Source organism: Artemia sp. Qi Xiang Cuo, chromosome 15, assembly GCF_049724085.1.
Source record: "Artemia sp. Qi Xiang Cuo chromosome 15, ASM4972408v1, whole genome shotgun sequence".
Lineage (NCBI taxonomy): Eukaryota > Metazoa > Arthropoda > Branchiopoda > Anostraca > Artemiidae > Artemia > Artemia sp. Qi Xiang Cuo.
Window position 1 is genome coordinate 24,527,769 of NC_142808.1, and position 106,819 is coordinate 24,634,587.

The window sequence follows — 106,819 nt, forward strand, 5'->3', positions numbered from 1 at the left end:
GTTGTTTGAAGTGGAAGTATGTAATCAGTGGGAGGAGGGTTCCCTGTAAAATTCTCTAAAATTTATAGGGTATTTGGGCTCAAGTCCACCTCTGAACTAGGAACACTACCTTGCTCAACTGTGCTAGGTTCTACATTGAAATAATTACATAGAAACTTATCAATATTGAAAGGTATTTCATCAGAGTTAATGATACCATGCCAGTCATTGATAGCTGATGTTTCATTGTCCTGAATGGTGTCCTCTCTTTCACTCGATGACGATGATGAGTAAGGGACCAATGCACCAACCTATAAATGAAAAAATAGCTTATTTTCAAAGTGTTCAAATCACCCCTACTGTTAAAATTTGGATTATTATTTAAAGTCAGCTTAATAGCATTTGGTTAATTCAACTGAAAGTTCCAACTTAATATATTTACAATCTAAAACAACACTTTACATAGAAGGCGGCAATTTGTTCAAAAAATAGTTTATTTTCAAAGTGTTCAAATCATCCATGCTTTTTTTTGCAGCGCTTTCCGGGCCCGTGGCGCATCCCTATGGTTCTTCTCGGGCCCGCGGCGCTTCCTGTAGCGCTTCCCCCCGGCGCTTCCCGGCCGGCTCCCAGCCCCCTTTACATAATGCTCGTCAAAAGTTTAAATATTTCTTTCTAATTCCATACAGATTCAGTGAACTCATGAGTTTAATTATTGTAACCTGTCGTGCGTGAGTATTCCGATTTCCAGGATTGAACTTCAACAGGTAAGAAAATGACGGGGACCGCTAGCTTGGTTTTCCCTCAATAAAATCTGGGCACAATGTAAGGCACAGTGCAAATTCGAACGCTGGTATGTGAGAGATGGTTAAAATGGAATAAACTCTCTTTTAAAACTCTGTGAAGAATGGCATTCACAGAGCTTCAAAGGTACCTAAAGCTATATGTGATAGTGAAGAGATAGCAACAGAGACAAGATTAGAAAAAAAGAGCGGTTTCTTTGCAATAAAATTACATTTAGATATCTCTGAGGGAGGGCAGAGAAAATAATGGTTGGGGGGGGTTAATGTCTCAGAGATACACTTTTACACAATGTCAAAAAATAGTGAAAAGGAAAAAACATTGGAAGAAATAGATTTCTATAAGATATGTAGGAAAAAAATGCTCACATTTGCATATCCTGGCCGCAATTGGGTGCCAGAATGTCCGGGTAGCGCATGTTGGAGGGCAGACGGGTCGACGTCATTAATTTCTCGCGCAGGTTGGGCTGCGGCTTGTAGAGTAGGACCTTTGACTTGTGCAGTTGAGCCAGTGATGTCATGGGCTTGCACAGATAGCTGTACTTCGGCAGGCAGTGTGGAGCTGGGGGGTTTTGGCCAACGGTCATATTGAAAAACTGCTTCTTTTACAGGGGCTGCCTCGCCCTCTCTTGCTTTCTTACTAGGAGATGGGGCACATTTTTCACTATTTGCGTGACCCCTAACACTGTGTACAGCCGAAGGGGCAGCAAATTCTTCATAATTTGCCATAAAGAAGAGAAAAAAATTAGTATCAAAATAATTTTCCCCTTATTTTAAAGAAAGAAAGTTAGTACCCTCATCCATATAATTTTGTCTAGAAAAGCATTTATCTCAAAGAATCCCCTACCCCTTTTCAGTAAAGCAAAAAGTAAAAATTTCGCGAGAAATATATTAGGCTTAGAAATCAAACGTTTTTATTAGACAACTTGTAAAAAAATAAATCATGACAATCAGTAGTCTATAACCATAGGATAGGAATCATTGTTTCTATTTTACCATTTAGAAAAATATTAAATTTTCTAGTCTATAGGCTTTAAATTAGATCTTTAAATCAGCAGTCTATAGACCTAAATTTTACAAACAGGTTAAAACGCTATTCAATTTACACACCATATGAGCTTCTTGCAACTCCCAAGGACCTTTCTTTCTAGCCTTGCACAGTTTTTTTTCATTTTACACCGATGGCGGTAGAATTGAGACATTGCCCCTTCCCGCCCACTGTTACATAATGGACTTAAAACTAAGGTGTTAGAAGCGAGTCATTGCCCCCTCCCCCCTTTTACGTAATGTTCTCAATATATTGTTAGACCTTAATTGGAAAATAATCTGTTTCACTTCCCTAATCTATAGCATCGTGTATTATTGCAATTGCATCAGTGTGTTTCAACTTTGAGTGACTAACACTTTCTTCGACTTTGACCACCGCGTTCATAAACACAGAGGGACCAGAGGTGAAATCTAGTTTTAACCTTGCATAGAGCCTTGTGTCAAAACAGAGTGGTATTTTTTTTAAAAATTGACAGAAGTCAGTAGACACTTTAAATCACATTAGAGAAAGGCTAAACTTTAACGAAAAGACAATTATTTCTTTTTGCGAGAATTTGATTGTAAAAACAATGTTGGTTGGGGGTGGGGATTAGGTTTCGATGGTATGTAGAACATATTTTACGTTTTCCATCGAGTATAAAGATTGTATAGTGATGTTTGTATTGTATGGGGGGGGTTAGGTTTCGAGGGTAAAAAGAATATATTTTACGTTTTCCATCGAGTATAAAGATTGTATAGTGATGTTTGTATTGTATGGGGGGAGGGATTTACCTGAATATACTGGAGGGTGACCAAGGAAAATAATTTTATTGGAAAATAAAAAATGTACTTACATGGTAAATTGAAGTTGCCAAGGCTTCTAATTCATCAAATTTATCCAATGATGTTTGAACTGTGTCAAAATATTTCCTCATAATTTAATCACATTGTATGTCCGTTATATAAGAAATATCAAGGTCAAATTGTTATGTAAACAAGGCCATTTGATTGGTTAAGAAGGAAACATTTGATCTAACTGTTTCCTGGACACCCATAATATGTGCCTCGAGCAACAACAACACACCTGGAGAAAGAGGTCATTGACCCTGTCCCCATTAGACTCAATAATCCATCAAAGTGAGAAAGTTCCTGTTTTTCCAATTCTCACTGACAAAAACCATAAAACAGACGTAAAAGTGAGAAAGTTCCTGTTTTTCAAATTCTCACTGACAAAAACCATAAAAACATCCATAAAATTGAAAAAGTTCCTGTTTTTCAAATTCTCACTGACAAAAACCATAAAAAAGACATGAATTGCTGGTGACATCCATGAAAAACATCAAATAAATTGGCCAACACACATAACCATCCAAGAAAACATCCATAAATGTGACAAAATTCCTGTTTTTTCAAGTGAGAAAAATACTGTTTTTCCATTCTCATTGAGAAAACCATAAACCACGTGGTTCTATGCCCAAATAAGGAGTCCCGTCCGGACCTCCTGAGGCATCTCTACTATTATTCCGTATATGAAAGGGGCTGCCCCCCCCCCCCTCAACGCCTCGCTCTTTACGCTTAAATTTCACTCTGTCACACAACTTTATTTTTTAAAACAATAAGAAACTTCAGCGGAAAGAGCAAGGCGTTGAGGAGGGGACAGTCCCTTTCATATACGGAATAATTTCTGTTCGTTTTAAGTTTTAATGTCGCTCCTTACTTTCAGCTAAAAAAAACTTGTTTTTTTTTATTTAATCAAATACTTAATGCTGTGTAGTCGCTAGTAATACCACATATACTTTCTATGTAATATCCTTTTATTTTATAAAGACTGTATATTCGTTTAGGGACGAACGTGCCATCGCTTAGTGAGTAAAGCCCCTGAAGCCAGAAGACCATTTTTACGGCTTTCTAATAATTTTAATGCCAATTGGGTGCATCAGAATTTTCAGTCAATAACATTATGGCCTCGCTCAGGCCTAAAATGTTGTTTGACAGAGCACAATGGTAGAAATAGGAAATTTTCTATTGCACGGTAATGTTTGATGCTTAAAAGGAATGCTAGAACTTTGAATTTTTGCTCAAATTAACTGAAAAAAAAGTAAACACTTATCGCTTACTAGCCTTTTTGAAAAAAAAAATGCAAAACTTCTTAAAACATCCGATATAGGATTCTTGAATATGCTCAATTTGAGGATTTAATTTTGGTCAATTACCCTCTCCCCGCTTTTTTTCTCTGGGAATGCATTCTTTCTTTTTAAAAATATTGAAAATGGTCTTGTGCTAATAGATCTTGATTGGCAGATTTAAGCTGAATGAATTGTATAGATTTAAACCGGGAAAAGCAGTTTTATTTTGATGCTTATATTCATATCAAATTTCCCTTTTTTAAATTTTTGGTTACTATTGACACAACGAGTTTTTACTTCCAGTTCAACGGCGAGAACTATTTTATGTAATTACTGATTTTCTAGTAATTACTATATGGCAACTGTTGCTTTTATTAATACTTTATAATTGAATAGTTTTCAATTCATATACTTTTGTAACTTGAAATATGTCCGTCTTCAAACAGTTAAATAAAAAACAAGTTTTTTCAATTGAAATAAAGAAGGAACATTAAAACTTAAACGAACAAAAATTATTAAGTATATGAGGGGGGCTACTTCTCCTCAACACCTCGCTCTTTGCGCTATAATTTTTAGTACTTAAAAAAACTTCTTATTGTTCTAATTAAATGAACCTTGTGGTTCAGGAGTCATTCTTAAAGAATTGGGACAAAATCCAAACTTTAGCGCAAAGAGCGAGATATTGAAGAGGAGCAGCCCCCTAGTATACTTAATAATTTATGTTCGTTTCAAGTTTAATGTTGCTCCTTACTTTAAGTTGAAAAAACTTGTTTTTTTATTTAATTTCTGATTGTTTTTTAATAATGCTAGGAAATCCAGCTCTACCTCCACGGAAAAATCCCTCCTCCTCACGGATATATTCTCTAGACAATTCAATCCTGGTGAAAACTTACCCAGGGCAATTGACCCTTAACGTTGCCACGCGTAAAATTGAGTCAGCAAAGAGTCAGCAAGATATAAGAAGAATTTCGTATAGGAGTTCAGGAAAATTCCCCCATTGTAAAAATTTCCCCGAAAAATTAATCTCCTGGAAAATCCCCTTTTTGAAAAATTCTCCCTATAGAAAATCCCCCCAGCAGAAAATTTGTCTCCCCCCTACCCGGACAATGTATGCATACGTCCCAAAACCAAATATTATAAGCATACAATGGGTAAATTTTATAACTTAGACCTTTCACCAGGGGCTGTAAGGGGTCATGATATCTCTAAAGGCATAATTATTTGGCCTTTCAAATATGCTAAACAAATGGGCGTCTCAAAATTTGGATGAAACAATTTTGAGAAAAAATGGCGTGGGAGGGGGCCTAGCTGCCCTCCAATGTTTTTGGTCACTCAAAAAGGGCACTAGAACTTTTAATTTTCGTTCGAATGAGCTCTCTTACGATATTCTACAAACACTGGGTCGATACGATCACTCATGCAAAAAAAATAATAATAAACACGCATCCTTGATCTTTCTTCTGCCAAATAGAAAATTCCCCAATTTTGCAGACAGGAGCTTGAAAACTCTACAGTAGGTTTCTCTGATATGCTGAATCCTGATCTTATGATTTTCATAAGGATTGTTTGGTTTTTAGAAGTATTTCCCATTTTCTGGAAAATCAGGCAAATTTTTTCAGGATCGTAGCCTTTGATAGGTAAAACTAAACTTAATGAAACTTATATATTTGAAATCAGCATAATAAGTGGGTTTTTCTGATGTATTTATTGGTATCAACATTCCGTTTTTAGAGTTTTGGTTACTATTGAGCCGGGTTGTTCCTTATTTACAGTTCGTTACCCATCGAACTGTTTTGTTTACCACATAAAACGCTCACATTTTTCAAAACAGAAAAAACATACAACATGAAGAACACTAATGCCTAATGCTGGCTAATCTTACTTTCAAACGAGCCTTGTGATTGCCCGTTAGGTCACCCCTATGCTTTTAATTGCGGTATGGAAAATAAATCCCTTAAGTAACGCAGGTATCAAGAACCCTTTGAAGCAAAAAAAGAACCTTCTCGGTGCGCTTTTTTTGTATATTTTTTTCTTTAAGCTTAAATAGAACAAAAAATTAAGCATAATGAAGTGAAGGTATGGAACTGAGTCTTAGGTCAATTAAGAAGAGTCAGTTTGTTCTAACTTTTCAATGAGTGAGCATTATTCCTGGATTTGAAAACGAAAATTTTATAAATGTAAATCTAAAACTAAATGGAACTAGAATCTAGCGTGACCAGAGAACGTGATAAACTTGGAAAGGTATGATCAATGCTATATTTTGTTTATAGATACTAGGCTCCAGACGGCAATTCAATCGAAGAGTGGTCTTTGAGGTCGAACGCCATCCCAGAGGGGAAATAATATAAAAATATGCAATCTGGACAATATAACAGCTGCTCTAGAGACCTTTTTTCTGTTTTGTCATCCTGCCCAAATGAATCAGAATATTTATGAAATAAAAGTTTGAACGCTACGAAATGTTCAATGATATGTAGCAAACAAGGCTGTATCCAAGGGGGGGGGGGGTAGGGTGTTTGAACCTCCCCCTGAAACATTTGTCTGACTCGTAAAAACATGACAAAAACGGATATAAATAAGTTTGTTATGCGTTTTTTGTGTAAGCCCCCCCCCCGAAAAAAATCCTTGTGTAAAACACCCTCGAAAAAAACCTGGATGTGGCAATGGTAGCAGATGCTACTTGTCTACGTGCAGCACATAGAATCTGCCACATTCCATGTAGCATCTGCTACATTCCATGTAGCAGATGCTACATGGAATGAGCCTCGTCATCTTTTACTGCTTATCTGTTTTTAATGTTACTCACTATCTACCAAGGCAAACTTAAATGGTAGAAACTTAATAAAGAGTCTTGATTATTAAAGACCTTTGATTTAAAGAAAATTATATTCCTATGGTTCTAATCAACTTTTGGTCATCAATTTCTAATCAACTGTGGTACTTATCAACCAGTACACAAATAATTTCTTAGACCACACTGCTTTTCCATTTACGAAAAATTAAGCAAGAAAAACAGGTTTTAATTTTTATAAAGCAGTGAATACAATAAAATAAGCACTTAATTAAACAAAAATACTCTGAATATTTCGGCCCTACGTCCGGGAGCCTCTATCAACGGGAAAAAAAAGAAAAGAAAAAAATGAAACAAAAAACGTTCTTTTTAAAAACCTTAACTTACATCAAAATAAAAACATACTAAACACATAAAGAGATAAAAAAAACAAAAAAGAAAACAACAAAAGAAAAAATATAAATAAATAGGAAAAAACTCACATATTAAATAAACAAATCCATTCACTGGCTTATAAACAAAATCGAATGTCTATATTGATTCAAACACGCCTCCTCACAGTATATAAATGGAAATCTATCAAAAAATGAAGAATATATTTATACTTAAACCAAAAAAATAAAGGTCAGCTAACCCCCCGCCCATAGCCTCTAATTAAATCTCACAAGTTCATCAACCAATGTTTGAATTATAAATTGAACGGATTCGTTTGCTTGCAAGCTTAGCTGCAGTTCGTTTACTTTTCCAAGCATTTAACCCATTCTGACCTTTGTTCGCAAGGTCATCTTTCGTTTCAGAACTATTATTAAAATCAGTACTTTTTGAAAATCTTACCTGCTTTTTAATTAAACTATTATAAATTGAATTGATCCTAAATTCCCCTTCATCTCTATTGATACTAATACCCCCATATATTATCTTTTTTATTTCTATAAAAATATTTATAGAAATAAAATATTTTATTTCTATAAATACCAGTACACAGTAGGGAATTTTGATCCATAAACTCAGAGAATGGCCAGTTTATTGCTGTTTGTATATGGAGACAATTAGCTTCGGCTCAGTGGGAAACTACATTGTAGCTATATTTTCATACATATTTAGTTTGTATTTTGATTTCGTTAGGTAAGGTTGCATTTTGTATGCAGTCCCACTATACTTGACCCCCCCCTAATGTGAAAATATACAGCCGAAATTATATATATTCTATCTATCTCCCAAGCGTCTCAGTTGTTTCAACCCCGTACCTGTAGACCCAAATTCTCGATTCTGTACTGGCTAACAGATAAGTGCCCAACTGTTTTTATTAACAATTTCTCACGGGTGAATAAATTTGTGACTTTCAAATAATTTTCACTATTTAAATGGGCAGTTTTTACGTCACTATTTTTTCTTTTTGATTCTATTTGAATTAAAATTGTAAACTGATCCAGACGTAACACTAACAGAACATTTTTTTTTTCGCTCGGTATATTTTGTTCACTCGTTTTCTTCTAATTTTTCACGCACGTTCCTTATTTTCACAAACTTGGCGCCTGCTAAACGTAAAACTACATGACTGCATATGAAGGTATTTTTCATTAAAAATTGAGTTTCCGAGTTTTCTTAATTCTTTAAAACACATATGCTGGCGCAAGTTTCCACTTAACCATTTTAAAGAATTAGATTTTTTTAATGTCCTTGGTGATTTAGCGTATTTAACGGAGAGGGTCTGTGCCCTCTCCGAGTCACGACTTTTTTTTTGCAATAAGTAAGCTTTATTATAAACGCCTATAACGCCTTTAATAAAAACACCCATGACCGCGATTTTTTTTCTCGCCATCTATGATTTTACTCTTAATATTTGCCGATTATTTTATATCAAGTTAGGGGGTGTCAACTCATTAACTGATAAAGCTTTCTGGGTTTTTACAAGTATGTTTATGCGTTGTAGTGAGCAGCACCCATGATCACATTCAAGCTATATATGTTCTATTATGCTTTTTTATTTTGTTTATTCATAGTCGTTCTCCAAAAGTCGTTTTCTTGAAAGTCTACCTTTTTTAAAATCTGTCTTTTTTAGTTAGGAAGGTTTTGTCTGAGCGAAGTTTCGTTTCCTTATATTTTTTGGCGCAAAACAGTATTTGTGGTTCAAATAGGGTGGAATTTAAAGAAAAGAATTGCTAATCCCGTATGACACTTGCAGGATTCTTGTGTCTTAGAAAACATAAGCATTTATTTTGTCAGTTTTATTTAACTATTAAATAAAAAACAATTTTTTTTTAACTGAAAGTAAGGAGCGACATTAAAACTTAAAATGAACAGAAATCATTCCGTATATGAAAGGGGCTGTCCCCTCCTCAACGTCTCGCTCCTTAAGCTAAAGTTTTTTTATTGTTTTAAATAATAGAGTTGTGAGAAAGAGTAAAACTTTAGCATAAAGAGCGAGGCGTTGAGGGGACAGCCCCTTCCATTTTCGGACTAATTTCTGTTCTTTTTAATTTGTAACGTCACTCCTTACTTTCAGTTAAAAAAAACTTGTTTTTTTATTTAGTTTCTCAGCGTTTTTGAATTAATACAGATTTTTAATTTGGCTCACCGTACATGAATAAGAAAAACAAAATTTGCATATTAATTTTACTTTTTTTTGGTTTAATGGCTTTCTCGAAAGTTGTTTAATTTTATTTACGAACTATTTTATTAGTAATAAATATACGTAACTTACGAATTAACTTACGTAACGAACCTCTATATTCGTATACTTTTATTACGTATATTAGGGGGTTCGCCCCATAGTCAATACCTCGCTCTTTACGCTAAATTTAAAAAAAAATTCCAGTTCTTTAAGAATGATTCCTTAATAACAAAGGCCGTTAATTAGAATAAATAGTTCTTATGAAAGTACTAAAAAAAATGTTTGCGTAAAAAGCGAGGTATTCACTAGGGGGCGAACCCAATTATATACCTAATAATTTCTTTTCGTTTTAAGTTTTGACGTTGCTCCTTACTTTCAGTTGAAAAGCTTTTATTTATTTAATTTCTGATCGTTTTTTTATAATGCTGGGAAGTCCGGTGCCCCCTTCAGAGAAATGTCCCTTCCCCCATGAAAATTTCCTCCATGGAAAGATCCTCGCATGTAACCCCCGAACGTCTGAATACTTCCCAATAACCAATACTATATGTAAACATTGGGCAAAGTTCATAACTAGCAGCCCTTCCCCCGGGGACTGTGGGGGATTAATCATCCTCAAAGACATATTCATTATATTTTTCAGCCATGCTGAACAAAAGTGCTATCTCAATTTTGATCGGATGACTTTGGAAAAAAATGAGCATGGGAGGGGGCCTAGTTGCCCTCAATTTTTTGGGTCACTTAAAAAGGGCACTAGAACTTTTAATTTATGTTCGAATGAGCCCTCCCGCGATATTCTAGGACCACATAGTCGATACGATCACCCCAGGGAAAAAGAAAAAAAAACACAAAAAAAAGCAAATAAACACACCTCCATGATCTTTCTTCTGGCAAAAAATACAAAATTTCACATTTTGCATATAGGAGTTTGAAACCTCTACTGTAGGGTTCTCTGATATGCTGAATCTGATGGTGTGATTTTCATTAAGGTTCTATGACTTTTAGGGGGTGTTTCCCTCTTTTTTTCGAAAATAAGGCAAATTTTCTAAGGCTAGGCTCGTAACTTTGGATAGGCAAGACTAAACTTGATGAAGCTTATATATTTGAATTAAGCATAAAAATTTGATTCCTGTGATGTATCTATTGATCTCAAAACTCCGTTTTTTAGAGTTTCGGTTACTATTGAGCCGGGTCGCTCCTTACTTATAGTTCGTTACCACGAACTGTTTGATCAGAGAGATGGTGCTTGCATATTTTAAGTCGTCAAACATCTGGCAGTCCGGTGTCCATGTAGTATGGATTTCTTTACTATAGCTTTAAAGATGTAGAACTTGATGACAATCAGCTGCAAACTCTGCTTATTAGGTGTGATGAAGAGGGTTTGCTTCTATCACATGGTTACATTACATGTGCAGATTAGTATTGAGGATAATTAACCAAAGCTCTAAGTTTTACTTGGAAATATTTTGGGCTTATGCAGCATTCTCACTTTTGTTTATAGTGCATGGATTACTGTCGATTTCTATTCGAATCTGCTCAGAGATACCGCCTTTTATGATAAGCTTCATCTTTTCTACTACAATAATATTCTTCAAATTTCTACTATCTTGTTTCATCCTAGTAATAGCTTTAAATTCTTAAGTTGATTCTTAAATTATTAAATTCTACTCTTGGCTCGACCATTGTATTCGAACAGCATTAGTTGCTTCCAAATGTCAGTGAGGATCGAACTATTACTGGTTGCTGGTATAGCAATTGTACATAGAAATTACAGAGAAGTAAAGTTCTTGGATTATATAATTACTGCTTCAACTAGCAACTCACTGCAGCACCAAGATACCTTAGGCCAACACAGCTACGCACGCTCTTCCTCCATCCCAATCTCTTCAAACCTCCCTCTTTACAACCTCCAAAGGATTTCCCATTTCCCTTAAATCTTTCCTCTCGACATCCTCCCACCCCATTTGGGGGGGGGCCTGCTTTTTGTTTTTCCCTTGACGGTTGCCCGACAAGGACTATATAGTTCTAATTGTGTTATTATGATTCCTGATGTGACTATCTCTTAAACTCAATTTTAAAGTTCTCGTATGGATATCCTTGCGCTAGGGTTATCCCTGTATGTAAAACTATTGTATTAAACTGTTATTGGTTTTTCAATGAATCTACTAGGTTAGCAGTGATAAAAGTTCTCTAGACTGTACTTCTCAAATTCTAAAACTTAATTTTCATTCTACACTTTCGTGGGTGTGGTCTCAGAAATTTACATTCTAATCAATTAATCCATTGACCTAAAAAAACATTGTCCATTCTATTGTGATTATTTCAATTTAAATGTATTTTTAGTGCAAATATTTAAAGAAAAAAAACAATATTTTGTAGAACCTCTTTGGTGACCAAACAACTATGGTTTTGGATTTTAGCCTTAATCCTAGTATTTTGGTTGCATCTTTTGAAGGTTATTAGATTCTCACTAGACTGTTGAACTAAATTTTAAGAAAAAAGTTGTATTCGCTCGTCAACAGAAAAGTCTAACACAGGTTCATTCCATGAAGCTAATGCGTGTTGGTCCTTTGACTCACTTATGAGTCAAAGGACCTGAATGGGAATATAGCAATGGAATTGATAACTTATAATTTTAACTGTAATTTCCTATTATTTAACAAAGTTCAAAATAGTATATTTTTTTTACCATTTTTCTTTTAGACAATGGCCATCAATTTTGAAATGCCATCATTAAATATGCTATTTTTCCATAGTATTATAAAACCGTGAGAAAATATACCCGTATCTTCCCCGATTGCTTCTGCCAATAATATGAGCTGGACCCCTTCCAAAACAATGTTCTTGTTTAACCCCTACTATAAGAAAAGGGGAATTACAACAAAGACATTATTATGTTTTTTGCACTAAAAACTTACTAAGAGCTCTAAAATAACATGTGCTTTAAATACAACCTTATACCCCCCACCAATTCTTTTCCATCCACGAAACAGGGGCAGATCCAGGATTTTGTTTAGGGGGGCGCAAAATAGGTTTATCTGATAAACTTGTGTTAGGAGCAAGTTTAATTAACGCAAACTTGCGTTAATTAAGTAAATTAGACTAATTTAGACTAATTTATGGGGGCAAGTACCCACTCACCCTCACCCCCCCTCCCCCTCCCCGCGGATTGGCCACTTCCACGAAAGTACATTTGCACACCAGTATTTATATTTCGCTTTCTTTTTTAATACTTCAGTGGGATCTATATTTTATGATTAATAGATGGCGTTAGCCTGGTCTCTAGTGGTTATAAGAGCGATTTCTAAAATCGCTCATGCTTCAAGTGTCTTGTGTTGGAAAGATGGCTGCACTATCTTTATATCTCTATTTAGACATTATAGCAAAAACATAGCGTGAACTGGGTTTAATTAAGAAAATTGACCATTCTCTCGTTCAAAAACGTTAACTGGCGTACACTGGACTCGTCCATATCGCTAGCAAGTGCGATTTAAGGTAATTTTTAAGGTAAAAACAATTGAACTCGATTCAAAAATGACTTTTTGAAAGTAATATTTAATCTTTTAAGCTTAAAATTTAAACTATACATTTAATTTTATTCCTTATCAGCATGATCACTTAATATAGGTTTTAATGTTAACGTTATATAAACATTAGTACTAATACAAAACTACTATCCGTAAAGTAATTTCAATAAAACTCGTTTTAATAAATATTCACCCCAATGGCTCTCCTAAAAGATGAAAGCCTTGAACTATTATCTTTGATTGGAGTTGTGTATTTATAATTACCGATAGTTTGTTACACAAAAGTGCTCACCTTAAAAACTCAACGCAATCTCACACACAATAAATTTGAGAATAAAAAAAAATAACATTAATTAGCGTGTTATGAAGTGCAGTAACGTATTTTTCTGAGGATATTAGAGAAAAAATGGAAGAATTTTTTTTTTACTTTGACTGAGAATCAGCTCACCACAGACAAGCTAAAAGGCTTTAAGGCAGTTAAACCGCATTTTTTTTAGGTCATTATAGATATGAAAAAAACGAAAAATTTCATTGTCATATTCTCAGGTTGAAAGAAAATGTTTCTACAGAATATCTTTGCTATCTTAATGATCCTATAATTTGTCTAGATCACTTAAATGAAAATCTGATATTCATCGCTACTAATATGGCTGCAAGAGAAAATAATTTACTGAATTTTTATGTTGCCGCATGTATCATAGGCAGCGCAATTGCGCTGCCTAAGTAAAGAACAATGTTGGCACAATATATTATTTCTATCTTTCTTTGATTCTTTTAGACCAGGGCACTTCATATCGGAGGAGTTGTCGTCGAAACTTCGAAAAGGGCTCATTCGATTGGAAATTGGAAGGGCTTGTGCCCTTTTTAATTGCCAAAAGTGATTGGAAGGCAAGTAATATCCTTTCCACGGCGACCATTTCCCCAACCACATCCAAACAAAATTTTGAGATAGCCATTTTGTTCAATGTAGTTAAAAGATCTGGAAAATGTGTCCTTAAGAAGAACAATCCCCCCACAGTCCACAGGGTATGCCCTGGGGGCATATAAGGTTTTTCTTAGAAAGCATTGTCATAGAAACTTCAAAAAGCGCTCATTCGATTAGAAATTTAAAGGGCTAGTGCCCTTTTTAATATTCGAAAGTGATTAGAGGGCAACTAACCCCCCTCTAACGCCCACTATTTCTCCAAACACACCCAATAAAAATATTGAGATAACCATTTTGTTTAAAGTAGATGAAAGTTCCGGATATTAGGTCTTTAAGGATGATAACCCCCTCAGAGCCCTCAGGACAAGGGTTGTAAGTTATGCCCTGGGGGAATATAAGGTTTTTATAGAAAGAGTTGTCGTAGGAACTTCAAAAGGGCTCATTTAATTGGAAATTAAAAGGTCTAGTGCCCTTTTTAATAGTTAAAAGTGACTGGAGAGGCCACTAACCCCCCTCTCACACCCACTATTTCCCCAAACACATCCAATCAAAATTTGGAGATAGCCATTTTGTTCCACGTAGTTAAAAGTTCTGGAAATTATGTCTTTGAGGATGACAAACCCCCCACACCCCTCAGAGAAGGGGTTGTGATTCATGTCCTGGGGGTATATAAGGTTCTTATAGATAGCATCGCAGAAACTTCAAAAAGGGTTCATTCAATTGGAAAATGAAAGGGCTAGTGCCCTTTTTAATAGTCGAAAGGGATTGGAGGGTAACTAACCCCGATCTCAAGACCACCATTTCCCCAAGTACATTCAATCAGAATGTTGAGATAGCCATTTTGTTCAACGTAGTTGAAAGTTCTGTAAATTAGGTCTTTGAGAATGATAACCCTCTCTGAGCCCTAAAAGCAAGGGTTCTAGTTTTAGCCCTGGGGGCATATAACGTTTTTATAGAAAGGGTTTTCGTTGAAGCTTTCAAAAAGGACTCGTTTGATTGGAAATTGAAAGGGCTAGGGCACTTTTTAATAGTCGAAAGTGATTGGAGAGCTACTAACCCCCCTTTCACGCCCACCATTTCTCCAAATAAGTCCACTCATCACTCGGGGACAAATACTTTTTTCAACGAAGTTGAAAGTTCTGGGAATTAGGTCTTTGAAGATCACAAACCCCCCTCACCCCTCAGAGCAAGGGGTGTAAGTTATATCTTGGGGCCAAATAATATTTTTAAAGGTAGCGTTGTCGTAGAAATTTCAAAAAGGCTCATTCAATTGGAAATTGAAAGGGCTGGTGCCTTTTTAATAGTCGAAAGGGATTGGAGGGCAACTAAAACCCCTCTCAGGCCCACCGTTTCCCCAAACACATCCAATCAAAATTTAGAGATAGCCATTTTTTCAAACGTAGTTGAAAGTTCTGGAAATTATGTCTTTAAGGATCCCCACCACAGCCCTCAGGGCAAAGGTTGTAAGTTTTGCCCTGGGCAGAGCATATAAGGTTTTTATAAAAAGTTTGTTGTAGAAACCTCAAAAAGGGCTCATTCGATTGAAAATTGAAAGGGCTAGTGCCCTTTGTAATAGTCAAAAGTGATTGGAGGGCAACTAACACCCACAATTTCCCCAGACACATCCAATTTGAAATTTCGGGAAAGCAATTTTTTTTCCACGTAGTTGAAGTTCTGAAAATTAGGTCTTTAAGAATGACAACCCCTTATAGTTCTCAGGGTAAGATTTGTAAGTTATACCCTGGGGGCATATAAGGTTCTTATAAAAAGTTTTTTCGTAGAAACTTCGGAAAGGGCTCATTCGATTGGAATTTGAAAGGGCTAGTGCCCGTGTTAATAGTCGTAAGTGATTGGAGGGAGATTAACTCCCTCTCACGCCCACCATTTCCCCCAACACATTCAATCAAAATTTTTAAGATTTTGTAAAAAGTTATCGGTGGGTAAATCCCCCCCCCCCCGCCGGTCATTTCCCCAAACACTTCCGATCACATTTTGATATAGCCATTTTCTTGAGCATAGTTGAAGGGTCTGGAAATTATGTCTTTGAGTATGACAACCCCCCCCCCACAGCCCTCAGGGCTACGGTTGTAAGCTATGCCCTGGGGGTATGCAAGGTTTTTATAGAAATCGTTGTCGTAAAAACTTCAAAAAGGGCTCATTCATAAGGGCTTCAAGATGGACCCTTCAAAAAGGGCCCGTCATTTCCCCAAACACAGACGGTCATCATTTTGATATGGCTCTTTTGTTCAACGTAGTTGAAAGGTCTGGAAATTATGTCTTTGAGAATGAAAACCCTCCCCCATAGTCCTCAGGATAAGGAACGTAAGTTACGCCCTTTGGGCATATAAGGTTCTTATAGAAAGTTTTGTCGCAGAAGCATCAAAAAGGGCTCATTCGATTGCAAATTGAGAGGACTATGGCCTTTTTTATTATTTGAAAGTGGTCAGAGGGCAAAGCTCCCCCCCACGTCCATCATTTCCCCAGACACTTCGGTTTTCATAGAAAGTAAGGTCCTATAAACTTCGGAGGGGGCTCATTGGGTCGGTAATCAGACGCTCTAGTGCTCTTTTTAAGAGCCAAAGTGATTGGAGGGTAGCTATTCCCTATCCATACTAACACGTCATATTGTCCTGAAATGTATCTAACATAAATTTTGAGATGGCCATTCTATTCTAAATAGTCTAAACATCACACAACAAGGCTTTTGGGATTGAAACAAACACTAGAGATTAGGGAAAAGTGCTTCAAGTTACACCCAGAGGGTATTTAAGATTTTTATGGAAGGGATGGTTGTTTAACTTTCGAAGGGGCTCAGTCTTTTTCCCTTAAAAAAACTATGTCAATATAAAACGAACAGAAATTAATTAAAAAAAACTTTTTCCACAAAATAAATTTTTCAAAAAATAGTAAAGAATTCAATTAACCAAAAATGAACAAAATAGAATCAAATAATGTAACAATCATACAACTACCACAAATCAGTATCAACAAATAAATGGAACCCAAAACAAACAGAAATTAAAATAAATAACAGAGTCAAACTCAAACCTAGCAGAAATTAAAATGAGTAGGGTTCTAAACTCGTATGCTTTCTAAAAGTCAGAACATAATTTGTACTTTACTGAAAAAATTCTTTTTAATATTTTCATTTTTATAATTTTAAGAGATCAAAAATTAATCAAGATTTTAAGGAATAAATATCAGCATATGTATCTTAACCTGACAATGCATATTTTTTTTCAGTAAATGCATTTGAATTTTTTTCAATTTATTTATTTATTATTAATTTAATGATTTATTTATTAATTCATTTATTTATGGATTCTGATTTGTCGTAGTTGTATGCTTGGTAGATCATTTGATTCTATTTTTGTTCATTTTTGGTTCAATGGAGTTCTTTACTTTTTTTTGAAAAACTTATTTTTTTGAAATGTTTTTTTGATTACTTACATTATAAGGCAAACATTTAAGAAAAACCACAATAAACAGAATACAAGAAAAAGTTTGTCAGTATAACGAATCTTGGCATCTGTGAAGTGAATTAAAAAAAAAAACCTCTGATTCTCAAAGTATTTGAAAAAAAAACCATCGGTTTACTCTCGTGTTACAGCATTCAATCTAAAGCATGAAATAAAAGAATAAGATTTTATCGTAGAGAGTGGACCAGCTGAAGGAGGAGGGAGGAAAGTGTTAAATGTCCCTTATAATGTATAGGTTAATACCTGTTCGGTTTCACTAGTTGCTCTTTAATTTTATTGACAAAAAATATTTGATTTCTACTAGTTCGTAACATCAGAATAGCGTAATTCCATATATTACGGGGTCCGACCACTTAGGTCCCCACTGTTTACAATAAAGATTTATTTACATTTAATCATGTTTTGAATGTAAGAGCCCATTTATTCACATTTACTCAGCTAAATAAAATAGCACTTTTTTTTTAAATATGAGGTAGGCTTTTCATCACATTGCTTCAATGTATAAAAGCCAATATTTATGTTAAAATTCCTTGTTTTTGCAGTAGCCCTGGGTTCAAACACATACAAATTTTTTCATTTGTTCACAAAATATGTTCACACACACATATCTTTTTACGAAATATTACGATCGAAAAGTCGGATTCGAAAATTGCATGCTAATATTATAATTTATTATAAGGGGCTGACGCTGGAATTTTATTTGCATCGGACATTGGGCGGTAAAAATTCAAAACAACAAAATGGTGTTTTTAATTTCTCAAAAGGAAACATTTAGAACTGGATTCTCAGTCACAACTATGGCTAGGAAATATGTTTTTAAGTGCTTACCGATACTCCTTTCTCTTCAATGGATTGCTGGCCTCTGATGCAGTTGAAGAAATCTCTGTTATAAAGCTAAAACTTCCATGCACACATCTACAGCAGAAATTAGCCTAGGGAATCGTTTTAGAATTTCATCCTCTAATATTCCTGATGCATTTTTTTAAGACGATTCACCGGTAAAATTGAGATTCATGAGGTTGGACGATAATTCAGAAAATTGGAAATTTATTTCGTAAAGCCGTACAAAGCTGTAATTATCATATTTCGACCGAATAATCGTTGCCACCTGCAAAAATCCTATATACGTGAAATATGTGAATTAAAGGTAAGTCAGAATTTATTAATGACATACATTCTGAAGAATAAAAAAGAAAACAAGAAGCAGTGTTTGAATGCAGAAGAAGAGTATCCAATTCGAGGAGAGCCTAAAGAGCAGAATGACTCCTAAACTACCAGTTATAGACGGAAGATTTTTAGTATTGGTCTCCATAACCCTGCTACAGCTGATGAAATATATAAAGTTTGTGAAAGAATTGATGGATTTGAATTTTGAACCGTCCATATAAAGATTTGATTGACAGCTAGTTTTTGTATAGATGGCGCTATGACCTTAAATGGAAACTCGGTCACAAAATCTTTTCTTCTTTTATATGGTATTCTGGAAAAATAGTTATATTAAGACAGAGGTATAAAGTAAATTGACTGCTGAACTTTTTTCCTTTTCAAATCTTTTATTGCTGTAAAAAGAAACAACGGAGTAGAATAAATGTAATTGACGTTTTATGAATATAAGTCTTTTAAGTAAGTAACAAACTTCATTTAGGCGGCGTTTACGAAAATTGGACATAAAAGTAAATCAAATCCTAAACATGCTTCTGCATATGACAAAAAAGGGAAAAAGACATAGCAGCTACTTTATTGCTCCATCAGCTACAATGTTGTTTTTGCTGTAGCACCATTATTTGGATTCCATTTGACGCAACGTTACTTTAAACTGTCATCCCATCTTTAACATTGAAAAATTCTATGAAAAACGTCCAATTTAGAAAAAAATATCAAACTTTAGTGTCGAGAGCAAAGGATTGTAACAAGCTGCAACTTCTTCATATAAACTTTTATTTTCATTTACTTCGTAAAATCATGTTTTATTTTACTATCATTTTTAGGGCTATCCTAAGAATAAGCGGGTTTACTGCTCCCGTGACCCTGCAGTCTGTTCCCAAACACTCATCTACTATATTATTTTCAGAGAATAGCTATATAGCTATTCTCTGAGAATAAAAAGCTTTGCTTAGGTCCATTCGCCATACACACTAAATTGGGATTATTAAAAAGTTCTGCGATCCCTCTCCCCCGACTCTTTAAAATTAATTTCTAATAGACAGATTTCTAGGTGAGGAAAGGAGGCTAATATAATTAGAATTTAAAATAGCTTTTAAATGTAGATTTGTGAAATGGCTGTAGCTTACTAATATTTTTTTTCTTTACGGTTTTAAATTAGCACAAGTGAAAACTTTGCAGAAGTAAAATTACTCCCAGGCCATGAAAGGGGGAAGGGGTATTTTATTTATAGCTCTGCCAAAAACTATAAAATAAGTTTAACTATTCCTGTAATAACTGAGTGTTTTGAATAGACTACTTATATTCCGGGACAAAAAGGCTATCCCGTGGCAGTACGTCCTTAGATACCGAGATGACATGAATTTGCTTTTCAACAAAAAAAAAACAACAACAAAAAAACAACTGTTTGTCTCAAAATTTTGACTTAAAATTATTTTGGCTTTATTGAGGTCTGAATTAATATTTTGCTACAAAAAAAAAACAGATATTACACCACTTCTGGGTAAAATTCCAGAAAAAGTGTTTCTAAAAACGATATGTTGTCTAAAAAGGCCACAGGAATTTAAAATTTCAGTCAATGCAAGCCCTTACACTCACAACTAACAAAACAAAAACTAACATAACTGGAAAAGCTGCATTTTGATCATTATTCTTAGGAAAATTCCAAAGTCTTTACTTGCTTACACAGAAAAATGAAAACAATATCTCCACTCTAGGTTGCTCAGATTGTTTGAATTTAATGGTTTAGATTTTATTAAGGCTACACTTTTCAAGATATTCTCTCTTCTCTCCAGATTTACGCGAATGTTCTTATACGTAACTTTTGACTGATAGCTGTGAATTTGGAAGAAGAATAGAAAATACAATCTTTTTATGCATATATTTTCTTCAAATTTAATTTAATTAAGTTCCAGCTACTATTGACTGTAAGTAAAGGGTAAGTAAATCGCTCTTTACTTACCGTTTATGGAAACGTATCGGGAAGGTAGGACTTTTTAGGTGTAGAAACCGATAAATTGATCTATGAATTTCAGAAAGGCAAAATTCAACTAAGCTCTTAAAACTAATAAAGTTCCATTTTTAACACTCACTTTTCTGAACATACAAAAAAACGTTGCTTGAAGCAAATGATGTTTTGGAAAGTTCTATATCCTGATATATGTTGTAAAAATAGGTAGCGCTGCATGCTATAGAAGTAGATAATGTAGCCGAAAAAAAGAAGACTAAGGAGCAGTGGCGGAATTTTGTCAAAATATTGGGGAGGGGGGGGGGGGCAAAGTTAGAGAACATTTTCCCAAATCAAGTGAAAATGACAGTGAAAACTGAAAAATGAGCCATATAGCACCATAAAGGTAAAGATATACTAAAGAAAACTCATCCGTTTCTGTGGATACTTGAATTATGCAGGCTTATTTTTGAAAGATTTTTGAGGAAACCAAATTTCAGCTGGGGAAAGAGGGCAAACTGGTGTCTGAATCTGGGGAAAACTGAGGCCTGGGGGAGGGCCTCCAGTTTAACGCCCCTGTTAAGGATGTAAGACTAATAATTAAATCGTTTTCAGGAATTATAAAAACGACGTGTTATTCCTGCAAGACATTAATAATGATGCGCATGTAACCTTTGAAATCCATAGCAGGGGAAATTAATCTATAAAAGTTTAAATTGCTACATTCACTTAATTACAGCCTGCCAAGAGAGGCAACAGCAGAATTGTGGCCCATAGTCCAAATAAAGTAATTAAAAACCAACAGCTTGAAACCATCGAAATTTTAAATGGAGTGTAGAGCCATCTAGCCTATACTACTACCTTCTTCTCACAAGAAATTTTTAGATTAATTTGTTTGATATTCCCAATAATTTATCGTAATATTTACCAATTTTTGCTGATTAATTGAAGATTTGTACAACCTCCATTATGTATTCACCTCTTGGGCTAATCTGTTCGTTTGTACCTGATAAGCTGATAAGGGCCATGGAGGATATATTTTTAATATTTCAAACAATGTAGACTATAATTAGTAAATTTAAAATGGTATGGTCCATATCATATCCAGGGAGGGGATCAGGGGGTTATATAATCCTTTTCTTCCTTTCTTCCATTTTTACCTGTGGTGTATTTTTTTAAGAGAATATCAAACAAATTAATCTCAAAATTTCTTGTGACGGGGAGGGGGGGTAGTGGTATTGGCTAGATGGCTCTACACTCCATTTAAAATTTCGATGGTTTTCAAGCTGTTGGTTTTTTTTGATGGACTGTAATTTTCGCATGAAAATTTCACTCATAAATTGATGATGAGCTTTAACATATTTATTATTGCACGTAAATATTTAAGAATTTTCTTATATTTTTTTTTCGAATATTTTACCTGATATTTTATTTGCAAATAAAATATGTGTATGACACATAGAATTCTATGATTTCTCGTATTTGTCACTAAAAATATCTTCAGTTAATTAATGGCCACTGGGAATGAATTAAGACTTTTAATAAAAGTTTGAATATACTGGTCTTTTACCAAGGGGGGGGGGGGCAGGGCTAGTTTTGTGAATTAGTTAGATGAAAGCTCCTGAAACTTAATAAACTTTTTTTAAAAGCGATATAACTAACCTTAGTTTACTGTTGGTATACTTTAAATTGAGGAGTACTCGAGACAACCCTAACTATTTTATTCTCACGACTAACGATCTCTTTTATGACGCATTTAATGTTTTCTTGGTAAGATAAGATAGGTTTATTCCAAAAACAACACATTAAATGATAGATTTATAATTTGTAGAACCTATCTGAAATCCCATAGATCATCGTTCTGGAATTCATAATCCTACTGACAAGGAACATCAGATGAACAGAAAACAATAAACACTCTTGTTTGATGGAACTTCTTATTTGTTAATTATTGACTTCAATCATTTGTACAGAAAAATGTGGATATAAATAAAAAAAGGAAACATAACAACATTGAAAAAGCCTGCATTATGACAGCTTTATTTTAGCCTATTAATACTTTGAGGGGTAGTGGCACCAAAAAGGGTCGAGAGACGACGCTGTAGGTAATCGGAAACATATTTTGTAGGATGTCTTGCTTTTGGATGGAGGGTGGCAGTTACTGTTAAAAGATTATGAAGAATATGCTGTATTTATTTTGCCATTAATCCGCAATTACTATTATTCCTACTGGTAAATCAACAGCAACTCATCACAGCACTAAGCTGCTACCAATAGGTAAAGCTGCATGCACTCCTCCACCCAACTATGTTCAGAACTTCAATATTTCCTCCCTCCCATGAAGATTCTATTTGTTCTAAATCCTTCTGCGTGGCCTCTTCCTATACAGTGCCTTCTAGTATCTTATTTTGGCATGAAAGCGTATTTTCATATTCTTCCATAGTTTTTTCAATTGTAAAGAGTGAAACTCCTCCGACTTGGCTGTTCTACTCTTTATATCTCCACTGCATCCTACATCCTTACTAATAATGTGACAAAATAAATGAAGCTATTTACTTTTTTATTCTTTTCGTCAATGGTTTTCAAGCTCCCAGTAATGACAAATCGAGGAAGCGTAAGACAGCAAAGAAAAACGAGGTAATTCACAGCTTCTTAACAGAAAGAAATAGCAAATATTTCCTCTGAGATCTTTATTCAGTCATCTTCAGAACAAAAAGAAGAATAAAAAGTAGTTAAGAGTACACAGGGCATCACAAATAAAGGATGAACCTTAAAAACTAATAAAATAAAAGAAGATTGTTACTTTCTAAAGTAACGGTAAAAAAGGGCCTGATTTTGTCGATTTTTACCGTTACTTAAGAAAGTGACTCTCTTTTTTATTTATTTTTTATGATCTGTTTTTTTCCTTGTGGACTTGTAGATACTTTTTAGTCTTCTCTTTGCACCCAGGAGGACTGAGCAGAGGTCTCGACCGAAGTATCTATATTTTCTTCATATTTCCCTGCCTGTGAATTATCTCGCTTTTCTTCGTTTCTCTACGTTTTTCGTCGCTACGCAGCATTACTTCTTCATCCTGATTTAAGTTCCTCTTAACTCTTTCTTCTTTCCTCTTTAAGTTCCTCTTAACACAAATTTCAAGTATATTCTCGTAGCCAAAATCCTCTAAACTCTACAAAATTACTTCGTTTCTTTAACATTTTTATCCAACCCATCTGCATAATTTAAGTCCAGAAGAGTTTTACCTTTCTATTTGGTAATATGCTCCCCCTTGTCTTTGATTTGTTCAGTAGGACAATATCCATTACAATAATTCATATGGTCTGGGATAAGACAAAACTCTGCTTAAATCCTGCCTCCACACCAACCAACAATTAACCTCGCCACCTACCTTAACCGCAACAATGCTTTTGTTGTACAAAATAACTCTCATTTTAACTCCATATACCGTAAAACCATAAGACCTTCACTAAAGCTTTAATATCAGCTGATCTCCTATTCCTAGTCTCTATAAGACTAGAAATAAATAGGTTAGAAGATTCATTAAACCCTGTATTTTAAATCTTATCGTAGAAATTTGGTTAACTTCGCCTCTACTTCATACTGTTCTTGTCTTGAAACTTTAACGTACAATATTTTCATGTCACATATACCGTATGGTTTTTAAATGAACTACCTTAAGATTTCCTAAAATACTCAAAGACGCTAAATAATTTGTAAAGTTTTCAAGGCCTCCTCAAAGAGGAGTTATGATAGAGTAGCTACTCCCAGTGGAAGACCAAAATACTTTTAATCTGCAAAATATACTTTTAGTTGGAAAGATTTCTTTTTCGAACTTACCCTCCCTCCAAGGAAAGTATCTGATGGGTTGCCCATCCCTGGAGAAATTATGTTTCCCTGATTATTCTGGATTATGAAAGAAAGCACAGCTGTCACATAGTGTGAGATGTAACAATGCAGAAATTACAGGTTAAACTTTGGATAAATGTAACTGACAAACAAGTTATGACTGAGCGATTTTTACTTTTTTAAACGAAAGCTAGAAGGAGTATCAAAGGAATTTCATACCAAAGGAAATAATTTTTCATGCTTTTTGGCGGCTTGATCTAATATAAAACCCATAAAAAAGCTTTGGGCTTAAATTTTCCTCCGCAATCTTGTGCTCGGAAAATAGATGCTGCAACTCGTTTTTGTTCTAAGCAAAAAAGTGTAGACCTAATTTACGACATAGTTTGTATCTTTTATATATAATTATTCTGAGAAATATTTCATGACGCCTCTGTGAAACTATAAATTGGAGAATTATATTTTTAAAAGCATAAATTTATACCAAAACCGTTCTATGAGAATTTCCTTGTTCGTAACTTTATTAATTTTACTCCATAGCTTTCCTGTCTAAAAATAAAACTAAATTATAGCATTTAAATTTTGTTCCGGTATACTTTAAACGCGTACAATTAGACAAGCTAGTAAGCATTGATTAGCTGTTTGCAAGAAAAATAGAGAAAAGGGTCTGCGGAATAATCAGACGGCAACCCAACTATAATTTATAACTTCCTGCCTACATGAAAAAAAACATCCCCGATTTAATCCGTCATTTATTCATGGTCAGGCGTTTTTCAAAAACAATTTAGGGGCATTATCAAATAAAAAAAAATAATTATAATAATACAATGGTCGTTAAAGATTGAGTACTATGTTCAATGCTGATTATTTTCATACCCTGTGTCCATAGTAATAACTTTAATATTCAATTGCATGACAGATACATGATAAATTGCCTGAGGTTTTTTCTTGTAATTGAAATGTGCAATGACCTTGAAATTTTTCGTTACTGTGTAAGAATATTTAAGGGAATGGAAAAACAGCTGGAATATATATTCTTCACTTGTACCTCTATTTAAAAAGACAAAAAAAAAAAATAAGAGGGATGAACAAAAAGACAAGTTTCTCGATCATTTTGTCAGAATCAGTAAATGAAACATTTCGCGTTTAGTATCCCTTTATAATTTTAAACTAAAATTATCTTCTACTCCTTTAAAGATACAATAAACAAGGGAAACATAAATTTTAACTCAAATTTGTTGTAAGAGAAAGACACTTTATTAAATTACTGTCGCTCAGTTTTTATGAGCCAGTTAAACGTTTTGCATGAATTTTAAAGTATCTTTATAAATTAGACACATTCAAAAGTATATCAGGGGGGATGACTGGAACAGGAGGACACCTTAAACGAAATGGCTCTTACCCCCTCTTCAAACAGATTCCTAACTTAATGCTAGGAAACAACGGTAACAAGATAAGGAAGTTTTCTCCTTTTTACACGGATTTTATTTTGCGAAAATGACTGAAAACAACAACCCCAAGGAAGCTGCGAAGCTTTGTGGATATTAGTTAATTTTAATAGCTATTTTCGTCCGAAGTTTCTAAGGATACTCTTGCTTAGTTTGTAATAAAGGATCTTAACTTGAAATTAGAACGCATACATCTGTCTATAGACCATTCCACTAATAAACAAATGCCTTGAGGCTTACTTAGTCAAAATCAATCTCTACTGAAATAGGAGTATTTGAAATTAAGATTGATTTAAGCTTTCCCCATATGTACCAAACCAATAGTTTCTGAACACATAAACAGGGGAGAACGACTTGGGATAGGACAGTTATGAGCAAGGTGTTTTCTGATTGGCGGAAAACAGGCGATCAATACGCTTACTAGACAGGAGCGTGAGTTATTACGGACCGTTACTCTTTGTACGGCGACAAAATAAATGATTAAATGCAGTAAACCACGCAGAAAATAGGGAAGATGACATGAAATTCATGACCTACATTAATCAGATATAAAACTAGTCTCGTACGTAACAGAGAATTTATAAAAAAAAACAAAACTTCATGAATGTCAAGGTTTACAAAATTTTATCATAATTGTGCTAGATAAATTAAATAAATAATTGAATTTTCGAGGAAACTTCATTTTAAATATATAGAATATATAATTCTTGAATTTTCGCTTCAATTTGTCCGTGGGGCTAGAACCACCTATGCTAGGGTATTGTTGGGTGCTAGACTTCAATGTTTTAAATGTTTTATTTGCGAGTTATTAATACTTAGCAGTTCTCATTTGACACTGTGACTTTTAAAGAATGGCTGCGGCCTCTCAATGACAAATAAATTCTGTCTTCATTAGCTACATGACAGTAGATACTGACTACTCTTTTTAATATTGATGTCAAATCGGTTGAACAAAATGATCCCGAAAAAGTGAAATTTTTTTCTACTGATGCAACAACAAAGAAACTAGCATAAAATCCAGGGGTAGATCCAGGGAGGGGTGGGGGGAGGAACCCGGCCCCTCAAAATTTTTCTTGTGACCTCATTCTGTTCTTTTTTTTACTTTTCTTTAAATAAACTTATGAACTTGGTCAATCATTGGCACCCTTGTCATATTGGGCTTCCCTATGATTTTGCTATAGATCTGCCGGTGATGAAAACAACGGTCTTTTTCACCAGAAAAATCTAAATCAAACCAAAAAATAACTCAATTAAAAACTACACAATAAAAAAACAACAGTAAAAGAAAGATCAGCCAAGAATCATAAAATAGGTCATTCACTCATTACCTGTCGGTATTGGCAATTCATTATTACGAGCGTATTATTATTCTTTTTTAATTAATACCATAAAATGTTCAAAAGTTTTTGTAGTTTATATGGCTTGTTTTAGGATTGTCATGAATTGCTTAGACATGGGTAAGCCTCTAGAGTCCACGACATGTTTTATTTTTGTTATTGTATCTCTCTGTGAACGTATTTCAATTCGAAGATTCTCTTGTTATAATAGCGGCTTCTCCGTTATCTGAAACTTGAAATTGAAATTTTGAAATTTCATTTCTCAAAAAAAAAATAAAATAAAAAATGAAATTTTGAGATGATTTTTATGGAAGGGGGGGGGCAGAGCCCCAAGTTCTCGACACTGCTTATATACTTGTCACCTTATTACATTTTAAACGTTCTCCTAGTTTTTCAAACCTTGAAAAGTGTTTGTAACAGGGTAGGGGAAACATAAAGAATGTGTTGAATTTGGACAAAAGTCTTTCGGCTTTAAGTGACAACATTTCTGAAATCCCTCGCCTTTTTGTTTTTATTGAACAAAACAATTTACTCCGCAATGACCCAGGAATTAACCAAGTTCTAAACAAAGCATTACAAGTAATAGAAAATTCAAGGAATAATAATTCTTTACATAAATACTTAGACAACCTTAAACACCTTAATCTTACACCAGCTGCACTTAAAATCTTATCCACCAGCTGCACTAAAAAACGAAAACATGGCAAATACAACACTATAAAATCAAAACTAGATTCAATAGAAGTCCCTGCACGTGTCACAGTACTCTGTGCCACTGTACTACAGTACACAAACTCTGTAAACTCTATGCTAGAGTTTGTTTAAATGAGTATTTTGTTATTCCTGGCTAAATATTTTTTTTAGTGATGGTGTTAAGGTCTTCTAAAATCTTCTTTTTATCACGTAGCTTTTAGTTATAATTTATGTTTATGGCTATATCTAACTTTTTGGCTGAGGGCAGCTGATGATTATGCAGTCAAAATAATCATATATCTTTGCTTGTCTTTGGTTCGTAACTGAACACACCAGTAGAATAGCTGCCAATAAAGACAGTAAATTAATAAGGATAGTTTAAATGAGCCTCTATTTTTATATTATTAGCCTCTGAATGATGGTGATAATGGCCAGTAGTGCCAGTTCACGAAAATCTAAGGGGGAAGGGGCAGAATATACTTTTGGTAATTTTTTTTTATATTTTTTTTGCATTAGAAATACGAAAAAAAGGTATATTCAACATCTATATGTAGGGAAAGGAGAAAAATCTAGGGGATAATTGCCCCCTGCATCCTTTCAACAAATGCCCCTGCCAAGGGTCGTTTATATCGTTTTTGATTTTAGTTTTAATTGCAGGTTATATAATATTTTTTCGCTGAGCATGCCATATATTTCTATATTTAGGCCATTCTAATGGTTGGTTTAAATACAATATGTTTATCACTGTCTTCACAGGAAGGAACATTCACAGTGTTATTCACAGTGTTAGGAAGTCACACAGGGACATTTGTATGTTATAAGTTAGGTCATTTTTATTTTCACCTAACGTAAAGCTTCTTATAACTGATAAATATACAAAACCGCTACAGATGAGAGTAGCTGGTGTGTGTGTATCTTCAATAATGGGGAAAAAATGGTGTACGAGGCGATAAAATTAGTGTCTATGCATGTCCAAGATTTGTGTTGAAAATAGAGTATGACGAAATTAACAATTAATCTCTTTACAACATAATAAGATATTGTATTGTGATAACTGTAAATGCAACCAAAGCAACAAATTACTTTTAATGTACATAACAATTATGTAATATCTCATAAATAGACTAGTAAGAGGATTCTTTCGTAAGTTTGTTAGGATTATGACGTCTTGACCTTGAAAAACTTCTAGGTAGACAGTTTCTAAACCAAGGTATTTCATTTTTACGTTACAAATATTTGTTTTGAGGAAATTTAGGATTATATCATTTTAATTTTCTAGGCCTAGGTCTAATTTTCGTTGCTTCTAAAGCCAGAGATTCAAACTGTTCATGGTAATAAACAGTGGTAATGATACAGTATCAGTTTAGGCCTAATAATTCAGGGGGGGGGGGCAAGGTATACTATAGGAGTATAAAAATACAAAATAAGAGAAATTTAATGTCAAATATCAGAAAAATGGGGGAGGGGCTGCTGCCCCCTACCCAGGCCTAAAATCACCACTGTAATGAACAACTCTAAAAAAGAAAACGACGAAACAAAATCGCCTCACTCCAACTGCAAAAATTTGGAATTCTATATTTTTCAAAAGAAATTAAGTCACGGATAAGAGTTTTCATTGGCTTAAGACTCACATCATTCTCCATATAATACTACGAGTGGGCTCGTTAGTTTAAAATTTGAAATTCTAGGGCTCTTCGTAGGCCCAAAAGAGATCGCGCAATTGCATTGCGCTTATCAACGAAATTCTGTGCAGCAAAACTACATTTTTGGGGGGTCTGAAAAGGGCCAAAGTGTAATTGAAGAAAATTACTAGATAGGCGTTCATTTTAGTGCATTCGAAAAACTATTTGTGTAACAAAGAGGTAGTTTCAAAGGCCATACTGCAGAGCGGTAACTCATTCATCCTTAAATATTTGCAGGTCATACAAAATGAACGGTTATTACTGACCTTCTGGAGAATACAGGTAGCAGCTATACTGTGTTGCATATTTGTGCACCGTTTATTAGAGAAGGTTCTTTGGGGCGGAAAAAGGGCAAGCGGATTACATGAAGCTTTAAACACTGCAATTTTGGGTCCAAATTTTTAATGCTGCTGTGCAAGGTCTCTCAAACCATGTGAGGGGAAATGCATCCCGTAGCCCCCTTTCATATTAGGCAAAATTATTAGGCTATAATTACCCAAAATTAGTGTCTATATTAGGAAGCTCATAATAGGGAAATTTTGAATATCATATGAAAAATAAATAAAATTAAGGAAACTAGTTTTCCAGATGGAACTGAAGAGTTTTGTTAATTCTAAAACTGAATGGAAATTCTACTGTCATATATCCGAACTTTTGCTTCATTTCGACAAATATTTCTGCACTAAGTGTGAACTAGCCTAACCATAAGAGGATGAAGGAGGGGGTATAGGCCACTTCATGTTTTTGAAAAATGGAACAATAGTGAAAATGAATATCTACAAAACTAAGAAAACTATTTTTCCATGAAGTCACTTAAACCAAACTCAAGTTATATTGAAATAGATTTAAGGGCCACTACTGCCTGTAACAGCCCCCCTTCGAGCTCATTACGCTAAAGTTTGGCTTTTTATTACTATGCCTTAAGTATAAGTGCTCAAACACAAGAGTGATATGATGAAAAGTTAATTTTTCTTATCGCATTTATTTGTATTTATTTAAAACATTTTCAGTTCCAATATTTTGAAAGGCAATCGGTGAATTCAACACTTATAATTACTGGTTGGCTTGAAGGGAATCACATAAGAAGCGGGTGGTGATAGAGCTGTCTCACCTCATATATGAGACCCAGCGAACGGTACCAATATATCAGAAGAATCTACTTTTTATGGTGATTAAAAAATATCATTAATTTCAAAATATCCGTCAAAAGTTACTAGCATAAGAGCACAGGCATAGTTTTAGAAAAAGAGGGAAAACACCACCAAACAGGAGGGTAATCCCGTTGAAAATTATACCTTCAAATTTATCATGTCCAAAACTCCCCTACAAGAAATTTCTAGTCTCTATATTCAAAGAGAAGAAGTTATGCATTTTCCCAGAGAATATGGTCATAGATGCGTTATTATTTGCTTCTTTTTCCCAAGGGGTGACCATATCCAAACATTATTCTTAAAATACTAGGAGAGGAACCATTCCAACAAGAACTTAAAATTATAGAACGTTTTCCAATGAAAAAGATGGTGCCACACAGCAAAGTGCCAATTTATGTCTTTCTTTGGTACAAGACGATCATTTTACCCCAACTGGGGTCAAAATACTACAGAAAAAATTCCAAGGTAGCCAATAGGCTTAGGATTGATTATAAACAGCCTTCCCGATAAAGTTGCCGCAGTACCAAGTGCTTGTGGCACTCCTGAAAAAATACACCGGTCCACCTGAAATTGACGGTTATTATGTAGAACTCACATGCAGTACTATTGACGGCTATGCAGCTGCACCAATTATTGGGTGAAGGTTATTGAATCCTTTTTCTGGCAGGGAGGAGGTTCAGGGGATGCCAGATCTTTAAAAACTGGATTGCAAGGACCAAATTTTCAACTTTTCGAGAGAGGCCCTTGAGATCAACATTGAGGGTGGACTTGCCACTACCATCCCACCATTTGAAAGAAAATGTAGATCAAGCGTACAATATAACCGAAAAGGGTGAGAACCTTACCTCCGTCCCAAGGGCGCTATATTTGCCGAATGAGCTCATCTACCTCTTGAAAAGTAGATGTCATGACCGTAAAATATCTTTTTGGATTTGAGCCCCACCCTCTCAAATGAAAAACTTTAAGGGTACACATATTTAAAGGGTGAATTTACCCTTTTTAGGCGCGAGCTAGACTTACGGGGTTTTGGTGAGAATGGCAATTCCTATTACATTGGAGCTCCCCCTACCTCACAAAAAAGCGAGACAAATAAAATAACAAATCAATTTTTTCAATGAAAATAAAGAGTGATGTTAAAACTTCCAATGAATAGAAAGGATCTTGTATCCGACGGGACTTTCGAAGAAACTACAAGTAATAAAACTTCATTGTAAGCAATGACGGTAGTGATGAAAGATGGATCTGTAATTCAACTGAAGAGAACAATGGAGGCTTCAGTATACTACGATTTAGTGTCACACCTACTTTCTCTTCACCATTTGTTTTGTTTCTTTTTTAAAGTTTATGCTTCCCGGGCAAATTTTCGGTATGTTTTTTTCTGCAGTCCCTTGGTTTTAATTTTTCAACTTAAGAAAAATATTTTGCCATAGTTTGTTGCAATCTACCGAATTATATTTTTGAAATGTGCTTTACATTTCCTTTAAATTGAAAAATAGTCAAAATTGGCCGAAAGTTTTCAAAAACGAAAATTTGTCCAATTTCTTAAGCAAATTTAGATCAATCTCAAAGTAAAACTCCATGCATCATGGTTCTGGCTCGGTAAATGGACAGATCCGAAACTAATGAATCCAGTGGTATAAATATCTTTTCCTTTCGGTAAAAGTTATAGTTGTATACTTGTCGCAAAATTGCATGTTTCATAGGGAAATAAACCTCAAGTATGACAGCATATCATAAAGTTTTTAGATCTACGTGAAATTAGGCCGTTTTTACCTATTCGTAAAATATCAAGAAGAAACCTTCATAATGATCAGAAGCACTTTGGATAGTTTAACTTAAAGCATGGACTGTGACTAACTGTAATGAGTTGAACATTTTTATTACTTTCCTTATTGTTAGATATGAGACGAAAAAAGCCACTCCGAACTCTTGTGATTATGTATAGTTTTGATGAGATCTTGAGAATGTTTTCAGTAGGGGGCTTCGGGGTCTATCCCCCAAAAATCATAAACATTTTTCGAATTTCTGGGCGCTTTATGTTCAAGCTATAAAACGACCTTTTTAGCCTCAAGACCAATTTGGCATCTACGTTGATATCTTTTTGTAATTCCGTCTTACTGTCTGACAAAACTGTCCTGCAAAATATGTTGATGTTCAAAATTACTATCAAAATAAAAAAAAATCGGTTTTTTGACCTTTCTGAATAATTAGAATCTAGCTAAATTTAACGCTGTTTATACATATAAACCGCTGGGGTGTTTATCAGCTCTGTCCAAGTTGAAATGTTGTTATTGAGCGTCTCATTGTGCATGTCTTTCGGTTTAGTGGACTTTTTGTTATTTGCAATATTAGTCCAACTTAATATTGAAAATCCTTAATCATGGATCCTAGAAAAGATAGCAGTTATTTCACTCGAAAAGAAACTAAATAAATTATTAAAGTAAAAACAGAATTTAAAAAAAAATAGTGTCAAACCTCGAGAAAGGGATTGGCGTCTGGGATCTGGTTGCCCAATGTGCTTCTTTTCCCAAACATGACAAAGTGCTTCTTTTCAAAGCAATAAATTCGTCTTCCTCTTGCCTTTTTCCCTCGTTTTCATATTTTCTATTGGCTTAAATAACACATCTTTTAAAATTATAGTAAAGTATAGGGAAGTCCTAGCCAAGTGGATTGATGCGCTGGATTTAGCATCCTTTGTCCGAGAGGACGAGGGTTCGAATCCTAGTGTGCTAATGATTTGGTTTGGGAAGGGGGTCATTCGCGTTACTCTGTAAGCTCAGCCAGAGTCTACCCAGCTTTAAATGGGTACCTGGAGAAATCTGGGGAAGGTAAACAGGAAGGGTGCGCTAAAGCACAGGATGGTTGGCCCCAGCCCCCTATTGCACTTCCTGTCTGAAGGGCCAAGAAACGGAGATCAGCACCGCCAGTAGGGACTGTAAAGTCCAATGCCGGGTTCTTTACCTTTATAGGGACGTCAATAAATATAGATAACAGATATTACGAGCTAGTTCCTTCAGCCCTCACGAACAACGGGATATGGCCTTCAACCCTTACAACAGCATCTAATTTTCTCACCTTCCTCAACTCACTCTACCACCTTAACTTTCCTGTTTCTAGCTCTCCCCTCCCTCCTTCCCTGTATTGACTCCAAAGTGACCACTAGTAAAAGAAAATGCAGTGAAATTCACGGAGAAAAGCCCAACTGACAACAGAAAACTAAAAGGAAAATCACTGAAATCTTGTTTTTCATTGTTTGTAAATAAGAATTTGCAAAATAAATATAACCGACAATAGTTTTCTGGTAAAGAACGGTAAAGTAATGTGTCGAAAATATAAATTGTTAATTAAGAAGATAGATAACTATTTTACTAATTTTAAAGTGAGCTAAAATTTTACTTTCATATTAGAATTTTTAGTTTCTATACGTTTAAAATAATGAAGCTAATACTGTTCAGAAAAGTAAGACCAGTGTTGTCTTACTCAATAGGTTTTCTTTCTTAGGGACTACAAACCTACAGGGATAGTTGAGTGTGAAATTTTGAGGAAAATATCTCAAATTCCACTGTACTGTAATCTAACAAAATACATTTATTTAATTTTCGACAATCAAGCAGATTTTAAGCCCTTTTCACCTAGTTTACCGATAATCTTAAACAACCCTATGAATATTTTAAAGAGAAGACATGAGAATGAAAGAACTGATGTATTTATAATCTTTGGATCCATATTCATGTGAACGAATTTTCTTTCTCTCTTTATAACAAAAGTTCAATAAGCAACATCATATTGACATAAATATAAATTAACAACATTGTCTTTGCTCGCTGACTTGAGCACCGACATAGAGTGACTTAAAAAAGAAAAAAAAGATAAAGGAAAACTGTAAGACATTGAGCAATTACATGAAAGGGCGTTAGCAACCCCGCAAAAATACAAAACAAAATACCACAGAAAAATATCATTATTCGTCTAAAGCCGGAATGTTTAACATTTATAAAAAAAAAGTTCACACTGCTCGATTGTCTACTTCTTTTAAACCTGACTCTGTTACTAGCTTAGCTCTGGTATTTTAACTTCAACTTCAATTTTGTAAGTACCCCTATCGTAAGTGAATCAGCCCCATTAACCAAATGCCGTTTAAGTTACAAACCATAGAGCTAACAAAGTAACTGGAAATGACTCTGGGGTTAAGGAATAACTATGACTCTGCGGTTGAAGTTATTTTTATGCTAACCCCACGTTCATTATAGCATATTAAAATGGATTGGAATTGATTTCTATTACTGACAATCAATGAAAACTTTCTTCTTTCAAAGAGAATGGTTTTCATTTGTTCATAGTGACTAAAATCAATTGCAATCGATTACAATTACAACATTGATTTTGAACCATAAGACACATATCAAAATTCTGACACCAAGGGTGTCATTTTCGAACACCTTTAATGTCTACAATCAAGAGAAGGATACAGGATGACTCGCCGAAAGACCAAAAACACGAAAGTGGGATTGAAAACTAAATAAGGAGAGGAGGTGGAATTAAAAAAAATGGAATTGCAATGGAAAAGACCAAACGGTACTGAGTACTTTTTAATGGGCTTTTCAGCTCCCAAAACCAAACTACGTTGAATGCAAAACATTTTTTGGGGACGCAGCATTTAAAGCAATAATGCTCATAAAGCATTAACATTTCAAAATAGTTTTATTACTTTTATATAAGAAATACATGATTTGTGGATTTATCAAAAATAGTCCAAAATTCGGGCTTCTTAGCTTTGTGTTTCTTATACACATTGGACACACTTAACTTTGTATTTCTTAACCCTTTTCTTAAATTTCAATTTTTTCTCAAAGAAAAAATTAATTCAAATGAGGGATGGATGTTTAATATAAAATCTGAAAATGGCATCTTTTGATTTTCGACAGCTGAGGGTTGAATATTTTAATTAAACAATATCATAAAGGGTATTTGAAATTATCGTGACCAAAATTTAGCGTAGATATGAAACAAAATTGTTTGCATGATTTTAGACAACAAATAAAATTAAAAAGAACAAGTTAAAAGCAAGTTAAATTTAAAAATGGGACTAGTAAATTTTCCAAGGAAAGAGAACTTCGGGCCTATTCTCAGTCTCCGAGCTCTTAAAATTTTTTACTAATCTTTTTAATCTTGTGATTTTACCGTATAATCTTATCTTATGATTTTTCTATAACAGTATTATGAGTTTGCTACATTTTTTTTTAGATAATTCACCATTGCTTTGGTTTTATTGAAATTGTTTTATATTTTATAGAAATGTATTTTTTCACTACAGTTCTAATGAATTGTATTAGAAAATCAATTTTAGAATTTTCCTTACACAGCCTTTTCGTTATTAAATAAAAGATAGACGAGTCTTTTAATTCGTTTAGTGTTTGTGTCTTTTTGCTAAGAGCAAAATCCGTCAAAACAAAATAAAAATTAAAAATAAATGAACTATTGAGCTTTTATATATCCATAGTAGAAGATACCAAAACAAGACGTAAAAAAATAAATAAATGATATTAAAATTATAAGGATTCATCCAGACTACAAAAGACTTTGGCACTATTTAATATATTATTTTTTTGGAACGAGTGGGTGATTCAGTGCTATAAGCTTAATATACATTAAAGCAACTAACTTCCTAGATAACAGTGCCGAAAAATTAGGTTGAACTCCAGATAAATTCAACCTGATAACACCTATAAAAAGCAGTAAATCCAACAAAAGTGAGTATTTCTACCACTATAAGAAGCGCATTTAACGGGCCTAAATATTGCACAGCTAAAATCTCGGATTGCACTTCGATTCACACGAAAGCCAGGTGTAAGCAAAATAGTAGCACTTAATGTCGAAATATTACAGTTCAAATTGCAGTCACACGGCCTACTATTCATTGTCATGTTGTACTTATTAAAGAGCCGATAATTTGCACCAAAGAAGGGCTAAGGCCGAAGTCCACACGCACAATCACGATATCCTAGAAATGGTGAGAATATTCTGTGAAATACTTCAAATAATACTCTTAGGAGTTTTGTCCATCATTCCATCAGGTGATTTATGAGTCAAATGATTCAATGAGACTGACTGAGAATCATTTGATTTTAATAATGATGCATCTAATGGAATCCCCACCCCTTTACCGATTGACCCGTCATCTGAACTTGAAGACCGAATTTTGTGCTCTTGTTCCTCTCGGTCTTTTCTTGCTTGCTCATTTATTTCTTTGACTGCTCTTAACTCTTTTTTTAGCTTCATTCGTCGGTTTTGAAACCAAATTTTTATCTGTCTTTCAGTTAAACACAGTGCATGAGCTATTTCTATGCGACGTCTTCTTGTTAAATAGTGATTAAAATGAAACTCCTTTTCTAATTCTAAAGTCTGATATCTTGTGTACGTTTGTCGACCTCGACGACGAGGACAACCATTTGGGCCTGGAAAATAGGAACTATAGAACATACTGTAAACAAACCAACTATAAAAAGCAGCTAATTTATCAATGTTCTGACTAATCGCTGAGAACTTGAATCGAAGATAAAATAAATTAATAATTATTGTTCAAACAATTTGGTTAACGAACGATAATCACAAAGTTACCAATGTGAATAGTAGTCAAAATTGATATACATTTCGATAGCAATAGGCTACACCAGCGGAAAGAATTTGCTTTTCATAGTGATACTGAATACGAAAAATTCATTAAGTTTAAAGTTACCAATTAAGAGTTATTAACGTGAAAAACAATCTTTTCTGAAAAAGAGATAAAATACCTCCCATAAAAGAGGCCATCTTGATGAAGATTGCATGAGGTTGTTCAAGTTTGAGCATTCTGTACCAAAGATTTCAAGTTCTTATTTGTCAAACCGCGGAATTTGGCCTTTTTTCTGAGATTAATTAAAAAAACTTTTTCCACAAAATAAGTTTTTCAAAGAAAAGTAAAGAACTCCATTAAAAAAAAAAATTTGCAAAAATAAAATCAAATAATCTACCAAGCGTGAAACTACCATAAATCAGCATCGAAAAATAAATGAAACCCAAAACGAACAGAAATTACAATAAATAACCGAGTCAAACTCAAAACGAGCAGAAATTAACATAAGTTGGGGGCAAAACCCCTATGCCTTCCCAAGGCCAGAACAAAATTTGCACTTCACTGAAAAAAAATGTTTTTACTTTTATAACTTTAATAAATCAAATAATATTAACATTTTGATTACTAAATATCAGTATATGTAAATTAAACTGACAATGCAAATTCATTTGTATTGCGCCCAACTTATGTTAATTTCTGCTCTTTTTGAGTTTTACTCGGTTATTTATTGTAATTTCTGTTCGGTTTAGGTTTCATTATTTTTTTATGCTGATTTGTGGTAGTTTCACGCTTGGTAGATTATTTGATTTTATTTTTGCTAATTTTTTGTTGAATGGAATTCTTTACTTTTCTTAGAAAAACTTATTTGTGGAAAAAGTTTTTTTAATTAATTTCTGTTCGTTTTATATTGACACAGTCTTTTCAGGCAAAAAGAAAATAATACTTTAAATCTTTTCGTTTTTTAAGACTTACTAGTTTGGACTGCTATTTATATGCTGGAGCAATTTTTAACAACATACACCCTTTTATAAATCTGGACAAAATTAGTACTGTTTAATTTAGTTTCATATCTCCTCTAGTTGACCTGAAATAGAAAGTTTGATACCATTCGCAAAAAATATATTTACTTTCTTTGATAGCTTATATTCACTTAAGCTTTTTTGATTTTGTAAAATTTTAAGAGAAGAAGTAACCCCGAAAGTTTGAGCATATACCTTCAGTCATTCTTGGGATATTGCTGAGATGCCTTATTGGGAATCAGCATTATCACACTGCATTTTGATGTAATCTTAAGGCAACATTTAGTTTTTAAACATAATGGGCAAATGGGAGGGTGGGCGTGGGAGGGTGGGAGTGGAAGGGGGATTAGTTGCCCTCCAATCACTTTCGACTGTTAAAAAGGGTATCAGCCCTTTCTATTTTCAATTGAACGACCCCTTTTTCGAAGTTTCCACGACAACTCCTTTGATACGAAGTGCACTGGTCTAAACAACAACAACAACAAAAAATATCACTAATCACTTTTGACTATTAAAAAGGGTACTAGCCCTTTAAATTTCAAGTTGAATAAGCCCTTTTTCAAGTCTCTACGACAAGGATTTCAATAAAAACCTTATATGCCCCCAGGGCATAAATTAAAACCCTTGCCTTGAGGACTGTGGGGGAGTGTCCTCCTCAAAAATATATTTTCTATCTGGAAATCAACTACGCTGAACAAAATGGGTATCTCAAAATTTTGGTTGGATATTTGTGGGGAAAATAAGGGCGTAAGGGGGGGGGGGGCTAGTTGCCCTCCAATCACTTTCGACTATTAAAAAGGGCACTAGCCCTTTGAATTTCTATAAAAACCTTATATTCCCCCAGGGCATAACTTAAAACCCTTGCCCTGAGGGTTGTGGGGGAGTGTCCTCCTCAAAAACATATTTTCTATCTGGAAATCAACCACGCTGAACGAAATGGCTATATCAAAATTTTGATTGGATGTGTTTGGGGGAATGAGGGGCCTGGGGGGGCTAGTTGCCCTCCAATCACTTTCGACTATTAAAAAGTGTACTAGCCCTTCGAATTTCCAATCGAATGAGCCTGTTTTGAAGGTTTTACGACAACGCCTTCTATAAAAACCTTATATGCCCCCAGGGCATAACTTAAAACCTTTGCCCTGAGGGCTGTCTGGGAGTGTCCTCCTCAAAAATATATTTTCTACCTGGAAATCAACTACGCTGAACAAAATGGCTATCTCAAAATTTTGATTGGATGGGTTTGGAGGAATGATTGGCCTGGGGGTGGGGGCTAGTTGCCCTCCAATCACTGTCGACTATTAAAAAGTGCACTAGAACTCTCAATTTTCAATCGAATGAGACCCTTTTGAAGTTTCTTCGACGACCCCTTCCACATGAAGTGCCCAGCTCTAAAGGAAAAAAAAATAAAAAAATAGTACATTGTGCCAACATCGTTCTTATATGCCACATGAAGCTAAGAGAGGAAAGGAAATAATAAATGATAAATAAAACCAAAAAAAGGGTGAGAAAACGAGGATTTTCTCAGCCAGTGGTAAAATATGAAGACGAAAAACCAGCAAATATTTCGACTAGGACCTCCGCCAAGTTGTCCTCAGTGCTAAAAAAAAGAAAAGAAAAAAAAAACAACAAGAATCTAACCTTTTAGAGTTCACTCTAAAAGATCTGAACAAGTATATGCCCTCAGGGCATAATTTAAAAAAACCCTTACCCCGAGGGTTGTGGGGGTAGGGTCCTTCTCAAAAATATATTTTCTATCTAGAAATCGACTACACTGAACAAACTAGCTATCTCAAATATTTGACTGGATATGTTTGGGGAAATGATGGGCGTGGGGGGGGGGGGGGCTAGTTGCCTTCCATTCACTTTCGACTATTAAAAGGGCACTACCCCTTTGAATTTCCAATCGAATGAGCCTTTTTTGAAGTTTTTACGACAACACCTTCTATAAAAACCTTATATGCCCCCAGGGCATAACTTAAAACCCTTGCCCTGAGGGTTTTGGGGAGTTTCCTCCTCAAAAACATATTTTTGTATCTGGAAATAAACTACGCTGAACAAAATGGCTATCTCAAAGTTTTGATTGGATGTATTTGGGGGAATAATGGGTGGGGGGAGGGGGGGGGCTAGTTGCCCTCCAATAACTTTAAGCGAGTTGCCCTGACTATTAAAAATGGCCCTAGAGCTCTCAATTTCCAATCGAATGAGCCCCTTTTTAAGTTTCTACGACGACCCCTTCCATATGAAGTTCCCTGCTCTACATAGTACATTGTGCAAAGATTGTTCTTATATGCCCTAGCGACATAACTTGAAACCCTTGCCTCGAGGGTTGTGGGAGAGTGTCCTCCTCAAAAAGATAATTTCTATCTGAAAATCAACTACGCTGAACAAACTGGCTTTCCCAAAATTTTGATTGAATGTGTTTGGGGGAATGATGGGTATGGGGGGGGGGGGGGCTGCCCTCATCGTTCTTTACTTAGGCAGCGCTAGCGCGCTGCCTATGATAACGCGTGACTATTTTTTTTTCTGGGATCACTTTATCAAGCCAATGGTAAAAACATGGGAGGGGGGGGGGTGATTGAAAAGTAAATTCAGTGTTGTAGTGCCCTTTGAAACTAAAAAAAATCATGTCAGAACAAAACGCCCATTTCTGACGTTCTTTATGGCGAAACAAGAATTTTGGTCCAGTAATAACACAAGTGTTATCGAAGGAAATTCTGGGCTAGCTGATAACTTTAGAACTGTTGAATACGTAGGAGCACAGTCTTCTGGTTTCAAAACCAAGTGGAAGGGGGAGGGCATCCCTCCAAAGTAACATTTCAGAAATTTCCGGAAACCTCCTCATAAATACAAGTTAATGTAAGTTTGGAAATTATTTCTGGCATTTCAGATTACCTACCTCAAAAAGTAATTTTAGGATAAATGTTTTTCAGGAGTAATTATCATTTGAAAGCAATGCTATACAAAAGCTAAACTTCAGCGTACGTAACAGAAGGTTAAGAGAGTCGGCGGATATCTTTCTTAGGATAGTCTCAGTATGCTATTCAAAAAGGATAAAAATGAATAAAAAGGTTATTTTTATTTCAAATGAAAGTATACCGTTAAAATTTAGGATGAACATGAATTTTTCTATATGTAGGGTAGGATTTTGTCCCCCTAAGCCTTCCTGTCTTCCCTCCCTTTGACCCTTTACGCTAAAGCTTAAAAAAACAATATATATAAATTAAAAATCAATTAAGTTTAAGATAAACTTCACCAGAAAGATTGGAGGGAATTAAGGGCAATACTACCCCTTCAAATATGTAGGGGAATTTTTGTTCGTTTTAAGTTGTAATTTGAGTCTCTACTAGACTATCTAATAACTTGGAATGGTTGCTAATTTTCATTATTTAATGGTTAACTTCTAAATATTCATACTAAACTTGAGCTCCATTAAAAAAAAACAAAACAAACAGGTGTTAAGAAATTCAATACCCCTGCCACTCTTGATCTTTGATAGACACTACATATATATAAATCTGTACATATGGGGTATATCGAGAGTTCACTCAATGATCTATCAAAAGAATCCCTAAATGCAAATTGAAAATTTGGGCTAAAAATATTTTTTTTTATTTCTACAGCGTTCTAAAAATAGGATCTTGGCTCGTGTGCGCCTAGGCATAAGGACGTATATTATTTTATTACACAAATTCTTTTGTAATTGCTCTCATAAGCAAGAAGGACATAGTAATTGTCTAGAATAAACCGAAGTTTTTTTCCATTTATTTCCTTAGCTGCATGTAACGCCTAAGTTATAAACAGGGACCCGTTTCATTATTCTGTCATGGTTAAGAATAATGGTGAGAAAACATGTAATTGCTTTTCCAAATTCCTTAGAGAAAATCTTTATTTACAAAAAGATTAGAGACAGACATCATGTAGAAATGAGACATCTAGTTAAAACAAATAAAGAATGACAAATCCCAAAAATGTCAGAAAAGGGATCACGCTCTCATTCATAAGAAAAATACAGAGAAAGAACAAAACTCGAATTTGAAATCGCTATAAAGTCATTTCCATGAAGTTAAGGATTGTATTTTTTTAAAAGCTATTTTTGGTAAGTTTGTACTCAAGAATGTACTCGTATATCGGTTGGTAGTACAACATGAAAAACAACTAAATAAGGCTTTGTTTTCAAATCTTATTAATTCTAATCTGTCCCATGAATTCGACGCGTTTTATTTTTACGAAGTTAATAAGGGATAAAACAGTGGTTGCTTCTGAATTTGAAAAGAAGGAGATGGCTTTGTTAAAACAACATCTACACAAAAAGTACGTCCATTTTCAGAGATCGCGGAAAGAGTTGTAGGGTTACAGTTTAGCGGAATATGTGAATATTATCCATGTGTAAACTTTGATTACAAACCTTCAGTCGGCTAATAAATATATATTTGCAAGACCCAACCTATCAAATACGGAAGTATTCATAAAATCTGAGGCAGTAAGTAAAATATCGAAGTCATAGAAGGGTTAATAATAATAATATCTAAGTGACAATATTTATAATGACCGCGCCTTATAAAATACTATCCCCAGGCATGTAGATGCCCGACTTACACGGGAGATTATATCATATATCTCGTCCGAGACATCAATCACCAATGACTTCATACTATTGGAGATCTCATATAATCGCCAAAAACAATCGCAAATGACCATATATTTATCCTCGGGAAAGATCCTTACGGTACATGTCCATTTTTAAAAACGGCCTGTTTCTGTTCCACATGATACCTAAAATGCTCAGGTACAGCTAACAGGGTCGCCAAGGTCTGCGAAGCTAACCAGGGCAACCCAATGACTAATTGTTTTAAAAATATCGTTTGAGCAATCCTTAGAATATACTTCTATAAAAAATTCGAGTGTTACTTACAAAATTTGTAACTTAAGTAGTGATTTGTTCTTCTTTACTACTTAGCAATGTGTTCGTCTATTGACTAGAAAAAATCAGCCGGCTTAATGACAGACTTGTAATTTTAATTATCAAATCCTAGATGAAATACTTAACTTCACTAGTTCTCTATATTTAAAAAAAAAGTTAAAAAAAAAATTGTAGCACTTTTTCTTGTTCCATCTGATGGATATTTTTGCAAAAAACCTGATTTGTGTAGCTTGTAATCAAGATATATTGAACTATATCGGACCAAATTGGCCAGTCTTAATCTCAGAATAGTTTTTCTCTAATTTCTTCTAGTCGCAATAGAAATTCACTACCTAAATCTTTCTGTTTTTCTTTTAGTTTGCAAACATAGCAAACATTATAAGTGACGGCGGAATCCTGGAAAGACGATATATCTTAAAACCATATTCTAGAACATAGGCGTACGAAGGCCACACTGCTAATAGGCTTTTCAAATTTTTCTTTACCAAGGTTGATATCTGATGCCTTAAAGAGTGAATTTTTGTCTGACAATTTCAAATTTTTGTACGGCACTTCAAAAATAATTTTTGGAAGGATTAATTTTTTGACAATCCCACCCCCTCCCCCAATTTCACAGCACGGCTCACGGCCGTCAATAAATCTGCAAATTTCACCGACTACTAATAGAGCAGATCAAGTCAGCTTAAATAACTGTATTTACTTAATACAACGGAGGTTGACGGACAGAAAACGGAGTTTACGGAGGTTGACAGTTGACAGGCAGAAAAGGAACGTAGCCCACATACAATGCAAATAATAAGCAGCTCAAATCCAGGCGTTGCAAACAGTTCAAAATCAAATGGTATTTCCATAGGGCCTTTTCTTTAAAAATTGAATATTCTACCATTTATTCTATTAAGCCCAACCCACCCGTCTAGATACGTCTAGACAAAAAAGAAGCAGGGAAAGAAGCATCATTGACTGGTTATTCAGGTTATATCCTTGTTTAACACCAAAGAGACTTGTGCTTAACAAAGATTCGGTAATTTAACTCCAGGAAGTTTGGTGTTAAGAATAAGGATTCAACATCTGTTTCTGTGAAAAATTAGAATACAAATTATCTAGGTTTCTCAATATAAATAGCCCACCCCTCTTCCCCTTGAAAAACGAGTCTTATTTATATGCAAATCAATCCTGTAGGTAAAAGTTGACTTCTACTTATTAATTATTTTTTTTTGAAATATAAAACGGTTTGGGTTTAAAATCATCAAACTAATAATAATCAAATTTTGACTTATTTAGAGCATCCAAGCTCAACAGCTTTAAAAGAATTATTTAAAACAACTTTTAAACAGCTTGAAAACCAGATCTTAATTATATAATCACAGATAAGTGTAAGAATGATATATTTCATAAGGACACCTATAAATGGAAAATATTTTGATTTTTTTTTCTTTTTTTGGTACATTTACTTTTTTTTACATTTTTACATTTTTTGTTACATTTGTTACTTTTTTTTTGTTTTCTGTTTCTCTGAATTAATGGGAGTCAAAGCTAATTTATACAGCAAAAACGTCTTCCGCATAGAGGCAACGCATCAACTTGAAAACCTAGGTTTGACAAAAAAATGTTTTAGCATACTATGGTTTGCATATCATTAAGGACAATTGAGAACACAAAAAAAAGAACAATTCAAGAACCCTTTCTAGCTATTATAAAACCCATTTACAGCAGGTACTTGATACTCAATGGTTCAAATTATTCAAAGCTTATTTGCATATTCAATAGCTGTATGCCTGACAAAAATCATGTTGGCAATTATACAACTAGTATTTTTCTCATTCACGAATGTACAGAGAGAGAGAGAGAGAGAGAGAGAGAGAGAGAGAGAGAGAGAGAGAGAGAGAGAGAGAGAGAGAGAGAGAGAGAGAGAGAGAGAGAGACAGAGAGAGAGAAAGAGAGAGTGCAGACAAGCAAAGATGATTTTTTTGGAGGAGGGAGGTAACATTAAAAAAAATAATTCTATTGACGATTTGAATAAAAAATCACCAAAAATTTATCATTTCGGGCGGAAGAGGGCCGAGCCCCACCCGATACATGTCTAGGAGAGCCTTCAGTTTTTAAGCTAATAATTTCATTATAAGGTTTGTGTATCATAACTGGATGAGATTTCTTGAAATGCTATTTAAAAGACATTTTCTGTTGTCTTGTCTAATTTCTTAGTAATAACTGATAATGTATATAGACTAGCTGAATTCAGGTAATGTTAAAAACTTAATTAGTCCCAAGAATATCCAGATTTGAGGGCAAAAGGGTAACTGCTACCTGGGAAACCAAAATCAGATTTAACTTTCGAGTACTTTAAACATTTAACAAGGATTAGAATCTGCGAACAAAAATATAGGCTAAATATGAATCATGCCTCAAAGAGTTATGTATCATTATGTACACTTTTCATCCGTATACTTTTTCGAAATGGCCCTCAGGTCTTTTACAACAGCCGTCTCATTGGATGAATCGTATTCAAACATTGCATTCAAGAATAACCATTAAAATTGTACTATTCACTCTCCTTCAGGGAAGGTAAAATCAATAATTACTGAGATTAGTATTCGATAGAAGGACACCGCAAGCTCCTGTGTGAAAAATCCCCAAAAATCATTGCTCCCTTTGAACTTGACCTCTCCGCCTAGCCTCCCATGTAGTTCCCATATTTTCCTTGCTGCACCGTCCCATAGGCACCCAGAAGCTGAATTCTAGGGGGGGGCGCAATCTTGTCTAATTGACACTTTTAGGGCTATATAATTTTAATCTCAGAACAAAAATATAAAAATAAGGCAGCGTCATTCAGCCTGGGGGGGAGGCGGGCGCACCCCCTGCCCCCACCCCTTATGGGTGCCCATGTACTGTCCTGCCATTAGCTGTAGAGCCTGGTGGCCTGTATAACAAAAATTAATCCCCCTTTTGACATATAAATTTACCCTTCCTTCCTTTCCTACATTTTCCATTTGTATCAATGTTTGTATAAAAAAAATATTTATTCTCCTTCTTCTGTTCAAATTGTAAATTTCTATTATGTAATTAGTTGTTTAACTTGAAAAAATCAATTCGACTCTCATAGAGCATAGTCTTTTTTTAATAGTTTTCTATACATCCTAAAATATGATATCTTATTGCCAAAAAATAGCTTAGTCAAAGCTTTGCCATTCTATCCTAAATTCTTAGTCTATCTCGTAGAGAAAGCTTTAGGAGTTGACTGAGTTTTTCATTCTATTAAGCCAAAAAAGCTTTTCTTTGAAAAGTGAAGAATGAATTTAAACTTAAACTAGCAGAAATTAGCCCATTTTAGATATTAGAATTAAAACGGGCAGCCATTATAATGAACATTATTGGAATTCAAGACATTTCAGAAATTACAATGAGAAACAAAAAATTAAAACAGAAATAAGCTACCAAAACCCCTCAAAGGGTGATCCTGCTTTACTCCTCTTCAACCCCTCAAAGACTAAGCGTCTTTTGTACTTTACTTAAAACTGTATAGTTTACATAAATTGGAATTTTTGGCTAGCCTACTGCAATATCTGTTCATTTTATTTCTAATCCTTCACTCATAGTAATTCCTGCTTGTTATAAGTTTGTATCTAAGCTAATTTCTGCACATTTTAGGTTTTATGTTTACCCTACATTATTCTTAGACGAAAGTGTCCTTTGAAATTTAATTCTGTAGTTCTTAAGTTGACATAGCTGTTGCATAAGTTAATAATAATAATCTGGAATAATAAGTTTTATGCTCATAGACCACCACTGTATGACCTAGATAAAGCAAAGGGTGACATGCCTAACTTATTTCTAAAATATGTTAATGCTGTGCTATGACTTTGAAGGTCTCTATTTCAGTATTAACGCCAGATTTAAAATCAGCAAGGCTCCGATTTCAACAAGGTGTAATATGCACACTATTGTCGAAATATAGGCCCTATACTTAATATATTTCATGTCTATATATACGTCTATTTAGTAGAATGGACCTCAGATGCGTAATCTGCTAGCTCAGACACAATTGAATAAAGTTTTTGGTGAAATTCAAATCGTCTTTGCGATATATAAACTAAATGTTTAGGCTACTCATTTGTCTTTCGTGTTTTCGCAGTGATAAAATAAACCTCCATTTTTAAAAAAAATATCGCACATTTATCGTGGTAAACTGAATCACACAATAGTGAAATATGGTCTAAGCTCATTCTGATTTGAGAAAGTCATACTGAGAATCTGATATGTCAACCAGAAAGGGAGGGTTCAAAGATTATGGCACAATACTGCTGGTGACTGTTAATTGCGATTATATATTCAAATTGTAATAAGTGTGAGATGTGAAAAATTTCATATTTGCCATTTGTGTATTTATTGTAATAAAGATGAAAAATATTATGAAAGAACCCGAACTGCCAGCCATGAAAAAAAACCAAGAGAGAGAAAAAACTCAATGAAAAAAAAAATCGGCAAACGAGACTGCGACCAATGGAGAGAAAAGACGAAAAATGTAAAACAACGCGGATATTTCTCCTGTATCAAAACAAGGCGTCTTCAGCACAAGAGAAATATAAGAAGAACAAGATATTAAAAAAACAACCAAACTAAAACTAAAAACAAATAAACCCACCACCAATAAAATACAATTGGCGCAACTAATCCACGTAGGGAAAAGAAGCTTTGGTGTTCTCACTGAAGTACCTCTAATAGCTTCTTTTTTCTAGGTAAAAAATATAAAACCGTGGAGGACAAATATCTCTAGTGAAATATATGCATCACATTATTTGATTTTCAACTTCTAGTTTGCAGTTTTAGCTTTATGTTTGTAATAAGTAACCTTAGAAATCCCTAAAAAACAATTTCGGTGGAAATCAACCCTATTTTTGGAATACTGACTCACGATTCATGTCAAATAAATCCATGCTTTGGGTAATATAATTTTTTAGGATGATCTTATTGATTTGTAATGATTAAAATTTATATGTAGGCTAATGTATTTATATGTGTACATGGAGGTGTTGGGTGAGCGCATGGGTGCCGGCAAGGGGAGGCAGGGGGCCATGCCCCCCTGGAAATTTGAGACTATAAAGTAATTTTATGAAAAACTAAGGACAGAGAGCAGAATGGAGAAAAAAACCATGGAAAAAATGTGTGTTGCCCCATTGTTGGCTGCCTTATAAAAGACTTTGACCCTTAATAAGGAAAAATATAAGTTCTAATTTATGACTGAGTGACCCCTTTCTACGTTTTCCACAGACATTTTTTCTATATGATTTGAGCAACAAAGAAAAAATCAAATTCTTCATAGTATTGAATGGTAAGTAAATAAGGATCCTTGTCAATAACGAAAGTATAAGAGCCAAACTATTGCTAACATTCAATCAAAGAATCAAGCTTTTTATGATGGTATTAAATATGTATTTGTTTATTATTAATTAGTGCAGCTATTAGTGCACAAATAAGTTTGGATATTTATAGAAAACAATTTAAATAAGGGGCAATTTTAGCAAAAATATGCCGTCAACTTTTGCTTGCATTAAATGAGTACCCCTGACCTGATATATGAACAACTAAGCTGATATAATTAGAGCCACTATAATTAGAAATGTTCCCCTTGAACGGAATGCTGGGAATTTCTGTATTCTGCCCGTGAACAGATAGGTTCTTTGTGTTTTATTATCATTTTTTTTTTCAGAAGTGATTCTATTTATCAATTTGTCACATTGAAAAAGATTTGATTTTTTACAATTATTAAGTATAAAGGTGTTAAATATGTTTATTTTTGGTATTTAAAATTAAATTAGAGATATTGAATTAAAAATTTATATTTGATTTTCTTAATCTTAGTTTTTTGTTTTAATTTGAACAAACTAGTTTGTTAATGCTATACTTTTTATAAACACTGAGCAGTCTAAAGGTGTTAAATATTTTAGTGTTTGATAACCAAGTTCAAAACTGTCGATATTGTTCAAAAATATCCGTCCGACGCTTCGGCATTGCTCAACAGAACTGAATGCTGGGAATTTATACCAGTGGTGGATCCAGGAGGCGAGGGGGCTCCCCCTAACGTAGTGTAAATTATTGTAATTTAATTAATTAACGCAAGATTGTGTTAATTAAACTTGTTCCTAACGCAAGTTTATCGGACCAACCTATTTTGTGCCCCCCCCCCCTAAAAAAATTCTGCATCCGCCCCTGGTTTATATCTTAGTTTTGTAAGTAGGCTGTTGTTTTGTGTATTTTTTTCGTATATACTTACTTTGTTCATTTTTACATACTTTTACTTTAATTGACGTATTTTTTTCCATTGCCTTTAAAAGAAATGTTTGTCTCTAAGCATTATTAAATAAAAAAAACAAGGAGGAACATTAAAAATTAGAATGAACAGAAATTATTGCGTAAATGAGGGGGGTTGTCCCCTCCTCAACATCTTGCTCTTCACGCTACAGTTTTTTGGCACTTTAAAAAAAGTTACTTAATGTTCTAATTAAACGACCCTTGTGTTTTAGGAGTTGTTTATAAAGAATTTGGACGAAATTTAAACTTAAGCGTAAAGAGCGAGGTGTCGCACAGGAGACAAACCCCCTCATATACGTAATAATCTCTGTTCGATTTAAGTTTTAATGTTGCTCCTTACTTTAAATTGAAGAACTTTTTTTTATTTAATTTCAGATTGTTTTTTAAATAACACCAGGAAATCTGGCTCCAGCTCCACAGAAAGATCTCCATTCCCCACTGGAATATCCGCTGGACAATTCAACCCTGGCAAAAATCTACCCCGGACAATTACCCTTAACATCTCCACGTGGAAAAGTGAATTGGTAAAGAGAAAGCAAGACATATAAAGAAGTTTCGTAGGGATAATAGTTCTGGCAAATTCATTCAGTGTAAAATTTCCCCTGAAAAGTACACCCCCTTGAAACTTCCCTCTCCATGGAAAATTCTCCCCTTGTGCAGTCTTCCAAGCAGAAAATTCGTCCTTCCCTCCCCACTCAAAAAATGTATGCACACTTCCCAATAACAAATAGGCTACTATACGTAAATAATGGGCAAATGTTATAACTTAAGAACCTTAAACCTTAGGGGGTCATTTCAACGCCTTGTTCATTACACAAAAGTTTTTTAGTGCTTTGAATTTTTTTTTTCAATTGCATATTTTCTTTAAAAAATTGGACAAGAACCAAACTTTGAAGTAATGAGTAGGGGGCTAAGAAGGAGATAGCCTCCTTCAGATAAAGAACAATCTGTTCAAATAGGTTTCAAGTCTGTTCATTGCTTTCTGTTGAAAAGTTCTTTTTTTTTCAGTTTCTGATTGTTTTCTTAATCATGCCCAGGCCTAAACAAGATATAATTTGAGGTACTGATCCCTTAAATCCCTGGTTAGTTGCTTTTAAAATGTCTAAATCAATAATTACACGTTGATTAGTACTGTCCTTCGTTTAATTTATCAGTTTTGGATAAAATTTAAATATACTTAAAAAATTGGCGATGAATAGTAGTTTTGGTAAAAAGTGCTTGTTAATGTTACCGTTAAAGAATTTCGGTTGGATGAAAACGGGTATTATTGTTTATGTAGATGGAAATTCTGTGAGACTTTTGATCTTCTACATAACTGAAACCATCACAACGTCTACAATAGGATTTTCTTATCGATAAATACCTTATATACATTTGTTTAAATACATTGAAGTGCTTAATATAAATAGAAAAAGCAAAATATTACCATTTAAAATTGCTGAAAACTAAGTTCCTAGCAGTACTTGCCACCCCCAGAGAAATTTCCTGGTGGGGCTGATGATGGCCAGCCTTGCCTTTTCCACCTCTGGGCTTGTGGATTTGGGAATGTAATATTCTAGCTGTATAGAGAAACATTTTAATTAATTCCTATTCTTTCCTACCTCTTTCAACATTTATTTGAAGCTTCATGAAGAGTAAGCAGTTTGTCGATTAAAATGTACTTTTTCTTAGGAATTTACCCTATCCCCACCTAAACAATGACTCACTCCCCCCTTATTCCCCTCATTATAGCTAATACGTAATTACAGATCACCAAAAGTAGCCTAATTACACTACAAAATCAAGCGAATCAACTTGGCTGAATCCAGTACTGCCACCGTGTGGCATTACTTTTTTTGCAACTGGGAAGCCTAAAATGTAGTTATTGATACTTTTGAATCAATTGGCTTCTCAGAATTAGTAATTGATTGCAAATGTGTCCTCTTTGGGGCAAGGTCGTAGTTTGGTGCCCTAAAATTGCAGAAAACTAGACTTTCCCCTGGCCCAATCTGTATGGTCACTTAAAAAAGAGCTTTCAATTTACGTTTGAAGGAGCTTTCTCCCATTTATCTTGGACCTTTGGTTTGATACAATCATTCCTGGGAAAAAGCAAAACAAATAAATATGCATCGACGATGTTTCTTCTGAAAAACAAAGCAAAACTCCATGTTTTGAAGATTGGAGCTTGAAACCTGTACGGTAGGGTTCTCTGATATGATATACCTAATAAAGGGATTTTCAATAAGATCGCTTGCTTTTTTGGGGATGTTTCCTTTTTTTCAAAAATAAGGCAAATTTTCTCAGATTTTTAGTTTTGGGTGGACAACAATAAACTGAAAGAAATTATATATTTAGAATCAGCATAAAAAGCCAGTACTGCCGGTGTAGCAATTGTCATGAGAATTCCATTTTTGGTTTTGGTGAATATTGGCCCAAGTCACTTTTTACTTTAGTTATTTGGTAAGATCCTCCTGTGACGAAATTCCTTTTGAACCTGCTCATTTTATTTAGTTGAATAGGATAACAAAAAGAAAGAGGGTCAATTTGACAGCTGGATAGTAAGTTTTATTTTCTTCCGCTATTCTATTTTTTTTTAATGTCTGAATATTTAAGGGATTTAAGTTCGAGGGGAAGAATTGTCCTGTTATGAAAGAGATACATTTTACATGGCCGTTATCAACTCAAAACGTGTTATCTTTGCAGGTTAGTTGAGTGGTGCGATGATGTGTTGAGTTGGTTAGTTGAGTTGAGTGGTGAGTTGAGCAGGTTAGTTGAGTGGTTGAGTTGAGTGCGTGATGATTTTTGAGTATATCTACTCCTTTTGTAAACTATTCTAAGCCATAGGAAATAGCATAAAGAAAAGTCTACATCTGTTATAATCTACGGAAGCAATAAATCGTTCAGTAGTTTTGGTTTGAGTTTGCTTTTCTTTTAATATTAAATGCATAATAATTAAAGATATTATTGGTTAAATAAATTGATCCCTTTGACAGGAATCCTTGTCGTTTAAAATTTACTGTATTTTGTTTCATTTTAAATGCAATTTAATTGCTCTTTTTATTTGATTTTTTACTAAAAGTATTCTAAAATTTACTTATTCCTACGAAAAAATATCCTGAAACATATTCCCTGTCACCCAACCACCACTGCTATTTTGGTGTCTGCCCACCCCGGAAAATTTTCTGCCGGCTCCCGTGGGTTTTTTGGTGGATTTTTGAGCATTCATTGACACAAATTGTAAATGCTTGAATGACTTCGGTTTGAACTAAGTCTGTCATGCACACAATTTGTAAAATATTTTGATGTTGCACTTCTTTATTCTAATACTAATCCTAGACTAGTAAAGAGCAATCCCAGCGATCCATATAAACCATTCTTAGCTGGTAATAAACACCGACTGCAAAGAATATACTTAGTGTATTTTGTTTTAAAACAATCGTACTGCGATTGGAAAGATTTTCAGAACTGACATTTAATCAGGAAGAAAAATTCTCTAAATTGTCCCGGATTGATGGTGATTCATAAGTAGATAAGATATGCCTCCAAAGTCAGGTGTTGGAGCGATCATGGTTCTAAAAACCCTACTTAGGGTCTACTCAGACACTAAGTTCAATGTGAAGCAAACCTATTTCTGAAATATGCACATATCATGTTTTGATAATGAACTGTCATATGATTAAATCAAAACCACTCCCTAAATAATCCATGAAAAAATACAAGTCAAAAAAGGCCCACAATATCCATTATTGTTCACGTGACTTGCGAGCAATTATAAGTTAAAACAGGTGCAACACGTCAATGTTTATTAACTTGATGTTAGCTGTTTGGTAGAGTGTGCTTGAATCCCAGTGTCTCCTTAAACAAAAGTTATGAAGTCTTTGTATTTTCTATTAGAATACCTTCCTGACATTTGTAATAAGTAAGTTTAAAAGTCCTTAGACACAAACCTTGGCGGGAATTAAATGTTAATTTAGAAATTTGTTTTGACTTAGGGCATACAAATAGCGTTCTTGATGATTTTTCTTTTTAGGTTTGAATTCCTAATTATTCCTAATGAACTATTTCCTATTTCCTAATGATTTGAACTATTTCCTAATGATTGTTAAATTATCACGGGCCGTAGTAGTACAACTTAGCAATATGTGGAATAATGGGGTTTTCGAAGACATTGGAAGAAAATGGGTCTAAGATCCAATACCAAGTTACCATTCGATCCTTGAAAAATATAAGAGTTCGTGAAACAGCCTAAAACAGAACGTGATGCCTGTGGCCATGTATGCATGCCCTACAAGTTTGATCATGTAGCGTAAATCTATCCATGTACAAACAATGAATGATTGCGGTAATGCCAGTTCAAACAATTTGCCGGCGTGCCAAAATTTTAAAGCTTGAACATGGCAAATTGAAAGATGAAAATATGACAGAACTGATATAAAAGATAGCAAAACTATGAGAAATTAGTTGAGATGAGAGGTACTTGTTTGCGAAAATAAGAGGGATTCACTATTTCACCTAGAAATTGGACACAGTTACCGACCGATTCATAGAGCAGTGGAAGTAAGGTTAAGTCCATTCCAATTTTTCTATGATCTTCCTTGTTATAGATGTTCTTGATCATATATTAGTAGATAATTTGCAAAATAAATGTTGCTCAGGAAACCTCCTTTGCCTGTTTTTACTGAGTCGGTTTCTCGTTTAATAGTGTTGACGCAATAACCATGAAATTTTACAATCATTTGGGAATCCGCCTGAACTAAACAACCATGATTTTAAAAACAATCTGCGATTTCATGGCATGGGTGCCAATTAGGGGAGAGGGGAGCAGGTGGCAAGGGACAATTGCTCCCCACCAAACTACTAAAAATACTTTTTTTTTGTGTTTACAATGAGAAAAATTGCCCGTTGACCGCTAGATTTGGCAAAATGTGTTTTGTTTTATCTTCAATAAATAGAAATAAAAAAGAAAAATTCTCCCCTACTCCACATTGTCGCGAATCTGTAAGTCTGCTTCAGCCCAAAGAGCCATCACATTGGTCAACATTATGGTGGGGGGGGAGGAGGATAAGAGGAGCTTTTCTGCAAGTAATAACTTGCTTTAAAGCACAATGAAAACCCTATCGTAAATACTTTTTAATGTTTTACTAAACATCTGCTCCTCATTTGGTTTATTCTCTTGTATCATATTTTTATACTTGTTCCAGTGTCATAATTTAGTCATTGAAAAAGTAGGGTCGAAAGTTGGTAGGCTGTTTTGTTCCTTGTTTTTCCTTCTTACTTCTTCTTCTTCTTGTTTTTTCCTTACATTTTACTTCTAGGTAAAAAAAGGCAGGTTAGTTATGTAAAAATGGAAGATAAGCCCGATATAATGTTTTCCTTGAGGGAGATGGCAGGCAAAAATTTCAGAGCATATTTTGCTGAAGGGCCGAAATATACCCTTTAAATAAAAATATATCGGGGGATATATATTTATGGAAACAATATTGCATAAATGTTTAATTTCTAGCCCTTTGGTCTATCCAGTTGGTGTTGTAACAAAAGATGCATTGCGTTAGTAAAAAATTTGGGTTAAAGCCAAGGTGTTGATTTTTGAATTCAAAACCAGTTTTATATTTCCATGTTGTAGATGTATGAACAGCATAAAGTATTTATTGCCGTAATAAATATAAATCATTTATTCTTTTCTTTTAATATTGCATCTGTATGCGCACCTTAAACAATCTTCTAAATCCTGGAGGTATATCTGTTTTAAACTTAAATTAAAAATTATTTATTAAAGCCTATATACCTAATCTTATCCTATTCATGATTTGGTTTACAGCGATCTAAATCAGTTTTGACGACCGCCATCTTCAAGAATCTATGGTGCAAGATTTAAGTGGAAATAATGAATATGGCCTCATAATGATGAAAAGGCGGGCTATAACTCAGCGTTAATGCATAAATTGCTCCGTATCTTTTATTGTTTCCAAAAATTAGTTTCGCGCGTACTTCGCAATAAAATAATAGTTTGTGGCTTTGCGGCTGTTTTTGTTATTACCTTTGCTCTGCGGGAAAAATAGTTGGGTAGTTTTAATTCAGAGTTGAATAAAAATGGTATAAAACACTAAAACTCGCTGTTACTAGGCTAGAAATTATGCTGAAATTTGAAAATTTCATAAGAAAATAATTTTGAAGTTTATATTTTTAAGTCGTTTTGTTTTTTGTGGCAAATTTATCTTGTGATACAGAAATTCGGAAAATAAACATACTATTCAGCTCCCCATTCAATCATCCAATGTTCTTTCCAATTATAATAATCCCTACTGTCACAATTATGCCCTCCTCCAGGGCCGTATCCAGGATTTTTGTTCAGGGGGGTTTTACTAATTTTTGACTTTTTTTTGGGGGGGGGTTACTAATTTTTGACTCAGTTTTCGACTAATTTTACTGATTTTTACCTAGGTTTTACTAATTTTTGACTCATTTTCGAGTCGGTCAAAAATTTTGGGGGGGGTTCAAACCGGGTAACCCCCCCCCCTGGATACGGCCTTGCCCTCCCCCCTTCTAATGTAGCCTAGGCAAAATAACAAAGTTTGTTTTTTTGTTGGGAATTTAGTGACTTCATTAGATTTCTATGTAGCCAATACACAAAAGAGATTTTCTACAAGATAGGGCTTGCCTTCAACTTCAGATTGTGTAACCCTATTTATAACTATTAATGAAAATTACATACGGTTTAAGTATGAATAACAACCTATAGTAAAGATGCAAAGCGAAAGTCACAAGGATTACCCCTAATGGACTGTTTAAACGTATAATAGTCCTGAAATTATGTTTACATAGGGTTTACTTTGAAGAGAGTAAAGGAGTACTAAGTAATTTAGGCTTGATTCTAAAATTTACTGTCCTCAAATAGGCTTAAAATTGTTTGGTTTTAACAGCTAAAGTGGTATTCTTTATTTGGCATGAATACTTATTTTTTCAAAATATCGTTAGGAAAACACGTCTTCACAAAAAATTAAACTGTTTTTATTCTAGATTATATCTTCAAAATTTTTTAAAAGATCAGTTTGAATTTTGAAATGTTCATAGTTCTGTCGCTTATATATAAGGGTTATTATTGACCCTTTATTTTAAACTAAATCACGGACTAGAGTTAAATAAAATAAGAGATTTATAAGTATCACCTCGTCACAAAGAATCACCATCCCAAGCTAATGTTTAAACCAATGGACATTTTAAGTGTGTTTTGTCTAGATTTTAATTAATGACTTTCAAGGTAATGTAATGAAACAATGAATTGCTTTTTGGCCAAATTTCTTTTCTTTTGTATGGTATATTTTGTGTTTTATTCTTGTAGTAGAAAAACCTAGTGAACTTCAACGGATGTTTTTGCGATTTTTTTTTTATAAAGGGTCGTTTATAGTGTCTTAAACTTAAACTCTGGAGGTACTTTCCCATTATATGGGCACTTCGGCTATAGACAGTCGTTTGAATGCAGTGATGGAGACTCGTAAAGTGGGTTATTGCTATATAAATTGATCGAAGAGCGTGGTTTCTCATTGAATTTACAATATTTAAACTGTTGTTCTTTGGGGTTTAGGGGAAGAAAAAGGTACCTAGGTTAGATTAGGTTACGTATTTAATATATGCAATGCTTTACCCCCCCCCTAATGTGCAAATATATAGCCCAAATTTGTTTATAGACTATTATATATACATCCTGTTTTATTTTATTTCATTAGCATTAAACAAATATGCCTTTTTAGAAGTGCCCATATAATGAGAGAGTACCACACTGGACGATCAGGCAACTAAAAAAAGAAGAAAAAAAATGATGAAAATAGAAACGGGAGTGAGATATCGTAATTTATCAGTGTCCTAAGCAAAAATATTAACAGAAGGCCAAGTTAAACCAAGCAATTTTGAAACGGCTAAGTAATTTCTGTCAACTCAAGTTCAAGGATGTCAATTAAGGGGATAAGGGTTATGATCTTTGCTCTGTTGATTTCTGACCATAGATTTAAAAACAACTTTATTTCTTATTGGAATCGGGATTATAATCGGGATTGTAATTGTTTTTTTAAATTCATTGAAAAAAAAAGAAGAACAACAAAAAACCTCCCTTAGATCTAAAAATATAAATTTTTCCCCCTACCCCTACATAATGTGAATTAAAAATTGCCTACTCAGTTTGAGTGGGTTTGCACACTTTTAAATTCTCAAGCAGTTTACTCAAAGTAAAGTAAAAAAAGGCTTGGTATTTTCTTATGAATTAGGAATGACTCATGTACAGTTTAAGATGAAATATCATTTAAATTCTTTCAGATGTGGTCACTTTCCATGTATTTGGTTGTTGCCGCTGTAAAAATCAAGGAAAACATATATTTATCCAAATATTATCTTTGAAGACTAGTGACAATTTAATTATAAAATTTTGAATTCACTTTTTCATACCAGGATCTAGAAATACTGACAGTTGTCGAATCTAATCCCGAGAGTTCAGGGGACCATCGCTACACGTTTCGGGAAAAGTATCAAATGACCTTTGATTTCGAGTACGATTACGTGAAACATTGAAAAACCATGTTCCCTATTTTTTCCTATACACACCATATGTTAAGTTAGTATAACAATTTTTTACTCATATCCTTTTTTGTGTTATTACTAGCCCAATGGCAATTACGCAATGATCTTGAACCAATCATTTGAGGTCAATGGGTAAATGGAATTCCACACGAATATTTAAGATGTAGCAAAAGAAATACACAAATAAACACTAATTTATACCTTTAACAAGAGTTAATTGCTCACAGATTAAAAATAGTGGCCATTATATTTTACTAAAAAGGGATATGTGATTTTCAAAAAATAAACTGACACATGAATAGCTTTCTTAAAGTTTAAAATTACGATTATTACGATTATTTAATGAGTTTTGACAATGTTGAATAATATATATTTTTGCTAATCTGGGACTAAAATATTAGTTCAGCGAAAAACAACAACAAAAACAAAATGAAAAAATAATAACCAAATACTAACCTTTACCTTCAAATGCTTGGGTTTGAACGTATGGTAAGCCGGAATTTTGATATTTGTCTTTCAGAAGGAAATATTGGGACGACTATAGGAAAAATAGCCGAGAAAATTCAACAAGAAGACATGACACCAGTTATGTTTTAATGCACCAATCATTTAATCAAAGAAAGTAATTCTGTTTTTTCTTTATTTTTTTTTTTTTTGCACTGAGCTCGTTTTTCAGTCCGTTTTTTACATATCCGTTATACTTCATTAAATTTGCTACTAAAAAGCTGTTTTGTTTGGCAATTTTTTGAGGTGACATTTCGTGTATCTACTGAATAACTTTGCTATATATATTCTTACATATGTTTACACCAAGAAGTAGGTTAAAGTCAAGAGAAGAAGAGAACTGCATCCCCTCTTAGATTTTTGAAATATTTCCTATAATTTTGTTTTTGTCTTGCATGTGATTAACTAATTTTGGTACTTTTTTCAAGCCCCTCCTAAAGTTTTATTAGTTTATAAAAGTACATTGAGTACCTAAAAGAGAAACTAAATGCTTCACTAGAGATTGGTACAAAAACAAATAATTTTTACTATAAATGTTAATATTTTGATCACGTGAAAAGGCTGAAAAAAATATATAATTGTTCAAACTTCTGAGTAGATAAAAACTGCAACTAAGTTTAATTTTTAGATATAAAGCTAGTAGAATTAAAGAAGAAATGGCTCTACGCAAACGGATAATAAAGTATTGAACATTTTAGTAATCATCGGAGTTTCGAATGCAAAAAACAGTTGTTTACTTTTTAAATAAAGAGCTGTGTTTTCTTTGACTTTTCGTAATAATTAGAATTTTCATTCTTGGAATATAGGATAGTTTTAAAATTTCAGTGTTAAGTCTTCAATAGACTACTTAATATAAGACAATGATAGGCATGCACAAACGTAAAGGGGGGGGGGATTGTATCATTTGGAAAACCCTCCAAAGTTTTATGGCGTTTATAATTTTAGCCTAGTTTCTAATAATATTTGCGTTAATCTTGTATTTTTTAGCTATCTTTACAGAATTGCCGGCTTAAAATTCAGGGCACAGAAATTGTATTTCTATGCCCCCAAATGTAGAAATTGTCGTTTTTTTAATACAAAAATTTGGAAGCAATTATTAGTGACTGAATTATGGTAATATCCTTTCTTTTAAAACTTATATTTTAGTTTAACTTAAAATTCTGCTTAAGTTCTAAAGCAAAAGAAATATCAGATCTTAAACATAATTTCTTTAAAGTTCTACAAGCCAAAATGTTTTAATATTCAAAGACTTATTTTGTAGCTGGGAAATTATTGTTTGTAACTCAAAAGTTCTGCTGGTTATTAATAATCTGTCTTACTATGTTTTTATTTATTGATTAATTTTCGATTTATAAAAGGAAAGAAAAAAGGTTTGAAGAAGTTATTTTCTTGAAGTATAGCAGATCACATGTCTAAGTGCATTACAGTTATTTGAAAAAAAAAGTTATAAAAATAACATTCCTTGTTTGCGTAATCCAAAAAAATAACAATAATAATAATAAAAACTTCGTGCATTATTGATAGCGGCAGAATTAGGTCTTTCTCCAGGAAAACTAAAATTATTTCTATTATGAAGTTCATGCAAACTGTACAATAATATCCATAATTGTGACAGTTTTCAATAATTACAAAAATATATAATAAATATCGAAGTGCATAATTATAAATGGACGAAAATTGACATTAAAATTCTATACGTTTTATTGATTTTTTGATTAATTCATAGTCTCTAAAGGGCTATATCAAACGGTGTAGTTAAAATTTAATTAATGTGCTTGTTGTTTTATTGAATACTTAGAATGATTATAATTAATGCTTAATTTAGTGCATGAACCCTTTTGTTAGCTATAGACAATTACTTTTTAATTTATGTGGGTACTATTATTGAGCCTAATTTCTCAGTTCAAGGTAAATGTGGGTTAAATGTAGTGTTTCGACTTTCAATTATAACACTCAGGGAAAAGTCTTAGAATTTTTGGGGAAATAAAAAAAAAGAAGAAAAAAGCAAAAAATCTGCAATAAGAAAACAGAGAAACTCTTAGCTATACGCGTCGAAATAACTATTTTCATTAAGGGGTATAATATGCACCTAACATTTCTCCGTATTTTGACAAAATTTTCCTAATGATGATTAATATCACTTAATATTATTAAGTGCATGCCGGTGTGGCAGAAGCACAGGGGCGAAGGCAGAGAATTTTTAAAACAGTTCTCTTTTATAAAAAAAATATATACAGTCTTTGCTACATCACTATATTGCTCAGATGTAATAATTCAAAAGGTATTGTGCTGCACGAGACAAATTTGACAAAAGAGTTTAAACAACTCAAAAGTGCGTTTCTTTCGTCATTAAGGGGGATTCGCTTGACATAATGAGCTTTTATCAGGACGCAGAAAATTGTTTAATATTAAAAGCTTTTTTTTTTAGAGGATTTATATGTAAAAAAAAAAAAAAAAAAAAAAAAATAGAGAACACTTATAAAAAAAGCTCTCAAGCCTGTTCATGAAAAAAAAAAATTAAGATAGGTTACAGAAAAACGAAATGGCTGACAAAAATATTTTATCAAGATTATTACTGAACAAAGACATTAGGTGAAGCCTTTTGACTTGGTCTCTTTCTAAAAAAAAAATGCTGTTGACTTTATTAGTGTAAAAGATATTTTTACTAAAATTTAATGTAAAATTTTTAAGACTTTTTTAAATTTAATGTAACCAGGTTGTGTTTAGGACGATAGTATCTTGCGGAGGAATGGCATAAAGTTGAAGTCAGGTATGCACGCGAGGGAAAGTATCGTGAAAAACTTGTCAGTAGTGAAGTGAACTTGAGGTTTATAATTAAATCTCCATAACTTGGCAGCTACTTTCTTGTTTATATAAACAATAATATTCCTTGTTAAATGCAGTTGTGACTGAAAACTGTCTTTTCTGACATTGAAAGTTACTTTGATGTAAAATCCTTAATCAATGAAAATACTAGGGATCACATGCTTTGTGTTTACGGTACAATTTCGAAGAAAAACTGTTCTCGGGTAGATGAAGAGATGTTTATCGAAATCCCTAGTTTTCGGCAAAAGGGGAAACACTGGTTAAACGCTCAAGACCGGCCAAGCTGAAGCAAAAATAACATTGACACAAAATTGTCTATAATACTATTAGTTTCAAATAATAATCAATGCATATTTAGGTGTAGTATCTTAATAATCGCTTCTTTTACTGATATCAGTTTTACTACTGTAATTAGCATTAGCATTCTTTTTCTTCTTAAAAAGAGACTTTATCACCAGGTATGTTACACAGATAAAGTTTAGTTACAATTTAGAAAATATTTTTTGATACGATCCTTTTAATAAAATCAATTTTTTCATATGCTTCATTTCTTTTCATTAATCACTCTTCGGTAAAAAAAAAAAAAATAATATATATATATATATATATATATATATATATATATATATATATATATATATATATATATATATATATATATATATATATATATATATATATATATATATATATATATATATATATATATATACATATATATATATATATATATATATATATATATATATATATATATATATATATATATATATATATATATATATATATATATATATATATATATATATATATATATATATATATATATATATATATATATATATATATATATATATATATATATATATATATATATATATATATATATATATATATATATATATATATATATATATATATATATATATATATATATATATATATATAAAAAAAAAAATATATATATAGGTAAAATAAATAAAAACATTTATTTGTGGGCTTTATCGTCATTTTCTATCAAAATTAAAAGAAACTGTAGTCTTGGATCGAATTCATTGATGAAGTAAAATAGGCCGGTTAATACAATTTCCCTAAAATTCCAAGACCAGAAGTTTGGAGTCTTACAAGATTGTATATCTTTAACTATTTGTTAATATTTTTTAATATCATTCCCTGAGCTCATATAATATACGGATTATTGATAAAAGCTTGTAAACTAATTTCAAAAAATGAAAGCTTCGGTCGAAAAATACTGTACCCCAATTACTTGAAACTGAAACAAAAAAAACAAAAATCCTCAATAAAAAATCGATGTTAAAACTTGAGATAAAAGTGGAATAAAAATCAAAAAGCTGGTAAAATGGATTTAGGCTTTGTGCATAAGTCAATAAACCTTTGTTTTACTAGTAAATTAAAATTTTATTTTTGTAAAGACTTATGTGAAAATAATTACGAGAATGTTTTAATTAAAGATAAGTTTTCATTTACAGTTACGCACATCCAATGTGCTTAAACATGCTCTATTTTTTGGTGTTCAATGTGTTTAAGCACTTTTAAATTTGGTTATTTTGTCCATTATATTACAGCTTCTTCTTTTCCACTTTAATTGTTCAATTGTGGGGTAAAACTAGATTTTAGTTTCGTGTTAAAAATTAAAAAAACAGACAAGTGATTTTAAAGGTAATTTAAGTTAAATTGCTGAAAAAACGCCCAATAAAATGCAAATCAGGCGAGCCGTTACGGATGGGTCAGTCTCGGAAAAAACCAATCCTTATGCAACTATTTAAATTGTTTGTGACAAAAGGGTCACAAAAAAGGGTAAGGAACAAAGGTATTATACCTGTGATAGACATCCATGGATACCTTGGAATATCTGGATTGGAGGATTGTACAGCCAGTCCCAGGCTTTGTGCATGAGAGCAGGCGTTCAGTGGGTTTGAAGGGTCATTTGAAGCTACAGAGGCAGCTGCAGCAGCCTGATAAAAATTTGCTGCTGTAGCCATAGACGCAGCTGTGGCATTGTTCTGATGATGACCAAGTGAATAGTTCACCATGGCTTCAGCCATGCTCACACTTCCCGGGTATCTACATGTCTTTTCTGAATCACCAACACTGTGAAGGGGGTTAGGATAACCCCCTAAAGCGGCTGGCGGAAAACCAGCTTGATGTGCACCCATTGATACGTAGGGGTACATTCTTGCATGTTGAGTCTGCGAGTAATTCACCACACTGGCCCCAGTATCTGATTGGTATTTCGTTAGCATGCCCTCAATAAATTTTGATGTCATATTGGATGCATTTTAGTGAAAGGTGATAACCATAGCACAAACCACAGGCTACTAAATGGCAGTTCACAATAATGGCTTGCTACTGAAAGCGGTTTCTCATGTAAATACATCTATCCAATCAGAAACTTGAAGGTTGTTTCTTACAATGGCGCATTCGCAACTAGAGTTCAAAGCAAAGCTTCAAGGCGCAGCAAATTCTCGGCTGGCACTATCTCTGGTGAGGAGAGAGAGATAGAGAGAAAAAAAAAATTACAATAGCACTTGCCAATTTTTGACACCACAACTGGCAGCTAACTAAAAAAAGAGTTAGGAAGTAGATATGTAGTGCCTCTCGGTCATTCTTGGATGACGTGCCTTAGAATGAATTTTTTTTGGTGAAAGATTCGAGCAACAGAATTCCTGAACACGTGGGACGCATATAAGCTGCTATGACAAGGGTTTGTGAAACTAGAAAGAAATATTTGGAAATGAGATCGGCTTTTCAGAGCTCGGTGTTTTAATGTTCTTGACAGTTACGAAATGATACAGACCATGAATGAACTTCAGCTGACTCACCTTATCACGATCTTATAACACACACTTATGTGAAAAATAGTAGACTGTTGTATAGTTAACCTCTTCTTATTTGTTAACCTCTTATTGTTCTTATTTATTAACCTCTACTTATTTGTAGTCGATATCGTGTAATATTGTTCTGTAAAGAAAATGTTTGACTGTCCATTATAATGCTAAATTAATGTGGATGCCAACTATTTTTTTTAATGTTTTGTTTTTCCTTGTTTTTTGGTATTTATTTTATGTGCATTTTTCATTTTCTAATGTGTTTGTTAATAAATATTTTTTTTTAGGTATTAAAAAGACAAAGAGAGAGTGAGAGACGAGCCATCAAATTGCAGCAAAATCAAGACTATATTCTTTTCTATGTCAGTTTTCATGTATGCTTGTCTCTTTTGTTCATTTTCTAAGAAAGTACGAAGTTTTCTGTTCGTGCATCTGATTTTACTTAGACGTAGATACAGCTACTGAAAGCAAGAAATAGAAAAAGATTGGAAGCTAGAAACAGTGGGAACTAGCATCTAGATAATTTCTTTTTTTAAAGAGATTTTTTATAAACAAAATGCTATTCAAGGTTTTGAACTTGTTACGGAAATTGGCTGAATTATTCCTTGAGATCGATTTTCTAAAGAGTCATTGAGATAAGCTAAGATATGGAGCATGTAAAAAATGACCAGCGTGACCTGTTGGGATTGACTTTTTCTTGCTCGAGACTAATTCAAACTAAACTAAGGGACTAAACTAAGTTAAATCATATACTAAACTACAAACAAACTAGATTATAAAAATATTGCTTTCTTTTTTTACAGCTTTTATCAGCATAATGTTGGAAAATAAACAATATGATTTATGAACCCGGCAATCACTAAACCTCTTTTTTTTAATTTGAGGAGAGTGAAGTAATTTTAAACTAATAATTAAAAAATTAAATTGTATCTTAATTTAATTAATTTAAAAAAAGTGTGGCCATAGAAATTTAGGTAGTAATTTAACATTTTAATTATCCTGGCCAAAAATATAAAAATGCCAGAGCTCTGGTTAAGGATTGGACCAAAGATTTGACCCCAGGAGACATAAACAATGAGAAGTCAAGAAAAAATAATAGTGAAAAAAAGCAAGGAGTCAGAAAGCCGTGCTAGGCCATTTTGTTGTTGTCAGAGCTATCTAGTCAAAACACGATTCATTACTTTCCTTTTTAATATTAACTAGCTTTTTAATCCTGTGATTTGATGAAGTTTCGACTTCTTTTTAAATACAAATTTCATACCAACTCTTTTCTAAATGTTAAATTTGAAAATTTAAAAGAAAAAAATATATACGTCAGATCTATGGCAGCATGCCTGATACACACTTTTATTTATTTATTTATTAATGATTACCAAACAGAACTCCAGCACAGATGAGCTTGATTATAAGAAATACAAATCTCTTAACAAAACCAAAAAATACCGTGCCAAATGCTAAGATAATGAATAAATGTCAATTCTATGAAGCAGAAGCAATAAAATGTAGCACGTGGTGTAGTTTCTTTAATAAAACATTTCTACTAAATTAATTACAAAATTCAGTTTTAAGGAGGTATTAAGTATGTTTTTTATATATTTTTTTTTTAACAAAAAAGAACTTTGGTCGTAAAGAAAGCAGTTGTTGCGTTTTTTGCCTTTGAAAATAAACTATCAAAGAATTGTTGTAGCTTATATCCAAGACCACATCTCCCCAAAAAGGGAGATGGCATTTGAGGGGCCATTTGAAGCCCCCTCCCCAAAAATGTTTGAAATGTTTGTCTGACCCGTAAAAAGTGATAAAATGCACGAAACACATTTTAGATAATTTTCTAACTTTTGGTACCTACCCCCCCCCAAAAAAAAATAACCCTCTGTCGAAAAAATAAATCCTGGATACGGCCTTGCTTACATCGCTGTCTCAACGAATGTTCCCACTCAATGGCAAAGATAAATTTGACATTGATGGAAAAGATTGCTGATTTTACAAGAACAGCATGAATCGAATTTCTAAGTGAAGCATAGTACGTAGACACATTAAATTGAACTTAAATAGGCTCAACTTAGTAAAAATGGTTTCATTGTTTGAACAAAATAAGCTTTAAGTTTAAAAATGGCATATTATACATACAAATCAAAAAAACGATGTGAAAAAATTTGAATAGCGATGTAATCGACATGTGTCTTCCATCCAAGCTATTATCCTGTATTCTAAAGACAAACATGTCTGCAGAAAATCTAACCCTTTAAGAAGGGACAGACGAACTTTCAAACCTAAATAATCCAAGGGGTTGGCTCCTTCTCTAGTTGGGGAAATCGTATCTGGTATTATCATATAATATGTTGATGCTCAGTTAAATATATTCTTTAACGTCTGGCTAGCGGATTATTTCAAGGCATCATGGAAAGGGAGAAATAGGTCCCCAAAGGTTTCTGGATCGAACAGTTACACATTGATTTGCTACAAGCTGTTCGATCAATTTGTCGATTTTGATTTTTGTTGAACTTTTTTCTGTCAAGCCCAAAATATTTGAAAGATTATTGGTTAAGGTATTTTCGCGGTCAAGTTGTTTTTGGTCGTCAAGGGTATTTTGTGAAGATCGTTTGATCAAGGACACTTTTGCTCAAAAATTTTTTATATAATAATCTTTTATATTAATATTACTCCTTTTTTGTAGTCGGTCATCCGGAGTTCAATGTATGTTTCTTGGGCTACTGCACTGAAACACATGCTAAGACAGTTATTTTGCTTACTACAAAAGCAACAAGACCCCCTTGGGATCTTCAGATTCAACCCAAAATCAAAATTTTATTATCAATTGCTCATTGCCTAAGTTTTTTTCTAAGGGCATTTACCTTTAAGGCCTCTTTTCACAAAGGCAGTTTTTGGTCATACGATTTTTTTAAGGTGCCTTTTGGTCAAGGCATTATTTGATGAAGATGTTTTTAGTTAGGTCATGTTTTCCCCAAAAAAATATTTTGATTTGAAAAATTCTCTGGACTTGAAATACTTGGATAAAAAGAAAATGACCAGACGTTAAATAAACGGCCTTAACAGTTAATGCCTTGGTAAAAAATGGTCTTTATAAAAATCTTTGTTGAATCTAGGCTTGTTTAAAAAAGCCCCAGTTGAAGCAAAGATAGGCGTTGTCAATAAATGGTAATGGTCATCATTACTTCAATAAACTCATCAAGGATGTTAAAGGGGCCATTAGCATGGGCACCCATAAGCTGAATTCCAGGGGGGGGGCAAACCTCATCTAATTGGCACTTTTAATGCTATATAACAGAAATCACAGAACAAAAATTTAAAAATAGGCAACTTCAATCAGTCAGGGGGCGCCCCCTACACCCCCCTTATGGCGCCCTGGCCACTAGCCAGCTTTTGTTCTCACATCATCCAGATTGAAAATCACTGCACGATAGTAGAATGCATCTATTGAATTCTATGGGACGTATAGGAAAACATTTCTACGGGACGTGTAGGAATTACCATGCTATTTGCTTGAAGCTATAGGAAAACATTGCTATGGAACCTATACACATTTTTAAAGAGAGTGAGTACCCCATCACATGGCCTTATACTTCTACGAGACATATAGGAATTACTATGCTATTCTACGACCGCAATAGGACCTTGCTATTCTACGACCGCCATAGGACCATGCTATTCTATAGCACTATGTTCCTTCCTATGCTATTCTAAGGGTTTAAAAGTGAGCAGTACGAGCAGGGATTCCCCACTGGTTCCTGCACATTGCAAAAAGCGAGATGTTTATTATAAATTTGGAACAATATCAATCTATTGAAATGGTTAACGATAACAAACTTGTTTTCAACCAGATGGGTCTTTGAAGCACATTCAGCATGACGTGTTTAATTTTTTTCTTTTTTTTTGGCAATTGGCATTTTTTTCTGATAACAAGTACTATTCATAACGATCATAGCTCTAAAAAATGGGTTTAGCATTTGCGAATTGGATCGTATGAAGGTGGAGAAAAAGAAAAAGGGCTTAGCATTTGCAAATTGGACTATAGGAACGATATTAATTTCTGATTTTTTGGACAATTGCCTTAACTCGAGAGTAGTTTGTTATCAAAAAATTGGATGCTACAATCAGAATTGTTTGATTGACATTTGGAAAAAGGGATAAGGGATTCGCGAATTGGACTGTACGAACGATCTTATTTGAATAATAGGGAAAAAACAGAGAAGATGGATAAAAAAAGGGTTAAAGTGATTAGCAGTTAAGGTAACCCTGAAGAGCATGTTAATTCATAGCTTATTTACTATAAATTTGGAACAATATCAATCTATGGAAATGGTTAACGATGATAAAATGGTCTTATGACTTGACCTAGCTTTACTTCTTCGATGTGTTCCGTATAATACACAAGTGGCGTTTGAACAGTGTTGTCAATTTAAAATAGAGTCTAACGTTATAGTATACTAAAAAGTTGATACTAAGAGAGATGTAGATGGCAATAAAAGAATTTTAATAATGGATAACTTTACTTCTTCAATGTGTTCTGTATAATACACAAGTGGCGTTTGAGCAGTGTTTTCAGTTTAAAATAGAGTCTAACGTTATAGTATACTAAAAAGTTGATACTAAGAGAGATGTAGATGGCAAGAAAAGAATTTTAATAATGAAATTCAGAACAAACCTTAGAAATCCTTGCAAATCAAGTAGTAAGGTATATGTGAATACGAACCATCAAGGATCATAAGCACCAACGACCCTAACCAGCAGAGAAATCAACCCCCCAAAGGTCCCCTATCCCCAAACTCGAAGGGAACCCCTTTCCTCCAACTTTTTGGCCCCCCTCCCCATTTTTTTTAATTTTTTTTTAACATTATATATTTTTTTCAACTTTTTTTTTACATTTCTTCGAATGAGATGAAACGTACTTAAATTTAGTAGTGTTTTGTCGTGGTTTACCTTGTCACAGTTACATTCTCTTGATTTTTCAAAGTTCATTTTGTATTTGTTTCATTGAAATGCAAGAGTTGGAATATTTTAGTAGTGTTTTGTTGTGCTTTACCTTGTCACAGTTACATTCTCTTAATTTTTCAAAGTTCATTTTGAATTTCTTTAATTGAAATGCAAGAGTTTTATTATTTCAGTTGTGTTTTGTCGTGGTTTACCTTGTCACTGTTACATTCTCTTAATTTTCCAAAGTTCATATTGAATTTCTTTCGTTGAAATGCAAGAGTTGGAATATTTCAGTAGTGTTTTGTCATGGTTTACCTTGTCACAGTTACATTCTCTTGATTTTTCAAAGTTCATTTTGGATTTCTTTCCATGCAAGAGTTGGAATATTTCAGTAATGTTTGTTGTGCTTTACCTTGTCACAGTTACATTCTCTTGATTTTTCAAAGTTCATTTTGAATTTATTTCGTTGAAATGCAAGAGTTCGATTATTTCAGTACTGTTTTGTCGTGGTTTACCTTGTCACAGTTACATTATATTAATGTTTAAAAGTTCATTTTGAATTTCTTTCATTGAAATGCAAGAGTTGGAATATTTCTTTAGTGTTTTGTCATGGTTTACCTTGTCACAGTTACATTCTCTTGATTTTTCAAAGTTCATTTTGAATTTCTTTCATTGAAATGCAAGAGTTAGATTATTTCAGTAATGTTTTGTCGTGGTTTACCTTGTCACAGTTACATTCTCTTAATTTTTCAAAGTTAATTTTGAATTTCTTTCGTTGAAATGCAAGAGTTGGAATATTTCAGTAGTGTTTTGTCATGGTTTACCATGTCACAGTTACATTTACCTTGTCACAGTTACATTCTCTTGATTTTTCAAAGTTCATTTTGGATTTTTACATTCTCTTGATTTTTTAAAGTTCATTTTGAATTTCTTTCGTGAAATGCAAGAGTTGGAATATTTCAATAGTGTTTTATCGTGGTTTACCTTGTCACAGTTACATTCTATTAATTTTCCAAAGTTCATTTTGGATTCCTTTCCTTGAAATGCAAGAGTTGGAATATTTGAGTAGTGTTTTGTCGTGGTTTACCTTGTCACATTTAAATTCTCTTGATTTTTCAAAGTTCATTTTGGATTTCTTTCCTTGAAATGCAAGAGTTGGAATTTTTCAGTAGCGTTTTGTTGTGGTTTACCTTGTCACAGTTACATTGTCTTGATTTCTCAAAGTTCATTTTTGGATTTCTTTCGTTGAAATGCAAGAGTTGGAATATTTCAGTAGTGTTTTGTTGTGCTTTACCTTGTCACTGTTACATTCTCTTGCTTTTTCAAAGCTCATTTTGGATTTCTTTCGTTGAAATGCAAGAGTTGGAATATTTCAGTAATGTTTTGTTGGGCTTTACCTTGTCACAGTTACATTCTCTTGATTTTTCAAAGTTCATTTTGAATTTCTTTCGTGAAATGCAAGAGTTGAAATATTTCAGTAGTGTTTTGTCGTGGTTTACCATGTCACTGTTACATGCTCTTGAATTTTCAAAGTTCATTTTGAATTTTTTTCGTGAAATGCAAGAGTTGGAATATTTCAGTAGTGTTTTATCGTGGTTTACCTTGTCACAGTTACACTCTCTTGATTTTTCAAAGTTCATTTTGGATTTTTTTCCTTGAAATGCAAGAGTTGGAATATTTCAGTAGTGTTTTGTTATGGTTTATCTTGTCATAGTTACATTACCATGATGTTTCATTGTTCATTTTTGAATTTTTCCCTTTCAATACAAGAGTTGGAATATTTCAATAGTGTTTTGTCATGGTTTCTTGTTCCTTACACATTTTCCATACTTTAAACGTTTATTTGTGGATATCTGTAATGGAAATGCAAGAGTTATAATATTTCAGTAGTGTTTTGTTGTGGTTTGTCTTGTCACAGTTACATTCTATTAATTTTTCAAATTTCATTTTGGATTTCTTTAATTGAAATGCAAGAGTTGAATTATTTCAGTAGTGTTTTATCGGGGTTTACATTGTCACAGTTACATTCTCATAATTTTTCAAAGTTCATTTTTAATATTTTTAGCTGAAATGCAAGAGTTGAATTGTTTCAGTAGTGTTTTGATTGTGGTTTACCTTGTCACTGACTTACATTCTCTTGATTTTTCAAAGTTCATTTTGGATTTCTTTCGTTGAAATGCAAGAGTTGGAATATTTCAGTAATGTTTTGTTATGGCTTTACCTTGTCACAGTTACACTCTCTTGATTTTTCAAAGTTCATTTTGAATTTCTTTCGTTGAAATGCAAGAGTTGAAATATTTCAGTAGTGTTTTGTCGTGGTTTACCATGTCACTGTTACATGCTCTTGAATTTTCAAAGTTCATTTTGAATTTTTTTCGTGAAATGCAAGAGTTGGAATATTTCAGTAGTGTTTTGTCGTGGTTTAATTTGTCGCAGTTACATTCTCAAGATTTTTCAAAGTTCATTTTGAATTTCTTTCATTGAAATGCAAGAGTTGGAATATTTCAGTAGTGTTTTGTTATGGTTTACCTTGTCACAGTTACATTCCCTTGATTTTTAAAAGTTTATTTTGGATTTCTTTCGTTGAAATGCAAGAGTTGGAATATTTCAGTAGTGTTTTGTCGTGGTTTAATTTGTCGCAGTTACATTCTCTAGATTTTTCAAAGTTCATTTTGAATTTCTTTCATTGAAATGCAAGAGTTGGAATATTTCAGTAGTGTTTTGTTATGGTTTACCTTGTCACAGTTACATTCTCTAGATTTTCAAAAGTTCATTTTTGGATTTCTTTCGTTGAAATGCAAGAGTTGGAATATTTCAATAGTGTTTTGTCGTGGTTTACGTTGTCACAGTCACATTCTCTAGACTTTTCAAAGTTCATTTTGGATATATTTCGTTGAAATGCAAGATTTGGAATATTTCAGTAGTGTTTTGTTGTGGTTTGTCTTGTCAAAGTTACATTCTCTTAATTTTTCAAAGTTCATTTTGAATTTCTTTCATTGAAATGCAAGAGTTGGAATATTTCAGTAGTGTTTTGTCGTGGTTTACCTTATCAAAGTTACATTCTCATGATTTTTCAAAGTTCATTTTGAGTTTCATTCATTGAAATGCAAGAGTTGGATTATTTCAGTAGTGTTTTGTTGTGCTTTACCTTGTCACAGTTACATTCTCTTGATTTTTCAAAGTTCATTTTGAATTTCTTTCGTTGAAATGCAAGAGTTGGATTATTTCAGTAGTGTTTTGATTTGGTTTACCTTGTCACAGTTACATTCTCTTTATTTTTCATTTTTATTTTTGGATTTCTTTCGTTGAAATGCATGAGTTGGATTATTTGAGTAGTGTTTTAACGTTTTTTACCTTGACACAGTTACATTCTGTTGATTTTTCAAAGTTCATTTTGAATTTCTTTCGTTGAAATGCAAGACTTGGAATATTTCAGTTGTTTTTTGTTGTGCTTTACCTTGTCACAGTTGCATTTCTTAATTTTTCAAAGTTCATTTTGAATTTCTTTCGTTGAAATGCAAGAGTTGGAATATTTCAGTAGTGTTTTGTCATGGTTTACCTTGTCACAGTTACATTCTCTTAATTTTTCAAAGTTCATTTTGAATTTCTTTCACTGAAATGCAAGAGTTGGAATATTTCAGTATTGTTTTGTAGTTGTTTACCTTGTAACAGTTACATTCTCTTTATTTTTCAAATTTCATTTTGGATTTCTTTCGTTGAAATGCAAGAGTTGGAATATTTCAGTAGTGTTTTGTCGTGGTTTACCTTGTCACAGTTACATTCTCTTGATTTTTCCAAGTTCAACTTGAATTTCTTTCGTTGAAATGCAAGAGTTGGAATTTTTCAGTAGTGTTTTGTTGTGGTTTACCGTGTAACAGTTACATTCTCTTGATTTTTCAAATTTCATTTTGGATTTCTTTCGTTGAAATGCAAGAGTTGGAATATTTCAGTAGTGTTTTGTCGTGGTTTACCTTGTAACAGTTACATTCTCTTGATTTTTCCAAGTTCAACTTGAATTTCTTTCGTTGAAATGCAAGAGTTGGAATATTTCAGTTGTGTTTTGTCGTGGTTTACCGTGTCACAGTTACACTCTCTTGATTTTTGAAAGTTCATTGTGGATTTATTTCGTTGAAATGTGTTTTGTTGTGCTTTACCTTGTCACAGTTACATTTTCTTGATTTTTCAAAGTTCATTTTGGATTTCTTTCGTTGAAATGCAAGAGTTAGAATATTTCAGTAGTGTCTTGTCGTGGTTTACCTTGTCACTGTTACATTCTCTTAATTTTTCAAAGTTCATTTTGAATTTCTTTCGTTGAAATGCAAGAGTTGGAATATTTCAGTAGTGTTTTGTTGTGCTTTACCTTGTCACAGTTGCATTCTCTTGATTTTTCAAAGTTCATTTTGAATTTTTCTCATTGAAATGCAAGAGTTGGAATATTTCAGTAGTGTCTTGTCGTGGTTTACCTTGTAACAGTTACATTCTCTTGATTTTTCAAATTTCATTTTGGATTTCTTTCGTTGAAATGCAAGAGTTGGAATATTTCAGTAGTGTTTTGTCGTGGTTTACCTTTTCACAGTTACATTCTCTTGATTTTTCAAAGTTCAACTTGAATTTCTTTCGTTGAAATGCAAGAGTTGGAATATTTCAGTAGTGTTTTGTTGTGGTTTACCTTGTCAGAGTTACATTCTCTTAATTTTTCAAAGTTCATTTTGAATTTCTTTCATTGAAATGCAAGAGTTGGATTATTTCAGTAGTGTTTTGTTTTGGTTTACCTTGTCACACTTACATTCTCTTGATTTTTCAAAGTTGTTGTGCTTTACCTTGTCACAGTTACATTTTCTTGATTTTTCAAAGTTCATTTTGAATTTCTTTCGTTGAAATGCAAGAGTTGGAATATTTCAGCAGTGTCGTGTCGTGGTTTACCTTGTCACAGTTTCATTCTCTTAATTTTTCAAAGTTCATTTTGAATTTTTTTCGTTGAAATGCAAGAGTTGGAATATTTCAGTAGTGTTTTTTTGTGCTTTACCGTGTCACAGTTACATTTTCTTGATTTTTCAAAGTTCAATTTGAATTTTTTTCATTGAAATGCAAGAATTGGATTATTTCAGTAGTGTCTTGTCGTAGTTCAATTTCTCACAGTTACATTCTCGTGATTTTTCAAAATTCATCTTGGGTTTCTTTAGTTGAAATGCAAGAGTTAGAATATTTCAGTAGTGTCTTGTCGTGGTTTACCTTGTCACAGTTACATTCTCTTATTTTTCAAAGTTCATTTTTTGAATTTCTTTCGTTGAAATGCAAGAGTTGGAATATTTCAGTAGTGTTTTGTTGTGCTTTACCTTGTCACAGTTGCATTCTCTTGATTTTTCAAAGTTCATTTTGAATTTCTTTCGTTGAAATGCAAGAGTTGTAATTTTTCAGTAGTGTCTTGTCGTGGTTTACCTTGTAACAGTTACATTCTCTTTATTTTTTAAAGTTCATTTTGGATTTCTTTCGTTGAAATGCAAGAGTTGGAATATTTCTGTAGTGTTTTGTCGTGGTTTAACTTGTCACAGTTACATTCTCTTGATTTTTCAAAGTTCAACTTGAATTTCTTTCGTTGAAATGCAAGAGTTGGAATATTTCAGTTGTGTTTTGTCGTGGTTTACCGTGTTTCAGTTACACTCTCTTTATTTTTGAAAGTTCATTGTAGATTTATTTCGTTGAAATGTGTTTTGTTGTGCTTTACCTTGTCACAGTCACATTCTCTTGATTTTTCAAAGTTCATTTTGGATTTCTTTCGTGAAATGCAAGAGTTGGAATATTTCTTTAGTGTTTTGTCGTGGTTTACCATGTCATAGTTACATTCTTTTGATTTTTCAACGTTCATTTTGAATTTCTTTCGTGAAATGCAAGAGTTGGAATAAAAAAGTAGTGTTTTTTATATTCTACGTACGCGCGCGTACGTAGAATGTAACTGTGACAAGGTAAACCACGACAAAACATCACTGAAATATTCCAACTCTTGCATTTCAATAAAAGAAATTCAAAATGAACTTTGAAAAATCAAGATAATGTAACTGTGACAAGATAAACCACGACAAAACACTACTGAAATATTCCAACTCTTGCACTTCAAGGAAAGAAATCCAAAATGAACTTTTAAAAATCAAGAGGATGTAAAAGTGACAAGGTAAACCACGACAAAACACTACTGAAATATTCCAACTCTTGCATTTCAATGAAAGAAATCCAAAAAGAACTTTGAAAAATCAAGAGAATGTAACTGTGACAAGGTAAACCACGACAAGACACTACTGAAATATTGGATTTCTTTTGTTGAAATGCAAGAGTTGGAATATTTCAGTAGTGTTTTGTTATGGATTAACATGTCAAAATTTCATTCTCTTGTTTTTTCAAAGTTCATTTGGAATTTCTTTTGTTGAAATGCAAGAGTTAGAATATTTCAGTAGTGTTTTGTCGTGGTTTACCTTGTCACAGTTACATTCTCTTAATTTTTCAAAGTTCATTTTGAATTTCTTTAATTTTAATGAAAGAGTTGGATTATTTGAGTAGTGTTTTGTCGTGGTTTACCTTGTCACAGTTACATTCTCATGATTTTTCAAATGTCATTTTGAATTTCTTTCATTGAAATGCAAGAGTTGGATTATTTCAGTAGTGTTTTGTTTTGATTTACCTTGTCACACTTACATTCTCTTGATTTTTCAAAGTTGTTGTGCTTTACCTTGTCACATTTACATTTTCTTGATTTTTCAAAGTTCATTTTGAATTTCTTTCGTTGAAATGCAAGAGTTGGAATATTTCAGCAGTGTCGTGTCGTGGTTTACCTTGTCACAGTTTCATTCTCTTAATTTTTCAAAGTTCATTTTGAATTTTTTTCGTTGAAATGCAAGAGTTGGAATATTTCAGTAGTGTTTTGTTGTGCTTTACCTTGTCACAGTTACATTTTCTTGATTTTTCAAAGTTCATTTTGAATTTCTTTCATTGAAATGCAAGAGTTGGAATATTTCAGTAGTGTCTTGTCGTAGTTCACCTTGTCACAGTTACATTCGCTTGATTTTTCAAAGTTCATTTTGGATTTCTTTAGTTGAAATGCAAGAGTTTGAATATTTCAGTAGTGTTTTGTCGTGATTTACCTTGTCACAGTTACATTCTTATGATTTTTCAAAGTTTATTTTGAGTTTCTTTCGTTTAAATGCAAGAGTTGAAATATTTCAGTAGTGTTTTGTCATGGTTTACCGTGTCACAGTTACACTCTCTTGATTTTTCAAAGTTCATTGTGGATTTCTTTCGTTGAAATATGTTTTGTTGTGCTTTACCTTGTCACAGTTACATTCTCTTGATTTTTCAAAGTTCAATTTGAATTTTTTTCATTGAAATGCAAGAGTTGGAATATTTCAGTAGTGTCTTGTCGTGGTTTACCTTGTCACAGTTACATTCGCTTGATTTTTCAAAGTTCATTTTGGATTTATTTCGTTGAAATGCAAGAGTTGGAATATTTCAGTAGTGTTTTGTCCTGGTTTACCTTGTCACAGTTACATTCTTATGATTTTTCAAAGTTCATCTTGAATTTCTTTCGTTGAAATGCAAGAGTTGGAATATTTCAGTAGTGTCTTGTCGTGGTTTACCTTGTAACAGTTACATTCTCTTGATTTTTCAAATTTCATTTTGGATTTCTTTCGTTGAAATGCAAGAGTTGGAATATTTCTGTAGTGTTTTGTCGTGGTTTACCTTGTCACAGTTACATTCTCTTGATTTTTCAAAGTTCAACTTGAATTTCTTTCGTTGAAATGCAAGAGTTGGAATATTTCAGTAGTGTTTTGTCATGGTTTACCGCGTCACAGTTACACTCTCTTGATTTTTGAAAGTTCATTGTGGATTTATTTCGTTGAAATGTGTTTTGTTGTGCTTTACCTTGTCACAGTTCCATTCTCTTGATTTTTCAAAGTTCATTTTGGATTTCTTTTGTTGAAATGCAAGAGTTGGAATATGTCAGTAGTGTTTTCTCGTGGTTTACCATTTCACAGTTACATTCTCTTGATTTTTCAAAGTTCACTTTGGATTTCTTTCGTGAAATGCAAGAGTTGGAATATTTCTTTATTGTTTTGTCGTGGTTTACCATGTCACAGTTACATTCTTTTGATTTTTCAAAGTTAATTTTGAATTTCTTTAGTGAAATGCAAGAGTTAGAATAAAAAAGTAGTGTTTTTTACATTCTACGTACGCGCGTGGACGTAGAATGTAACTGTGACAAGGTAAACCACTACAAAACATCACTGAAATATTCCAACTCTTGCATTTCAATAAAAGAAATTCAAAATGAACTTTGAAAAATCAAGATAATGTAACTGTGACAAGGTAAACCACGACAAGACACTACTGAAATATTGGATTTCTTTCGTTGAAACGAAAGAGTTGGAATATTTCAGTAGTGTTTTGTCATGGTTTAACATGTCACAATTTCATTCTCTTGATTTTTCAAAGTTCATTTTGAATTTCTTTTGTTGAAATGCAAGAGTTAGAATATTTCAGTAGTGTCTTGTCGTGGTTTACCTTGTCACAGTTACATTCTCTTCATTTTTCAAAGTTAATTTTGAATTTCTTTCATTTTAATGAAAGAGCTGGATTATTTCAGTAGTCTTTTGTCGTGGTTTACCTTGCCACAGTTACATTCTCATGATGTTTCAAAGTTCATTTTGAATTTCTTTCATTTAAATGAAAGAGTTGGATTATTTCAGTAGTGTTTTGTTTTGGTTTACCTTGTCACAGTTACATTCTCTTGATTTTTCAATATTGTTGTGCTTTACCTTGTCACAGTTACATTCTCTTGATTTTTCAAAGTTTATTTTGAATTTCTTTCGTTGAAATAAAAGAGTTGGAATATTTCAGCAGTGTCTCGTCGTGGTTTACCTTGTCACAGTTTCATTCTCTTAATTTTTTAAAGTTCATTTTGAATTTCTTTCGTTGAAATGCAAGAGTTGGAATATTTCAGTAGTGTTTTGTTGTGCTTTACCTTGTCACAGTTACATTCTATTAATTTTTCAAAGTTCATTTTGAATTTCTTTCGTTGAAATGCAAGAGTTGGAATATTTCAGTAGTGTTTTGTTATGGTTTACCTTGTCACAGTTACATTATCTTAATTTTTCAAAGTTCATTTTGAATTTCTTTCATTGAAATGCAAGAGTTGGATTATTTCAGTAGTGTTTTGTCGCGGTTTAATTTGTCGCAGTTACATTCTCATGATTTTTCAAAGTTCATTTTGAATTTCTTTCATTGAAATGCAAGAGTTGGATTATTTCAGTAATGTTTTGTTTTGGTTTACCTTGTCACACTTACATTCAGCTGGAATATTTCAGTAGTGTTTTGTCATGGTTTACCTTGTCACAGTTACATTCTCTTAATTTTTCAAAGTTCATTTTGAATTTCTTTCGTTGAAATGCAAGAGTTGGAATATTTCAGTAGTGTTTTGTTGTGCTTTACCTTGTCACAGTTACATTCTCTTGATTTTTATAAGTTCATTTTGAAATTCTTTCGTTGAAATGCAAAGAGTTGGAATATTTCAGTAGTGTCTTGTCGTGTTTTACCTTGTCACAGTTACATTCTCTTAATTTTTCAAAGTTCATTTTGAAATTCTTTAGTTGAAATGCAAGAGTTGGAATATTTCAGTAGTGTTTTGTTGTGCTTTACCTTGTCACAGTTGCATTCTCTTGATTTTTCAAAGTTCATTTTGAAATTCTTTCATTGAAATGCAAGAGTTGGAATATTTCAGTAGTGTTTTGTCGTGGTTTACCTTGTCACAGTTACATTCTCTTAATTTTTCAAAGTTCATTTTGGTTTTCTTTCGTTGAAATGCAAGAGTTGGAATATTTCAGCAGTGTCTTGTCGTGGTTTACCTTGTCACAGTTTCATTCTCTTAATTTTTCAAAGTTCATTTTGAATTTCTTCCGTTGAAATGCAAGAGTTGGAATATTTCAGTAGTGTTTTGTTGTGGTTTACCTTGTCACAGTTACATTCTCTTGATTTTTCAAAGTTCATTTTGAATTTCATTCATTGAAATGCAAGAGTTGGAATATTTCAGTAGTGTGTTGTCGTGGTTTACCTTGGCACAGTTACATTCTCTTGATTTTTCAAAGTTCATTTTGGATTTCTTTCGTTGAAATGCAAGAGTTGAATTATTTCAGTAGTGTTTTGTTTTGTTTTACCTTGTAACAGTTACATTCTCTTGATTTTTCAAAGTTGTTGTGCTTTACCTTGTCACAGTTACGTTCTCTTGATTTTTCAAAGTTTATTTTGAATTTCTTTCGTTGAAATAAAAGAGTTGGAATATATCAGCAGTGTCTTGTCGTGGTTTACCTTGTCACAGTTTCATTCTCTTAATTTTTAAAGTTCATTTTGGATTTATTTCTTTGAAATGCAAGAGTTGGAATATTTCAGTAGTGTTTTGTTGTGCTTTACCTTGTCACAGTTACATTCTCTTAATTTTTCAAAGTTCATTTTGAATTTGTTTCGTTGAAATGCAAGAGTTGGAATATTTCAGTAGTGTTTTGTTTTGGTTTACCTTGTCACAGTTACATTATCTTAATTTTTCAAAGTTCATTTTGAATTTCTTTCATTGAAATGCAAGAGTTGGATTATTTCAGTAGTGTTTTGTCGTGGTTTAATTTGTCGCAGTTACATTCTCAAGATTTTTCAAAGTTCATTTTGAATTTCTTTCATTGAAATGCAAGAGTTGGATTATTTCAGTAATGTTTTGTTTTGGTTTACCTTGTCACACTTACATTCAGCTGGAATATTTCAGTAGTGTTTTGTCATGGTTTACCTTGTCACAGTTACATTCTCTTAATTTTTCAAAGTTCATTTTGAATTTCTTTCGTTGAAATGCAAGAGTTGGAATATTTCAGTAGTGTTTTGTTGTGCTTTACCTTGTCACAGTTACATTCTCTTGATTTTTATAAGTTCATTTTGAAATTCTTTCGTTGAAATGCAAAGAGTTGGAATATTTCAGTAGTGTCTTGTCGTGTTTTACCTTGTCACAGTTACATTCTCTTAATTTTTCAAAGTTCATTTTGAAATTCGTTAGTTGAAATTCAAGAGTTGGAATATTTCAGTAGTGTTTTGTTGTGCTTTACCTTGTCACAGTTGCATTCTCTTGATTTTTCAAAGTTCATTTTGAATTTCTTTCATTGAAATGCAAGAGTTGGAATATTTCAGTAGTGTCTTGTCGTGGTTTTCCTTGTCACAGTTACATTCTCTTAATTTTTCAAAGTTCATTTTGATTTTCTTTCGTTGAAATGCAAGAGTTGGAATATTTCAGCAGTGTCTTGTCGTGGTTTACCTTGTCACAGTTTCATTCTCTTAATTTTTCAAAGTTCATTTTGAATTTCTTCCGTTGAAATGCAAGAGTTGGAATATTTCAGTAGTGTTTTGTTGTGATTTACCATGTCACAGTTACATTCTCTTGATTTTTCAAAGTTCATTTTGAATTTCTTTCATTGAAATGCAAGAGTTGGAATATTTCAGTAGTGTTTTGTCGTGGTTTACCTTGTCACAGTTACATTCTCTTGATTTTTCAATGTTCATTTTGGATTTCTTTCATTGAAATGCAAGAGTTTGAATAATTCAGTAGTGTTTTTGTCGTGGTTTTCCTTGTCACAGTTACATTCTCTTAATTTTTCAAAGTTCATCTTGAATTTCTTTCGTTGAAATGCAAGAGTTGGAATATTTCAGTAGTGTTTTGTCGTGGATTACCGTGTCACAGTTGCACTCTTTTGATTTTTCAAAGTTCATTGTGGATTTCTTTCGTTGAAATGTGTTTTGTTGTGCTTTACCTTGTCACGGTTACATTCTCTTGATTTTTCAAAGTTCATTTTGGATTTCTTTCGTTGAAATGCAAGAGTTGGAATATATCAGTAGTGTTTTGTCGTGGTTTACCATTTCACAGTTACATTCTCTTAATTTTTCAAATTTTATTTTGTATTTATTTCATTGAAATGCTAAAGTTTGATTATTTCAGGAGTGTTTTGTGATGGTTTACCTTGTCACAGTTACATTCTCTTTATTTTTCAAAGTTCATTTTGGATTTCTTTCTTTGAAATGCAAGAGTTGGAATATTTCAGTAGTGTTTTGTCGTGGTTTACCTTGTCACATTTACATTCTCTTGATTTTTCAAAGTTCATTTTGAATTTCTTTTGTTGAAATGCAAGAGTTAGAATATTTCAGTAGTGTCTTGTCGTGGTTTACCTTGTCACAGTTACATTCTCTTAATTTTTCAAAGTTCATTTTTAATTTCTTTCATTTTAATGAAAGAGTTGGATTATTTCAGTAGTGTTTTGTCGTGGTTTACCTTGTCACAGTTACATTGTCTTGATTTTTCAAAGTTCATTTTGAATTTCTTTCATTGAAATGCAGGAGTTGGAATATTTCAGTAGTGTTTTGATTTGCTTTACCTTGTCACACTTACATTCTCTTGATTTTTCAAAATTGTTGTGCTTTACCTTGTCACAGTTACATTCTCTTGATTTTTCAAAGTTTATTTTGAATTTCTTTCGTTGAAATAAAAGAGTTGGAATATTTCAGCAGTGTCTCGTCGTGGTTTACCTTGTCACAGTTTCATTCTCTTAATTTTTTAAAGTTCATTTTGAATTTCTTTCGTTGAAATGCAAGAGTTGGAATATTTCAGTAGTGTTTTGTTGTGCTTTACCTTGTCACAGTTACATTCTCTTGATTTTTCAAAGTTCATTTTGGATTTCTTTCGTTGAAATGCAAGAGTTGGAATATTTCAGTAGTGTCTTGTCGTGGTTTACTTTGTCACAGTTACATTCTCTTGATTTTTCAAAGTTCATTTTGGATTTTTTTCGTTAAAATTCGAGAGTTGGAATATTTCGGTAGTGTTTTGTCATGGTTTACCTTGTGACAGTTACATTCTCCTTAATTTTCAAAGTTTACCTTGAATTTCTTTCCTTTAAAAGCAAGAGTTGGAATATTTCAGTAGTGTTTTTTCGTGCTTTACCTTGTCACAGTTACATTCTCTTGATTTTTCAAAGTTCCTTGTGGATTTCTTTCGTTGAAATGTGTTTTTTTGTGCTTTACCTTGTCACGGTTACATTCTCTTGATTTTTCAAAGTTCATTTTGGATTTCTTTCGTTGAAATGCAAGAGTTGGAATATTTCAGTAGTGTTCTGTCGTGGTTTACCATTTCACAGTTACATTCTCTTAATTTTTCAAAGTTTATTTTTGATTTCTTTCCTTGAAATGCAAGAGTTGGAATATTTCAGTAGTGTTTTGTTATGGTTTACCTTGTCACTGTTACATTTTCTTGATTTTTCAAAGTTCATTTTGAATTTCTTTTGTTGAAATGCAAGAGTTGGAATATTTAAGTAGTGTTTTGTTGTGGTTTACTTTGTCAGAGTTACATTCTCTTAATTTTTCAAAGTTCATTTTGAATTTCTTTCATTTTAATGAAAGAGCTGGATTATTTGAGTAGTCTTTTGTCGTGGTTTACCTTGCCACAGTTACATTCTCATGATTTTTCAAAGTTCATTTTGAATTTCTTTCATTGAAATGCAAGAGTTGGATTATTTCAGTAGTGTTTTGTTTTGATTTACATTGTAACAGTTACATTCTCTTGATTTTTCAAAGTTGTGCTTTACCTTGTCACAGTTACGTTCTCTTGATTTTTCAAAGTTCATTTTGAATTTCTTTCGTTGAAATGCAAGAGTTGGAATATTTCAGTAGTGTTTTATCGTGGTTTACAATGTCAAAGTTACATTCTATTGATTTTTCAAAGCTCATTTTGGATTTCTTTCATTGAAATGCAAGAGTTGGAATATTTCAGTAGTGTTCTGTTATGGTTTACCTTGTCACAGTTACATTATCTTAATTTTTCAAAGTTCATTTTGAATTTCTTTCATTGAAATGCAATAGTTGGATTATTTCAGTAGTGTTTTGTCGCGGTTTAATTTGTCGCAGTTACATTCTCATGATTTTTCAAAGTTCATTTTGAATTTCTTTCATTGAAATGCAAGAGTTGGATTATTTCAGTAATGTTTTGTTTTGGTTTACCTTGTCACACTTACATTCACTTGATTTTTCAAAGTTCATTTTGGATTTCTTTCGTTGAAATACAAGAGCTGGAATATTTCAGTAGTGTTTTGTCATGGTTTACCTTGTCACAGTTACATTCTCTTAATTTTTCAAAGTTCATTTTGAATTTCTTTCGTTGAAATGCAAGTGTTGGAATATTTCAGTAGTGTTTTGTCGTGCTTTACCTTGTCACAGTTACATTCTCTTGATTTTTTAAAGTTCATTTTGAAATTCTTTCGTTGAAATGCAAGAGTTGGAATATTTCAGTAGTGTCTTGTCGTGTTTTACCTTGTCACAGTTACATTCTCTTAATTTTTCAAAGTTCATTTTGAAATTCTTTAGTTGAAATTCAAGAGTTGGAATATTTCAGTAGTGTTTTGTTGTGCTTTACCTTGTCACAGTTGCATTCTCTTGATTTTTCAAAGTTCATTTTGAATTTCTTTCATTGAAATGCAAGAGTTGGAATATTTCAGTAGTGTCTTGTCGTGGTTTTCCTTGTCACAGTTACATTCTCTTAATTTTTCAAAGTTCATTTTGATTTTCTTTCGTTGAAATGCAAGAGTTGGACTATTTCAGAAGTGTCTTGTCGTGGTTTACCTTGTCACAGTTTCATTCTCTTAATTTTTCAAAGTTCATTTTGAATTTCTTCCGTTGAAATGCAAGAGTTGGAATATTTCAGTAGTGTTTTGTTGTGATTTACCATGTCACAGTTACATTCTCTTGATTTTTCAAAGTTCATTTTGAATTTCTTTCATTGAAATGCAAGAGTTGGAATATTTCAGTAGTGTGTTGTCGTGGTTTACCTTGTCACAGTTACATTCTATAGATATTTTAATTTTCATTTTGGATTTCTTTGGTTGAAATGCAAGAGTTGGAATATTTCAATAGTGTTTTGTCGTGGTTAACCTTTTCACAGCTACATTCTCTTGATTTTTCAAAGTTTCTTTTCAATTTCTTTCGTTGACGTGCAAGAGTTTGAAAATTTAAGTAGTGTTTTTTCGTGGTTTACAATTTCACAGTTACATTCTCTTGATTTTTCAAAGTTCACTTTGGATTTCTTTCGTGAAATGCAAGAGTTGGAATATTTCTTTAGTGTTTTGTCGTGGTTTACCATGTCGAAGTTACATTGTTTTGATTTTTCAAAGTTAATTTTGAATTTCTTTCGTGAAATGCAAGAGTTGGAATAAAAAAGTAGTTTTTTTTACATTCTACGTACGCGCGCGTACGTAGAATGTAACTGTGACAAGGTAAACCACGACAAAACATCACTGAAATATTCCAACTCTTGCATTTCAATAAAAGAAATTCAAAATGAACTTTGAAAAATCAAGATAATGTAACTGTAACAAGATAAACCACGACAAAACACTACTGAAATATTCCAACTCTTGCACTTCAAGGAAAGAAATCCAAAATGAACTTTGAAAAATCAAGAGGATGTAAAAGTGACAAGGTAAACCACGACAAAACACTACTGAAATATTCCAACTCTTGCATTTCAATGAAAGAAATCCAAAACGAACTTAATTTTTCAAAGTTAATTTTGAATTTCTTTCATTGAAATGCAAGAGTTGGATTATTTCAGTAGTGTTTTGTTGTGGTTTACATTGTCAAAGTTACATTCTCATGATTTTTCAAAGTTCATTTTGAATTTCTTTCTTTGAAATGCAAGAGTTGGATTATTTCAGTAATGTTTTGTTTTGGTTTACCTTGTCACACTTACATTCACTTGATTTTTCAAAGTTCATTTTGGATTTCTTTCATTGAACTACAAGAGTTGGACTATTTCAGTAGTGTTTTGTAATGGTTTACCTTATCACACTTACATTCTCTTGATTTATTAAAGTTTCTTTTGAATGTCTTTCGATGAAATGCAAGAGAGTGATTGTATAAGCAGTATCTTAATGTGGTTTTCTTTGTCGTTAGTGCATTCTCTTCATTTCTCAAAATTCATTTTGAATTTCTAGCGTTGAAATGCAGGGGTTGGAATATTTCAGTAGTGTATTGTTGTGGTTTACCTTGTAACATTTAAATTCTCTTTATTTTTAAAAGTTCATTTTGAATTTCTTTCGTTGAAATTCAAGAGTTGGAATATTTCAGTAGTGTTTTGTTGTGCTTTACCTTGTCACAGTTGCATTGTCTTGATTTTTCAAAGTTTATTTTGGATTTTTTTCGTTGAAATGCAAGAGTTGGAATATTTCAGTAGTGTTTTGTCGTGGTTTACCATTTCACAGTTACATTCTCTTAATTTTTCAAAGTTAATTTTGGATTTCTTTCCTTGAAATGCAAGAGTTGGAATATTTCAGTAGTGTTTTGTTATGGTTTACCTTGTCACAGTTACATTTTCTTGATTTTTCAAATTTCATTTTGAAATTCTTTCGTTGAAATGCAAGAGTTGGAATATTTCAGTAGTGTCTTTTTATGATTTACCTTGTCACAGTTACATTTTCTTGATTTTTCGAAGTTCATTTTTAATTTCTTTCGTTGAAATGCAAGAGTTGGAATATTTCAGTAGTGTTTTATCGTGGTTTACCATGTCACAGTTACATTCTCTTGATTTTTCAAAGTTCATTTTGGATTTCTTTCGATAAAATGCAAGAGTTGGAATATTTCAGTAGTGTTTTGTTGTGGTATACCTTTTCACAGTTACATTCTCTTAATTTTTCAAAGTTCATTTTGAATTTCTTTAATTGAAACGCAAGAGTTGGATTATTTCAGTAGTGTTTTGTCGTGGTTTACCTTGTCACAGTTAAATTCTCATGATTTTTCAAAGTTCATTTTGAATATCTTTCATTGAAATGCAAGAGTTGGATTATTTCAGTAGTGTTTGTTTTGGTTTACCTTGTCACACTTACATTCACTTGATTTTTCAAAGTTCATTTTGGTTTTCTTTCGTTGAAATGCAAGAGCTACAATATTTCAGTAGTGTTTTGTCATGGTTTACCTTTTCACAGTTACATTCTCTTAATTTTTGAAAGTTCATTTTTGATTTCTTTCGTTGAAATGCAAGATTTGGATTATTTCAGCAGTGATTTGTTGTGCTTTACATTGTCACAGCTACACTCTCTTAATTTTTCAAAGTTCATTTTGAATTTCTTTCGTTGAAATTCAAGAGTTGGAAGATTTCAGTAGTGTCTTTTCGTGGTTTTCCTTGTCACAGTTACATTCTCTTGATTTTTCAAAGCTCATTTTTGAATTTCTTTCATAGAAGTGCAAGAGTTGGAATATTCCAGTTGTGTTTTGTCGTGGTTTACCTTGTCATTGTTACATTCTATTGACTTTTCAAAGCTCGTTGTGGATTTATTTCATTGAAATGCACGAGTTGGAATATTCCAATTTTGTTTTGTCGTGGTTTACCCTGTCACAGTTACATTCTCTTGATTTTTCAAAGTTCATATTGAATTTCTTTCGTTGAGAAGCAAGAGTTGGAATATTTCAGTAGTGTTTTGTCGTGGTTTACCGTGTCACAGTTACACTCTCTTGATTTTTCAAAGTTCATTGTGGATTTCTTTCGTTGAAATGTGTTTTTTTGTGCTTTACCTTGTCAATGTTACATTCTCTTGATTTTTCAAAGTTCATTTTGGATTTCTTTCGTTGAAATGCAAGAGTTGGAATATTATAGTAGTGTTTTGTCGTGGTTTACCATGTCACAGTTACATTTTCTTGATTTTTCAAAGTTAATTTTGAATTTCTTTCCTGAAATGCAAGAGTTGGAATATTTCAGTAGTGTTTTTTACATTCTACGTACGCGCGTGTACGTAGAATGTAACTGTGACAAGGTTAACCACTACAAAACATCACTGAAATATACCAACTCTTGCATTTCAATAAAAGAAATTCAAAATGAACTTTAAAAAATCAAGAGAATGTAACTGTGACAAGGTAAACCATAATAAACACTACTGAAATATTCCAACTCTTGCATTTCAATGAAAGAAAACCAAAATGAACTTTGAACAATCAAGAGAATGTAACTGTGACATGGTAAACCACGACAAAACACCACTAAAATATTCCAACTCTTGCATTTCAAGGAAAGAAATCCAAAATGAACTTTGAAAAATCAAGAGAGTGTAACTTTGACAAGGTAAACCATGACGAAACACTACTGAAATATTCCAACTCATGCATTTTAATGAAATAAATTCAAAATGAACTTTGAAAAATCAAGAGAATGTAACTGTGACAAGGTAAACCACAACAAAACACTACTGAAATATTCCAACTCTTGCATTTCACGAAAGAAATTCAAAATGAACTTTGAAAAATCAAGAAAATGTAACTGTGAAATGGTAAACCACAACAAAACACTACTGAAATATTCCAACTCTTGCATTTCACGAAAGAAATCCAAAATGAACTTTGAAAAATCAAGAGAGTGTAACTGTGACAAGGAAAAGCACAACAAAACACTACTGAAATATTCCAACTCTTGCATTTCAACGAAAGAAATCCAAAATGAACTTTGAAAAATCAAGAGAATGTAACTGTGAAAAGGTAAAGCACAACAAAACTCATTTAAACGAAAGAAATCCGCAATGAACTTTGAAAAATCAAGAGAGTGTAACTGTGACACGGTAAACCACGACAAAATACTACTGAAATATTCCAACTCTTGCATTTCAACGAAAGAAATTCAAGATGAACTTTGAAAAATCAAGAGAATGTCACTGTGACAAAGTAATCACGACAAAACACTACTGAAATATTACAAATAGTGAATTTCAACGAAATAAATTAAAAATTAAATTTTAAAAATTAAGAGAGTGTAGCAGTGACAAGGTAAACCATTACAAAACACTAGTGAAATAATCCAACTCTTGCATTTCAACGAAACAAATTCAAAATAAACTTTGAAAAATCAAGAGAATATAACTTCGATATGGTAAACCACGACAAAAAACTACTGAAATATTTCAACTCTTGCATTTCAACGAAAGAAATTCAAAATGAACTTTGAAAAATCAAGAGAATGTAACTGCGACAAGAATAAACCATAACAAAACACTACTGAAACATTCCAACTCTTGCATTTCAACGAAAGAAATACTAATTGAACTTTGAAAAATCATGAGAATGTAACTGTGACAAGGTAAACCACGACAAAACACTACTGAAATATTCCAACTCTTGCATTTCAACGATAGAAATCCAAAACGAACTTTGAAAAATCAAGAGAATGTAACTGTGACAAGGTAAACCGTGACAAAACACTACTGAAATAGTCCAACTCTTGCATTTCAACGAAAGAAATCCAAAATAAACTTTGAAAATCAAGAGATTGTATCTGTGACAAGGTAAACCATGACAAAACACTAATGAAATATTCCAACTCTTGCATTTCAATGAAAGAAATCCAAAATGAACTTTGAAAAATCAAGAGAATTGAATTGTGACAAGGTAAACCACGAAAAAACACTACTGAAATATTCCAACTCTTGCATTTCACGAAAAAAATTCAAAATGAACTTTGAAAATTCAAGAGCATGTAACAGTGACATGGTAAACCACGACAAAACACTACTGAAATATTCCAACTCTTGCATTTCACGAAAAAAATTCAAAATGAACTTTGAAAAATCAAGAGAGTGTAACTGTGACAAGGTAAAGCCCAACAAAACATTACTGAAATATTCCAACTTTAGCATTTCAACTAAAGAAATCCAAAATGAACTTTGAAAAATCAAGAGAATGTAACAGTGTCAAGGTAAAGCACAACAAAACACTACTGAAATATTCCAACTATTGCATATCAATGAAAAAAATTCAAAATAAACTTTGAAAAATCAAGAGAATGTAAAAATCCAAAATGAACTTTGAAAAATCAAGAGTATGTAACTGTGACAAGGTAAACCACGACAAAACACTACTGAAATATTCCAACTCTTGCATTTCAAGGAAAAAAACCCAAAATGAACTATGAAAAATCAAGAGAATTTAACAATGACAAGGTAAACCATGACAAAACACTACTGAAATATTTCAACTCTTGCATTTCAAGGAAACAAATTCAAAAAAAACTTTCAAAAATTAAGATAATTTGACAATGATAAGGTAAAGTACGACAAAACTCTTGCATTTCAACGAAAGAAATCCAAAATGAACTTTGAAAAATCAAGAGAATGTAACTGCGACAGAATAAACCATAACAAAACACTACTGAAACATTCCAACTCTTGCATTTCAACGAAGGAAATTCAAAATGAACTTTGAAAAATCAAGAGAATGTAACTGTGACAAGGTAAACCACGACAAAACACTACTGAAATATTCCAACTCTTGCATTTCAACGATAGAAATCCAAAAATGAACTTTGAAAAATCAAGAGAATGTAACTGTGACAAGGTAAACCGTGACAAAACACTACTGAAATAGTCCAACTCTTGCATTTCAAGGAAAGAAATCCAAAATAAACTTTGAAAAATCAAGAGAATGTAACTGTGGCAAGGTAAACCACGACAAAACACTACTGAAATATTCCAACTCTTGCATTTCAAGGAAAGAAATCCAAAATGAACTTTGAAAAATCAAGAGAATTGAATTGTGACAAGGTAAACCACGACAAAACACTACTGAAATATTCCAACTCTTGCATTTCACGAAAGAAATTCAAAATGGACTTTGAAAAATCAAGAGCATGTAACAGTGACATGGTAAACCACGACAAAACACTACTGAAATATTTCAACTCTTGCATTTCACGAAAGAAATTCAAAATGAACTTTGAAAAATCAAAAGAATATAGCTGTGACAAGGTAAACCAGGATACAAAACTACTGAAAGATTCCAAATCTTGCATTTCACGAAAGAAATTCAAAATGAACTTTGAAAAATCAAGAGCATGTAATAGTGACAAGGTAAACCACGACGAAACACTACTGAATTATTTCAACTCTTGCATTTCACGAAAGAAATTCAAAATGAACTTTGAAAAATCAAAAGAATGTAACTGTGACAAGGTAAAGCACAACAAAACACTACTGAAATATTCCAACTCTTGCATTTCAACGAAAGAAATCCAAAATGAACTTTGAAAAATCAAGAGAATGTAACAGTGACAAGGTAAAGCACAACAAAACACTACTGAAATATTCCAACTCTTGCATTTCAACGAAAGAAATTCAAAATAAACTTTGAAAAATCAAGAGAATGTAAAAATCCATAATGAACTTTGAAAAATCAAGAGTATGTAACTGTGACAAGCTAAACCACGACAAAACACTACTGAAATATTCCAACTCTTGCATTTCAAGGAAAGAAATCCACAATGAACTTTGAAAACTCACGCGAATGTAATTATGACAAGGTAAACCATAACAAAACACTAATGAAATATTCCAACTCTTGCATTTCAACGAAAGAAATCCAAAAATGAACTTTGAAAAATCAAGAGAATGTAACTGTGACAAGGTAAACCACGACAAAACACTACTGAAATATTCTAACTCTTGCATTTCAAGGAAAGAAATCCAAAATGAACTTTGAGAAATCAAGAGAATGTAACTGTGACAAGGTAAACAATGATAAAACACAATTGAAATATTCCAACTCTTGCATATCATGAAAGAAATTCAAAATGAACTTTGAAAAATTAAGAGAATGTAACTGTGACATGGTAAACCATGACAAAACACTACTGAAATATTCCAACTCTTTCTTTTCAACGAAATAAATTCAAAATGAACTTTGAAAAATCAAGAGAATGTAAAAATCCAAAATGAACTTTGAAGAATCAAGAGAATGTAACTGTGACAAGGTAAAGCACAACAAAACACTACTGAAATATTCCAACTTTTGCATTTTAACGAAAGAAATTCAAAATGAACTTTGAAAAATTAAGATAATGTAACAGTGACAAAGTAAAGCACAACAAGAAACTACTGAAATATTCTAACTCTTGCATTTCAACGAAAGAAATTCAAAATGAACTTTGAAAAATCAAGAGAATGTAACTGTGACAAGGTAAACCATAACAAAACACTACTGAAATATTCCAACTCTTGCCTTTCAACGAAAGAAATCCAAAATGAACTTTGAAAAATCAAGAGAATGTAAGTGTGACAAGGTAAACCACGACAAAACACTACTGAAATATTCCAACTCTTGCATTTCACGAAAGAAATTAAAAATGAACTTTGAAAAATCTACTACTACTTACTTACTACTTAACTCCCATCCGGCCGGATTGGCCGACTCGGGGCTTCTCCTCTGACTGAACTATGGCAAAGCTTCTTATACGATTCCCTGTTCGCTGCAGTCCGAAGGAGTACCGACAGGGGATGGTTTGGAAAGTTTTCCCTCCAGCGCTTGGGAGGTCGTCCTTTTGGGTGGGAGGCATCAATCCTTTCTTCAAACGCAATTTTTGGAAGTTGGGCTGGGGAAATCCGCTGAACGTGGCCTAACCATCGAAGCTGTTGAAGCTGGATGGTATGCATGATGGTCTGGGAATAGTTGAGCGAAGACAATAGCCGTTCGTTTGATATTCGGTCAAGGTAGGTGATGCCAGCAAGCTTCCTGAGGGATTTTGTTTCAAAGGCCGCCAACCGGCATTTGTCTTCTGCTTTCAAAGTCCATGTCTCTGCTCCGTACGTTGCTACTGGAACCACAAGAGCTCGAAAAAGGCGTGTTTTTAGTTTCAGCGACAGATGCTTGTTTTTCCAGATCGATCGCAATGACTTGAAGCATGCTGAGGCAAGGGCGAGGCGTCGTTTAATGTCTTTTGAGAAGTCGTTTGTGGATGTCAGCTCACATCCTAGGTAAACGAAATGGTCAACCCACTCGATCTCTTCCCCCTGGATCATAATTTTTCTAGGTTGAAGGCCTGTATCTGTATGCCACGTTACCTTCATGGCTTTTGTCTTGTTAGCATTGATTTTTATCCCAAAGGAACTAGCTCCATGATCAATATCGTTAGCGCTTGATTGCAGTTCTTCTAGTTGTTCGTTTAGGCGATTAATGTCATCGGCGTATGCAAGCAAGTCAAAGAGGTGTCCACTCATGAGTGCTCCCGTTTCATTGGGCACCAGTGCCAGTACAGCATTCAGGAATAGGCAGAACAGAGTGGGGGAGAGTAGGCATCCTTGCAGCACTCCTGAAGAGGTTGAGAATTCTTCAGTAAAGCCTTCGCTGGTCTGCACCATGCTTCTCGACTTCTCGTACATGCTCTTGATAATGTCAATAATGTCAGTGGGTATACCGTAGTGTGCCAGGATGTGATATAAGCCATCTCGCCAAATTAGATCGAAAGCTTGTTTGAAATCGATAAACAGCTGGTATAGCTCTTTCCCGAATTCCAGGTATCTTTCCATAATCTGTCTGATCACAAAAATTTGGTCTCTGGTGGATCGGTTTTGACGGAAGTCAGTTTGATATTCAGGGATTACGTGTCTTGTCAGGTTTCTGATCCGATCAAGGAGAATTTTCGTAAGGATTTTAGCTGGTTGGCAAGTAAGCGATATGGGTCTGTAGTTTTCGCAGTTACTTTTAGATCCTTTCTTGTGCAAGGGCACTATGACAGATTTCGACCAAGACTCGGGGAAGTATTTTATTTCCCATACAGCTGTTACTATTTTGTGTTGCAGATCAACGACGATATCAGATTCCACTTTTAGCAGTTCTGCCTGTATACCGTCTATTCCGGGTGCCTTATTTGACTTGAGGGATTTGAGTGCGGCTTCTACTTCTGACCTTAAGGGTGGTGGGGGTAGTTCCTCATCTCTGTGTGCTGGGAACTTTCGAAGCTCTTCAGGATCTGGGTTTACTGTGAGATTAAGCTTTTCCTGGAAATGTTCTTTCCAGCGATCTCGGATTCCGGCACAAGTAGTGATTTTGTGTCCATTTTTATCTAAGAGATCGAGGCACTTCGCTTCTTTGCGGTTTGTCAGCTCTCTAGCACGTTTGAACATGAGGTGTGAGTTACCCCTACGGGAGTCCTCCTCACACTGCCGACATTTTTCAGTAATCATGTCTTTTAGTGCTTGGCGGGTTTTCTTCTCAATTTGACGTTTAATGTTTTTTAATCTATTCTTGCTTTCTCGATCTTGCTTGTTTTGGAGAGTTCGTTTCTCGGTATACATATCAATAATCTCCTGGGTAATCCATGGCTTGTCTTCTGCAGATTTACGGCCGAGGACGAGCTCAGCTGTCTCGCATACGGCCAGGCTGCTTTGCGAAACAAGTAGATCGATGTCGGCTGGACTCAGCAGATCAGATGTTTCTTGCAAGGTCTTTGACAGTCGTTCGTTGAGCTGCATTATGTACTCTTGTCTCGTCTTAAAGTCTTTAACGGCTTCTATCCGGAATCTTGGAACTTTTTGTTTTGGCTTGACAACGGCCTTTAATCTTAGGCGAAGCGATGACATGAGGAGATTGTGATCACTATCAAAGTCCCCACCTCCTAGCGTCACTGTGTCTGTGAATGAAGATTTCCACCGGCTGGATACCAGTATATAATCTATCATGTTGGCAGTCCTTCCATCGGGTGACCACCACGTGACTTTTCTCTTTTGTCTGTGCTTGAACATTGTGTTTGTGATAAAAAGCTCGTTATCTCGGCAAAATTCAGTGAGTCGTTCTCCTCTGCCGTTGATCTGTCCGATCCCGACCTTGCCCATGACATCTTCGTTTCCGCTATTGTCACTCCCCACGATGGCATTGAAGTCCCCGAGGACTAACACGATGTCTTTCTTCGGAATGGTGTCGACAAGGCTCTGGAGCTGAGAGTAGAAATCTTGATGAATCCGGAGCATAGACCTCTACCTCGGAGAGCTTTTTGAACTTGCTTTTGAGTCGGATCATCATTAATCTCTCCGAGACAGACACCACTGATAGAAGAGATTTCCTTGCTGCTTTTGTCAGCAAAAAGCCAACTCCTTGTCTGTGTGTTCCGTCTTGCCTTCCAGAAAGCAGGAGGGTTGCGTCTCCTATCTGTTCTTCGCTGGTACCTGGTAGATGAGTTTCTGAGAGGCCGATGATGTCCCAATCGTAGCAGTTTGCTTCACCGAGGAGCAAGTCTTTCTTTCCTGGTTTCAAAAGTGTCCGAAGATTTAACGTGCCGATTCTGGTGGTGATTTTGTAGATAAAACCGGTCTAGCGTCCGTTTGTGACGGACTTGCCAAACGTTGCCTTGATTCATTTCCAACGCTGTTGGCTGTCAATACATCGGTTGCCCCGGATACGGTAGCTTGTCCGTCGGTTTCCCCAGACGCGGTAGCTTGTCCGTCGGTTTCCCCGGACACGGTAGCCCTATTTCGTGTTCTCATTGATTGCCTAGTCATAAATCATAAAGAGGAGAAGTTTCATGGCTAGCTTTTGAAGCAACGGCAAGCCAATCCTTTCTGCTTCTAGCCGGGACCGTTGACACCCTCGAGTGTGCCTTCTGCTCTTCGCCGTTGTCCTTGCTGGGAGGATCATCCCACTTGGCATCACGGTGTCACCAAGCAATTTATCTCATTAATGGGGGTGAGTTTAACGTCTTCGGGACATATCCACGCGCCAGTGGGCCCAGCAAGATAGCTATCAGAGGGGCTCACCTCCTCCTCTGTCCGTATTTATATCCCCCAGACAAGGGTGCACCGGCTATTTAAGACCCCCAGAGACTGGGTCCCCCCTTGTCTATGCCCTCTTATTTAATATTCGAGGGTATCCTCCATATCTGAAGAATGTTCCCCTATCCGCCACTTTGGGACGCGCCTGAGTTGCTTGGGGGAAGCACCTGAGAAGTTACTCAGGAATCTCCTGAGAAGTTACTCTCTTGATTTGAAAGATCAAGAGAATGTAAAAATCCAAAATGAACTTTGAAAAATCAAGAGAATGTAACTGTGACAAGGTAAACCACGACAAAACACTACTGAAATATTCCAACTCTTGCATTTCAAGGAAATAAATCCAAAATAAACTTTAAAAAATCAAGAGAATGTAACTGTGATATGTTAAACCATAACAAAACATTACTGAAATATTCCAACTCTTGCATTTCAACGAAAGAAATCCAAAAATGAACTTTGAAAAATCATGAGAATGTAACTGTGACAAGGTAAACCACGACAAAACACTACTGATATATTCCAACTCTTGCATTTAAAGGAAAGAAATACAAAATGAACTATGAAAAATCAAGAGAATGTAACTGTGACAAGGTAAACAACGACAAAACACTACTGAAATATTCCAACTCTTGCATTTTAAGGAAAGATATCCGAAATGAACTTTGAAAAATCAAGAGAATGTAACTGTGACAAGGTAAACCACGACAAAACACTACTGAAATATTCCAACTCTTGCATTTCAACGAAAGAAATTCAAAATGAACTTTAAAAAATCAAGAGAATGTAGCTGTGACAAGGTAAACCATAACAAAACACAACTGAAATATTCTAACTCTTGCATTTCAACGATAGAAATCCATAAATGAACTTTGAAATATCAAGAGAATGTAACTGTGACAAGGTAAACCACGACAAAACACTTCTAAAATATTCCAAGTCTTCTAATATTCCAAGCATTTAAAGGAAAGAAATCCAAAATAAACTTTGAAAAATCAAGAGAATGTAACTGTGGCAAGGTAAACCACGACAAAACACTACTGAAATATTCCAGCTCTTGCATTTCAATGAAAGAAATCCAAAATGAACTTTGAAAAATCAATAGATTATAACTGTGAAAAGGTAAACCACGATAAAACACTACTGAAATATTCCAACTCTTGCATTTCACGAAAGAAATTCAAAATGAACTTTGAAAAATCAAGAGCATGTAACAGTGACATGGTAAACCACGACAAAAGACTAATGAAATATTTCAACTCTTGCATTTCACGAAAGAAATTCAAAATGGACTTTGAAAAATAAAGAGAATGTAACTGTGACAAGGTAAAGCACAACAAAACACTACTGAAATATTCCAACTCTTGCATTTCAACGAAAGAAATCCAAAATGAACTTTGAAAAATCAAGAGAATGTAACAGTGACAAGGTAAAGCACAACAAGACACTACTGAAATATTCCAACTCTTGCATTTCAACGAAAGAATTTCAAAATGAACTTTGAAAAATCAAGAGAATGTAACTGTGACAAGGTAAACCACGACAAAAAACTACGGAAGCATTACAACTCCTTATTTTCAATTAAAGAAACTCAAAATGTGCTTTGAAAATTCAAGAGAATGTAGCTGTTACAAAATAAACCACGAAAAAACACTACCAAAATATTCCAACTCTTATGTTTCAAAAAATAAATCATTAATTAATTTTGAAAAATCAAGAGAATGTAAAAATACAAAACGGACTTTTAAAAATCAAGAGAATGTAACTGTGACAAGGTAACGCACAACAAAGCACTACTGAAATATTACAACTCTTGTATTTCAACGAAAGAAATCCAAAATGAACTTTGAAAAATCAAGAGAATGTAACAGTGACAAGGTAAAACACAATAAGACACTACTGAAATATTCCAACTCTTACATTTCAACGAAAGAAATTCAAAATGAACTTTGAAAAATCAAGAGAATGTAAAAATCCAAAATAAATTTTGAAAAATCATGAGAATGTAACTGTGACAAAGTAAAACACATCAAAACACTACTTGAATATTCCAACTATTCCATTTCAACTACAAAAATTCAAAACAAACATTGAAAAATCAATAGAAATTAACTGTGGCAAGTTAAACCACAACAACACACTACTGAAATATTCAAACTATCTCATTTCATGAAAGAAATTCAAAATGAACTTTGAAAAATCAAGATAATGTAACTGTGACAAGTTAAACCACGACAAAACACTACTGAAATATTCCAACTCTTGCATTTCACGAAAGAAATTCAAAATGAACCTTGAAAAATCAAGAGAATGAAAAAATCCAAAATGAACTTTGAAAAATCAAGAGAATATAACTGTGACAAGGTAAAGTACAACAAAACACTACTAAAACATTCCAACTCTTGCATTTCAACGGAAGAAATCCAAAATGAACTTTGAAAAATCAAGAGAATGTAACAGTGACAAGGTAAAACACAACAAGACACTACTGAAATATTCCAACTCTTACATTTCAAAGAAAGAAATTCAAAATTAAATTTGAAAAATAATTATAATTTAAAGATCAAAAATGAACTTTTAAAAATAAAGATAATTTAACTGTTACAAGTTAAAAGAATACAAAACACTACTGAAATAATCAAACTCTTGCATTTCAAGGAAAGAAATCCAAAATGAACTTTGAAAAATCAAGAGAATGTATTTGTTATAAGGTAAACCATAACAAAACACTACTGAAATATTCCAACTCTTGCATTTCAACGAAAGAAATCTAAAAATGAACTTTAAAAAATCAAGAGAATGTAACTGTGACAACGTAAACCACGACAAAAAACTACTGAAATATTCCAACTCTTGAATTTCAAGGAAATAAATCCAAAATGAACTTTTGAAAAATAAAGAAAATGTAACTGTGAAAAAGTAAACCACTACAACACACTAATGAAATATTCCAACCCGTTAATTTCAATGAAAGACATCACCAATTAACTTGGAAAAATTAAGAAAGTGTAACTTTGACATGGTAAAACACTACAAAAAACTACTGAAAAATTCCAACTATTGCATTTCAAGGAAAGAAATCCAAAATTCACTTTAAAAAATCGATAGAATGTAACTGTGACAAGGTAAAACACGATAAAACACTATTTAAATATTCCAACTCTTGCATTTCAAGGAAAGAAATTCAAAATGAACTTTGAAAAATCAAGAGAATGTAAAAATCCAAAATGAACTTTGAAAAATCAAGAGAATGTAACTGTAACATGGTAAACCACGATAAAACACTACTTAAATATTCCAACTCTTGCATTTCACGAAATAAATTCAAATGAAATTTTAAAAATCAAGAGAATGTAACTATGACAGGGTAAACCACAACAAAACACTACTGAAATATTCCAACTCTTGCATTTCACGAAAGAAATTCAAAATGAAGTTTGAAAAATCAAGAGAATGTAACTGTGACAAGGTAAAGCACAACAAAACACTACTGAAATATTCCAACTCTTGCATTTCAACGGAAGAAATCCAAAATTAACTTTGAAAAATCAAGAGAATGTAACTGTGACAAGGTAAAGAACAACAAGACACTACTGAAATATTCCAGCTCTTGCATTTCAATGAAAGAAATCCAAAATGAACTTTGAAAAATCAAGAGAATGTAACTGTGACAAGGTAAACCACGACATAACACTACTGAATTTAAGTATGTTTCATCTCATTCGAAGACATGTAAAAAAAAAGTTGAAAAAATATATCATATTAAAAAAAAAAATGGGGAGGGGGGGGCCAAAAAGTTGGAAGGAGGGGGTTCCCTTCGAGTTTGGGGATAGGGGGCTTTTGGGGGGTGGATTTCTCTTCTGGTTCGGGTCGTTTGTGCTTATGATCCTTGATGGTTCGTACTCACATACACCTTTCTACTTGATTTGCAAGGATTTATAAGGTTTGTTCTGAATTTCATTATAAAAATCCTTTTCTTGCCCTCTAAATCTCTCTTAGTATCAACTTTTTAGTATACTAAAACGTTAGACTCTATTTTAAACTGACAACACTGTTCAAACGCTACATCTGTATTATACGGAACATATCAAAGAAGTAAAGCTATCCATTATTAAAAATTTCTTTTGCCATTTACATCTCTCTTAGTTTAAACTTTTTAGCATACCATAACATTAAACTATATTTTAAACTGTCAACACTGTTCAAACGCCACTTGTGTATTATACGGAGCACATCAAAGAAGTAAAGCTAGGTCAAGTTACAAGACAATTTATCGTTTGTAACCATTTCTATAGATTGATATTATTCCAATTTTATAATAAATAAGGTATGAATTAACATGCTCTTCCGGGTTACCTTAACTGCTAATCACTTTAACCCTTTTTTTCTCAATCTTCATACGATCCAATTCGAAAATGTTATCTAGCTCTGTTGTTTTCCCTATTATTCAAATAAGATCGTTCGTACAGTCCAATTCGCGAATCCCTTATCCCCTTTTGCAAATGTCAATCAAACAATTCTGATTGTAGCATCCCATTTTTTAATAACAAACTACTCTCGAGATAAGGCAATTGTCCAAAAAATCAGAAATTAATATCTTTCGTATAGTCCAATTTGCAAATGCTAAACCCTTTTTTTAGAGCTATGATCGTAATTAATGGTACTTTTTATCAGAAAAAAATGCCAATTGCCAAAAAAAAAAAAAAAATAAAACACGCCATGCTGAATGTGCTTCAAAAAGCCATCTGGTTGAAACCAAGTTTGTTATTGTTAACCATTTCAATAGATTGATATTGTTCCAAATTTATAATAAACATCTCGCTTTTTGCAATGTGCAGGAACCATTGGGGAATCACTACTCGTACTGCTTGCTTTTAAACCCTTAGAATAGCATAGGAAGGAACATAGTGCTATAGAATAGCATGGTCCTATTGCGGTCGTAGAATAGCCTGGTCCTATTGCGGTCGTAGAATAGCATGGTAATTCCTATATGTCCCGTAGAAGTATAAGGCCATGTGATGGGGTACGCACTCTCTTTGAAAATGTGTATAGGTTCCATAGCAATGTTTTCCTATAGCTTCAAGCAAATAGCATGGTAATTCCTACACGTCCCGTTGAAATGTTTTCCTATACGTCCCATAGAATTCAATAGATGCATTCTACTCACGATTCTGGTTCAAGTAAAGATTAATCACTACCATTCTGCTAAAAAGTTTGCACTGCAAGGAGTATGGCGGGGTAGGGAGAATATTAAGAGGAATAAAATAGCACAGTGTACTAAGAAAAGTGTATTATTAAACAACGTTCTTTATGCCTCTGCTAATTCAGTTCAAAAGTATTCACAATATTCCAGTTCAAATGAGAAAAATATACTTGCCTTTTGACAAAAAAAAAAACGATGCGTTGAGTAGGGGTGGGTCTACTTTGAGATCCACCTCACTTCCACCACTTCAGTTCCATCTAATAGTAAGTTATGCTTTTGATCAAGCTGATTGGAAATGTTTCTATGATTGGTTTTTCAAAGAAAATTATGGTGAAGTTTTTTAAAGAAAGTTCAAGAACTACCTTAATCAAAAATTAGTAAAAATAAAATCAAATGAGTTTCCAAGCTGAAAATATCACAAAACTATATTAATAAATAAATGAAACCCAAAACGAACAGAAATTGCAATACATAACCGAGTCAAGCTCAAAACAAGAGAAAACTATGAAAATTAGGGCTGACGCCCCACCATGCCTTCTAAAGACAAGAACTTAATCTGGACTTTAATGGAAACAATATTTATTTTGAGCTGAAAATTTTTCTATTACTCATTATAGATATAAAAAATGAACCATCACCACCAAGATTATAGAATAAAAACAAATGAACGTGGATTGACAGTTTAATATAAATATATATATATATATATATATATATATATATATATATATATATATATATATATATATATATATATATATATATATATATATATATATATATATATATATATATATATATATATATATATATATATATATATATATATATATATATATATATATATATATATATATATATATATATATATATATATATATATATATATATATATATATATATATATATATATATATATATATATATATATATATACATACCTGATTGTTTCAACTTCAGACTTTATGCTATTTCTTAGATATTTCTGATACGTCCTGTTGATACCAGACATATATGCACATTATATGTTTTGATTTAGCCCAGCATCCTCCTCAACATTCCCTGAGAGTTCCAAATTAATACCATTAGCCTTAATAGTATTATTACTAACAGCAGCAGTAGTTCTACTACTACTAGCAGTAGTAGTTTCCCCGTAGTTCATTTTTCGTTAGTTCAAAATAACTCTTAATTTTCCCTTAAAGTTTTAATCTAATGCTCAAAGCCGTTCTTAATATACTGCTGATACGACCTTTTGCCAGTCTTCATACACACAGTGCGTTTCCATTCAATTCACCATACTTGTCAACATTTCCTGAAGATTTCTCCTTTAGTCTTTTAGTCTTAGTGGCAGCATTAGTAGTAGTAATAGTAGTAGTAGCAGTAGTATTAGTATGCATACAATACCTTATTGGTTGGTTCAGCATCCCCCTCAACAGGCACTCAAAGTTTCAACTTAATAGTTTAAGTTGTTCCTGAGATATAACATTCAAATTTTGCATTTTGCCTAGTTCAACACTCCCCATAAGATACCCTATAAATTTCAACTTAATACTCTAGAGCGTTCCTGGGACATTGCTGATACGCCCTTTTTGACTACCTCACGGTAAGAAATCCGTTCGTACTTTTACGCTAAATTATGGTGCAACAAGTGGGCCTTATGCTAAAAAAGCGTACTTTTACTAACGGACGCTAATTCAGCGTTTTTCAGTCAGAGGGTTAAAAATAAGGTCTTCTAGAGTACATTACGACTGAATTAACGTTATGGGCGGACCCACTGTATTCGTCACAGCCAATCCCTGCGATCCTGAAATTACAATTTTTCAACATAAAATGACCCTTTTCTGTTGCGAAACTACAGTCATTTAGCGTCATTTTTCGTTGGTTTGAAGTGAGAGGCGTGGCATTCCAGTTTCATTTCTACCTATCAAAGAAGCCTCCGCGTCTTGATTTTTTGGCGTACAATTACACTCCTTTAGCGTAAATGGATAATGGTTAGCCGTTAGGGGTGGGGCAACCCCTGCACGTCCGAAGTGTGTTTTGATTTATTTTAATATCACCCCCCTAAATATTCACTGAAAGTTTCACCTTTCATCCCTTAGTCTCAGCAATAGTAGGGATGTAGACACAGAGTGCCTTTTGGTTAGTTCAACATCCAGAAAGTTTCAACTTAATGCTGTATGCTGTTCCTGGGAGATTGCACATGTATCCTTTTGGCAACCTGAATGCACAGAGTTTATTTTGATTTAGTTTAACACCCCTAAATATTCTTTGAAAGTATCACCTTAAAATCCATAACCTTAGCAGAAGTAGTGGTTGCGGCAGTCGAACTATTAGCAATAGTGGTAACATGCAAATAGTGCCTTTTGATTTGTTCAACATCTCCCTTAACATTCCCTAAAAATTTCAACTTAATACTCTAAGCCGTTCCTAAGATATTGATTCTATGAACTTTTGAAAACCCAGATGCATATAGTTAGTTTTAATTTAGTTGAAGTTCCCCTTAAACATTCTCTGAAAGTGTACCATTAGCATCACTTGTTGTAGTAATCGTATAAGTAGTAGTAGTAGAAATAGTATGGTCATAGTGCCTTTTGGCTAGTTCAATATCCATTTAACTATATCCTGAAAGTTTAAATTTAGTGCTCTTTGCTGTTCCCGAGATATTACCGGAACACCCTTTGACAATCTGCATTTTTTGTGTGTTTTGATTTATTTCAACATCCACCTAAACAGTCACAGAAAGCTTTAGATAAACCCTTTTAATTTCATTGTATCAATAGTTGTAGTAGCAGTAGCATTAGCAGCAGTATGCACAAAGCCCCTTTTGTTTTTTTCCCAACATCTCCATCAACAAACGGTGAAAGATTAAACCTATTTCCATAAACGGTTTCCACTAACGGTAAACCTATTTCCATAAACGGTCCTGGAGCATTGTCGATTTGTCTTTTTGACAGCCTTCATGCACATTGTGTGTCTTGATTAAGCTCAGCACTGTCTCAACATTCCCTGTAATTTTAATCTTAATACTCTTAGCTTTGGTAGCAATATTAGCAGTAGCAGTAGTAATAATGGTAACAGTACAAGTAATAGTAGCAGCAGGTAGAAGTATTAGAAGTATCATGCAAATATTATCCTTTGGTTAGTTCATTATCCCCTACAGAAAGCCCTGTAAGTTTCAACTCCATTCTCCTAGCTGTTCCTAAGATATTGCTGATACACCCTTTCGACAACCTGCCTGCACAGTGTGATTTGATTCAGTTTAACTTACCACTCAGTAACCCCAGAAATTTTGACCTTTATACCCTTAGCCTTAGCTGTAGTATTTGTAATAGTAGTAGTAGTAGGAGTACTACTACTCCTACTACTAGTAGTAGTACGGTACCATGATATCATTAGTACTAGTAGTATAATACTAGTATTAAATAGTACCAGAAGCATAGCAATAGCATAGTACTAGTAGTCTGCACATGTTGCCTTTTGGTCAGTTGAACGTCCTCCTCATCAAGCCATGGAAGTTACAACTTTATATTATAAGCTGCTACTATGATGTTGTCGATAGGCCATTTCGTTAACCTGAATTTCATTAGTGTGTGTTTTGTTTACTTTGACTTCCCGATCAATATATCCTAAAATTTTCACCTTAAAAATCTTAGCCTTAGTATTTTTTGCAATAGAAGCTGTAAGTGGAGTAGGACTAAAAGTAGTGGTAGTAGTGATAGTAGTAGCGTTCTCACAATGCCTTTTGATCAACTGATCTTCACCCTAAGCATTCCCTGAAAGTTTCAACTTACCACCCTACTCCATTCTTGAAAAACGCTCTTTTGGCAACCTGCATGCACAAAGTGTGTTTTGATTTATCTTTGCCTTTTCGTTAATATTTTCTATAATATTCGCCTTCATATCCTTAGCCTTAGTAGTAGTAGTATCGTACCAGTAATATTAGTAGGATTAGTAGTAGTAGTAATAGTGTTGTTGTATTAGTAGTACTACTAGTAGCAGTAGTAGCAGTAGTAGTATGAATACATTAGCATTTCATCAGTTGAACATCCCTCTGGTCCTGCCCCGTAAGTCTTAGCTTGAGACGTTAAGCCGTTCCTAAGATATTTCTGATACGTCAAGGCGCTCGTATGATATTTCTGGGTGGCTAGCGTTTACCCTATACAGATAATTACAAAAACCCATAATTCCCAAAACTATAGTCAAATCTAAAAAAAAAGAAGTAAACTATTAAAACCGCCTTTTCTAGTATCCTTAAAGAGGAAACTAACTGTCGCTTGGGTTGAATAACGAGGAAAATTTATCGGCTTGGAAAACAAGAAAAGTGGCTCTACCGCAGAAAGTACCCCCTCCCCCCGAAAAATACCCCCATGAAAATACCCCCTCCCCCCTCGCGGCTTCGCGGAAAATACCCAACTGTAAATATCCCCCCAGTGGAAAATAAAGCTTTCTAAATTTGAGGATTGTATTTGAGATTTGTTTTATTTTATATTTTTTAGAGGGAAGGAATTTTGGTACTTGTGTATTATCCGCCCCTCATTCAAGTTTACGGTGTATAAAACTCGAGAACAACCGGTTTCTTCGTTAGTTTCTTTCAGCTTAGCGTGAGACAAGACAAAGACAAGTGAAAGAATAGATGGGAAATAGGTAATTTGGACTATATTTTTGCACATAAGGGGTGGGGTACAGTATTTGGACAGTTTGAAGTCAAAAAACAATTCTTACTTCATAAAAGGCAGATTAGTTGTACTAACACATTTTGCATGCAGACCCACCATACTTTACCCGCCTCCCCCTAAAGTGAAACTCGACTTTTACACATCGTAAACTTGATTGAGCGGCGTAAGTAGAAAGGGGGGTCCGACTCCGAACATTACCACGTGGTTTATGGTTTTCTCAGTGAGAATGAAAAAACAGGAATTTTCTCACTTGAAAAAACATGAATTTTCTCACTTTGATGGATGTTTTCTTGGATGGTTATGTGTGTTGGTCAATTTATTTGATGTTTTTCATGGATGTCAACAGCAATTCATGTCTGTTTTATGGTTTTTGTCAGTGAGAATGAAAAAACAGGAACTTTCTCACATTCATGGATGTCAACAGCAATTTATGTTCCTGTTTTATGGTTCGTTGTCAGTGAGAACGAAAAAACATGAACTTTCTCACATTTATGGATGTCAACAGCAATTTATGTTCCTGTTTTATGGTTTTTGTCAGTGAGAATGAAAATACAGGAACTTTCTCACATTTATGGATGTCAACAGCAATTTATGTCTGTTTTATGGTTTTTGTCAGTGAGAATTAAAAAACAGGAACTTTCTCACATTTATGGTTGTTTTCTTGGATGGTTATGTGTGTTGGTCAATTTATTTGATGTTTTTCATGGATGTCAACAGCAATTCATGTTCCTGTTTTATGGTTCGTTGTCAGTGAGAATGAAAAAACAGGAACTTTCTCAAATTTATGGATGTTAACAGCAATTTATGTTCCTGTTTTATGATTCGTTTTCAGTGAGAATTTACATGCTCGATTTAAATTTTATGAGTTTGTTTGGCTAACCTAACCTGAGAACTTGATTTACATAATCGGTGGTGGACTTACTGGTCCACGAAAGGTGAATTAAAAAACAATCATGGCGTATTTGATCTTTAGGCTAACCTAACCTGAGAACTTGATTTACATAATCGGCGGGGAATGTATTGATTCACGAAGGGGGAATTAAGAAACATTATGGTTTCTTTAATCTTAGGTCTGAGGGATAAACGTTCTTTAGGTCAGAGAGAAAAATTAATATTCTATTTTTAAATAGGGCTTCATTGATCTTTACTGTCAGGAATTAGAGTTATGCAGGAGTCTAAAGAGATAGAAATTCTATTTTTAAATACGGCTTCACTGAGCTTTAAGTCGGAGAGATAAATTGATATTCTAACGAAACCTTAATAGTGTAGCTAGGAAATTTATGAGATGAAGAGATTAACGTAGGAAAGGGTTTCCTAGTATATCGTAGGTGAATGTTGTCAGAAAATTATTATTTGGGATATGTAAATTACTATTTCGGGCTTTTCTGAGCTAGATTTCTTAGTCCCTCATAGGTGTTTGTTGTCTCAAACCTATAGTTTGGGATGAGTAGTTTGCTATTTTTGACTTTTCTGAGCTAGGTTTCTTAGCCTTTCATAGGTGTTTGTTGTCAGAAACTTATGATTTGGGATATGTAAATTACTATTTTTGACTTTTCTGAGCTAGATTTCTTAGCCTTTCATAGGTGTTTGTTGTCTGAAACCTATAGGTGGGGATGAGTAGTTTGCTTTTGGACTTTTCAGAGCTGGATTTCTTAGCCTTTCGTGGATTTGTGTTGACTGAAACTTATGATTTGGGATATGTAAATTACTATTTCGGGCTTTTCTAAGCTAGATTTCTTAGTCTTTCGTTGGCGTGTGTTGTCTGAAACCTATGATTTGGGATTTGTAGTTTTGCTTTTTGGACTTTTCAGAGCTAGGATTCTTAGTCCCTCATAGGTGTTTTTTGTCTGAAACCTATATTTTGGGATGAGTAGTTTGCTATTTCAGGCTTTTCTGAGCTAAGGTTTCTTAGTATTTCATAGGTGTGTGTTGTCTGAAACTTATGACTTGAGGTGTCTAATTTGCTATTTCACGCCTGTCTGAGCTAAGGTTTCATAGTATTTCGTAGGTGAATGTTTTCTAAAACTTATGATTTTGGAGATATAAATAACTATCTCGAGCTTTTCTGAGTTAGATTTCTTAGTATTTCGTTGGTGTGTGTTGACTGAAACCTATGATTTGGGATATAAGGTTCATAGTCTTTCGTTGGTGTGTGTTGTCTGAAACCTATGATTTGGGATTTGTAGTTTGCTTTTTGGACTTTTCAGAGCTAGGATTCATAGTCCCTCATAGGTTTTTGTTGTCTGAAACCTATAGTTTGGGATGAGTAGTTTGCTA

The 106,819-nt window shown here is 33.4% G+C and overlaps 1 protein-coding gene and 1 long non-coding RNA gene across 4 annotated transcripts; one reads left to right on the forward strand and one right to left on the reverse strand.

The window, feature by feature from the left end:
• The first annotated feature begins 6,031 nt into the window (after positions 1 to 6,031).
• LOC148943478 (uncharacterized) lies at positions 6,032 to 64,534 on the forward strand. Of its 3 annotated transcripts, none has more exons than XR_016142989.1 (4): positions 6,032 to 6,169; positions 49,759 to 49,907; positions 58,451 to 58,552; positions 64,397 to 64,534. It is a non-coding gene; the product is annotated as an uncharacterized LOC148943478 (long non-coding RNA). The 3 variants fall into 3 exon arrangements; XR_016142988.1 differs by lacking the exon at positions 58,451 to 58,552 and adding an exon at positions 18,249 to 18,408 and having other exon boundaries at positions 6,066 to 6,169; XR_016142987.1 differs by lacking the exon at positions 58,451 to 58,552.
• LOC148943479 (homeobox protein abdominal-A homolog) lies at positions 34,213 to 63,836 on the reverse strand. The gene is made up of 2 exons (XM_089101621.1): positions 63,101 to 63,836; positions 34,213 to 36,979 (listed from the first exon to the last, which is right to left on the reverse strand). The coding sequence occupies exons 1-2, from the start codon at positions 63,546 to 63,548 to the stop codon at positions 36,558 to 36,560; spliced, it is 870 nt and encodes a 289-aa protein (XP_088957747.1). The 5' UTR covers positions 63,549 to 63,836; the 3' UTR covers positions 34,213 to 36,557.
• Positions 64,535 to 106,819: the final 42,285 nt, after the last annotated feature.

Coding starts and splice junctions, on each gene's coding strand:
- LOC148943479 (XM_089101621.1), bottom strand. CDS start 63,548: ATGACATCAAAATTTATTGAGGGCATGCTAACGAAATACCAATCAGAT. Junction 36,980..63,100: donor TCCATGGATGTCTATCACAG/GTATAATACCTT, acceptor CCTATTTTCCAG/GCCCAAATGGTTGTCCTCGT.